At 38.5% G+C, this 133,555-nt stretch overlaps 1 protein-coding gene across 1 annotated transcript; it reads left to right on the forward strand.

Moving 5' to 3' along the window:
* The first annotated feature begins 10,285 nt into the window (after nucleotides 1–10,285).
* myo3b (myosin IIIB) lies at nucleotides 10,286–116,366 on the forward strand. The gene is given in 31 exon segments (XM_007889967.2): nucleotides 10,286–10,463; nucleotides 10,780–10,914; nucleotides 13,615–13,719; nucleotides 13,965–14,064; nucleotides 15,019–15,095; nucleotides 19,623–19,768; nucleotides 38,023–38,088; nucleotides 45,273–45,428; nucleotides 48,808–48,910; nucleotides 51,691–51,807; nucleotides 52,105–52,209; nucleotides 52,809–52,892; nucleotides 53,146–53,348; nucleotides 53,811–53,909; nucleotides 54,570–54,684; nucleotides 56,451–56,577; nucleotides 56,821–57,031; nucleotides 57,729–57,876; nucleotides 58,440–58,593; nucleotides 63,068–63,156; nucleotides 63,311–63,440; nucleotides 75,416–75,495; nucleotides 79,935–80,012; nucleotides 81,017–81,222; nucleotides 88,058–88,131; nucleotides 88,134–88,168; nucleotides 89,641–89,803; nucleotides 94,728–94,808; nucleotides 99,714–99,777; nucleotides 101,000–101,078; nucleotides 116,304–116,366. Coding segments are annotated over 30 exon segments (3,474 nt in total). The 5' UTR covers nucleotides 10,286–10,316; the 3' UTR covers nucleotides 101,076–101,078; nucleotides 116,304–116,366.
* The last annotated feature ends 17,189 nt before the right edge of the window (nucleotides 116,367–133,555 follow it).

Consider the following 133,555-nt stretch of genomic DNA (forward strand, 5'->3'; position numbering starts at 1 on the left):
GTAAAGCATTACAGTACTACAGAAGTTCACTGTGTACAAAACATTAATCTTTCAGAACCTTTTCAGAAGCGCATGTAAACTCGTACACACAAATTTAAACAATGTATAAATTCAAAGTACAACAGAAGGTCATAATTTTATTTTAAAAGCAGTGAACTTTAAATAAATTAGTCTAACCTCTCCCCATGAGAGTTAATGCATTTTATTTTCATACATTTTCATGTGCAAGACAAACTCGTTTGTGGAAAAAAAAAGTATTTATTTTGCAGTTAAAAATCAGTGGCCACGCATTCAGGAAATATTGATGCACTGAAATAAAAAGGCACTGTGCTTCATAATGAAAGATGTTCCATTTCACAGAGCAATATTATGGCTCTATTATTAACACATCATTACCAATTAGTGTAAGGTCTCAGATGCACTGCAGAGAAAAGAAACTTGTCTGAATAGCAGAAGTGACCTGAATTCCACAGAAATGAAGAAGTGCCAATATAGTGGTTTGGGAAGATCACAGAAAGATTTGGATGGAGTCAATAAAGCCTGCCTGACCACACTGGGTTTAAACCCAGATCCTTCTCTTGAATGAGTTTTATGATCCTAAGATGATAAACTGATCAATAAGGGCTGAGCTTGTGATTCGGGAATTCAGAGAGCGACGAAGAAAGCGAAAAATACGTTTAGGAGACTTTCAAATGAAATCTTTAGAGATAAACGTTTAAATGATGGACTCTGTAGAATCGTCTTCACAGTGAACTGTCACTGATTTGGAATTGAATGCCCTTCAAATGAATCCTTGCATTCAGTTCGCCCTGTGGAATACGGCCTCACATTCTCTGTGTAGTTTCAGTGACTGGTTGATAATCACACAGTTCCTCCCTTCTTCCAATGGGTATGTATCGTATTTCTTATGGCAATATACATTACCTTACATTTATCTGCACTACAATCCATTTGCCATTTCCTTAGTCTGATTACTCTATCCAGTCTCTCTGAAATGCTGTCAAGCCCTCTACATTAATAACCCGATTGTGTCAATCTATATTTTTATGTAGGCAAAACACTCACTATCAGAATCCATATCTGATTGCTGAAATCTGTTAAAATACAAGCAAAATAAATATATGTATTTTAATATGTAAGGGTGAACTCTCTGCTGAACATAGTATATATGCAACAAACAACATTTACATATGAAAGGTAGAGATTGAGAGGGCCGGAGAGACCTATGACACAAGATAAAAGTAAAGATGAAAAATAAAGGAGACTCAGAAAATAAATAGTGTGAGAATAAAGTAGACATAGATTTTAAAAAATTCTAAAATACACATGCAAAGTAAATTTGTACTATAACACAATGCATTGGTGCATTGGTGATTGATCTTTCTCTGAATGCCCATTAAAGGTAGTTATGGTTGTACTATTAGTATCAAATGCATCTGTAATCATAAATACACCTTGTAAAACAATAAGGCAAACTATATCAATATTTGTTACAATTGGTAATTTCAATTAAAGTTGTTTAGATAGTCCTTGAATGGAAACAAACTGGTTGAAAAATGTTTTTCTCCACAGAAATAATCACAGAAATGGTACAGACAATTCACTACAGCAATATTCCTATGAATTTGAAGTCTTACACAAAAATTGTAATGAGGAATATAAAAAGAATAGAAAGAATAGCTGTTTTTATTGCATTTAAAACTTATGAATTTTAGAAATTAGCTTATGTTAATGATACATGCATAATTATATTCTGATAATATTAACACCTGTGACTTATAGAAAATACATAAGAATGTCAAACGTAATGTGATAACATAATTTTCTATATAACATTTAAAATCCATATCTTTCCATCCTGCAGTATTAATGGAAAAATAATATTTTGATGATGTTTGTAGATATTTCAGGAATATTAACACTTTTTATACAGTATTTATATGTTGCTCCATTCCTTTCAATCACTTTTCCAAAGTAGATTTTAAGAATATCGATGACTGTGAAGGCAACTGTTATTTTCTCTGGAGTAACAGGGGGAAAAAAACGATGAAAAGAGAAAAAAAATAAACACTCCTTTTATTAAAGGGATAATCAAAATCACTTAATGTGTGAATCAATCTAGTAAACCATTAACTTTTATGCATCTCACTCTAAGGGGTAGAAATTCCACCTGGGTGGCGATTTAGTTAAACGATAAGGCGCTATATCAAATGCAAAGGATTAATATTATTAATATTATTTTATAAATGGCTTTGAAGATGGGACTTAATACAATTTGCCAAATTCTGTAACCTCTGAAACGCTGCACAAAGTTTCAGGCCCAGGTGGATTTTTCTCTTCCTGGGTGTCAAATAAAGCATTGAACACTCTGGACGTGTCCCATTGTAAAGTGTTCTGTCCCAATACCCTCAAAAACTATTAGGTGAACTTGGGAATTAGTGGCTCCAGTGATGATAATCCGGTGTTTGCCTGAGACTTAAGGGCACATTTACAGCACTTATCAATATTTTACAAGATGACAATCCGGCAATGATGGAAAGTGACCCATCTGCACAGCAGCCAGTTGTCAAGTTGCAACTCAACCAAAAAAAAAGTCCTGGGGGTGGGTGGGGAAATACTGTAAATTGAACTTGACCCTTGAGAGAGAGAGAGAGAGAGAGAGGGGGTTCCTGATGTTTTGCAGATTTCCCCAATTTTGAATTTCCAGTCTGATATTCATCTCCTCTGTGTGTGTGTGTGTGTGTGTGTGGGGGTGCAGTACCCAGGCTAATTCTCTGCATAAATCGGAGGCTCATCAAGTTCTGGTTAATTATTAAATGCAAAACACAGGTAAGGTGCAGCTGCTAAGCTGGAAAGGCACCTGTTGCACGCGATCAAGTGGAAATGGCAGGTAAGTAAATAAAAACCTGAGCCTGATTCTGCCTGGACTTTCTCTGTCTCACAGCCTCACCGTTCAGTCACTGCTTGGGCTCAAGCCACTGGTGTCTGTCTGTCTGTCTACCCACAGCCCTGCCCACACCACAGCCCTGCCCACAGCTCTGCCCACAGCCCTGCCCACACCACAGCCCTGCCCACAGCCCTGCCCACAGCTCTGCCGCTCTACATTGCTAAGTGTTTCCAGGGAAAAAATTGCACAGAATTGCACAGAATAGTTCTAATTCTCTCTTTACATCTCTCCCCCCACCCCCCACCTCCAGCCACTGGGAACCGTGTCAAGCAAGAAGCTGCCAGAAGAGGGTAAGCTGTGTGTTTTGTCATTTGCCAGAGTTTAAGGTTTAAGGTTTGCTCAGTGTATTAACTCAGTACTTCCCAACCTGAGCAATGTGCACAGTGTCAGCCAAGGTGTGTGTGTGTGTGTGTGTGTGTGCACCTGTTCCAGGATCATAAATGTTTTGAAGCCAGAACTCAAACATTATATTTTATCTAAACTTGACGTGATCTGTCAGCGGTGAAGTTTGTCCTTAAAATCATTCTGTCTGAGATTGGACTTTCACTGAGTGAGAGAAACTATAGACTTCAGTCCCTTCCCAAGTTGTCCGGCTCTGTGTATCACAGCCATTGGCTACCATTAGGTTTTGCTCATTTATAAGTGTTATGATGTAAGTGTGAGCTTATTTTGCCTCGTTGGGTAAGTGTGGCAGTTGTATGAGGCTTTCAGTTTGACAAATACCTGGAAGCGCTCTGGGACGCTACCCTCCACGAGGTGCGCTGTATAAATGCAAGTTATGTTGTGGTTGTTGTTGCTGTCGTGAAGAAACTTGTGAATATGTGGAATGCAGGACGGTACTGAAACTTTCAGGAAATGGGCTCTACGTACGTTTCACCCACAAAATATACGGTTAGTTCACTTTACAGTATATTCTGTGAAGCACTTTTAGACTTTTCAACAACGTGAAAAGGTGCCATATCGAATGCAGGCGTTATTATTTACTTTGCCTGTGTCTTGGGTAGTAACTTGCATCCTTTACTCTCATTAGCGAGCCCCAATTTTCCCAATACAGTACGCCCAATCCGAGATGGGAATCTCATATTTTTATTTCCCTTTTTACTTTTTTTAAAAGAAGATGATTTCTCCTCCAGGTACCAAGTCACACAGTACTTGGATCCAAGATTATCTCAAGATAAAATACACGCCAACAAACAAATACAAGTTGAAAACATTTTAATGTAATTTGGAAAGGTACACGAACAGGTAAAAAGTGTGAGCGACCATGTGGAACGTGGAGCAGTAGCTAATGAGTGTGATGAAAAGCAACTTAGTGGCTAAGGATTGTAAAAGAAAAGCATAGGTCATGAATAATCGTCCTTTATTAGTGCTGAGAGCAACCCTGAGCACACACCAGTGAGGCTGGGAACATGTACTGTATGTATATCCACTTGTACTTATTGTTTTCCTCTTTCTTTCTTTGCTGTTTTTGTCTCCCTCCTTGTTTTACAGCCTCACTTTTCTTCGAATTATTACTGAAATCTGAATGTACTTTCTGCGTCACCTTTCTTTTCGCCGTGACCTCATTGACGTTTGGGGAAACCGCTCACCTGCTCTCCATGGCCTTTGCCTAGACGGTTAAATTTAATTATATATTAGCTGCTGATCACAAGGTGCTTTAGTGAGGGGGAAAAAAATGATCCTTTAACTCATTGATAGAACATGAAGAAAGGTCGATTTGACAAGGACAGAGTGTAACACCATATCTTGTCTTATTGACCCCCATCCTCGCCTGGCTCTCTATCTTCCAGTGGACCAACTTCAAGTTCCTTGTTCTTACCTGCAGAAGCCTCCATGGCCTTGCTCCACCCCACCTCTGTGGTCTCGGGCAACCCCTACTACACCCTCTTACCCCACCAGCTCTGACTGCTTTGTGGTGCTTTATATTATTGGTGCTGTACATTGTTGACTTGTGGTAAGTCAATACGACTCGTTGTCCAGTCATAATTGACCCTCTTTCCTATCAATTTAATGTTGGATGGTTTACTTGGCGCATTGGCCATTGAGCCCACCATGTCAACTATGACATGGACCTCTAAAGGAAATAACTCTTTACAATATCTAAATTAACTGAGATTATGTGTCTGTTGGCTGGAGCTGTTTAGAGCTAATTGATGATTGTGCTCTTTCTCTTTTGATCCCAAAGTAGAATGTGTTAATTGAAATAGGATGCATCTTTGCCAACCTTTTGCCATCTTCACAATTTGCTATGAGCACTGAACTTTTACTGTAAATATCATCCCAATTTAAAAATGTGTGGCAGCAGATATGTTGTAAGAAGGTTTTAGGGAAAGGTTGTGCACATCTCCTTAAAACAAATGGTCACTCACTCTCTCAGAACCACACAATGACACCTAATAATAGTGCATCAGGGTACATTTCTTGCATATTTATAAGATATCTTATAAATATCTAATAAATTGTGTATATATATCTTATAAATATGTAAGAAAAGTACCATGATACACCATTGCTGTTGTACTTTATATAAAACAGGTGTATCAGGTGTATTTTAGATATCAAGAATCAAATTAATGCACATTTTTTCCATGTTGAATTTTGCTTGGTACCTTTTGAATTGCTATTAATACACTTTGGAAAGATTTATGCTTTATGCTTTGAATAGTAGTTTTGTGCTTTGAGCTACTAGAGAATCTATACTCAAACATGTAGAAGGAGCAGTCAGTCTGCTGTGTCATTATCAGATTAATTAGCTACTTGAATATTTTAAAGTGGATCATATTTCTGATTGCAGGATAAGGTGAATAATTTATTAGTGAGATCAACATTAATCTGTCTGGGACATCTATTATCTCAGTGATGGTTCAGAGAAATATGCTTGATAAGTCACGGAATAAGTGAACATAAAACCTAAACTCAAAGGAGACAGTAAGTGAGACCGAAAGCAAATCATAAAGGCACTTCGCATGTTCATCTTTGTAGTTTTTATGGTTATTGAAGTTTGCCTAAAGTTTATTCAATCTAGTTCTTGGCAGCCTGTAGTAGTAAGTTTTCAAATATGCGCTCTAACCTGCTGTAAGTTTTATTTTAAAATGTTGAGTTTCAACCAAGGCCAATCTTTCCAAATTGGTCAAATAAAAGTGGATTATTGCCATAAAGGCAATACATATTACAACATAGTAACAGTAGGTTAGGCTTCTGTTGTTTTGGATTAATTTTGGATTAAATTCTGTTCATTGTATGTTCCTTGTTGTCCTTCCAATTTTGTTACTGCCTTTCCCTAACCCGACTTTCATTTTATTCAATTCAAAATACATTTTCTTCTGATCTTTTAATACCTAATTTTTCTCTTTTTTAATTTTTTTTTATCTAGTGATGTTTTGATTGACTTAAAGGCAGGCTCCAAGGCCTAATTGTTTGGCTAATTAGAAGCCACAAAGAATGATTATTGTGGATTTGATTGTATCTTATATTTGACTAGATCCAGGCAAGATGCCCCATTGGAAAAAAACGTCTGCTACATGCTAAGGGCTAAACATTTTTGCATAAAATGCCTGGCGAGGTTATCCATCTAACAGAAATGCAGTAACACACAATACTACAATAAACAACGTGACCTGCAGGAGAGGTGCTAAAAGTTTAATTTTAGAAATTAAACTTGAATGTTAAAAAAAAAAATCAATATGTTATCCAAATTCATTTTGTCGTTGTGTGTAAATTTGGTCGTTTTGAGTGAATGGTTCATATTAATATAATCTACAGCAGTCAGCCCGGGGATAAAACGTATCTCACTTGTGTCATTAAACGTGAATGCCAGATTCTGACTCATCTCAGCTCTTGTCACTGTTGGTTTTACTCTTAACAGAAATGTAGTAAATGGAATTTCAATCGGTGAAGGAACCAATTTAGCATGAATCTTATTACTAAGATGTGACACACTCTGTACATAGTCATCTGCGTTATTACCGATTAGAGTTTCTGCTGTGAATTTAACTGCTGTTTCCACTCTTTCTATTCAGTGCAGCACAACTTCTACAGCGTCATTTATTTTACTTTCTGAAACTAGAAGCAATACAATTGATCTGTAATTAAAATGTTAATTTAAATGTTAACTGTTAATACAGCTTAACTGTTAGCAATTTAGCTGTATACATGCCTCTGTGTCCCTCCAGTAAATAGGAACCCGGTTGTATGTTGAGTGGTGGATCGCTTTCTGGTGGTAATCCCCCCTCTCAGAGCAAACTGCCTGTTCAATCCCCCTGCCACGCCCTATCCCTGTATCCCTTTGAGTACTTCTTTCAGATACCCGTCTCCTTCTCACATGAAACTCACAATTGTCCTTTGATCACCTTTATGTGGCACCAACTGGTCGCTAGTATGGACACAAATAGTGCAATAGGAGGTGCTCAGCTAATGTTGGGATGAGGGAGGTTGTTAAAGTAGATCATCAGGATCTCTGCATCTTCTTTCATCCTCACTTCCCCGACCCCCCCCCCCCACCCCACACACACCCACACAGCTATGTGGCCAGTTGTGCTCAGCGGTGTCCCACAAACAGTGGTGGAGTGAGTGACCAATTTTATTTTGGGGGATTTTTTGGTCGGGAGATCGAGAGAGAGAGAGAGAGAGAGAGAGAGAAACTTTAACACCCACCTGCACAGGCCAGAGGGGGCCTCGATTTAACATCTCATCCAAAGGACGGTTAAAGTATGGCTTTTGCCAATTAAGGGTTAATCAATAAATAGGGCCAACAGTCAATTCACTGTTCAATATATTCTGTAACGACATCTCAGTGGCGTGATAAGGCGCTACATCAAATGCAAGAATTATTATAATAAATACAGTAATCTTATGACTTGTGCCACCTTCAAACCGTGCGGAAATTTTTTTTTGGTGGGGGGTGGGGTGGTTAAAAAGAAATAGGAAGGAAGTATTGCAGATTCTCTACCAAGTTAACCATTTAGGCTTATCTGTAGCTTGGGATCTCCCGCTGTGTGTTCTGCCCACATACAGCTTGACCCCATTTCTATGTCAGCGTGTTGCACAGGGATGCAATACTCTTACTACCGTAGTTTCCATTGTAGCTGAACATCTATGACCAAGAGGCTCTTAGAGTGAGTTCAGATGCTACCGTAAGTGTTTCGAAATAAAGATTCTTTTCTTTCAATTTAAACGTAATGCTCTCAAAGCTGATGGGAAATGTATTTTGATTTTTCAACATTTCTGAGGATAATGGTAGCGTTTTATCGCAATATTTTGTTGGGAAATGCTTGAACTCCTCAGTGTGTCTTTGTTACAAATTAAGAATAATGAAGAGTGTCAATGGTTTGACTCCTTTGGGCGACACAAGTAAAGAGAATCACTCGAGGGATAAGACTCAAATTTAATTAGTGTCACATTAATCTTCTGTTGTAATGAGACAAAGCTGTTTGGGATTTGACAGTTTAGTTTGCTTCACATAAGACATTCGGCCAAAACTACAGTACATAGGCTAAAATCTGTATAAAGAGGAATTTGTTTATTGTTCAGATTAGAAACATATTTATCGCATTGCTGTTGTAAACGCCCTCTGTTGCTGGTGTAATCTAGAGATTGTTGTTGGCAGCGAACGCAGTATAAATACAAGCTTTTCAATGTAAGTATCATTTACTTATTTACACCACTTTTAAACGAAATGCAGTGGCCATATTGACACTGTTGTAGCTTTCCTTTCGACTTAGAATAAAATGGCAGGAGCTGGAAGCTATGCTTTTGTGGTATCTTGCACAACTGTCAAGTGATTCAGTAGTCTGAACAACATGTATTTGTATATAATTATTTTGACTTTAATTCATTGTGTTGGGGCAGTTAAATGAGACTTCTAGAAAACATTTATAAGCTGTTAATACAGTCCTTAAAGAATTGATTTGCTATTTGCTTTTGAATCTTAGGTTTTCTTCACTCATTTATTATTTAAATGTGTTCTTTCTACTTTATACAAATGAGCTTGATGTTAACCGATAAAGAACATGCCTTGAATGTATCGCAGAAAAGAACTGCGCAACAAAAAGTACTGAGGAGTTTTTCTGAGTGTTCCTTTGAAGCGAAAGGATTGATTTCAGCTTTGATTTGAAACTGTTACATTGCAGAATTCAGTCGTATCGCAATGAATATCCCGAACATTTATCCTGGATCTCCTTGTTTCATGGAGGTCATTTCTTATCCGACTTTTGCTAAGCTATTTATTCTAAGGGTTGTAACTTTTCCTCCATTTTAAATTACTTGTCACCTTGTTCTCACTCTTGCCAACTTCTGTAGATTTGTTTGCACAATTATCCATTGGACATTGCCGTCTTTTCCATGTTTGTGTTCTTTAGAAGTTTATTAATCCTCTTTTTCACACAAGGACCTGCTGGACTCTTCTCGTTTCTAGTTTAGTGAATGTAATCGATTGCTAATGATCGTGGCAGAATTGGATGCACCTAAAATGATACCTGTGCATGAAAATAATTAAATTCTTGATTCGAGTATTTAGACCCCATTCTCATTCTTACTCATTTATTGGTTATTATGGTATAATTCAAAATGGTAAGTTGCTGTTGACAATAAAACTTCTGGACTCCTTTCACAAAGGCTAATAAATGTGCATAAGACCTGCACAACTGTATAGGTTATACAGATAAAAGGCATTGAAATAATAATAATAATCCTTGCATTTGATATGGCCCCTTATCACATCTTTGAGACGTCTCAAAGCACTTCGCAGAATATGCTGTAAAGTGAATTAACCGTATTTTGCAGGTGAATTAAGTAGCAAAGATATATAGATATAGAAGAAAATAAAACGGAGGAAATGTAATGCAGATTTATTGGTTATGTATGTGTTTGCTTGCTTGCCAGCCACATAATAGTAATAATTATTTTAATAATATTGCTTTATGAGTAAACGTTGGGTGCTCATTTTAACTTGAACTTTCCATTATTAAAATGACTTGATCTGAATATGTTGGCACTGTTAACTCCAGGTTTAAATCTGGTTGGAACTCCAGTAGTGACAAGAGAACACTTACTAAAGTTAAGCTTCTAATAACTAGTTCTATTGGTAAAACAATTGATTCTTATGATGGAGGCCTTCGGATTATAATTGTATAAAGTAATGACGTTTTGCATAATGATAGAAAATTCATTATTTACTACGTGAGAAACCGTCATCAAAATTCATCTGTTAATAACTTGAGTTGGTTTTCGTCAGCTGTTTTACCCCCTGTTTCGTTCACAGGTGAAATGTCAACCATTCACTGCATCTTGAAGTCTATACGGTCTGGGAACTTATGATCAATGTTTGCTTTTTAGGAGGTCCTTTTATGGCTTCTTCCCATACCATAGCAGCATGATCGGCCTTCAGACACTGGCAGATCCCTCAGATACATGGGAAATAGTCGAGACAATTGGGAAAGGAACGTACGGGAAAGTGTACAAAGTGTCTAATAAGAAGGATGGGAGCCAAGCGGCTGTCAAAGTCCTGGACCCCATCAGTGTAAGTATTCAGAACTATTCTGTGGCTTTAATAAAAATGATTATTATTATAACTTGGATATTGGTTTGGATTTTAGAGCTGTTGAAAAGCGTTGCAATTTTACATTCTGTAAGTCACTTGTGCTCTTTAAAGTTACCGTCCTTCAGAGGTCCCGTCTGCCTGTTCAGGTGGACGTTAAAGATCCCTTGGTGCTGTTCGAAAAGACCAAGAGAGTTTCTTCCAACTTGTGTCGTTCAAACACCGAACAGAAATTCCAGTCGACTTTTAAGTAAGTCATCTGTTGATTTATTTATCAACATGTTAATATTTTCCTTAGGATGTTGATGAAGAAATCGAAGCAGAATATAGCATTCTTCAGTCCCTTTCAAACCATCCAAATGTGGTGCAATTTTACGGAATATACTACAAAGCAGACCTGAAAGCTGGGGGTCAACTCTGGTTAGTTTTAGAGGTAAGGCCCTCATTGTTTGACTATTTTTAAGTATTAAACAGAACTCGTAATGATGCTGGTTATGCATTACTCGTCAATTGCTATAAAATTATATGGAAAATGTCTGAAGATATTTCCCTGTTTGATGTAGCTGTGTTATTACTGGCAATAATCAGTTTTTTTTTCTAAGTACATGCCATCATTTCTGTACAGGGTGATCCAAAAAGTCGTGATACCATTACAGTGTCTAATAAGTTAAAGAAATGATGATATTTTGGTGTTTTTAGATAATGAGATAGTTATCATGACTTTTTGGTCAACCCGTACATTTTTCTCCTACGTTTTTCGGCTTGAATGGTATTCCTCGAAAGGGCCTTGCCGCTTCACCTACAGTTCTCAATTCTCTGAAAGAAACCTGATCATAGTATAACACGAGTACTATATTGATTGATTCCCTCTGCGCCGTAGTATTGGAAAGTTTGTCTCCTATGTCTCTGCATTTAAAAAATCTTTGATTCCAATTTTTCTAAAAAAAGGCAGAAAAAGAAAAGAGCGAAACCACAATAATTAGTCTGACATCTTCCTTACGGTTCACAAATCCGTGTCTCCACTAAGAGACATGGTTGCCGCAATGATATTATCTTTTTATAGGCCAGTGATTCTTTCCCTGAAGAATTTTGACCTTGGAATCATAATTGTCATCAGTTGCCTTTGTTGGGCTGTGGAGTGGTCTGACACAATGGACTCCGTATCTGCAAGCTGTTCAATTTAAATAACATTGATAGAGCTTCTGAAGAAAATCAATTGGATTATTTCCTTGAATACATTCAGGGAAACCCTTGAACCAGTGATCATTGGAACATGACACCTCCTTAAGGTCACTGCACCCTATTTGCTCACTCTTTAGTATCTAGCTTAGAAGAATTTACATAGTTGACATAGCCACCCATCAAACTATTGATTGGATGCAATTTGAACTGTCAACTGCACAGGATGGGTGCATTGCAGCCATTTTTATTTGCTAGAGGTAGATAATTGTCCAAATCGATCAGAGGCCTGTGAGAAATAATGCTTTCTCTGGGCTGGTGCCAACTTAGGATTCATTTTGTTTCTTGCTGGTGAGTTGAAACAGCTATTTTTAATGTCCTGGTAATCTTTTAGGACGTTGTCATTTCTGCACAACCTTTATTTTCCAATTTTGCAATGCGCTGTCTTTTAAATTTATCGGAAAACTGTGACACCTCCGTTCAATAAAGTTCCTGCAACTGGTACCTCTGCTCAGCGAATGTACTAAATCATGGACAGTGCAGTCACATAATTCTCCACACCAAAAGAATAATGCGCGAGTTTTTTTTTCCCCCCTCCTTCTTCCCAAGAACGAGTTGTGGTAAAAAGGATAGATGAGATGAAAGCAGTGGATAATAGTTAACTCAAAGTGTTCTTCATGTTTACGGTTGTAGCTTCAATATTTGTCTGGGTAGTTTTAATTCTCCTGATGTGTGAACATAACAAAAAAAAACCCTGCCTCCTTGTAATACTGTCACAGACTCACTTTGATGAACAATTTCTGGACATTTTGTGATTGATATTATGTAGAAGTTACCGAGCAGGGTGTGAATGATGAATTAATGATATGGCGTTCACCGACGTGTAAAATACATTTTTACCTTCATCTTTGAGGCATGTATTTTAGTAGCCAACGATTGTAAAACTGGCATCTGTTTCCTTTGTATTAACAAAAAAAACCTGATGTCTCGTGCGTTGGCAAAAAGCTGTGACATCCAGTCTGAGTATAGAGATACAGTTCCTGTCGATTTCATGCTGTCTGCCAGCAGGTGGCTTGATGAAGTGAGGGATTGAAAAGGACCATAATTTCTTTCCATCATTCATGAAATTGCTCTGCTTGAGGAAATGACTAGTCGTTCGAAATGAAAATGTTGGGGGAGGAGTGCGTTGTGTAGAGAAGGATAATCGCTGCGATGAAGCAAACCACGGAGGTTTTATTTAGCTACGTGCTAGAAAACACATCATTTAGCTGGAAAGTTATTGTACCGAAAGATATGTTTTTTTTTCCAGAACAAACAAAATCTTCGAATTTTAAATTGGGTGAGGTATTCTATGTGAATTATCTTAAAGATTGAATCGTAGAAAATCTCTGGTATTTCTCTGTACAAGCTGGAAATAAAATAATCCTTAACATCCCCCTCTCTGGTCTAATCGACTAATTGTGCGTGACATGTGAGGGAGTTTGGGGTTGCTGTGCTCCCAACAGTGAACGAAAATGAAAACAATTCTAAAATTAACTTGAGGAGGGGGAAATCCCTATATTGTACTGTACACAATAGCACAGGAGACAGAAGGCGAGTGAGCGATATGTGTAGATAAATGAGGGGAAAAAACACATTAACATGGGAGCTACTTACTGAAAAAGAATAGGCTGAAGATGTGATGAGGCGCTGTATCAAATGCAAGGATTATTATTATTAAAGTTGCACGATGATCTTTCATCACTTTTTTTTGCAGTAAATGGACAAATTCTTTCTAGTTATTTGAGTCCAATTTGCTGACTGTTTAGAAATAGTTTTTATCTGGCAATGAAATTTCATCCCCGTTTTTTCATTTAATGTTCATCGTGCTGTTATAGTATAGAAAGTAAATATATATAAAAAAAGTCTGTCAGTTGACTGACTAATGTAAATGCTTTGGATGTTTCCTCTACAGCTGTGTAATGGTGGTTCTGTGACTGATCTTGTCAGAGGTTTGCTCAAGCGAGGTCACTGCATGGATGAAGCTTTAATCGCGTACATTTTGTATGGAGCGCTTTTGGTAAGGATGCTCATCACAAAGAAGTGACAACAGAGGACTCTTTTGTGTGTGTGTTTACGTGCGTATATTTTCTCTTTACATAGTAGTATTAATGGACTTCCGGCAGGAGTAGATTGCCAACTGCGGTAACGCTCGCTAAAAATTTCATTAATATATATGCAAATTGGCTTAATTAAGTTCTTTCATTTGGGCTAATTGTTTCCGCATTAAAACCCGCTCGAAATCCGTTCCCTATTTTTCGGTAGGGCCTTCAGCATTTGCACAACAACAGAATCATTCATCGTGATGTCAAGGGTAACAACATTCTACTGACGACAGAAGGAGGAATCAAGCTGGTTGACTTTGGTAATAACTGCTTACCATCTATTTTCCCCTGAAGTTTGCAGTTTAGCCAAAGGCAGCAATTTATTGCCTGCTCAGAAACCACAAGCTTCCCTGTGACACCACAGGCAACACATATTCTGCTGTTGGTGGCTGGAACGATTGAATTTAACAGATGGACTACTTTCCGAATTTGCAGCAGATAAACTGTCTGCTTAAGGATATGCCCCTCTTTTAAAATCTAATATATGGATATATATCTTTTTAAAAATCCTCACAACGAACATCAGTATGGTTGCCTTTTGTTTGATGATGCTCTGCAGACCAATTAGAATAAAATATTTTGTGGCTGTTGCTTATTTATATCTTAATGGGTTTTTTTTTTGCACCTTTTCGGGAATGATTTTTCTCTGTTAAATGACTGTAAACGGCCCCTCAGGCAATTTCAGTCCCTCTGTGCAGAAGGTAAAATGAACTCATGGTGCTAAAAATAACAGTTCCACTTAATTCCTGATTGTGACACCAAGTCTTCCGAAGGGAAATTGTTAACAACGCAGCAAGGTAAAAACAGAAGATCCCTTGGAGATTTGGTGGTAACTGCACTTTACTAATTTAAAGCAATAATAGCCTGTAGCTGTTCACTTCTACCAGGGTTCCTTTGAGATTTGTTTGTGACAACGATCTTCACTGTAGTCCTATGTGTCTGATGTGGCCTGGTATTTTAACCATTGCGAATAAAAGAAATCAAAATAAAATAAAAATTTGGTCACTCTATCCACGCCTGTTTGTGGGACGCTGCTATGCGTAATTGGCTGCTGCGTTTTCACCCACAGTCAATTCACTTGACAGTATATTCTGTAAAGCGCTATGAGACGTCTCGACAATGTGCTGTATCAAATGCAAGGATTACTGTTGTTGCATTGCTGACAGTTTATTTTGAGTGAACGTTTTCTAATATTTGCACTTTTCTTTCAAAAGGTGTTTCTGCTCAGCTCACTAACACCAGATTACGTCGAAACACCTCTGTTGGGACACCCTTTTGGATGGCACCTGAGGTGGGTTGGGTTTGAACTTTTTTTTAAAAAAGAGTTACCGTATTGTCTTTATTGCAAATATACCCTCTGACCTGTGCTATGAAATGGAACATCGAGGTTGAGGATAGTATTGGTTGGGATGTAACGCTGAACTCTCCTTACATCACTCCAAGGAATACTTAAATCACAAGCTTTGAAGAGCTCTACCCTCCTTAGCAATGTAGCATCTTCATCTACTACTTTTGGTCTTTACAAACTGAATGAGGCAGAATGACAAATTATTGCGTTCTCAAGGTTACTGTGTACTGTGGGATTCAGTTCACTGGGTATTTAATTCAAGACTGGCCAAATATTGTCCAAATGTATTTCGCTTGAGACTCTCGTCAGTTTTGAGATGAAGTAAGATTGTTCTTCCCTTTATTTCTGCCCAGAAATCAAATACAGTGTCTAACATTGGATTATTCTATTCTGTTCACACTGACTATAACATTTGCTGCGTTTTTAATGTGCCCTTTTTCGTGAATGTTTTACTTAAATCCACCGTTAAAAACAAAATAATTGATTTTAGTTTCTTATACGATTTTTCACAGACCCTAATAATATACTGTCCAAACCCCTACTGTGATTTATTTTTGCCACAATATTTAAGTGGTGTAATATCTTACTGAAGTAAGAGAATCTAGGAAGGTCTGTACGCTCACTCAGAAGTTGTTTATGCACTGTCAGGTAACACTACGCTGATTGGTTCCGTAATCAAACAAGTTTATTTTTCAAATTATAAAGGATTTTATTCAAGGAAGCTGCAATATGTGAAGCGGCAGCCACATATCCTATAAGCTCCTCAACAAGACACATAGTCACACCACTTTACCGTATATCCTGTGAAGTGCTTTGTGATGTTCAACTGACCCTAAAAGGCATTATACCAATTGCTAGGATTATTATTACGTAAAATAATCTACAGAGAACCCAACAAAGGTTCAGTCTAAGAAAGATTCCTGATCACTGTCATCATTTTTAGAGTTTAGGTTCTTTCGTAAGTTGTCTCACAGTTTAGGATTTTTTTTGTTGTTGTTGTGATATTTTTAATTCTTTCAGGCGGAATCTGAGAAATTGGGATACTTTGGAGACGTGTAATTTTGGAAATTAGTATTCCTCGTCTACAGCAGCGAAGAATTGTAAATGTGTAAGGTCTAGTTAGAAACTCTGAAAATCGTGTGCAACACAAAGCCACTACTCTTATTATTGCTTTGTTAATTGTATGTAGTTTAATACACATAGCACATTTTGGGCACAAACATTGTAAAGGAGTATTATAAAGGCTCTATGGAATATTATCTTTCTACATTAAGCGCTATAATATACAGCCCTACTCCTAATCACACATTTCTCAAACTCCTTTCTGAAATTGCGCTGTTTAGCTCAGCACTGATAGATGCCCACCAACATTTCTGCACTACAGACGTTAGACTAATTTACCCCCAGGTACTAGGTTTATACTTTTTTGAATACTCGGTAACATTAACTGTCATTGAGAGCAGAGGCAATCTGAGTAGCGTTTCATTGTTAATCATCCCTAAGTTTATTTGCAGGGGAACAACAACTTGCATTTATATTGCACCCCAGGGCAGTGTCCCAGAGCACTTTCCGGGGAAGTATCTGTGTTCTAGGAAAGAATCTAGTGAATAAACATTTTAATATATTTGCTATGTCACTCTGTGTGTGTCTGTGTGTGTGTGTGTGTGTGTGTCCGAACACTGTATTCTGGGAAGGAAAGACTGATGGAAAATGCTATTTCTGAGATAATTATTGGCCTTAAAGAGATGGTTACTATGGATGTGGTTCAGTGGAATGACCCTCAAGTAGGAGGGAGTAGTGCAATAATTCCACTACAATTGTATTTGTGACCAACTTATTTGAGGAATGCTTTTTTTTACCAAAAATGAAGCATTTTCTGAGATGCGAGTTATAATGTACAGTTACGTTATTGCAGACTATTGTGCTTTTAGGTATGTTGCAATGATGGGAATTGTTAAAGATTCTCTTCGAACAATCTTTCAAAGTGTGTAATTAGAATGTAAAGTCAAGCCTCATGAAATGCCAAAATTTCAGAACATTATACGATCACATATGTTATCATTTACAGTAAACCTTCACAGCAAGTGTTTAACCTTCCCAGGTCATGGTAGAATAAAAGTGATGGATTATCTTGTATTAGACCAATTTGGTGTGTATTATCTTGTGAGGAAGTGTGAGCTTTGTTCCAGTAATGATGTGGAATTCCTGTAACCAAACTATTCTATACTCATTCAGGAAGTGGTAACCCATAGGCAAAACACTTGTGATCTTGCAACATGTTGATGTCGAATAACAATCATGACTTTTGTACTCAACCTAGTCTCTCATGTCATTAAAATGACTCAAAGTGCAGTGACTGTATTTGTAGGTGACTCTGGCAACCAGTTTGCACGCAGCAGTATCCCACACACAATCATCCCGAACACTGAACAAAAAGGTTAAGCTTCTCATCCCTTTACCTCTGACCTGGAGACATGGAATTCCTCATATGAATACTCTTAAGTGGAATAAAGAGACTCATTTTTACCCTTTCTAAATCTGTAGAAGTATCCTTGTGGAGTTAACTGATCAATTTGGATCTGGCCTGAAAGAAAATGGGTGTCACCGTTCCCAAACTATTTTTTTTTAAATTACATTGGAATGGGGAACAGAATGTGCCTTTTGAATTGCTAATCAAGTGCTATATTTTGCTACGGGTTTACATAATGAGATAGTAACTCAGCAATACTAAGCACAGGCAGGTATTATTACTAACAAACACATTTGACTCCCATTAGAACTATTCTGCTCCAATTCAAATCACTACTTGACCATTTTCTGGTTGTACATTTTGTCAAACACGAAGACCTTTTAATGCGCAGTTTATATTGCCGGAAGTTTCGAAATGGTAGAAATAGGTTGACCATATTCCCTACGCTCTAGTTCTGCCTGGGACTCAGCCAAACACAACTAAGAAACCTTGTGAAAAACCTTTTTGTTTGAAAGAAAAATAGACGCTTAACAATTCGCCAGTCTACAAGGTTGAAGTGTTTTACAAGCCTAATGTGATCTAGTTTCTGATGATGATGACAGTGGGGAAAAAAAGTTTGAACAATTTCATACGATCATCAATGATCTCGGGCTTGACTGTATTTGACGAGGACCTGAAGTTAAATTGGAATATGGTCAGGGGAATGGACACCTAGGGTTTTTTTTTGCTGCTTTTAAAATGATTGTCATTCATTTTAATTCCTGTGACGTCTCTAGATTCAGGCTTCATTTCCTTCCTCTCCGTACCATTATGAAGAGCTTTGCTGCTACTGGAGTGATAGCACAGACTGCTTTTTTTTTTATCTCTCCGTTTGGAATGTCTCATTGTAACCAGTTTTAAATGCCCGAATGATTGAGCTCATTGTGGATCAATCAGTTTCTATCTTCATCAGAAAGAGAAGCACAAAATGTCAGAACAAAGAAGCAAAAGAGAAAATGAGTAATAACAGGGTGAAAAAACGCATGCGCGAGACAGACAGAGAGAGAGAATTAAATGAGTTGAAATTTCAAAAACCCTGTGTGAAAGAACAAACGTAGAGCTGTAATTGGCAGAAGACTAAAGTAAAAATATTCTATCTTAACATAATGGAAATTATAATGCATCTGGGAATAATGGAACGGCAATAATGTAAATTTACAATGATTACAAAGGTTTATCTTTGTGATGTTCTGTAATCCTAAACATTTCTATAGATGTAAATGCAGCAGATTAGCCATTTGCTGGCAAATTGCTCCCACTTTGTCCAGTCCTGGGCATCGAGACTCAACACGTAAAGCTATTGGATGATTTACCAGTGAGGTGGGCAGAATTTCTGATTTCATTTTGGTCATAGAAGCTGTGCTGTGGTTGTCTTAATCTTAGTCCAAATCATTCTGTCTGGACCCTAAGAAGGTTTAAGTGTGGGTGTTGCACAGAGGGATTAAGAAGGCTAAAAGTGATAAAATAATGTAGGTTACCCACTTGCGCTGCAATATATTTATGGAGTTCGGTTTAGATGGATTGGTACATATGCAAGGAATGCTAAGAAATGTCATCGAAGAGATTGTTTTATGGCTTGTGGCAGTGGTTATTTTTAGTGGTTATTCAACGCTGCCTACACTGCTCAAGCTGAGTTACACGTAAAGAGTCTGACAAGGAGCGAGTACATATGATTAGTTTTCATCTTTTGCATTACATGACATTGCTGGCCGAACAGTTCAGGATGTGCTGCTGGATGAACAGCAATGCCTGATGTCAAGTTGTGATGTGTATTTAAGTTGGCTTCCTTCACAGAATTGCCAAGGCACAAAAAAACACTGGTGTGTGCTATGTGTATGTGTGTGTGTGTGCTATGTGTATGTGTGTGTGTGTTTGTGTTGATACAAATACTGCAGAATGTGTTGATAGCATTATGGAGAGACTTCTGAACATTAATATGCTGTTTTCTTCTTAAATAACAGGTCATTGCTTGCGATCAACAATTTGACTATTCCTATGATATCCGATGTGACGTGTGGTCACTTGGAATCACAGCGATTGAGCTCGGGGATGGTGAGCCACCAATGTCTGATCTGCACCCTGTAAAAGCGCTGTATAAGATTCCAAGGTACGTCACTAGATGGCTCTCTCGGATCATATCTATCTTATAACTCTGTTTATTGCAGGCTATTACACCTTGAAGCACGAACATTTCTAGAAATGACACAAAAGATGTTCACAGTGTGAAGGGTTTTTGCAAAATATTCTCTTGAAAGTGTGCATTGGAGAAGTTGAGACTGAAAGCCTTCCTTGCCTACATAATGGTGTTAGCTGGTGTTATCTGCTTCTGCTAGAATGAAATGCTAATGTGTCACATTCTGCAGACACCAGACATTTAACATGGAGGTAAGCATTCATCTGAAAAAAATACAGCAACTACACTTTACAGTAAATCCTGTGAAGTGCTATGAGTCATCCCCCTGACGTAAAAGGTATTGCATCGAACGCAAGGACATTAGTTACGCCCGGTAGCTTTAGCAGTGGAACAAGTGTGTGTTTGGAAGGTTAGTTAAAGTTAGTTAGATTCCTCACCTTAACTACCGGTGATTTCCCGAAACGGCGAGTTTTACCAGCCCTTAAATAACCCCTTAGATAAACAGTTTGCAGTTGTGGTTATGATCTGCACAGAAAGCTCCATGATCAGTTCCGCCTCAGAGCAGCACCTCCTATATTCTGATCAAATATTGCCGGCCCATGGTCCCACAGCTTTGACAAGTCCTTTGTGCCTTATCCTACTTTCTGCCTGAAGCAACAACAGTGTTGGCAGACAACGACGACCGACGACAACAACAACAACAACTTGCTTTTATACAGTGCCAAGTGTCTTGGATGCTTAACAGAGACCTTACAAATTTCATGGGAGGAATTGGGTTGGGCCAAAAAATATTAGCTCAAACAAATTGAATAAAAAAATGAAAAGATTGTAATGCTGCATTACGACTAATCCATTATGGGCATGAATGATGATGTGTATGATAGGTTTATGAAATTTGGACTTGTAGTTTGAATTAGTTTATAAAATTAAAGTGGACGCTGTACGTGTATTTAAAAATCAATTACATTGAGAATTTTTTTGCAGTAAAATATCTAATGTTTTATAGCCACTAACTACATGTAGATAGTTCGTTGTTTACTGTAACACTGAGAGAAATCAATCTCTAGACAAAATCCAAAGAGGTTGTTTTTTATAATATATAATGTTATATATTTCTGCATTGCTTAAATTTACATTAATGTTTCCTGGAGAAATGAGTAAATTATAGAAAACCCAAATTGCACACTCCTACAGATCTTGTATTTCATTCAGCTGCGTAAATCAATCTATTTTTTAAAAAAATCTTAATTCGCCAATGTTATCGACACATTGATGTGCTTGGGCAGTGAGCAGCGTTTGTGAAGTGCCTTTGTTTTCTCGACTGGTGTCTAAATGAAATGCATTTTTGAATTTTTCGTGTCTGGGTATCTTTGTAGATATAGAAAGCATAACACTATCCTGAATTAGAAATTAGTCTCTTCCAGCTGTTCGCTTGTTTCAATTAAAGCATAAATTATGATTATCCTTATAATGGTGTGTGATTGGCAATTAAACAACAAAGTGGCAAATGATTTTGCATCCCTTCATCATGGAATAGACAAACGATAAAACATGAAAAATCTCCCTGTCATGGATTGTCGTAGACGGTCCAGAATCATCGCACGTCAGAAATAGCTGTTCCTTTCTTTTATATATTCCTCTTTCGTCCTTGTAGCTTTCTGTGCTGACGCTGACGACAATGTTTTAAAGGCGACGATAATACAAGTGTTAACCCTGCATGATTGCGGAGATAAAAAGGTTATCATTGCAGGCTCTTCTGATTGGAATTTGCATTTCTGATTGCCTCCCATTCATATTGAGATGAGGTTGGCAGCTTTCCTTGCATCACAATGTTATCTCCAGTCACCATCCCCTGAAACCCAGAGCCGAACAAGAGTCTGTCAAAAAAAAATTGCTATTCTATAGCAGTTTATCTTGTTTCTTTTACATTCATGTAAAACAGGTCACATGAAATTCTATCTAGTCTGATGGAATACAAATTTGGAACTGTGGTGGCTGCGAATTCTGCGAACGGATTAAAAAAAAGCCACATTACATTAAAACTCTGAACTGTTATTACAATACCTTGCAGCAATTTCAAATGCAAAAAAAAGGAGAATAATTAGGTGTCCCTTGAAAGGAACGAACTGTCTCAAATGTACGTGCAGCTCCACATCCAGTTCTGTTTAGCTCGAGTTTTTGAATCAGAACATTTGTGGGGGGGAATGATGCAGACAGTGGATACGTTTATGTAATCCTTTTTTTCTGCGGAACCAAGGTGATAATTTAACAATTTTATTCTTTGAGTTCTAGTTTATAACCGAAACCAGACGACTATCTTGGGTCAGACATTAATGTTTTGTTTCTCCATGTGGCACACTGTCTCGCTTATTAAAATGAATTCCTGGACCTTGCTCGTAAATCTCCTAAATAGGGACCTCCAATATCTGCAGATGGAGATAAATCATACTGAGAAAACACTGAACCATGAAATGATTCTGTTAACATGTCATCTGTCTGGAATATATTTTCAGATCTTCAACAGACGGGGCTGAATTTATGAAAGAATTGGTGGTCTGGCATAGTTGGTGATTTGGGACTTAACACTTTGAACCTTTCTCCATCTGTTCACAATACTTGATTCTCTTCATTTGGTGCAGACGTCAGGAGCCAACTGCTGCTCATTGCGCTGTGTTAGCTGTTATTTCTGAGGTGCAATCTTTAAAGCCTATAATTGGTCTCAATAAGACAAGATTCCTAGATAACAAGGTTGCTACAACAACTTGCATTTATATAGCGCCCTTATATAGCTTGACCTTGAGCCAGGGCAAGAGGGAAGGGAGGTGGGGGGGGAGGTGACCGTAAGCACGATCAAAAAGGAAGGTCTTTGGGCGGGATTGCTAAGGGTTAATGAACGCTCCGGGACACTACCCAGTGCGAGGGGTGATCTGCAACTGAAAATTGTTGTCGAATACTTTTCATTCCCTAACTGCACACGGCCATAAGATTGTATTTCAGTAGCGCGGTAAGGTCGCGCCTCATCGAAAGTATTCTGTATTGCGCTTAAGAAGGTACCGCATTAGGGACAGGAGTAGGCCATTCAGCCCTTCAAGTCTGTTCCGCCATTCTGTTAGATCATGACTGATCTGTAACTCAACTCCAAATACCCACCTTTTCATTCTTTAATTCTAGGTTAACATAGTGCTTAGACTGTTGTATTATTTACTGGAATTTTCCTGTATTTTGTAATTATGAGATCCACTTTGCTATCCTATACATTCTTATAAAACTCCTTTCCCTATTTACCCTTTATTGACGGTACATTTAGCGTTTCGCCCACAAAATATACAGTCACTTGTCTTTACAGAATGTCCTGTGAAGCGCTTTGAGACGTTTCAATGAAGTGATGAGGCGCTGCATCGAATGAATGTTTGCAGCCTGTTGACGTTTTGCGACTGTTACTAATCTCACTCCACGGTTAACTGACTCTCTCATGACCTTGCAGAAGGACAAGCAGAACAGGCTCATCTTCAGTGCTGTAGTATAAAGTAATTCACCTGACAGTCCAACTGAGAAACAAATGAATAATGTGTGTAATATTCACACCGCACACATTTGGGGCCACACGTATCATTAATCTATTTCCGGTTTATATTTCCGGGGGTTGGTGATGCGATTTCATACTTTTTTTTAAAAAAAATACCCCAAATGGTTGGACTCTATAATGTAGATTGGAGAATAATTTAGCGGGAATATCAAGACGATGAGGGTCATTGGCTGGTCACATTCATTTAGGCAGGAGATGTACTCACTATTCGCTCAATCTGAGCTGGTTATTTATATACGGTGGATATTGTCACTGAATGCTGTCATTCAGCACTTGTGCCACAAAGAGATGAGGTGGGGGAGGAGGGAGAGAGAAATAAATGAAAGCATTATGTGATTATGGGGCAGACCTGAAGTCAGCGTTCATGTATTGTGAGGCATTTCTCTTGAAGTTTGTTTCTGATTATCTTTGTACTGTACTTCCATTTGGTGATCTTCCCAGTACTGTATTGTATCCCATAACAATTGCATCCACAAAAAATAATATTTCTCGGAGACTTGTGCTTCACCTGTCTTTCTTTCAGTCATCCGCTCCTGATCTCTATTCTCTTGACCTCTCTCCCTTAGAACGGTTTCCTTCAGCTTTTTTCCCCACCTGGTCCTTTTATTCAATGACAGTCTCTGAGTCTCTGCTTGTCAGGATCTCATTTTATACTCGTCAGTATATCCAGATTCTTGTTGGTCACCTTCTTGGTTTTATGCCACTTCCATTCTTATTATTCTCCCTCTTTTTACATTGTTCATTATCTCTCGTGATATCGTTTTCCATCTTAAGCATCGTCCTCCTTCTGCCTGTATCAGCTTCCTCATCGCCAAAAGTAGAATGAGACTTGCTAGGAAATAGTGACTCTGAAGCACTTCTCATTGAACCCGAAGGGTGTGCTTCTAGATAAATCTCTGTTACTTATCCAGACTTTATTGTTGGAAGAAAATATTCCCATTTATGGAACTGCCGCATAGAGTTCCTCTATTGTGGCAGCTAAGCAGCAGAGTGATGGTGCAGCATTTAAAGTAAATCAGCTTTAATGTTGAAGCCAACCTATGTCCATTGTACTAAATAAAGAATGTGTATTTATTGCTGAAATATGCACAACTTGGATCAGAAGCATTCACAGCGTTGCAACTAAGCAATATAAAAAGAACTTTCAACTTGCCTGAAACTAAATCAATATTGCACCATATTATATGAGGCATTCAGAAACTGAAATCCGCTACAAAATAAACCTGAGGAATCTGGTACATTCAATGTAAAGGTGTGTTTAATAATTGTTCTCTGCATTCAGTTTTCTCTTCAGCTTTAGGGAAAATTTGAATGTCAAATCCACAAGCTTCTGTGTCTACTGATAGGACTTGAACTTGTCACTTTCTCTACTTCATCAAACTGTCAGCATGAAATGCTCAATCAGCCATCTCCTAATGTTATGATATTTTGTTATAACAAACAAGATTTCATTATAAAAGGGCTGTGTTGTATCAGTCAAATTAACTGAATGACCCATTGTTCTTCCAAATCACAAACAACAACAGCAAGATTATATTTGTACAGCGCCTTTCATGTCGGGAGGACGTCCCAAGGCATGGGACAGAGTACAGCATTTCAGACACGAGTTGGGGTCGGGGGGGGGGAAGGGAGGGGAGGGGGGTGGCCGATGGTTGAAGAGGAGGGTTTTGAGGCGGGACTTGAAGGAGGCTAAGGAGGGGGTGAGGCGGAGTGATTGGGGGATGGAATTCCAGAGGTTGGGGCAGAGTGGCTAAAGGCTCTCCCGCCAGTGGTGGGGCGGTGGGTCGGGGACATGGAGCAAGCCAGAGCCGGCTGAGTGGAGGGAATGGGCAGGTTGGTGGGGGGTTAGGTCACAGAGATAGGGTGGGGTTAGGCCATGGAGGGCTTTGTATGTGAGGACCAGGATCTTGAACTGAAGGATATCTTCTGAAGGATAGGGAGCCAATGGAGTCGGGCAAGAATGGGGGAGATGGGGTCACGGAGTTTGGTGCGGGAGAGGACACGGGGGCTGCAGAGTTCTGGATCATCTGCGGCCTGTGGAGGGAGGAGTTGGGAAGGCCGACAAGCAGGAAGTTTGCATAGTCGAACCTGGAGGTGATGAAGGCATGAAAAAGTTTCAGCGGCCTGAGGGGTGAGGTAGTGGCGGAGTCGGGCGTTGTTACGGAGTTAAGGGAAGGCAGAGCGGGTCATGGCTTGGATGTGAGGAAGACAGTTGAGGGTCGAACAAGACACCCAGGTTCCTGACTGGCTGGTGATTTGGAAGTGTGCAACCATGGAGGTTGATGCTGCCAGAGCCTGAGGTGCAGAGGTGCTGGCACGAGCCAATCAGGAGCGCCTCGGTCTTGTTCACATTCAACTGTAGGAAGTTTGCCCTCATCCAGGACTTGATGTCCGACAGGCAGTCTGTCAGGACAGCAGTGGTCCTGGAGTTGAGGGTGGAGGCAGAAAGATAGAGTTGGGTGTCATCCGCAAACATATGGAAGTTGACACCACGTCTGCGGATTATGTCACCAAGGGGGAGCATGTAGATATTAAGGAGGAGAGGGCCAAGGACAGAGCCCTGGGGGACACCAGATGTGACAGTGCGGGGACTGGAGGAGACACCGTTAGAGGCAACAAAGTGGAGACGATGAGAGAGATAGAAATCGAACCAGGCAAGGGCAGGTCCATGAAGATTAACTAAGGAGAGGCAGTGTATGAGGATGGAGTGGTCAACAGTGTCAAAGGCGGCAGAGAGGTCGAGAAGGACGAGGGAGCCCTGATCACAGATGTTCAGAATGTCATTAGTGACTTTGACCCAGGCTGTTTCCTTGCTGTGGGCAGTGCGGAAGCCGGATTGGAGGGGTTCAAAGAGGGAATGGCGAGAAAGAAAGGAGTGGAGCTGGGACGCGACAACTCGTTCCAGGACCTTGGAGAGGAATGGGAGGTTAGAGATGGGGAGGTTAGAGATGGGGCGGTAGCTGGAGAGGAGGGATGGATCCAGGGAAGGTTTTTTCAAGATGGTTATGATGACGGCTGTTTGTAGGGGTGGGAACTGAACTGGTGGACAGAGAAAGGTTGATGACATTGGACAGGAGAGGGGCCAGAAGGTGGAGACAAGGAGAGAGGGAGCAGGTGGTGGGTTTGAGTTTGCGGACAGTCGTGGTGAGGGAGGAGGGAGAGAGAGTCGAAGGAGTATGGGGGGGATGGGTGGGGGTTGGGTCATGAGGGAGAGGTGATGTGGGGGTGGCTGTGGACAGGGCTGAGGTGGCTGATTTTAGATTCGAGGGAGTCCAGCATCTCCTCACAGTTGGAGTCGAGGAGAGGATGAGCGAGGTATGGGAAGGTGGATGGAGGAGACGGTGAGTGGTGTAAAAGTTTTCAGTTTTCAGGTTCTTTGGGCGTCTGCGGATATATTTTCTGCAGTATTTGCATACATAAACGCTGTGCAAACCTAGAGAAGATAGAACCTTTTTTTCTTACAAGAAAGCCTCATTTCATGCAACATTTCAGATAGCTTACTCTGAAACAGTAGCTAACTTAAATTTTGACAAGGAGACTTGTTCCGTTCCTCTACTTGGTGTTGGGTGAATGATTTTTATGTACTGCTGACTTACCGATTCAGGTGGCCCTTAAAAATCTCCTACCATTGTTCAAAAAGAAATTGGAGTTTCTCCCAGTATTATGGCCAACGATCCCCCAGATTAATTGGCCATTCGTTTCATGGCTGATCGTGAGACTGGGTTTGCACAAATGGCTGCTGTTTCCTCTTAGAAAATTAGGAACCCCCGTTTCACAAGAATCTGTTGTGAAATGGTTTGGGATATTTCCAATTTTGAGAAATTTCATTTCTGCTTAGAAATTGTCGAAGTACGAGTCTTCCTGTTCTAAAGATGTCTCTATGGCAAATTGCTATTGAATATTCAGGATTAATTAGAGTGGAGTACTCATGTTGGATGACTCACATGATGGACTTGAGCAATTTGCAATCGTAACCGGAACCCCCCAATGAGAATACTGCCTTGAAATCACTCCATTATTTTCAAACGTATGTTATGCAGTTTATAGGTCAGTTTTATTTATTCTGTTTTGCCAACAGCATGTGCCTTGGTGAACATCAGTTTCAGAACACTCCATCCAAGTTGACGTGTGATATTTTACTGAAGGAATATCATTATGAGTGATGTGAAAACAAAGCCTATACATACATATATTATTACATATGTGATAATTATCCCATCCATTCTAACCTCATAACTTAGGCTGAAATTTGTCTTCTTTTCAATTCCATATACTTTGAATTCAGATAAGTTAAAGGTTAACCATCGACTGCATTTTAAATCCAATCTCGTGAGTGAATTTGTACGGTAACTTGTGCGTCGTTATTAGACCCCAAATAAGGACAGATATCTCGGAAAGCTGCGGGTTTCTTTTGTGAAAGTTTGGCATTTTATGACTGCTACCAAATGCTGTGTCTATCAGAACTGGGAAGGTATTGTAAACACAAAACACTGCAGGTTGCCTGCCTGGATGAGTTAAAACTGAAGTACAATGACAGGAATGAATGATGCCTTGTCAAATTCCACCCCGGATAATGAAACGAAGCAGCAACTGACCTCAAACCACTGGCCTATGAAACCGTGTGAGCTGCCACAGTTGGGGGAGAGATTCTCCGAAAAGGGCTAACGATAATTCAAATGCTACAGAGCAGAACATTTCGCTGTCGTCTCTCTTTAAATCTTCCTTTTCATGTATGTTTCATTCTGCGCCTATGTAAATTTTTCAAGTGTCTGAGAAATCGCTCCTTTGAGAAACTGGAGTGGTTTTGTTTGGGGGATTGTTTCATCATCATTTTCGCAATTGAGGTACAGTAGCATAAGCACTAGTTTTTTTCAGAAGTCTACTTTTGACCAGTGTTGGATTAATTGTCGTAACTTGTAATATTTCTCATGTAGCAGCGATTTAACCAATATACTTTGGTTGCTGAAGAAGAGCACCGTTCTCATTTTATAGAGATACAGAAGGGTCTACGTGGAAAAATAGTGAACCTGTTAATTCCACAATTAAAGGGTAACACACGAGTAATTGATTTGACGACGCTAAATTCACTAGCGGAATAAACTAGTGGAATAATTGTAACTTTATTTTTACTTCAGAGGCACACATGAGGTAATGCCCCAGAATGTTCTTGCATTGCCAATACCATGCATAGGTCATTATGTGCTGCTGGTGTCTAGTCATCAAGGAGAATGCACTGAATAAGTGTACGTGGGGTACTTACCGGAATAGGTGTGTGTGTGTTTATATAATATATATATGATTTATAATTGTGAGGTTTTATCATTTTTCTCTGGAAGATAACTGAGAAATCGTTTCTGTTTTATATTTTTTTAAATACACTGTGTTGTAAAGATTTCCCTTCTGAGAATGTTTTTGATCCATATTTTCCTGCTGCCCATATTGTGAGAGCATGTTTTGTATTTGTGGTACAGCTGCTTCAAAAAGCACAGCAGCGGTTATAAGGCGGCGGTTCCTATGGTTACAGTGCTCGCTGGAGTTGAGAACAAATACCCAGCTGTTTGATTTATTTTTAAATTGCTAGTGAGTGGCTTACAGGAAAGTAATTCCAGTCCGCTTGTTATTCTCACATGTGTGGATTAGATTCCAGATCCTGTATACATCAGAGCACTATTTTATCATGTGTTGCCCACAAAATATGCAGTCAATTCATGTTACGCTATATTCTGTGAAGCGCTTTGAGACGTCCCGAGGACGTGATAAGGCGTGATGTCAAATGCAAGGATTATCGTAGCCTTCAAAATCAGCCGTCTACGTAGCATTCAAAATAAAATAAAATTGAATTTTCAATGCAACTACACGAACTTCATCAAATGTCTTGGAGATTAACTAAAGAACAGTTGGTATATTTGAGTGGATATTCGTTTGTTTTTAGGTAACCATTTGCTCAGATTAGACTGTCAAAGATGAGAGTAAAATGCGTATAAAACATATTTTACTCCTTCAGTATTTTGCCAACATCCTGTAATGGATGAGTGGTTTGCTTAATGCGTGCTGAATGCATAATAATGACTACAAACCTAATGAGTGCTGGGTATTTTACTGTGAAAATATAACAATAATAATAATCCTCGCATTTGGTTTAGCGCCTTATCACATCGTTGAGATGTCTCAAAGTAATTATATTTCAAGATAATAATGAAATCAAATGATTGCTCAATTCAGCAGAATCATACGACAATGCATATTTTCTTCACACTGAATGAGGCAGATATTTTGTATTTTGGTTCGTGAGTACGTACCATATCGGACCTTCACTCTTTGACTCCTTGCATGAGAAGCAGTTTAGGGGACATTCAATAATCTTTTATGGCGGAATAGAAGATGTCTCTTCCTTCTCCTTTCACATGAAGTTACTTCTGAGGCTATTATTATTATTATTGGTTGACTTTTTTTATACAAGTGAAGGAGCTCAATGCAGTAAGTATTGGAGGGTAAAATATGTTTTACCGTACTTGCATTTCACTCATCTTTGACAGAGTTCTGTTTCGGAGCGCGTGCAGCAAAGGTAGTAAATCGTGGTGTTTTTCTGTCGGAATAGCTGGTAAGAGAGCTCAAGGAGCTCAAGATAGAACTGGCTGATTCGTTCAAGGATTTGGGTAGATTTTCCCACTCTAATGCCCGTTTCCTGAAGTTTATTCCTGCCACCGTTTCATGTTTATGTACACTGAACATAGCGCTCTGGGATGCTATTCTGTGTGAGGGGGGCGCTGTATAAATGCAAGTTGTTTTTGTCGAAAAGCTTTTAGTGTGTACTTTCCAAGTGCTCCTGTATTTATTCTGTTCTGTGTGTGTGTGTGTGTAAAAAAAAACACGCATGTTTAGCCTTTGCTGTGGTGCAGCAGCATTTTGTTGCTTAGAGGCTGTTGAGATGGGCAGAGGAGGCCTTTCTTATATAAGGTGACACTTACAAACAGTATAGAATATTTTAGGTCCAGCTGTAACCTGTTGAGTGTTCCTTTCAAAGTGCAAGACATTTATTTCCGTGTTTCTCTGTTTGCAATTTTTGGGAAGTCCGTGAAATGTTAACACACTGATTGCTAATGCACTTTCTCCTGCTCTCTGTTTCTTAGAGTGTGGCAGACCACTTTTGTCTGGACTTGGAGAATAGGATAGATGCACAGAGTGGCCTATCTTGTTCCCATATTCTCTTTATCTTGGTCTCACTTCGGTTTCCCATTTGTCTCAGTGTAAGCAGGAGAGTATTGCCCTATAGATATAATGGCTGTAGTATATCACCATCTATCCTAAGTTCTTGCAATAAAGGATGCTAGGAATGGCCAAATTGAATATATTTTTCAACAAACTACGTTTCACACATGGTGTAAGCAAAATGTCTATTGTAATGGCATTGAATTATGAAAAGACAACCGTATGTGACGTGTAGACATAACTCACTCACTATGTGCAGTTTATGAGTTATAAAGTCCTGTCGTCTACTAGATTTGTTTCCATAAATCACTACCTCCTGATATGTATCCTTGTTAATGTTGCCTTTCTTCAGGATTTAACTGGTGCTGAGCACTTTTCATGCGCTTCAACAAATAAGAGCTGATAAGTACTTCACAAGAACTTTTGGGCTTTTTTGGGGGGAGAGCTCTTTGTTTCTTGTTTGATTAAAAATCTGTTTCAAAGTGTTAAGTTCCCTGGAGAACCTCGCTAACTCAAGCATATGCAAAATCAATTTGAGCACATCTGGTCTGCATATCTCAATGATTATCCAAGAGTCGTACATCTTGTTCTGCAGGTATACTGTATCCATTCCCCTAAATTAATGTATAGAAAGGTAATGTGCAATCATCATCAATAAACTTGAGATAGGTACCTGGTTGAATGATTGCAGATACAGTATAACTATTTTTGCTTATATCTTTTTCCACTGTCAGTCATTTTTTTCATCTCGTAGTCCAAATTCAAAGTAACATTTATTGTGGAGAATTACTTTTGTACGTTAGTGATTTAATTCAACCGTGCGAGCAAGTAAGATATATTCTTTCCATGTTATCGAATCTTATCGTTAAGTACATGCAGCGAATGCCTGATAAACCTGTGGAGATTGAGTGGGAAGAACCCCTTCCATCAGTGACTAAAAAGATGTATTATTTTCACCCGGCCTAAAATCCTACCTCTTCAACCGTGACTGTGGTCATCAACCCCTATCCCCATTGCTCTTGCCCTCGCTCGACCAAGTTGTTGTGAAGTGCTCCAAGACGTTATCTAACATGAAACGTTCTGTATAAGTGCAAGTAGCTGTTGTAACAATAACTGTTTGCGTAAACCTAGTGCGTAAATTATTTGTTTTCAGACTGAGGAACCTGGTTTACCGAGATGGTTAAAGAGAATAGCTGGCCTGGTCTGTTTGTCTCTTAATTTGCCAAGGCCTGTAAACTCTGACAGGTGTTTGATATTTAGCAAATTTATTCCCTCATTAGCAGCAAAGTGGCAGAATTTTATGATGCAATCTGTTCTTTTGAGATCTGTTCAAACAAAATCATTTTTGCGTCCTTTACGAAAATGCTTCCCAAAGTAATACTTACTGTTTCGAGTGTATTGCTCAGTGGTATGAAGAGGGATGAAAATGGGTGCATGGAGAATAGAAAATTAACAGTTCATTTTATCTCTTCCCACACAGATCCATCATCATTGTGCAGTAATTAGCTTTACAATGTTAATTCAATGAGTAAATGGGAAAACAAAATGTTGCCTATCAAAGCATGTGACTGATCCTGTTTTGGAATGGCCCATTTTATTTTGATCAGCTGTGACATTGCAAGTTGAGTGGATGGTACAAAAAAAATGACCGAGCAAAACTGAGTAAAATGCAACCATTTGGGGGCAAATTGGCAGGACGTAAAAGCCCTTCGGACCATTTCACTTGATTACTGTGTCTTACAGTGCGTTCCTGAAAGATGTAGTCGAACTAATGTGTCTGCGTTTAGGGCAGCCTGAGTCTAAAATTCCTGTAAACAAGTCAATTCATAATGAGGTTTTTCCTGAAAATTAGCTGTTGATCTTATTCTACGTAATAGTGTTCCTGAGGTGGGAGCTGTCAATATGGAAATGGAAAGAAGGCTCGAGCATAATAGCTGTCACAATAATAATAATCCTTGCATTTGATATAGCGCCTTATCACGTCATTGAGACGTCTCAAAGCACTTGACTGAATATATTGTAAAGTGAATTGATTGTGTTTTTGAGAAGCAATAGGAAATATCAGCCACAAATTGCTGATGCTATAAGACTACAGGTAAATTCACATAAGTCGTTATCAGTCAGAACCATAACATTTAATATGACTCACGCAAAGTACGAGTTACAGGCAAGCTCGCGTAAATTGTTTCGGCCGACGTAATAAGATTTATGCAAAATTGAGTTTGTGTTTTGCGACATGATTATGAGTCAAGATCTCATTTCCCGTACTTGTTTCAAACGCAGTACTAAGTGCACATGCAATACTTCATCAGTACAGCTGGTAATCCAGATACAAATTAGGAGATGATTTGTAGTAGGATTTGGGATCATTTGAGATCAAGAAACCATTACAATTTAGTGTCTATCCAACATGTAAAATATGACCTATGTAAGGAATAATTTTGCTAAATATCAAATACCTGTCACCCGGTTTATTGTCAAACTGAAAATACAAAAACAAATAAAAATAATGAACATTATGCAAATTAGCCAAAGGAACTCATTTTTTTAACTTGCATTTAGTCTTAACAATTAACTGTTCGGGAGATCAAATCTGCTGCCTTAGTTAATTAAATACTTATCTAAGAGGTGCGATTTGTTTTAAAATTTCTGTAATTAATTTTCTTGCATGTGAGTAGATGAAAAGCATTGATTGCACACGTGTGGTTTGCTGGTACATTTGTACATTCACCCCTTCTAATTCTCCTTGACCCTCGCCTTTTCCCTTTCTTCAGAAAAGTAAGAATCCAATACGATGAGAATCGTAGAATTATACCGCACAGAAGGAGGCCATTCGGCCCATCGTGTGTGTGCTGGCTCTTTGAAAAGAGCTTCCCAAATCAATCCCACTCCCCCGCGCTCTCCCCAGAGCCCTGCAAACTTGTCCTCCCCAAAGGAATTATGTACAACATTACAATTTCCTGTCGCTCCTGCTTTTTGCCTAAAAGCAGTATTATCTACTTGATCACCTTGTGTTCAAGGTCAATGATAGTCCTTAATTAATGTTGTGTTGCCCTCATTGTTACTGATTTCTCCTGTCTTTGTCTCAATCATCTCTAGATCACATTTCTCAGCAGCTCTTATAGGCTCTCTTACCGACAATACTGCTCAGCCATCCAGCTGCACAAATCAAGCCTTGCAAAACATTTTATAGTCTCTTCTCACCATTTTTCCGGTGCTAATACTGTAAACGATATGAACTCCAACTAGAATTGAGAGACAAAGAAACTGTAAAAAAAAATCAGGCAGTTGCGTGCATGATAAATGTCTGAGGGTGTTCATTGTAACACACTGTTGGATGTAAATGATGATTACAAGCTATTCAAGCTTTGCTCTGGCTTTCATATCATCCTAATCCCTTATGTACATTTAGAGCTTTGTAAAACCACCCCAACTGCCTTATTCCGTATCTAATGTTTGACTACGGATATCGGAGTTTTGATATTGGGTAGCTAACAGTGGTGGATTAAAATAGATCTTTTGTTTTCTAACTTATGACAGTTCAAACCAGCCCACGTGTAGGTTCAGCAGCAGTCAAGAGTAACATTACAATCGGCCCTCAACCCTAAATGGCATTTCCAGCGTGAACGTTTTCAGCTGCTCGTTGCCAGTCGAGGCTAGAAAATGAGATGCTCGCTCGGGGTATAGGCTGTGCTGTGAACTCATCTCCAATAGGAATTACATTATAACCGTGGGAACTGTTTTACCCGAGGCTTTTAACAGGCATCCAGAAGAGTTGACCTATATCCCCTTCAATGGATACACTTTCACGACGCATTAGTAGCTGCTCTGTGCACTGCATTACCTGAATCTGGCAATTTCTTGTGAAGAATTTAATGACGATTGTAATTTGTGGTTACAATTGCCATTTGTTTATTTTTAGCCTAAAAAATAATGCCCTTCAATGGGCGAGGGGAGAGGTAAAGAAATGGCAATATGTTAGCATCAGGCTAAAGTATTACTAGTGTTTCTGTCTCTTTATGCTCTTCTGTGATGAAAACAAGACCAGCTCTTGCCCTATGTACACCTCCCCCGAAATAACTGAAGAGATGAAATGGTGTCCATTCATTCATAACTATCACGTCGAAAGAGTAGTCTAGGAGGAGTGGATTAATCATGTCCTGGATTGGAATGTTTCTGTTGAATTTAACGATGCTCAGAATATTAAAATAGGATGTTAAAATATCAAAAACTGTGTTCCGTTTACGGCAAACCTCCTTACACTCTGGGCAAACCTCGATCATGCAGACAATACATGGCTACGCAGTCTTTTAAGCCTACAGATAAGTGTGATCATTCTGGCTGCTGTGATTTCTCATAGTTCAGCAAATTGGGTGGTCTGTAGAACATAGGCTGCGAATTACATTCGATGGAAGTTAACTTACTTCATTCATCAAATGAGATCGGAGTTTAATTACTAATGCTGACCAATCCAATATGAGTGGTCCGGATAAAATGGTTTGCCATTTAGACACACCTCCAATACTAGTTAAACATCCCAGATAAATATTTCCTTCTGTATGCCAACTATTTAATGATTGCATTCCTAATTGTAGGAATACAATAATTAAATCCGTTTCGCCCACAAAACATACAGCCAATTCACTTTACAGTATTGAAGTATCTATTTTCCAGGGTGATAGAACTTCAGATCAGCTCCCTATTCTCGTTCAAATAAATTAACCTGCTCTAAAACATCTGCCTATGTTCCTGCAAGGATTGTTATTAATATCATTATTATTGTATTGCTTCACTCTATTCCCATTGATGTAACTTGAATGAGAAAGTCCAGGCTGCTAACCATTCCCCTACCCGGCCAGCGCCATTTTTAACGTGCCACCAAGTGAAATGTGCACACATGAGTTAATGTGGGTCGAGAATCAGTGGTTTAACGGTGTTACATAAACATTTGAAACGGGCAAAACCAGCAAACCACACGTGTGCACAATTCATTCATTTGTAGCACTGTACTTTGAACAAAAAGGAATCCCTCTGGTCTTTAATTTCCCTTTAAACGAAAAAACTACTGCATGTTAGAGCGTGCCAGAGACACCAATATCGTTTTGAATCTGAAATAAAACTGTGATTTCTCAAAGTAGTGATAGCTACGCAAAAAGCTGGTAGTCAAGATGTGAGAACATGGTTTCAAAAATCACTTAACCAAGAGATCCTTGACGCAGTCCTGTAAGTTAATTTATTTTGTTGAATGTGTACACTTTGTTATGCTTTATCTTTTGGTAATTCTGGAAATTTCACACAAAAACAAAGTTGATAGAAATTGGGAAAGATTGTTTGGATCAACTACTTTTATGCCACCCATTTCACCTCCTGAGGGAAAGCTTCGGATTCTGCCTATTCCTATAATCTGTAATTCTTTTCTCTACAATTTTATTTATTTGAAGGTCCCTTAAAGCACAGCTGTGTCATGGACATTTCTTCCCAGTTTAATATAGCTTTCTGGTGTCCATTACATTGTTAGTGATTCTGATTAACTTGTATTTTCAGACGTCATTTGATTAGTTTCCAAATTTTATACTGCACTTACAGACAAGGTTAAGGCTAGGCTTTCAGTATTAATTTTAAAATCAACTCATTGGATTGTAACATGGCTTAACAATAAGAAAATACAGTGAGAAATGGAAAAGGTTGAGGAGGACTGAGAAAGTTTACGAGAACAGCCGAAGAGAAGATACTTGCACGTAAATGTATCTAAGTTATAAAAGACATCATTCCCAGAGTTTGACTTGTTTCCTTTGGAGAAAAGGTCTTGGGGTTTTGAGACCTGGTGAAAATATTGAAAATATCCCAAAGGGTTTCACAAGATTTACTGTGTAGTGATTTTTGTAGTCAAACAAATCATGCCAATAAGACATTGATCGGGGCTGTATAATGTTGAATAATCAACCCGCTATTCTAGACTTTTGCTTACTTTATCGTTTCTCAAGAGATTTTAGGTTGGGCAAAATTTATGATCAAATGGATTGCATATAATCTGTGGAATGGAGTGTAGTGTTTTTTGCATTTTATGCTTTCTTAAGGCGATATATCAAATGCAAGGATTATTATATTATTATTTATTTTTTGGCCTTTCTGGTTCCAGAAAAAAAAAACCCTGTAAGCCAATACATTCTGACAAGTCCTATCTCTTTGAAAGCAATGACAGTCCAATATCATTTTCCAGTGAATCACTTGGTAAGCAAGAAGCACCACAGCTGGTATTTGAGTATTAAATTACCAGCTTCACTAGACTCAGATTAATAGCTTTTCCATTAATGTTGATGTCCAAATAAAGAAGTTGGTTTATCTGGAGTCATAACTTGGTAATTTAGATGAAGTCGTTACTGACAGATTAAAGTCCTAACTAGATAATGTGTAGAAAAAAAGATGAAGCCAGTTAGCCCATCAAGCTAGTTCCTTCCGTGAGACTATGTACAATCTGTATAATTGTGGCCTCCACTCAGTATATTTAGTTGCCTCAGGGAAGTGACTAATCACAAGCAAAATGCAAGGATTATTATTATTATTTCGAAAAAGCAATGATGTATAAAATTTCTCCCTCATTCCTTAAGGCAAACTGGTGAAGCTCTGGGATATAGGAAATTATACTCTACTTTATTCAATTTTGACTCATCGCAATTCCATACTCCCACTAACACAAAAAATTTATTGTAGAGACATACTCTTTTTTTCTAACCCTCCATATCTTTCTTAGCCAGATGTTCGTTGATATTATTTTCAAAAGGGTTGATCAACCCTTTGTAGAATTGATTGATTTTGATTGGCAGCGTATTTCATATATCCCTGCTCTTTGGGAGGGAGAAAATAATCTAGTCTCTGATCTTGTTTAAGATCACTTTTTGCACTTGTGTTTGCCTGTTTCCTAATTATGGTGCAACTTAAATAGCCTGAACGCTATCTATTCCTCTCAGGAATTGGTTGTGAGTCCTTGCTCGTCTTGTTTGAATTTATTAAGATATTTCCAATGCATCAATGCCCTTTTGAGGTTGGAGAGCACAACATTGCATCCACTATTCCAAATAGGGCCTCACTAATGAAAACATTTTAACAGGGTTAAAATAATATGTTATCAAATTGGCTTGAAACTCATCCCAAATCGCACCTTAACATGTTACCCAAGTACCTGGTTGAACAAATATATTTCATACAACATATATGACTAACCTTCTTAGTTTGTGATTGATAACTGCTACGGTCACTGTGAAAATATGAAATCGAAGATGTATTTTTATTCACGATCAGCATTTTAATTTTGTTTTAAACTTCAATTTGCCATTTCAATTTCTTCCAATTTAGCCAAGGAACATTTAGTGTGTAGTACTGTCGACAAATATATATATATTTTAAGATAACCTTCTCTATTGTTTTTCTACAGAAACCCACCACCCACCTTACTTCAACCAGACAAATGGTGTCGGGGGTTCAATCACTTCATTTCACAGTAAGTAAAGTATTCTCTCAATTTGTTTGATAGATGATTCTCTTTTTCTGTGTTTTTTTTAAAATTCATCGGTCAAAGCTGGAATGCCCACAGTATTATTCTAGGTCTTATCGTTGGGTATAGAGTGAATTTTCGTGACACCTATGCAATCTCTATCTGCAGCTGGTCAGAGTTGTACATATTTGGCTACTTTATTCTCAACCTTCATATTCAGTGACGAATATTTCTCATTTCTTACCAGTTGAAAAAGAATTCTGTATTTTTTCATATATATATATGCATATCTGTCAATGTGGTGAAATTTGGAATGGGGTTGGGGGAAAGATCTGAAGCCTTTCAGAAAACATGCCGTTACAGCTCCATTAAGTATTTTATAAAGTATAGCCAGCATAATGTTTTATAACTTAATAATATGCATCACTGAAGCTGAAGTCGTTATATTCAAGTACTATCCATTTAGATGTTTTGATATTAAATATTTAATGACTGTTTTCCTAAATATCAATAGGAACAGACATGGTAACTCACTCAGTTCCCAGCAGACCCCTCCAAACCCCCCACCCACCTCGCATTATCCCCCAATAAAAACACAGGATGCAAGTTTAACCAGTGACTAGTTTAGTCTCAAAACACAGGAAGAGCCTTGATTTGATTCCTAACCTGTGCTGAGTTAGTTGATTTCAGCCGGTGCAGCTTTGGGGGAGTCGATCACCATTGGTGAGGTTCCAAGCAGATATGGTTCCTATGTTCAACAGGCAGTGGAGCCATATATCGCCACTACAGACCCAATCACCCCACAGCAACCTGTTTATAGGACCTCACTGGTGCGGTGCTGGTGTAAATGGCTGCCACGTTTGCTTACAGAAATACTAATTACCTATCAGGCTGTGAGTGATTGTAATGTATCGTGTGATTGATATTTTCCTGGTTAGCTACCTGGGGCAAACATTTACACATATGATGTTTACAGCTGGTTGCGAACAACCAGGTTTTATGTTTGTTCGCTTTCAAATATACCAATCGCTGCACTTTACGGTAAAATCCTGTGAGATGCTGCTTTGAGACATTTTGTCGACTCGATAAGGCGCTAAATCAAATGCAAAGATTATTTTGTTCCGTGACAATACCATTCTCGGTGGCCTTTTTACACAGTATACAATGTGAAAACGCCTCCCAAGGAGATGCAAGTGAGAGTAGTGACAAGTCACAGATGTTTTCCCAGAACTATATTGCATATTGTCTGAGAGCCATTCAACTCAATTGGTCTGATAACTGCTGCACATTGTGCTTATAATTGTAGCAATCAAACTAGGGAATTTTGCCCAAGGTGTGTGCCTTTTTTTTTGATGAGCTTCAAACATCTGCAGGAGAGAAGCAGAACAGGGTTTAAGGAGTAGTGCCTGGAGCTTTCTGTCATAACTGCTGCGTTAAAATGTTCCACTTCTGCTCCAGTGGACATTAGGAAGAAGCTCCCTAGAGAGAAAATGATTCTCCCTAGAGAGAATCTATCGTGTTGCTTCTCCAAGACTAAAATGAAGATAATAACTATATTTATCTATGCCAAACGTGTCATCAGGACGTCAGTGTATTTTTTAATTCACAATACAACTCTTCATCATTTAAAGGATATCTAAACTTGCTTTGTGACAGAGGTTTTTCAGTATCCTGAACATGCAGTGATGTACACTAAAATATATTCATCTGGAGTATCAAAAGGTATTGCGCATCTTGCAAACTTTGTAGCTACTACAAAATAAACATGCATGGAATCATTTGGGAATTAGCCAATTCACTTTACAGTATTTTCTGTGAAGCGCTTTGAGACGTCTCGAAGATGTGATAAGACGCTATATTAAATGCAAGGATTATTGTTATTATTATTTTCCACCTCTTCTAACAAAGCGAATTGTAACTGTTAATATGCATAAATCTTTATCCACCAGATAAACTCTCCCCTTGTTGAATAGTGCCGTGGGAACTCTTCATTTAGGTTGTACTTTCTATGAGAACTTTTGCTGCTGCTGTGGCTGCAATAAACATGTTCAGAATATATTCAATTAAATGATATACGTTTGATGAGCAAATGTACTATATTTGGCAAAACTGGACAGTTCAGGAGATTTTAATAGTTGTTCCAGTAGCTGCAGAGGAACGATAAACATAGAGGTAAGTGTCTATTAAATTGCTTAGTTTTCCATTCAATCATTTGTTTGTGTCTAATAATAATCCTTACATTTCATATAGCAACTATTCCAACTTGAAGCATTTTTGTCATCCTCCCAGAAACTCAAATTAACGGGTTATTATTTCCATTTTCATAATGAAAATACCAAACTGCAGCTGTGAACTTTACCCCAATGTCTATAAATTGACTCATTCATAATGTGTCAGTTGTGCATTTGTCATTGCATAGATCGTGATGTTTTGCATTATAAATGAAAAACTATTGACTGTATAAAATCTATATCAAGTGTGATCCGTAAGTTGGAGCCGTTCGTAATGTCTCTGGCAGCAACTGTGATGGCAATTTCATTATCCGACTTACTACTGATGGCCATTATCATTTTCAGTACCAGCTTATCAGGTTCTGATGAATAGTCCAATGCTTCTTGGGTGATACAGATCAGCACCCAACAGATCATCAACATGTCCTAACTGTCAAACCTTCAATCACTTTATAATATTGCTGTTGAACTAGATGGGTTGTAGCATATTATTTTGGGGGGGGAATCTGACATTATAATTATTTTCATGCACAAAATTAACTATAAGACAATTACAGTCTTAAAACCTATTATGTTTAGCTGTAGTTTTATTATCAAAAATGGAAAGAGCAGTGTTGTATTCTGTTGATACTATCGGCATTTGCACAATATAGAATTTATTTAAAAAGACTTATTAAAAAAAACATATCAGTGTGATTTGAAGTAGGGTGCTCTGTGATTTTACCAATGAGTTATAGAGGGTTAAAATAAGCTGTTTTGACTTTTAATCAAATATTGGTAAAAATGCATCTTGCTACTTGATTTAACTCTTATGATAGCTGCATCATATTGATCAGACACTTACGGTGAATGGTGAGTTATATAGATGCCCAAATCCTATTAGTTTTTCATGTTTGTTAATGGTGATTTATTTATGTTACATGAAAATATTTAGTATCCTAGGCATTGGAAACTGTATAATAGTGAAACATTGTACATTGGAATTGAGATTCTTTAGGAACGAGAAGTGGTTTGGTACTTTGAAATTCTATACTTCTATATTATGTGTTGACTGACATCTGTTGGTTCTTAATTATTGTTGTGATGTAATTGCTTGAGAGTACCTTATACTGAATCCAATTTCCAGCTCCAACTAGTCAGTAATCCAACTAGATTAAGGTGTCAGCTTGGCCCAGTTAGTAGCACTCTTGCTTCTAAACAGAAGATTGTGCGTTCAAGCCCCACTTTAGGAAGAGAAGGGAGTTTCTCCCAGTTCCTGGCCGACAATCCCCAAATAAAATTGGTCACTCACTTCATGGTTGTGTGTGGGACATTGATGTGTGCAAATTTGCTGTCGCTTTCACCTACAAATACACAGTAACTTATTTTGAGACGTCTTGATGATATGATAAAGCACTATATCAAATGGAAGGATTATCAGCATTATTATTGTCAGAAATGAGCAGTACGTCACATCTATTCTGCAGATTATATTGCATAACCTGGAGATCATGTAGTATGCTGTTATGTCTCCAGGAGTGTTTTTCCCTTCACACCAGCCAGCATTCATAAAGACCTCAAGTAAAGTCACATGCAAATTGTGTAATATGACCTTTAAAAGTATTGGAAATCTTTCATTTATTTGCGATTGGAAATTACAAAAAAAAACTACATTTTGCTAAAAATTTGACTTATGAGGACAAGGTCTTCTGAAAAGGTTACACGTTTTATATTGGCTTAGCCGGTGATCTGGGATACAGTTGTTAATTTTTATTGTGCCTCGCAGACTTTGTTCCAGCATTGTAAGCCATTTTAAATCAATCCATATTTTAAAAAATCCAGAAGATTGATCCAGTCATTTTTTTTTCAACGCTGACATCGGTATTATAGAATTGCAGGGATGAATTTTTTTTATTAAGGTTAACCGTGAAAGGCACTATACCGAATCCAAGGATTATTAACTAAGTACTTTCCTAGTAGATCATTGCTCAAGAGAACATAGTTGTTTTTAGAGATTAAACTACAGAGAACTTTATTTCTTGTTTGCACACATGGATGTATTTTACCCGCTGCTGTGTCTGTTTGGTTCCAGTAAATACTTATATTTCCTGCTTCAAGCTTGCATTGGAAGGATGTTGAAAAGCACTCTGCACATGCCAAATAAGCTCATGTAACAAGCACTGAATCCCAATGTTATTTAAAGAATAGATTTTGCCATTGAAAGATGAATACTGACAGCAGCCTATAGCAGGCAGCATTTCTTCCCCATCTATGCCTGCTCGCTCTCTCTCGCTCTCTCTCCCTCCCTCCCCCCACAATTGCAAGGAAACTGAAACCGTCTAAGTGTCCAACCCCCTTAATAACCACCTGAATATCTGCAGAGATCATGTACAAACATATACAGCTGTAAAAGCATTTGCAAATTATTGATGGTTCAGTTTAGAACTCGTGACCTCAAAAAAAAATCTGTTCACTGAGGTACAACAACAGCATACATTTATATAGTGTCCCTCACACGGGGTAGTGTCCCAGAGAACTTGACAGTGGCGGAGCACGGAGGGGAGGGAAAGGGGTAGCTATACACTTGAGTTCTGCACCAGTAATTTTTAATGTTTGGAATATCATAACAGACCTCAATAATAAGCTAAACTAATCATTTAAATCATGAACATTCATTTATGTTGTGTGGCCACGCCTTGAATGTCTTTGACGGGATAAGGGGCTGTATCAAATGCAGTTTGTTTTTATTATTTGGCATGTTTCTATTAAATCCCTAAACAAAAATGAATCGATGCGGATTAATTTTAAAGGGCAGATATAATGAGCGTGGGCAATAATTAGCGGTGTGAGGTAAACTCTGAGTACATAATCTTACACTGGTAATGAGCGCCTCGTGAAGGGCACTTTAGAAACACAAGTTATTGTTTTGATGGAAATTGAGGTTTTGGTTTGAACAGGACAAGCCGATAACACCTTTGCTCTGTGGTTGTCTTGTCTACACAGACTTGCTTTTCTATTCATTCTATTCTTCAAAACGGTAGAGGTTTTTTTTTCGCCAGCGTTGAGAAATGGCTTTCAGTCTAGTCGTCTGATTTACCGGTGACAAAATGGCAGTTTAAAACATTAAGACACCAGCCATACAAACAATGTTATCAGCGAACTGCAAGCTGTCTCCAAATTTCCAAGGCGCATCAGGCAGAGCCATATATAGGTGTCTTGGCTCTTGTTCGCGGGTAATAAATGCTGGAGCTTCAGCCTATAATCGTGGCAGCAAATAGTTGCTCAGTGTGACAAAATGGAAATTGTGTTTAGCAGCTTGGCTGCCAGATCACAGCAAATGGCTGAAACCTGCGGTTAATGTAGTGACGCTAATGAATTCTGAGAATTAATTTTTAGCTGAGGAAAGGATGATGAAGGCTGCCAGAATGTCAAACAAGATAAGGGATTGTCTGTCGCCCGAGCTTGATTTTATTTGTTTGCTGCGTTTGCTGCTGCTGGGCAATTGTTTCTGACCTTTTCATTCCATCAGATTGCGAGGTGGCATATGAGCTACTTCATCGATGGGTGGCTGGTGTTAGGAAAACAACCCGAAGAAATTAATAATTGCACACGACAAAATAACAAGGCGACGACGATATGTCACTAAAATGGTCATGAGTTCATTTTCGCTCCTGTTCGCATAAATACATTTGGAACAAATAACTTCAGAATGAAAGTTAATTTTTTTTCGATGACATTCACTGAACCAGAAATGAAAGCATTCACATTCACGTATTGTTTTGCAATTTTTGTGGGCAGCACCGTATTAGATGGAGCGCAAATGAATGTAACACTCATTTGATAGGAAATAGTACTGAAACTCAGCTCTTTTATCTGTTAAATATATGTCTGTTTCAAATTCTTATGTGGCCTTACATTTCCCATGGCTGATGAGGGTATTACTCAAGAATAGGTAGAGTCGGTGAAATAGATTCAATGGAAAAGCAGTAAAGATATTCATGACCCAGTTCCTGTAGACTTGTTGATATGTGTTATCCAATGGATGGAGAAGGTTGATGAGTTTAGACACCATTTATTCAGCTTGACTGTGGCAACCTGGAGTGCACAATAATGAGCACAAACAATGCCCAGCAAATGCTGACACGTCGCTGGCAGGAGAAATGCAGAGATAACCGTGTGAGATCGTCGAATGCAACGTAGGTAAACTGCAGCTCCAGTGTACGTAGGGAATTGTATGCCTCTCCTTGGAGGTTAGGCTGTTTGCACAGTTTTACACTCGCTCTAAACAAGTGAGCAACTCAATGATTTGACCTGGTTATCATTTGCTGACACCCCGGTTGTTCCAAGGAAAGCTTGTCTAAATCCTCAGTGATGGTAGGTGAAACTCCTATACTGCGCGAGTTGTCGGTTTCTACGTAAAATTCACTTTCGAAAATCTTATAGTTTAGACAGATACTTTTAGTAGAGATTTGACGATTTTTGCTGTGAAAAAATGATGGACAATCCTTTTATTCTAAGCATCTGGTGCAAAGGTAATGATAAAACACTTTAGAATGAAAACTACAATTTGTTTTTTAATATTGTTTCTTGGTGTGAAATAACTCGATCTGAAAGAAAAGCAATACAGTAAATCTGCGTTGGTCCATTTAATTTGACGTCTCTGCGATATCAAAATAATTTGCTTTAGAATATCAGACTCTCAAACTTTTTCTTTGAGATTCAGTGTCGGTAACGAATAACTTTTTCCAAATAATTTATTAATATTAAACTGAAACCCACAATAGGCATTTCAGTTTCACTTTTCAAACCTGCACGAAGGTAATCAGTTGATGTATGATTTTTTAAATCAAGTTTTCAGCTTTTGCTGGATGTGGTTTGTAAATGATGACTTTTTTTTTCCTGCACTGATCACTCGGTGCCTAAATCATATACTTGTTCAATATTCTTATTTGTGTCGCGGTTCTCTATTCCTTTCTCTAGATGTCTCATTAAGGACTTTGAAAGGCGCCCATCAGTTACACATCTGTTGGAACACCCATTTATTAAGCAGGCTCATGGGAAAGATATAACTTTACAGAAGCAGTTAGCTCATCTGATCGAAACACAACAGCAGGATGGATCAGTGGAAAAAACAAGGTAAGTAACGATTGCTGGATTATTACTGTTTTAACTGAGATGCTTTGAAAATGACGTTAATTCTCATGTAACGCGGAACTTAAACGTTAATTGCATGTAACAGGAAGTGGCGGTTGTGGATTTTTTTTTAAAACCCCAATGAGAAATTAAGTTTTATAATGTAAGTCATTTGCGTTTTGCTGCATTAGTTATAAGACTATACTATTATTTCGACAAATGCAGAGTTCCAGAATCATTGATAGAAAAAAATGTTGTCCGAAGTTACTAAATGGACAAATGAATATTATAAAATTTTATACGTTTGCTGGTGAAGCTGGGTTTGTTTATGTATTATCTGCAATACTTGGAAATGGCCAGTGAGTGGCAGGATGTAACTGGTGACGGGAAAGGAACATTCAATAAACTGAGAAGTTTCAGTCCCGGTAAACCTTGTACATTTGTCATTTTACCGAAATGATTGTTTACAAATGTTGAATCTCAATTGGAATGTGTATTACATATGGAATTGGGATGGCACAGTTATTACTATTGACACCCTGTTTGCTTAAATGGCTCTATTCTCTTATCATCGATAGGTTATTAGGTAAAATGACATCTTAACATTTTTGCATAGCAGTGAAATCGTATTAACAAATTATATTGTAGTTACTGCTTCATTCTATAAAAAGCTCTGATTTCTGGGCTTGTACGTAGCATTTTATAAAACGCCGCCTCACTGAAAACTCAACTTATACAAATCCCTGTCACCACCTTTTTGGAGCCTGTAGTCGAAGTACACCTGTTTCTCAAGAAAAATAACACAATATTCAAGATGTCTCACACTCTGCATAAACTGTGTGAAATTGTTTGACAAATATAAACACATTGGGTTTGTATAGTGGGGAAATATAAATGTAGAAAATAAATACCAGCACTCAAATGTCGCCTTTTGTTTAGTCTCCAGAAGAGGGAAACCTGGTTTAGAAGCAGTGATATTGTTTTAAAAGAAGTGGCTCCAGAAAGTTCTTTTTACCCTCCTTATAGGCAAATTGTCGAAATGTCCCAAAGCGTTTTCACACGATTTACTATAAGGTATAGTGACGGTGTATTTGTCGGCAAAAAACTATATGTGAGACTCTGATGTAATATATTTATCATAAAAGTCATTACTCAGACAGGGGAGGCATTACACTTGGCTTTCCGGTGCCCGGGTTAAGGAAGAGACAATTAACGGGGATTGCTTTCCCGAGACTCTATGGCAGGTCTGTGTTATACGTTATAGATGTCCATTGTAGGGCTTGGTTTTAAAGTCTCCCAGGTGAATAATGTGCTAGTTCGACGAGTTGAATGGGCATAACAAACAACATACATCTCTTTACAGCCCTTTGGTCTGCTCCAGCAGAAACCGTTGAGGTGGCTTCAGTCCACCTGTGTAGGCTGACTGTCCTTTGGGCCCAGTTGCTGTTCTCTGATTGCTTGGCTCTGCTTTCAGATGTACAGCAAGGTTATTTATGGCCTTGTATCCAGCTTGTTGGGGCTTCACTGATTATTCCTTCCCCCTGCTGATTGTGTGGCATAACGTCAGCACTGGAAATGTAAAATTAAGGTGGATCTGAAAACGGGGCAGGATTAGCTTAACGGCGACAACAACAACAACTTGCATTTATATATGGCCCTCACGCAGGATAGCGTCCCAGAACGTTTCATTGCTATGCTGCCACAACATTAGTACCCTGCCAATCTGACAACAAAGAATTTTTATCAAGAGTCCTTCCCTCGCCAACAAAATGCAAGTGTTTTTATCAAAAATATTTTCAAGAGGAATCCGACAATTCTGGTTGATCTGCCGTATTTGCCTTTTAAGATGAAGAATGTTATGTATCCTCGCTCTACAAACTTCCATCTTATCCTCACTTCCTTGGTAGTTTAATGTCTGCTTCCCCACGCTATCTGTCTTTAGACTACCTATATCTTCGACCCGCACTTGTGTTCACCTCTCATTTCCCCTTGCTCAGCGTCCAACCCTGGCTTTGTGAAGTGGTCTCAGACATTATCCTTCACGAAGAATGCTATATACATGTACTTGATCACTGTGGCTTTTTTTCCTATTCTTATTTAAATGAGGCCATTCTTAGTTAAATTGCCTCATTTAACTCCTCAGCTGTTGAATTTGGTTGCTGCCTACATTTATGTTTTTCCGGTTAGTGAATGCATTGAGGCATTGCATCCTAGTGGAATTTAGGATTAATTTTGATATTTGCACGGAATGATTGGAACTACAGAATTTGCAGAAAATGTACCAATTTGTTTGTTAGGCCATTCTCACTAACCTTTGAGCTATAATCCCAAATGCACCACAAACTCTCTATCTCCTGTTCAGTTGGGCAGCTTGGGATATGCGCAGAGCAATAGATTCACGATGAAGCGAGTAAAATAAATATGCAAGGGATTTGCGAAAAGCTGTGATGCAACTGTATAATCACCTGCGCTGCAACTCAAGAGTATTACCATTATCATAGCCTAGTAAGAACCTGTGACATCTATACCCACCTGGATATTCATCCAAGATCAGTGTGCCGGAGATTATCACTGAGCATCAGCGGAAACTGTTGCTCAGTAGAACTCAGCGGTTTAAAGTACAATATTGTCACGAAAAAGTGTGTCAGTGTGTTTTTTTACACGGGAGGGCAGAAGTGAACGACATGCGTAGAAGAGCCACGTGCCATTTACATCATGGGAAATTCGTGCGCAAATTACAGCAGCAACTTGCATTTATATAGCGCCCTCCACGTGAGATAGCAACCCGGCGCACTTGACAGTGGGGGAGTCTGATTGTACATGATGGAAGTGAACAAGAAAAGGTGTGTGAAATGCATTTTGCTGGGATTGTGTCTCATCAATTTGAAAGATTAAATAAAATTGATTGTGTAACATATATAACATATATACGCACGCATGATCAGTGAAACACTTCACGACGTTTCAGTTATAGATGCTATATCAAACACAAGGATTATTTTTGACCTATAATAATATTAATCCTTGTATTTGATATAGCGCCTTATCACGTCTTCGAGACGTCTGAAAGCGCTTCACAGAATGTACTGTAAAGTGAATAATCTGTGTATTTTATGGGCAAACTATGGAGTTCATCTCCATTATAGTTATGCCAATTATTAACCCTCTGTAGTATTGTATGGAAAGACAAAAGAAAGAATTGGTATTTTTATTGTATCTTATGTGGAAGCATCTCGAAGCGCAGGTGACTGTTCTCAAGTGTGCTGATCCATTTCCAGACAGATATAGCGAGAAGGTTCCTTGTTCTAAGGTCACTGTTTAATATAAATATGTCTCCATGTTCAGAATGGAAGCTAATCTTTTTTTAAACGATATAATACAGGCATGAGCGCCTTTGTACAAGAAAAAGACATCACCTGAGAGCGTCCGAAGAAGGCGGCCAGGACATGACTGATGACTTAGTCAGCCTTGAGTTCTTAGATGAGGTATGTTTCTCAAAAATGTCTCCTAATGTGAGGTAAGTAAACTTTCTACCATTTTAGTGTCTGCAGCCCATGTCCCCTAACCACTGAGTAAAATATTATCTAATGACCTGAAAATGAAGCACCTTTGAGGCCAACGTGGACATTTTTGATTTTTTTTAGTTAAGTATACGTCAAGGTCCACACACCAAAGTGTTATAATGAAGTGTTATAATGTGCATTTTAAAATCCCTTCAAAAAATAATAAATTGGTCACTCAATCCACGACTGTTTGTGGGACGCTGTGTTGCGCAATTGGCTGCCACGTTTCGCCCACAAAATATACAGTCAATGCACTTCACAGTATATTCTGTGAAGCTCTTTGAGCCGTCGCGAAGACGTGATAAGGCGCTGTATCAAATGCAAGGATTAATATGATTCTAACGTAGTTCTATTGAGGTATCTTTTTTCCAGGGTTACAGAACTTCAGATCAGCTCACTGGCTTGCTGCTCCCATTCAAATACATTGACCTGCTCTGGTACATCTGGTTATATTCCTGGAGCAGCCGAAGTGAGGAGCAAAACCAATGGAGCTAATCTCCGATCCTCCAAACCCCAGCGTGATTAGAAACAATCCAACTTCCCACTCAGCCGTGATACACAGTTAGCCGTATCCACACAACATAAGAGTTAGAAATGTCGCATCACATTCTGAAATTGCAGCCAATTCAGTTATAGCTGTGAGGGTTCGTGCCGTAATGAACTATATTACTGATTCCGTGAGACGATTATGCAGTGAACTGTGTGATCCTGTTGAATCGCAGGCAGGCGGTTTCTGATGCAGTGCTAAATACAGCGTCTCAGTACATTCGCTTTGTTAAAGTAGAGCAACAACAATTAGCTACTTAGCAGCTACTTTTGTGACGTAGTGTGATTTTCACAGTGACATTGATTGCACACAAGTCTGGGCAAGTGAGGCTATAAATAATGCTTTTACTGATCCTGAATTAGAAATTATTCTATTAAACAAGTTGTCGTTACACAGGTCTATGATCCACAAAAGCCCATCTTTCTGTGGTGGAACATATATTTGACGAGCGGTGGGAGCTGTAACATAATGTGAAGGAATCTGAACTGTACCAACTTGATAATGACAGTAACATGAATATTGTGGCTAGGAAATAAATAAACAATTAAATAACCTTGCCCCAGGTGCATTTTTTCCGACAGAAATAACGTTTAGAACCGAACCACTGGGGTAGTTATTCCATCTTTCACTAAATCTATTTATAACAGCAACATAAGGTGATATTCAGCCGCAAATCTTTAGAAATTTTGATCAGACAGAAGTTAGACCTATCGAGCTCTCCCATCAAACTGGCTATGAATTGCTGCTTTATTTATTTATTCATTTTATTTATTTATTTATTTATTTATTTTGCAGATGTGAAAATATTTATCTGATTGCCGCTTGTTTGATGTGACCTTTATTAGAATAATAGTCCTGTAGCTCAGTGGTTAGAGCACTCGCTTTGCAAGTGAGAGACCTGAGTTCAATTCCAGGCAGGTCAGGGCGAAACCTTGGGCAAGTTTCCTTACTCCACACGTCTAATAATAATCCCTCCAAAAACAAAAAACAATAATAAATTGGTCATTTTCAATCTACGACTGTTTGTGGGACATTGCTGTGCGCAATTGGCTGCCGCGTTCGCCCACAAATATACAGTCAATTCACTTTGCAGTATGTTCTGTGAAGCGCTTTGGGACGTCCTCCCGACGTGAAAAGCGCTATATCAAATGCAAGGATTATTATTATTATTAATACTTAAGTTTCTCTCCCCCCCCACATGATTGTTTCCCCTTTATCTCTCATTGTATTCTTAGGCCGGTCTCACTACTGCACAGAACCATGTTGGCGGAATGAGTGAAACAAGCATCTCCCTTTAGTTGTTGCAATGCTAGAATATAACCTAGTTTATTTCTGGTGCTGGATCCTAAGCCCAGTCCTCACCGTGTCGGCATGATTTATTAGCTGCTCTAATGCTAAACAAACACAACCGACAGCCTATTGATGCATTTCAGGAAATTCAGCAAATTGTAAGCTCTGTTCTCCCCCAAGTATGGTTTTAGCCACTCCATCCCGAAGCTTTAAAACTCTCTCCCCCAATCCCTGTGCCTTGCCCCCTCCTTCCCCTCTTTTGGATCACGACTGAAGACCTACTGCCCCATGTGAAGGGTGCCATATAAGTGAAAGTTGTTGTTGTTGCTTTAGACTGAACTAGTTTCGGGAATGCCTGATGCTGACACTGGAAATAGCAAATGTGAAAATATTCCAAACCCGTTCCTTTGCCAGATTATTATCCAGCTCTTTATGTCCTCTTCTCTTGAAACATGAGTAGCACAGGAAGGCTACAAGAGATTTATAAGCTATAAATAGGCAGCCCGAGAGATTTTCCAAGAATGATGTACCTGAAAGCGAGTAGTAAAACAGCAGCAAAAATATCGTGCCAAGCTCCAAGGCAGATCGTGACCTTGAATCAAGAATCCCTATAGATCTGCGGAATTTAAATTTGATTTGAAATGGGCTTCTCTGCTCCTTGTTCCTTGTAGCAATCTTCAAACCTTAATGCAAAAATCGTAATTGTATGATGTTTGTAGTGTTTCCCTCGCCCCACTCCTCACTGTGTGAACTTTTTAATCTGTCCCCATTAGAGAGGAACCAGTTTATTGTCACTCCTCACACCTGAAAGAAACTCTTTGAAGTAGTTTATTGTGAAACTGTACTTTAATGTTGTGTTTCCTAGGAAACCATCATATACCATCTGCAGAAACGCTATTCCGAGTTGCAAGTGTACACTTATGTTGGGGATATCTTAATCGCCTTAAACCCTTTTCAAGACCTGAATATTTACTCTCCAGAGGTAAGGCAAAAGTTGTGCAATGTTCCTGAAAGCATGACAAATATAGTCTTTGCAGGATGTATTGTGCCAGTAAAATGTCTGTATGCTATTTGATGATTAAAACTAGCCTTAAAGAAAATAGATTTGTATCTTCAGTAATAAAGTACAAATGTAATTTCATATTTGATTAGACTTTTTTTAATGTAGGAGTTATTGTATGACATAATTCTCAGACGCTGAGTGAAATATTTTGGTTCCCTACATTGAAATTACACATGGCGTAGATTTGTCTTATCTATGTTCGATGTTTTATCGCAGTTTTCTAAGCTGTATCATGGGGTGAAACGTTGCTCAAATCCCCCACACATCTTTGCCACTGCCGATGCTGCTTATCAAGGAATGGTCACCTTCAGCAAAGACCAGGTAATGGCAACACAGGGAAAAAAACACTAAAGTCTAAGTTGACTTTACTTCTATACACCGCTGGTTTATCTAGTCATTACACATTGCTCATCTCTCTAAACACTGGGTTTTATTTTACCTGATTTGTATGTATATACTCAGTCTTTTTAAAGCCAACTTTTTCTAACTTTTAAACCTATTCTGTCTTCATGCTCCTACAGAGTGAGAGTGCCTATTTTTAAATTGTTCTTTCGTTGGTTGAAAACCAGGTATACAAAGTAGTTTTTTTTAACCGCTAATAAAAAGCTGAAGACGTATTGAGGCACATCATAAGATTGAATGAATCTTTGATACCCATACCAAGAATTTGAGTCTGCAAAAGCATCCCACACAGATTTTGTAAATGGACATGTAAACTCTTCTGTGTCGCTCCATAATTAACCATACAAGTCCTATCAGCATTCCACGTATCTTGGAGAAAACATTATTTTAAGAGATTTCTTCAACTCCAATTTTGAGGATTTATTCCATTGGTTGTGTGTCCCCCGCTGTATGATTTCAGAGCCAACTGTTAATCAGCTTTGGTTGCTATGTTTGCTCATTTGTTTTTGACCTTACAGTGCATTATCATTAGTGGAGAAAGTGGAGCAGGGAAGACTGAGAGTGCACATTTGATTGTTCAGCATTTAACCTATCTGGGAAAGGTATGATTGGGATATCATCTATTAATGTTGACTTGTTTAATAGAATTTGTCTCTGACTTGTTTAATGCTGATTTATTATGCCGAAGGATTATTGTGACTTCTAGTAATTTCTTGTCATTACTAGTCATTTCTTACGATTAGCTGGTAGTTAAAATTATTTTTTGGAACATTCGAATTTTCTTGGGAATGTTCTCTAATTTATTTTGCTATTGATATTTATTGGATAACCCACAGGTGTTTTACTTTGCCGCAGGCTAATAACCGTGTTCTGCGAGAGAAGATTCTTCAGGTTAATCCACTTGTAGAAGCCTTCGGGAATGCCTGTACTGCGATCAATGACAACTCCAGTCGATTTGGGAAATACCTGGAAATGAAGTTCACTCCCACCGGGGCTGTGATGGGAGCCAAAATCTCTGAATATCTCTTAGAAAAATCCAGAGTCATCCAGCAAGCTGTGTACGTAGTCCCTTTAGTTTTAATCATTTGACCTCTGGCAAGTCACCCAGTTTCTTTTATTATCCTTTTTTTAATAATTTATAATTCTTGCATTTGATAGAGCGCCTCATCATGCTGTCTTGACGTCTCAAAGTGCTTCCCAGGATATACTGCCCTCTATTTTGGAGACGCATTTAAAATATAGGCTTTGATTAACTGAACTTTGGTTTGAAGACTTTTTTTTCAGTCAATCAACGAGCAAGGTATTATTCATGATTGATATAACTGCAGATCAATCTTTGATTTTCTTTTTTAAAAAAGTCATCAATGTACAACAATGAACACTAAAGGCTCTTGAAAATCTTAGATGCTGCTTATTTCTAAAATAATTACCAATTTTCCAGCGTGTATTCCAAACCATTGTTAAAAATTTGACGTGAAACCTATTATTAATACTGTGCTGTCTATTATTATTTTTTTCAGAAGAGAGAAAAGTTTTCACATCTTTTATTATATCTATGCTGGACTGTATCATCAGAAGCAATTGGCTGAGTATAAGCTTCCAGAAAACAAGCCACCCAGGTAAGTGATCCCTTACCTGTAATTTAGACCTTGAGTTATATTTTGCGTCTGTGATTTCATAAACCACTGTGTTTTGAAGTGTTGATTTTTTTTCATCGAGTCCTGGATGTCTTTGCTCAAAACACCTGGCAGGTCTCGGAGGATTGGCTTCAGTACCTCCAGATTGGCTAGCGAAACATATTTTTACAATGGCAGCAATTCAAAGCCACTATAAAATTCCCCAGGGATTAAAATTACACTTTTATGTGCAGCATTCACATTAGATTTTATTGTAAATAAATGTGAGGAACACCTGTTTCATGACATCGACTGTGTGGTATCCAACAAACAAAGTTACATTTGTATAGCGCCTTTCACGTCGGGAGGACGTCCCAAGGCGCTGGACAGACAGAGTTATGGACCCGAGCTGGGGGTCAGCGTGGGGGAGGGTGGAGGGCAGGGGAGGAAGCAGGGAGATCGAAAGCACGTTCAAAGAGGTGGGTCTTGAAGGTGGCGAGGGAGGGGGTGAGGCGGAGGGACTGCGGGTTGGAGTTCCAGAGGGTGATGTAAATTAAAGGATTGATTGTTTCCTTTGCTGCAAATCTTCAGTGACATTTTTGTATCCGAGTCGTTTATGTTAAATAAAGTTCTGTGTGACCAGAATATTTTGTTCTTGAACAGGTATATTGCCAATGAAGAAGGCAACATTATGCAGGACATTATAACCAACAGCTTATACAGGGAGCAGTTTGAAGCGATTCAGCATTGCTTCAGAAGTATAGGATTCACTGATGAGGTGGGTAACACTAACTCTTCAGTATGTTCGATATTTACAGTATTTATATTCTCCGAAATTTAAGACTAAACATATGCTAAAGAGCTTAGCCCACCAAATACACAGTCACTACACTTTGCATTCTATTCGGTGAAGTGCTTTGAGATGTCTCAACGATGTGATAAGGCGTTATATCAAATGCAACGATTATTATTATTATTACTGATTTTTGCAAGAGAATATTTCATTAAATACATAGAAGCAACAGTTTCTAAGGTTGTAATCCAACAAGATTGAAGATCACCTTTGCTTGAGTGTTGTAAAAGTTACGAAGGGTAAGGATTATATTCTTCTCAATCTAGTTCTTGAACAACACAGAATGTTTGTTTGTAACAATGGAACAAAGAAATCTTATCTGATTCAGAGAAGACTGTTTTCCTAACATTCACTTGGTGTTGCATTTGTGAAGTAATTGATGGTGACTGAAGATTACATAAGACGAGACTTTTTTTTTAAACCATGTTTCCATGTATCTGGTGGCTTTAAAGACGGGTGGAAGCAGAGGTAAAGTAACAAGGAGCACAATTATTGTGCCTTTGACCTGGGTCGGTGTTGAATTCACAGTAAAAACTTCATTGCACTGCTATTTTTTGTGTAGATATAGAGTATGTCTAATGCATCAGACCTGTAGGCTCACGACAGCCTGGCTATGTGTGTGCAGTGACCAGGTTATTTGGACTTCACACAGTTGAGGGTTCTTAATCTAACTGAACTCGACCCTGCTGCACAGTATTGTGCTTGTACAGGTGCGTCACCCTGTACATTTGTCACCCACTTGTGTGCAATGAGTTTAACCTGGCCAGCACATGTAAGGTGCTACCTTTGATTCACCTCGCTCGTACTGACCAGGTAATTGTACGAGACAAATTGTATTGGATACCAATAGGCCGCTGTCTTATCTTAATATGTTCTCCCGCCAACACAAGTTCAGCATGTGACAGGTGATTTTATCAGAAACTCTGCATCCAGTGGACTTTCAGAGTTCCAAGCAACGATGCTGTCTCTCAAGAGAGTTCAATAAGCAGGAGAAATAAAGCGTCGTCCTGTTTGGATTGTTACGTATATACTCTGTGGCGTACAGATATTTGAGTTGAACTTCCATAAGCAGTCCATTATGAATTAACTACAAACAGATTTGTTAAATCCAAGAAGAAAATGGAGAAAAAGTTAATGTTTAGGACAATATCAATGAAATTGGCAGAATTTTTAAAAAAAAGTTATTTATGACATAATTGCCTGCATTCTGCAGCAACTAAAACTGTCCGCTCTTGCTAACAATGCATTTTCAACTAATTGCAGTAATTCACTAAATTCTCCCTAATAGCTCAGTGGGCGGCTGCTTTTGGGACATTATTCTTGGAGTTGTAGGTTAGGGAGTGATAGTCATTTGTTATACTAAGCTTCACAGAATCTAACAGCACAGAAGGAGGCCATTCGGCCCATCGTGTCTGTGCTGGCTCTTTGAAAGAGCTACCAACTAGTCCCACTCCCCCGCTCTTACCCTATAGCCCTGCAAGTGTTTCCTTTTCAAGTACATATCCAATTCCCTTTTGAAACCTACTATCGAATCTGCTTCCACCACCTTTCAGACCGTGTATTCCAGATCGTCCAACAGCATTGTTTCTGCAGTTACGCTAAGATGCGATTGTTCAATTGTGACATTTGTATGAAGATCCAATTTACATTCATTCTGCTTTACACACCTGTGTGCTTTGCTTTTGGTTCAGGAAGTGCATTCAGTATACAGAGTACTCGCTGGGATCCTAAATATTGGAAATATTGAATTTGCAGCCATTTCCTCAAAACATCAGACGGATAAAAGTGAAGTTCCGGATGCAGAAGCTTTAGAAAACAGTAGGTTTTTAACCTAATTCTGACAAATTATTGATATTTCATTTAAAAAGCTCTCCCATTTAAAAGTATGCGTCGATAGTGAACCATTGTCGCCAGCTAATCATAAAGTAGGTCATTGTAATTGCAAAACAACTAAGACAACACAAAGCTCCATATGGTGCTGAGTATTTGACCAGTGTATAATGATGTCGTACCATGTTTATTTGTGATTCAAATGTTCCAAAATGTGTGTCTCTCTTTCAGCTTCAACACTACTTGGAATCGGTTCTGAAGAGCTTCAGGAAGCCTTGACCTCTCATTGCGTTGTGACCCGGGGAGAAACTATAGTTCGTACCAATACGGTAGACAAGGCAGCTGATGTACGCGATGCCATGTCAAAGGCTTTGTACGGGAGGCTTTTCAGCTGGATCGTAAACCAGATCAACACCTTGCTCCAGCCCGATAAAAGCATTTGGTAGGAGAACAGGTTTCACATCTTCTTTGGCAATTTTGTAGATCCATTGTGTCAGTACCGTATAGAGTCCTAGAATATTACAGTACAGAAAGAGGGCAATTAGGCCCTTCATATCTGTGCCAGTTCTTTGAAAGAACTATCCAACTAGTTTGATGCTTACCCCATAGCCCTGCAAATGTTTTGTTTTTAAGTATCCATCCAATTCCCTGTAATATTGTACTCTTCTTTTATAGAGGCGTTAAAATTTCATGAAATGTTTGGGATTTATTTTTATTTGAGAGAGAGAAAAGCCAAGTGATTTTTTTTTTGTTTCTACAACAACCCAACTTGCAGTAATATAGTGTCTTTCTGCAGAGTGTTTCTGCAAATGCTGAGCGAGGGAGGAGGGAGGTGACCGAAATCAGGGCCAAAGAGATAGGCTTTTAGGTGGGAATTTGAAGATGGAAAGAGAGACAGGGCAAGACGGGGAGTTAGAGGAGGGAATTCCAGTGATTGGGGATGCAGTTCCTGTAGACTCAGTGACCAATATCACGGCTGTTGTGTGATTTTATTCATTTATCTCAATGAATTCTTTATATGCACGCATGACAAGAACAGTAACATTGTGGTGACTGTATGTAAGAGAAGTGTAATCGTTACCAATAACCTCTAGTCTCCAGCTCTGTGTCCCAGCCGCTTTAACTTTATTTCTCTGTAGCGATGCTGAAAGCGGGATGAATGTTGGCATTTTGGACATCTTTGGGTTTGAGAACTTTAAGAAGAATTCTTTTGAGCAACTCTGTATCAACATTGCAAACGAACAGATCCAGTTTTACTTCAACCAACACATCTTTGCTCTCGAGCAGGTAGGCAGGCATTGTTGACATGAATCACCGTGCTTCACCTTGTTGGGAACTGTGCCCGTCTCTCTTCTCTTCATATTGTCGTATGGCAGGTTACAGCAATTCGGAGGCTGAGTTATGAACCTATTCAACCTCAGGGCAAGCACACTCACAGCAATCTACTCCCCGGAAACAAAGAGGCCGCTTCAACTTAAATGCTCACAGAACCAGTGCCATTGACACTACTTCAGGATTGAATCGCAAGCGATGAAGTTGTTCTGTAGTGAAACCGAAGTTGTTGCATTCACATTGTCATCACCTTTACTCCAGGTTCACTCACTCTAAACGGACAATGCCTGCTCTGTGACCCGCTCTTATGCAAAACAATTATAACGTTTTATTATGTTCAATTGTACATTTTAATCTGTTATTCAATGTGTTGTATCGTTGATGCCACGTATTATTGACTACAGTCAAGATTGAAAATTAACACATTGGTGTTTACTTGAGAACTGATGTGCTGTTGTGATGGATTCTACTGCTGTATAGTTGTAAACGGGGAAAAATCTTTTCCTGACCCCTTGTAGGCTGAATACCAAAATGAGGAAATTGATGCTGCGCTGGTAGAATATGAGGATAATAGACCACTACTAGATATGTTTCTTCAAAAGCCAATGGGGTTACTGTCTCTGCTGGATGAAGAGAGCCGATTCCCTCAAGCGACTGACCAGACACTAGTAGGTAAGCTGTTCATTAGGATCCATTTTATGAGGAGCAACTGTGACTTTGGAGTTCAAGAGGGATGTGAAAATCTCAGTACAAGGTTTGCGGAGTCAGCTAGCTGTGATCGGCCATGATTTTGATGAAGTTCCGGGGTGAGGAACATAATAATAATAGTCCTTGCGTTTGATACAACGCCTTATCACGTCTTTGAGACGTCACAAAGCACGTCACAGAATATGCAGTCATGCAAAGTGAATTGACTGTGTATTTTGGGGGCGAATAAACATAAAAAGGCAACGGAATTAAATACAACTGATGCCATGTTCCCCCCAGTAATGTATGTTTTTTTNCTACCCGAACTATTTTGTTGAATCGAAGATTCGATTCATTTGACCTGGTGAATCCCTCTCGTCTTCAAAGGGCATTAAATATAGAATGCCTCCCTATATAAGTGCAAGTTGTTGTTGGCGTTGAATGATTTGGAGACCTTCCTTTTATTTCCCTCCTTCAAGTATCAAACGTAGGGGTTGTTTAGTTGGAAGTTGTTGATTGTTGTGTCGGGAAAAGGGAATCCCTCAGGCTATAAGCCGTGTATCCTGCTGAAGATCATCTCTGTTGGCAAACGGTGAACGGTGTAGGATTCTGCAGGCAAGACATTCTTTCAGTCTGTTTGTTATGCTGGGGAGTACCCAGCTGTCTGAACAGTCCCTGCAGCTACGTCTACTACAATTTACCTTCATCCCTTGATACCATTAACCAGTCTGTTGCTGATGAAGCTGCTCCTGGAAGAAATAGAATACAGCTGTAAATTGTGACTGGTTGGGTGTTTGCTCATTATGGGTATTGGCAGTTTGATTGTTCACATTTGCCCAAACTTGTGATGTGTGCTTTGCGATGTAAATTTCCTGGCCATTAGATTAGATCATTTATATACTTCGGCTTGTTTGCCTTGTGTATTGTAATGCTGGAGGGGTGGTTTGACTCTTTTCCCTGAAGGACATTAATGATGATTGGCATCTTAAATTGCTTCTATTTGTAACTGTTGCTTTTATAACTGTTTCTTAATCAGGTGAGGCTCCAATCTCTGCATTTTGTTGATGGTCATTCCTAGCAATGATTTCACCAGCTTTATAACTGTACATAAATATATGCAAGTTGCTCTCTTTTAATTCCATGATTCACAATGTGTTTCCCTTTCTTTGAGATCGTGTTTCTGAATTCATCTATTCTTTAATTTTCTTTTACTTCCTGTTTTAATATTTTTTAAAAAAGCTGTCTTGCAGCAAATCAAGCATCTTGAGTTAATGTGCCTAATTTATGCCTCTATCAATCAGTATGAAAAGAGCATTAACATGGTCACTAGTCACCTATTCTCTTACTAAAATCATTAAAGCAAACTGTTTTTGGTAAGTTTAGTCATCCAACTCAATAGAATAACTCAGATCAGAATGTATTAAGTGATTTCCATTTTTATCGTGGTCAGCCGGGCATCTGACACATGCGGAAATCCATCACCGTGCTTGAGTTTCCAAAACCATGTTAAGAATTCCATGCATCCCACCTACACATGGGAATTCCAGAGATAGATTGTCATTTCCACATGATATCATTGGCAAAAATAACGCATGGATCTCCCTCTCTTCTAACCATCCAAATAAAAGAATTTAAATAGTTTTTAATTAAGAAACCTTTAAATAATCTCTCAATGTAAGATCCCCCATGCTGTATTTTCTGTTCACTTCCACATGGTTTATTGAAGAGCAAAATAACAAGTCGAGGAACTCAGGAAGCAGAAAATTGTCTCTCTGTATGATGCCTTAATCGGTGCTAACAGCTAAATATTGAAGTAATGTGTATTAAATTAAAATTGTTTGGATGTTGATTTTGTTTTCTTTTAAAGCAGTAAAAACCACGTCTTCATTGGCAACGATTCTATTGTTTTGAATTCTCGTGGTTCAGTTTCAAGGAAGTTGTTTTTGACTTTCCTGACAAAATAAGAATAATAATCCTTACATTTGATTTTGCGCCTTATCACGTCATCAAAACGTCTCAAAGCGCTTCACAGAATATACTATAAAGTTAATTGACTGTATATTTAGTGGGCGAAACGAAGTAGCCAATTGCGCACAGCAGTGGATTGAAGTGACTTATTTATTAAAAGCAACATCTTCACAACCAATCGTAATAATAACCCAATTTCGTGACGGAGTCTGTGTCAGGTCAGTCTAGATAGCATTAAAGATGGTGTTAGTGAAAGGAGAGAGAAAAATAATTCACCCTGGATTCCCACTCTTGATTACTGAACAGTGATGCTTGATGGAAGTGGTTGATGCATGGACTGGATGAGGACATGTGTGAGTGAAGGCAGGATCAGCCATTGCTGTGATTCACTCAACTATTGAACCGATTAACTGTCTAATCTATGTTCATACACGAAGAATAATGGCCACGTGGGCTGAGTAGCGGAGGATCTCCTGGAGCTGTGATGCGGTGTGAGTCAGCCACTTCAGGAAAGGAAAGGGGATTTTTTATTAAAATTAATAACCTGGAATTTTCCAGGAATGTTTGGAATGAAACGTAAACCAAAGTGATTTGTTTCCTCGAGAACGTAGCCAGTATAAATCAGCTACAAAACCTGCTGAAGTGAGTGATTGACTGACACTTTGTCACCGTGTCTTGTGAAGGTATTCTTAATTGGTTCCGAACTGCCTTCAATCAAATTTAAACACACTAAGCTAACCAAGGGAATGATTTATATTCATGCACAGAAATGTATAATTTCACCTGGACTCCCTCCCCCACCTCCAGACACACACACACTCACACACTCACTCATTGCATTCAACACTCACCTTGTCTAGTGCATATCTTTAGAACAAAATATTGTTAATATTGGCAGTTGTATGCTCTCTCTTCAATCATAGCCAATCATTGGTGATATTTATTGTCACACTCAGTACTATTATTACTCAGTCTTACTCCCTCAGGTAATGCATTTGGCCTATTATATATTTTTTTAAAAACTGATACTGATTAAGGTAATTTGAACGGACATTTTAATCTGTTCCAAAACTATACATTTGATGGTATTTAGCTTTCCTAGTGCTGGCTGATTTGGAGAGGGAGATTGATGCTTTACGTTCGGTCTTTGGAATAAGGCTAGTCGTTTACTTCACAGATTTACAGCTGTCACTCTGACCTGAATCACGTCCCTGAATTGGGTTTCAATCTGAGAAACATTTTGAATAGCGAGTGATCTTGATTTATGATTTTTCTCTACCTCCTGTTCAATCGGTAACTTAGCTTTTGACTCTCTTTTTCTGCAGGATATAAATGATTACAGTTGTGAAAACATATTTTTACTAGGATTTTGAGACATCCAATGCAGTGTCTATATGGAATGTATGGGGTGGGGGTCGGGGGGTGATAACAGGACATTGTGGACACCTTGTACTTTAAGCTAGGTGTACGAAAGAGCATTAGGTTTAATATTTTCAATACAGGAGTGACATCAAAGAGTTTGGTAAGAAATGTAGTCTGGCTTGTACAGAATTCCAATACCACTGCAATTAATTTTATAACCAGAATCTGCTTGAAGGCAGCAAATGGAGTCTTGTAGCTCAGTGGTTAGAGCACTCGCCTCGCAAGCGAGAGACCTGGGTTTCATTCCCGGAAGGGCGAAACCTTGGGCATAATTTCCTACTCCACACGCCTGAAATAATCCCTCAATTAAAAAAAACAATAATAAATTGGTCATTTCAATCCATGATTGTGGGACACTGCTGCGGGCAATTGGCTGCCTGCATTTTGCCCACAAATATACAGTCAATTCACTTTATAGTATATTCTGTGAAGAGCTTTGAGACATCTAGAAGACGTGATAAGGCGCTATATCAAATGCAAGGATCATTATTATTATAAATCTGTTTTTCCCTTTTTGGTTAAACTCATTAAAGACTGGAATTACTTGCTTAATGTGGAGTGTAACATTCTCGGGAAATTTAACTAAAATCAGTTTTTATACCTGATTGGGTTAATTAAGCCACAGTTCTCGTGAGCATTTTCATGTTTTTTTTGATCTGCACCCTCTTCACACCACTGAGTTTTGGCACCAGCAGGTATGTTAAATGGGGAAAAATCGCCTTCTAAGGATTTACTTTCAAAGCTGTAAGATGTAAGACTTCATAGTTCCGGAACCATCGATCGGATAATTCCTTCCATATGAATGAGTTTGTGTCATCTGAATTCCTTCAAAGAATGTCCCTATTTTATTACTTTCCACAGAATATGAGTAGGTTTACAGAACCAAAATAAATTGCCAGTGTTGAACTAATTGGGTAATGTAGAGAAAGCAGAGATCTGAATGTAAATGAGTGTTTTAAGTTTTTGTTTATTTTACCTGAAGACTTCTACTTAATTGTAATGTGAGAGTTTGGGACAGTGTATTGTATGAGCATGATATTAAGAAAAATTAGTAATTTTATCTTCACAGATAAAGTTGAAGACAATTTACGATCAAAGTACTTTTGGAGACCGAAAGGCATAGAACTGTGCTTTGGCATCCAACACTATGCTGGAAAGGTATTGATTTTAACAGATAGATATTTAGATATTCATTTTAAATGCTGAAAAATATTACCATTTAACAATTGTTGAAAAATGGTTTTGACTCAATTGATGTAGGGTTAAAATCCGATGAAATCCGAGAAAATTGAATGGTTTTATTTTCAAACAGGTTCTTTATGATGCCTACGGTTTTCTTGAAAAAAACAGAGACACACTTCCTGCAGACGTTGTGGTAGTACTTCGCACATCTGAAAATGTATTGCTCCAGCAGCTGTTTTGTAGTCCACTCACTAAAACAGGTATGTCTGGCCTTCAATCTCCTTTGTCTGCACAGAATATAAATATCCAATGTTCAAATGAAAATCGTTTCCAACTCTTGTGGCGATGGGTGAAAATGTTTTGAATCGCGAGAAACGTAGTCTTGAACTGTCACCGAATGCACATTTACCAGCTGCATTGAATTATACACGTGAGCAGTGTAGATTATTGATTAAATCGGATTTCATACGACTTATACAAGTTTGCCTGCAACTCGGACTTCAAGTATGTGATATTAAATGTTAAGGTCCCGACTGAAACAACTTATGTGAGTTTTACTGCAGATGAAGACGTACTTCATAATTGCTTCTTGAGTAAATGGACGGCACTGTGGATTGGGAAGATTGACCATTTGTGGCATTACACAGTTAATGCACTGTGCAAAACTGTACCCAAGAAAGTCAATATCAGTGAGCGTCAATCATCAGTTGAAATAGTTTGCTCTGAAGTGCAGGTCGACATGTAGTCATCCAAAGATGACGTATTGTAAGCATTCTATTTAATTGTGAAGTACATAATTATCCCAAAACACCCTGAGAGCTTTGAAATACGTACACTGAAATATGTTCCATTTGTAGTTCTGAAATGATAGCTATTATCAAAATTGTTAACCAACAATAGAAACACTGCAATATTATTCCCTATTGGTTATTTGTACCTGGTTCAAAAAGCTTGTTCTTTATTCTTGTGATTACAGTCACAAGGTTCTAACGGGTAAAAATATCTTAAATATTTACTTTAATTCACTTTCATTTTAAACCAGCCGCCAAGTCTGTGACAATAATATAATAATAATAATAATTCCGTGCATTTCATACAGTGCCTTATCCTACTACTTGTTATGCAACCTCCGACCAGTATTATGACACTCTCTGTGGTTTCAGCATCGTGTGAAATCCTGGTTGAAATACAGTATGCCAAGAGGGAATAAAGAATCGTATTACACACAAAAGTAAGGAGTGAGAGAATAAGACAATTCACTCACAGAATCGGTGCTGTGAATTCCTGAAGGAATAGCTCTTTCTAAAAGAAGCTCTTGTTTCTGGATCCTTCATTGGATCTCACTTGGAGGTACCCCAAATAGTAAGAAGCATCAAGTATTAGACGCTACACCAGTTATGGTCAGGCTGTCATCACCAACATCTCTGAGGCTTGCGGGAGAGTTTGTTTCCATGCTGAAGCAGGCAGTGAGTGGACAGTGCCCTTGCCAGTACAGTACATGATCTGGGAACACCCAGCGTGCAAACACTGACGTAGTTTTCCAGCATTGGATTGTGCAGTTGGTTGAACACAGCTGGGTGAGCAGATGGGCGCTCCAGTAAACTGCTCGCCAGACTGATGCAAAATCTGCCTCCAGACCTCAATACTCCATAAAGTGGTTACTCATCCTTCCTTAGAGGCATTGAAGGGTTTTGCGATGGGAGTGATGTGGCAGCACCTGGTTCACCTGTGGCTCAAGTGGAGCATCCTTAAACAAGTAGTTTTCATTCGTCTAAATAGGAAAGGTTTCTTCAGACGTGGGTATCCTTGACCATGATACGAAGTTAGAATTGTCTCCGCTGCAGTATGAGAATCCAAGTGTTCCAAGTGTTAGAGATTACGATTTAACATTTTCTTATTTACTTTCCAAATAAATGTTTTATTTGGGTTTGAATACTTCTCGAATTTCAGCAAAAAGATTTGTTCTTTTAGGTTTGTTTTCAGCATCGTCCATTCCACTTCCAACATGGTCTTTTAAACTCAGTTTATAGGTGGATTGGACCTGTCCGGAGATTGCCTTTTTTTCTCGCCCCTTCCCTTACCTCCTTCAAGGCCTTTCTCAAGACCCTCCTCTTCGACCGTGCTTTCGATCACCCTCCTCCCTCCATCCCTCCTGCTCCCAACCCCCAGCTCAGATGCACACGCTTGACTGTCCAGCGCCTTGGGACATCCTCCCGACATGGAGGGCGCTGTACAAATGTAATTTATTGTTATTGTCTGTCGCTTACCCTCCTAGTTTGGGATTACTGTCAGTTTGATTTGACCCTCTTCTTCCTTAGGATCTTAGTCTACTATTGCCTTATTGATGTGGAAGAATGTCTGGTGCAAGGTTCTAAAGTACGCACATATCCTCTGTATCAATGTGTGCACACAATTCAGCAAATGAGCATTCAAAACCCCAGTGATTTCAGTATCAGTGGGACCAAACTTATTCGTGACTTATGTGCATCCACTCTGAGGATCAATAATATAGTAAGCAACACTCATTGAAAGTTGATTCTTTTGAGAATTACCATTGTAAGCGTCATTTGCACAAGGCAGCGAAATGAAGGCCACGTGAAAGCCAGATTTCTGTTGTGAACGTCCAGTGGAGGTGACTGCTTCTCGTGCTAAACAGCGGTCAACCTCCAGCTCAGCGAGTGGCTGTAGATTTATCTTCTTGCAAGCTCTGCCATGGTTTGATGACCCACACGTAGGACACTTTTTAGTGGAGAGTTGGCCACGGGTGCTCGGGCCCAACCCATGGTATAACAGGGCTCCACAACAACAACAACTTACATTTATATAACACCCCTCACACAGGGTAGAGTCCCAGAGTGCTTACATTGTACTGTTTATCATAGGAGAGGTGCCATGGCATTTAGAACATTTATTATTCACATTCCAGCGCCTCTGGCATTTGAGCTCCTATTTTGAGGGTTAAAATGGGTTGCTACAGATTTATAGCAGTTTTCACAGTTGCCGATTCTCTGATGAATGAGGTCAGTTTAAATAGGACAGTTTACACACCGCGTTGGCTTTCCAGAGAATGTTCGTGCCGAGAACAGACTTGCAGTATTTATATGAAAAAAAACCGTAAGGCAAAATCAATGAATAAAAATAATAACAATCCTTGGATTTGATAATAGCACCTTTACCTTAGGAGGAGGTTCTCATAGAGCCTCACAGGATTTACTGTACAGTGTAGTGACTGTGTGTTTGCAGGTGAACACAGCAGATAATTTGTGCACAGCAATGTTCCACAGAGTCATATCTTTGCATCACCAATGCAAAGACTCCCAATTTTGAGCATTGTCTACATCCAGTTAACTTTAAAGACACATGGCAAAGAACTTATAAGATACAAGGGCCTTGCAGAGGGCAGAGAGTAGACGTTTGTGCTTTAAAAATGTGGTGGAAAACATCTGGAGAAATGCCTACGTCCAATATTGTTACAGCTATCAGATTAATTTGTTCTTGCCACAGTATGTAGGACAACTGCTCCTCTTGGCTGTGTACATTAACAAACTCTGTAATTAGTTCCCTTGATGCAGCCTTTGGGTTGCATAATGATTTTGCATAATGGGCCTCATTAAAACAAATATGCATGATGTAAATGATATAGAAAGAGACATTGTGTGGGAACTGGATTGACATTTTACACAGTATCTTTGCTCAAAATGCTGATAGTAATAGCAAGCGGGAAGGTGGGGATGGGGTGGTTGGGGGGGTTTGTTGAGGGGAGGCAAAGCAGTTAGTCAGCTATGACTTTTTTAACTCAAGATTGAATAATTAAAAGTTTACAGCAGTATTTATAGAGTTCAAGTGAATATGATACGATATTGTGGAGGTGCTATCAAATCAAATGGAAGAAACTAAGTATAGTGTATAATATACAGAACATAGGAGCAGGGGTAGGCCATTCAGTCCCTGGAGCCTGTTCCCCCATTCTATTAGATCACAGCTGATCTGTACCTCAACTCCAATTACTCATGCATATATGTAGCTATTTGTTATGCAATTAACATTGGCAAATTTGGCAAAGGATTTGCTTCTTAGAATATTTTCGTGGTGTCTCTTTTAGTCTGGCTCTTGTGCAGCTAACCTCTGAGACTTGAGGAAGAAATCTCACTCGATTGCGATCTTCCAAATGTTTGAAAGGAGCGAGATAAGAGAAATATTGATTTATCACAGAAAAATTGCAAAATTTTCAAACACAAATGCATTCGAAATCCAATTTCAGGTAAGCCAGCGACTTCAAATGGAATACTCTATGTACGTTTCTTCATGAAATAGGACCACTTTTTAATCACGACGCCAATTTTTCCTGACTTGATCCCCGTGAGCTTCACAGTGCCACAATCTGCTAAAAAAAAAAGTTTGAATGAGCATCTGATTCTGAAGCGAATTGAATCAAAAGTGAACTAATTCATATCTATTTATGCTATCCACAGTTTTCACAGCACTGATCAATTTGAACTTGAGACACAATTCCACCATCTAAGCGAAGATAGTGACAGGTGCTATGACTGATAAATGCCATAAGCTCGACTGCTGGCAAATCAAATTCAGAGTTGCATTTCTGAATAACAGAGATCAAAATGTAAGACATCTGACACTGTTCATCCCTGAAAAATAATGGAGGGTTTCATACGAGGAATCTTTCTGGTGATCTTATGACTCTTAATTTAAAGATATGTACATTTTTAAAAAAAAATAAGTGTCAAGTGTTGTGCTATAATTGTATAAGTTAATTACAATACTTGTCCCACTCCTGAAGAAGAGCTTGATTATCTTCCTCTTATCTTGCTGTTTCACTGCTGCCAGTCTTGTGTGCTGATCAGAAGAGATCAGTTGAAGGCAGCGGACTTGTACGTACAAATAGCCTCCCTCTGTAAACGTTTCTACGATTGTTTGACTCTTCTGACTTTCTTTCAACTGATCCATCCAAAAATGTGATTTAAATCAAATATCTATAACAGTAAAATGTGAATCATCTATTCAGTGCGCTCAAGAGAATGTCACTATATATGAATACAGTTATAATATAATGGCCTTGGGAGAATGTGTTAAAATATCAATGCTATTAACAGCTGAACATATTATTGTACTGTTAATATTACTACTGTTATTCTTCCAGTGGTAATTGCCAGCTGTTAGTACTGGTACAGTCCTTCTCCCAGTCCTGTGGGTCAGTTACATTGCTAAATGCAGTCAATTTAACCTTCTGTAAATCTGTTCAATGATAACAACAACAAGATTGCAATAACAGCAGTTTTATATTTAAAGATGTATTTATTTATTGAAATGTAACTTCTTTCTTTACACTAACGTTTGCATCCAACATTAATCTAGTCCAGATTCATCCCCGAAGTAAGAACATTTCATTCTAATCCACCTGTGCACAAATGCTGCGTTCAGCCCACAATTCGAAGCTTCTTTTTATACCTGGGGAATTTCCTTCAGCGTGAATTGCAAATATGGCTACGATAAATCTACAGCCCCTTGAAGCTCAGCAACACAGTGTAGTACTGCAGTGTGTCTCATTTCTTCTCAGCTGTTCTCTACCTTCATGTAAGCAACAAAGACTAACACCATGAAATGGGGTGTTTGGAGCAGGTCGACATCAGTAATTTGAATGCCTTTTGAAAGCAGCAGGAGTCCTCTTCTCCAATGTCATGTGCAAATGACATTTGCAGCAAGCACAGTGCATAAACCAGGCTCATGCAAAATTACCTTTTTTTTGTGTCTTTTCCTCCTGTATGGGATACAGCAGCTGGAAATGAAGTGAGTCTTCTTCTAACTTGATATTCTGCATCGGCCCTCTGTTTTTTTCTCTACCCCCACTGCACCGAGTCCTCCATTTGTGCATGTCTAAGTCTTCCAGAGTATTTTTTTAAAAAAAAAGAAATTAACAGTAAATCTGTTTCAGAAGAAGAGAAAAAGGATCGTTAAAAAGAGAGGTCTGTTGCTGTTGACTTCCACAAGCTGAAGTTTCTGAGTTTATTGTCTTGCTTTCTGTATCATAAGCAATACTCCTGAGACGTACAGTACTTGCAAGGCTTGATTTCCTTTCCATTCTACCAATTAATTCTTAAACCAGGCAAGGGATTCGCACACACAAATTTGTGTCTGCGTTTTACCTGACCTTACAGCTGCTAAGGGACAACTTGTAGAGGACTTCTAAGGACTGTAGTAGCATGAACAGCATAACAGTAGTCAATGAATAGAATCGATACCTGTCGTCAATGCTATAAGGAAAAAAATCCTCCAGTAATTTGTATTTCTGACAAGATTGCTCGAAGCAGCTCAAACCATCCAATTTAGCTGCACCATCTGAAACAGAAAGATGGCTTCGCACCTTTCAGTTAGTTGTAAGAGGTTTGCAAACACTGTAAATTGAAGAACCTTTATCTGAGCCAGTGTCCTCAGGCCAGTTGCTCAACTCGACTCTTGTTTTTATAGTGAACGTTGAGGACATGCCAACCAATTCCCCACAATTTGAAGTAAGAATCAATAGCAATAAAATGCATCTGTCCGTCTTTATCAGTAGAATGGACATGACATCTGGCCTGGTTTACTTGCCTTTAATTAAGGATGGAGTGAAGCATCCAGATACTTGTAGCTGCCAAACAATGATAGAGCAGCAAACAACTCATTCACCTTTAAGTATTTCATACACCAGATTGTTCAGTCACACTCCCTGTTCTCCCCACCCTTCCTGATCCCAACCCCCAGCTCGGGTGCACATCTTTGACAGTCCAGTGCTTCAGGAAGTTCTCCCGACACGAGAGGCGCTCTACACAAGTGATTTGCTGTTGCTGTTTAAAAGTCAAATTGGATGTTTTACTTTTTAAAATAGTAGAATTCTGAGTTTCGGAAGCGAGGGCGAACATGCCCACCTGGGGCAGAAACAGAAATCGAAAGGTTTGCGAAGCAGGCTGGTAGTGATTTGGAAAGAGTAATAAAAAAACTAATAAGTTAACCAATACATACGTAGATACCACAATGTGTTGTGCATTTGAAGAGGTAGAACCGTGAACATATTGGCCACAGCTTTATGTACAGATATCTCTAACGCAGATAGGTGTTGCCGCTGAAATATCAGTGAGCTAATATCATCGGGAATCTCTTGCTTGCGAACATCAAAGACGCCAGCAGATGTAAGACGTAATGTTTTGGGAGATTTTGAAAAGAGCAGTTCTGATAGGAACTCTTTGATGTGAAAGGTAGCCCTTTTAAGCTCCGTCGTCTTGGTTCTTCCATAAGATTGTATTGGACATTTATTTCTGCAATGTCTCTTATGATCTCAGTCCTCTCATGCTCTTATACGAAGCGTGAAATTTGAATGTGAAATTTGCTTGTAACTCGAACAAACTGGTGGTAATCTGAGGCTGCAAAGCCGATATATTTACTGGGTTCGGGAGTGATTAACACTTTGGAAGTTTGCCCACAAAATACCTACAGTTACAACACTTTACATTATATCCTGTTGAAGCGCTTTGAGATGTCTCAGCGACATAATACATATATCAGATGCCAGGATTATTTAATATTTTTACTGGTAATTAATATTCCCTTTAATAAAATGATTTTTACATTTAGTCTCATAAAAGCTACCTCAAATCTTATTTTAGATCAGTTAAAGATTTCAGAAGGTATGCATCCCATGTTACCATGTATGTTACCTTACATAGTTACTGTAGATTTATACACTACTGAACAAGAACTTAATAATAATAACAATTGCATTTGATATAGTGTCTTGGATGTACTCCATCCTTCAATGTACTCCATCAACCTGATCACAGCATCAACTATACCTCCCTCTGCCCTCTTTCCTCCCACTTGTTCCCTTCCCTTCATTCTAGTTCACTCTTTTCTATTTCCACCTCTCTCTCTCTCTCTCTCTCTCTCCCCCTCAGCATCCTTCCATTCTCTCTCTCGTTTTGCATTAGAATTATTTGCCTTACATGCCGTTTTGAAATGCCCGATAAAGTTGAATTTTCTATGTCTAGACCGCGTGAATTATTTCACAGGACAGATGTGGGCAAAATGTCGGAAATTAAAATTTCTTTGTAAACTTTTTAAAAAAAAAATTCTACCCACTTGCAGCCAGTGAATTAACATGGTTCCCCCCCCCTCGAGTATTGTCCTCTGGGAGAATAACTTACCTTTTACGCGTGCGTGCGTGTGTGTGTATTTTTTTCCCATCTCATCTTTGGAATTCCACAGATTTTTTTTATTGATGCCCTTTAACTTGTGATTAACTTCATTCTGATGTGGCTGTGTGGTTTCTCTCTTTGTACTCAGGTAGAAGAATCCGTCTTCATGCATCAGCATTTCCTCTGGTCTGTGTTGCTGGTAAATCTTCAGGCTGTGCCTAGGCATCTGTCATCACTTGTATTGCGGATGCTTACCCGTTGTGTCCTTTGGGTTTGTGCCAGTGCATGCTTTCATTTGTTGCTCTGTAGCATATTCTGTGTATTGTTTTTCTGTGTCTTTGATTTTTACGTCACGGCCATTTCAGATTCCTTTGCTGCATGTTTCTCCACGTTTCTGTTTGTACCAAATCTATTGTAGTGATAAGAGCGGGTGGGGGCAGAGATCAGGAGGCAGGTGGAGAAAGACACGTTGGCTTGTCTTTCGGAAGCAATGCCTCTTGTTTTTGAGAGTTCATCGTCCACAGACCTGGACTATCAGTACTTGTGTTGTATCTATTTGTTCCTGTAGATTATATGGTCCAACCTCATTTGGAGTCTTAATGTTTGATACTCATGTCATTACGTCAATCCGCTAGTGACTGTTTATTAACCTGTGTTCCAAATCGCAGAGTTTCATTTTATCTGCAACTTCATATTTCTATCGATTATCGTTTTATTTTTCAATGCGGACATCTGGGAACAAATTGTTCCAATTGATAGCTCCAAACGAGCATGTTTGCAATGCCATTAAAGGACACTAAATTTAATTTGAAATCTAAGTCAGCATTTTAATTTGCAGTGTGTTAACAACCAAATTGGTATTAGGACTGCCGGTAAGCAGAGTGAGCGTGTGTGTGTCTGCGATCAGCTGACTTCAGCTCAGACCAGCGATTGAACCTTCCTGATGTGTTAGCCTCTACCACACTATTTGATTCATCAGTTAGCGTTTTTTTTTAGCACCAGTGTTAGAGGACAGGCCTAGAACGTGCAGGATTCAACATGTGACTCTTTTTAAGGATTGAAAGTGTGTTGTGCCATCTTTCCATCCGCACTATCTCTGTATCTGAGTTTGGAAAATGTGACGACTTCGAGGAGACCGTTCCTTACTCTTGTTTCCTTCGGTTTCTCTGGAACCATTCCTTGTACACGATGAGTCATATTTTTAGCGACTGAATAGAATTTTCACACAGACCAGATGGGCATTCTCTCTCTTAACTGTCTGTCCTCTGTGACTACAGTCTCTAAGCAGGAAAATTTGGATTTTGATCTTGTGCAGTACTAGAGTAAATGGAAGTGAAGTTGCTCTGCTTACCATATGGGTCTTCTATTGACGAGACTAATACTTGAAGGAAAAGGATAAGGTCGGGAATACTCCCTGGTAGGTCGTGCCTGTCAGAACATTTGATTTGGAATAGTTTGAGGGCTGAACTCAAGTTGCCCATCAGGTTAAAAATAATTCTATCACTGAATGCTCAACTGGGAATTAAGTGAGCATCAGGCATTACAGGATTGGCTCCCGGATTGAGCCAAAGCCCTGGTCTCCATCAGAATTAATGGAGCTGTTCCAGCAAGCAAGTGGACCACCCCTAAACCTTACATCACCAAAGCAGCTTGAAGGAGAACAGAAACCCTGGGCCTTTATGTGCCTTAAAATAAACTACAGAAACATTTTAATGTACTGTGCACTGCACTGCGAGGACGAGTATATATCTTGGCAGATGTTTCCATTTGAGATGATTCTTCCAGATGACAAGCTGCCAGTTCTACCCAGAATGTCCGTCAGTCTGGGAAGAAGATCAACCTATTAAACCAAATTTACATTTATTCATTCAAAGAACGTCCTGACCATAAAATTTATACCGTACTTTTTCATTGTGGGAATAAAGAAACAATTGTGCATTTGACTACTCCTGTCGACAATTAGATACCAAAGTACAGTGCTATCGGCAATAGAAGAGAATACAAAAATACTATCATTGAAGTGAGGGAGGCTGATTCATTCTAAGCACAAACTTGTGCGAGAAATTGGTTTACATAGGAATCAGGAAAGTTATTGCAGTTAAAGTGCAGTCCCTGTGCTATTTTAGTGACATTTACAGACAGATTTCTGCCTCATATTTATTAATATCTGTATAAGTAAAGTTTAGCTGGTTAGTTTAATTAAAGAAATACCTTTTAAAAGCGGGAAAAGTATCTATTGCGAAAAACTATGTAATTTTACTAGTTCAGCATTTTCCAATCCCATTGAGACTGTTAAGCAGAGGTACTGAAAAGCTATTTTACCTTTCATTGTACCTCGAATACCAACAAATTGTAATGTTTTATGGGGAATAAGAAACACCTGCAGAATAAACAAATTTTCTGCATTGAGACTTTAACGATGACCTTTACTTTTATATTAAAAAAAATTCCAATTGTCACGTACCTTAACTGTTTGGCTGTGAAATTTCATTTATCTAAGTGACGATATTGTTTCGAATGATTTTGTCAACCACAGAAACATTTTTTCTGCCAATTCACCCAGTCTCCTGCAGCGGTGTGTTACATTTGCTAATGTCAGAACATTTTAAGTAGCCAATTTAGATGATGATGGTATAAATGCAGCATAAATCAAAAGTACAATGAATTTTTTTTAAAAGAAACAAAACTGCTATAGATTGCAGCACTACTTATCTGGTCACTTAGTTACAGGTAATGTACCTAATGCACAAAAAGGCTGGATGCCTTCTGTATCTTGTTCTGACATTTTACCAAATAGTTTTTTTGTTTGCTGCTAACTGCAGTATTGTTACAGCTGCGCACTGTTAACTAAAACAGCGTGTAATGTAAAAGCACAGCCAGCAGATGTCCTTGAGCAGTTACAATGGAACCAGAAGCCTGTGGTGCAAATTCACTGCTTGTGTTGAGTTGCGATTCAGCTTTCATTATTAATAATAATACACTGAGAAGCGTGAAAGTCATAAGATGATTGTGTACACATCAAGTTGATTTCTAGATTATAGCCTTCGACACGACAGGTTCCAGTTTATTCAATTTGATATTTATTGCGGGAAATTGTTTTTGAGTAACTTGGTTGTGAAAGAATCGGGACAGAAGATAGTGACGGACCTGAGATCAGACCATACAGACCTCATAGGAAATCCATTCCCTCCACGGCCAAAGTCAAATTCTTGATACAACTTTGTTCTTGCTAACTGAGCAAAGTATCATGTATCATCAGCCCGTGACCCCGATTCTTTTTTATAGTTATTTTCCAGGCATGTTTTTATGGTCCAATGCATTTTAAATAGATTCCTGAAAATATCCAAACAGAAAATCTAAACTTCAGAAAGTTTCGGGCTGAACAAATGAATGGATTTTGGCTGATTGATTGATTGATTGATTGATTGAGTGCACATATTTATTAGAAATGAATACCGAAGCTGGCTTTAATTATTACATACCGCATCAATAAAGCAGTTTACCATAATTTAGTCGTCCACAGATCCCGTAGCCTTTAACACTACGGCTTAATGCATTGACTAGTACGCGTTACTTTGTAATCTTTCGAAAGCATATTAAAGTACACAACTTAGAAATATTGCAGCAACCTGTCGCTTGGTTTACAAAAGTTACATGCTTATTCTAGCCTGCTGCTAATACACTGTACATATTTAAATTGAGAATTATATCGTCATTTTGGTCCTAATAGATTCTACTGAAAGGTGTATGGCACATCTGCAGTGACCTATTGTTTATTCATGCTGTAAATCCTTTGAAATGTGTTAGAATGCTTCCCACTCATTAAAAAAAATCCTGCCACCCATGGATTAAGACTTTGATGTCACCAATCCTGCTTCAAAGGATCCTTTCAGTGCTATTAATCACAGTTTAGCCTCTGAAGATGTAGCCAGAGAAAACATTTGGACATCTTGTGCGAGAACTTTGAAATGTATTGAGTGTCTTGCGGATGCTTATTTAGTATCTCTTCCTTTCTCACTGCCTGTATAATACTTTGCTTTATCTCTTCCCAGGTAACTTAGCTCAGTCAAGAGTACGAATAACTGCAGCTTCCAGGTCACTTCCTCCACAGCTTACTCCAGGTCGTATTAAGGTTCGTACATCTTGTAACTGAATAACTTGTCATTCTAGGGGCTGGTTCTACGTACCTGCCTGCCTGGTGTCCAGCACTGTCGTTCCATTTGGTTTATAATGCTCTTTAGACCCTTTTGGGTTTATTCTATTAATTACTTACGACACCATTGTTATTCAACCACACAGTTTGCTACCTGTGATTTCTCTCAACCCAATTATATGGCAATAACAGTCCTTTACAATTAATCGAGCACCTTTCACATTGAGAGGAGGAGTCTATAAGGTCTATAAAGGGTGTGCTATAAAGTGTATTTTGCACCCGAATGCGGTAACCAGGTTACGCATAGCAATATCCCACAAGCAACCATAAGTTGAATGAGCAATTTCACCTGGTAACTTAACTATACATGAAATCATTTTGTTTACAAGGAATCAATCAAGATTAAAAAAAACATGTGAACAGACAGATTGATTATTGTGATCCTCTAAAATATAGTTTGTGCAAGCTATCGCTGAAGAAGTATCAATGGTAAATTAATTGATGTAACCTCTAATATAATAATAATAATATTAACAAGCCTTGCATTTATTTAGTGCCTTTCACATCAGGAAGGCGTCTCTTTTAAAGCGTTTCACAGAATTTACTGTAAAGTGCAGTGACTGTGTATTTTGTGGGTCAAATTATAACTGAGAATTAATGAGAATTTGTGCTTTCAATAATTAAAACTAAAGTTTAGACGCGATTATTTTAATTGCGTGTAATCGAATTCCATCTCGCATTCAGTTTCTGGATTCTTAATGTGCACCCTATGGTCTGAGTGGCAAGGTTTTAGAATATTCCTCTTACAACTGTAGCTTCAAAGAAAACAATTCAAGTCAAACCAATCAATACACACAGCCAGCACAAATTCAATATATACTTTTTACTGCACTTCTGCAGACAATGTCTAGCTCTAACTCCTTCGTCAAGCAAGAGTGTCTCGCGTGATCTTTGGAAACTGCAAAAGACTTTGGCGTCTTAACTGAATCCAGAATTACTCCTGGGTTTCCCTGGAAGAGAAGAATACAAGCTGTGAGAAATAAACACAGTCTAAATAATTACATTCACACCACCATGCGAGAGACTAAATAATGAACCTCCCCGCTGAAAGCACAAATTCTTCAGAAAGCTGATATTTACTTGCTCACGTGACTGGCTGAAATGCTTTGATGTTGTGTATGCTGATGCAGATTTTTTTTCGCAGGGACCGAAAGCTTTTGTTTAAAACGATTCACTCTGTTAACTTATCTTTTTTGAATACAAATTATAAATGTTTTCTGCAAGACCCTGGCTGTGAAGAATTAAGAAGCCGCGGTGTAGATGTGGAGCAGGGTTTAAAGCAACATGATTTAGTTCTTACGGAATAGTCATTTTTTTTCTCTGCCTCCAACTCACCTAATCTTAATGCTAACCTCGTGAGTCTTTATTTCCAGTATTTCTTCTTGAATAACAATCAATTGAGGCTTTCTATATTGTTGATTATCTTTCATTCTCTTTACTCTCTATACTCAGTCTCCTCAATGCTTGCTCAAGGTAAGAACTGTTAAACCAAATGCCAATTAATATCAGATAGCACCTTTAAATATTTCCAAAAGTAGGTGTATATTTGGGGTACAGAAAGCTGCTTTTCTCTGCATTACTAGAAAATTCAATGAAACTAACTTCCTTTTCTGAATGGGAAGAGAGAAAATGGTGTCAAGAAAAATATCTCCCGATAATGTTGCTTAAAGATGCATTGCCAAGCTTTCGTTTGTAATTTACAATAATTTTCACAAATGTCTTGCATGTTTATCCTTCATGTTTAGGTCCACAACACACACACACACACACACACCGTACTCTGTTTCTAAAAAAACTAGACAGAAGTTCTCCATTTCTTAGAATAAAAATTCTTCAGTTCTGCACTTGACAGCTGATAATTGTGTGAGGAATGCATGGGTCAATTCTTCTCTACCTTTTTTTCTAACCTCTCTTTGATAGAATTTGCATCCATTAATAGAGTTGTCACCTTCTGCCAAGTACAAAACTCACTATGGGGCAGGGTACTGATAGGATGAAAGGGTGAGATAAAGGCTTTATTTCTGTTACCGCCTATGAAAATCCATCGACAAACGTAACTAACTTAAATTCCAGATCATCAGACACAGAGACAAGTGAGAAAAGCATTCCTGATGTCATGATATTGTCATGTGTTCTTTGCGACCAACATTTAGACTGTCCGGCTGAAATCCATGTTGACTTGACATGACATGAATCCTGCATTGCACAACTGAGGAAGCTTGATTCTAGTATTTTAACTACAACCTCACACATATTTGACTCAGAAGAATTAGTTCTGTTCATTCGATGTTATCTCTATAATGCTGATTCCACATCTCGGAGGTCATTATAATGGTGGCCCAAAAATATATGAAAATTTTCTTTTCTCGGAGAATTTTGTTCCTGCAGATTGTAAACATTTCAGCCGGGTGTCTGACACGTGCTTAAAGTGTATCCAAACCGAACTGAGATTTCCATGCATCCCAAACTACACGTGGAAATCCTAAAGATAGATTGTTGGAGTGGAATCCGCTCTCTCTCTCTCTCTCTCTCTCTCTCTCTATCTGGAGGGATGCCCTCTGCTTACCTAATTCCAGAAAATATAAGGCACAAGTTGGCAAGAGCCAAGGCTTGGGGACCCCAGAGTGTGCGTTGGGGTAACTGCTGCAGCCTAACCAGCTAAAACCGCTATTGATATCGCCCTCTGGCAAGCTTCCCCGCTGCTTGTCCAGCTCGGACCACTCGACCCATTAGGGCATTGGCTTGTGACACGTAAGAACAGAAACCCTGGCAATCCAAAGCAGGTCAAGCAACATTTAAAACCAAAGGAATAGATGATTGTGTTGAGCACGACCCTCATAAGAACTGGGATGCTTTCATTCACAATGTCAAACTTATCTTTTTGCTTCCGGTATTGATTGGGCTGCTGTGGAATTTCAGTGTTACTGTTCTTATTTTATCATCTGCAATTTTTCTTTTTCTAGTAGTGGAGCACAGCAGCTTAACCTCTATGTACATAGACTACGTCAGTACTTATCCCTCTGCTGTTTGCAAAGATGGCAGTGTTGCAGATTTAACCTTCCGAGCATTCCTTTCCTTTTGGCTAAGTTTCAAAATACCGTATGTGTGAATCTCTGTGACTTGCACTTCGCTTTGTAAAAATGTTTTGCAAAATTCTTATTGTGACTTTGGCAGAAATGCACGAAACCACAGAACTAGTGATGGGAGGTATAACATTGAAAGTCTTCAAGAACACTAAAGGTTAAATTAAAAGCCTTCTCTGTGGAAAAGATTCGGAACAAATCAACAACAAATTACATTTCTATAGCGCCTTTCATGTCGGGAGGATGTCCCAAGGTGCAATTTGAACCCTCCAAAAATGTTTTATTTAATTTACCGTTTTTATTTAAATATATATAGCGACTGAAGCATGCATTTTTAAAGATGCAAGGTTTTTAAAAAAAATTGCAACTCAACTTATTTGCATTTCATTAAAATTCAGTTTCAAAAATGCTCGTAAGAGTGCTTTGCGCTAATGCCTCATTTAAAAAAACTCGAGATTTCAAATTCTTTCCTTGTTTTCATTTACACTCCACTTGATCGTGCATGTTCCTCAGCCAAGCAATGGGGTAGGTGACACATATTCTCGGGTCTTTGTGAAAAGTTTTAATCAGCTATAAGAAGAGCTTGGGATATTTGTCCTTCTGATATTTCCCCCCCACACCCCCCCTGGGTTTCCTTATTAGTATTTATCAAATGTAAGGATTATTTATCTTATATGTTCATTGCACATTTCCAAATGTACCTTTTAGTTTTCAGTTTTGTGGTAGACTTGTGATGGGAAATAAGTACAGGCATCTTATGAAATATGAAAGAATTATTCCTGTTCCGGTTTCCTTAGACGACAGAATATGAATGACAGGAAAACATACCTGTGCCTTGAGCATGTTTACATAATGAACCAAAGTGGATGTTCGTATTTATGATGATAATGTAAACATAACTCTCAAGCCATTTATTTCAGTGCTTCATTAAATTTGATGAAACTTATCCCTTTAAAAAGTATAAGATCATCAAAATGCTAATACTGTGCATTTAATAGGGCTGCTTTGAGAGTGGAATTTACATTAAGGGCACATTTAATGTCAGGTTAATAATAAAAACCTGAATTGAGTTTTTGTTTTAATATCCACTGTATGCCTGTAAGCTAGGATCCTTTGATTTCTTTGATTCCTTTTATTGACTCTTGGCTGCTGATTCCCTGCATTTTTTTCCCCCATTAATTCTCATTCCATTGTCCACAAACGCCAACTTTGAAGGTTTGGCAGCTTTGTATTCGTTTGTATAACGTTTGCTGTGTTTCACACTTCTCCAACAAGATTGATACAATGGAAATCATGAGGCACCCGGAAGAAACGACAAACATGAAGAGACAAACTGTGGCCTCGTATTTCAGGGTACGGTATTCATTCATCTGTATGTTTGTACAAAAATGACAGAAATCTTAAGCTTGTGGGAAGGAAGCAGGTTGTACGTATGATCATGATATAGATTAATTACACACTTACATACTTTTGTTTTCTTTTCACCTAAGAAAAGCGTTTCAGACAGAAAACGTATGATATTGAATAGCTGTGAATCTAAAGTTTGAATCATGTCACTTGAACCCTTGTCCCCCATTTTTAACGCTTTATTTATATTAATGCCTCTGCCTCAATTTTCGCTGTATTTTTGCACAGTGAGTTGAAGAATGGAAGATTGCAACAACTGTAATATTACGATAATCCTTGTTTTGTTAAGGCACATGTTAATACGGCTCAAAGTACTTCACAGAGTTTTCTGTAAAGTGCAGTGACTGTGTATAAGTAAGTGAACTTCACAACCAAAGTCGGATGTGAAGGTCATAATAGATTTTGATTTTGCAGTTTGTATTTTCCCATTAAAATATGAGTGAACATTTCAGTAATAGAAACCCGAATTACAATCCCCAAATTAAAATTCCTCACCTCCGTTCGCTGCACACTTCCCAAATCACATTTTCAGGGCATTTATTTAACCGACTACTCACTCTGTTCTGGGCACTAATTCCTTGCGATATTCCAGTACCGAAAAGGTAAACTGTAAACTCGTATCCGTCTTCTTGTAACTGGGCATTTTGGAGGTGCTTAAAAGACTGACTTACACAAAACTTTTATTGAACAACTCAACAACAACAACAACAACAACAAGATTACATTTGTGTAGCTCTTCAAATATGTGCTTTAAAACTTTTGTACACCATGCAGGGATTTGTTTTAATATATAAAATTATAAAAACATATAAAATATATAAAATTGATTCTGAGGATTTTGAAACGTACAAATAACAGAAGTGTCAAGTCAACGTACGTTTTGATCAGCTACTTCCTGCCACCACATATTTTTAGGACAACGTTATTTTTCCCCTCTTTCCATCTGACAGTATTCCTTAATGGACCTGCTCTCCAAAATGGTGGTTGGACAGCCCCACTTTGTCCGTTGCATCAAACCCAATGATGACCGTCAGGCTCAGATGTTTTGCCAGGAAAGAGTACAGGTTCAGCTCCGCTACACTGGCATTTTGGAAACCATTCGTATCCGAGGACAGGGATATTCCCATCGCATCCTCTTTGAAGAGTTTGTTCAGAGGTAAGATACCTATCAACAGTGTGGCAGACACCCACGCATTCTAAAATGCCTTCATTTAAAATAATAATAATCCTTGCATTTCATAGAGCGCCTTATCACGTCTCCGAGATGTCTCAAAGCGCTTCACAGAATATACTGTAAAGTGAATTGACTTTTGTGAGCGAAACAAGGCAGCGAATTGCGCAGAGTGGTATCCCACAAACAGTCGTGGATTGAGTGACTAAATATTTTATTAAAAGGAATTATTACCCCCAGAAAGTTATCTGCTGATCAACTAACAACTGGGTTCCTACTTACTGCATTATTGGGGTGTTCTGAAATAGGAATTAGAAAGTTATTTTCCAATTGGCTGAACGATACCATGAAAAGAAGACTTGTAAGTGGCACAATGATACATTTGATGTGAACACTAACATTGCACTGTGCTGTGTTGGCAAACACCAAATGGGATGATTTCACCACCAGGAGGCAAAGAAATTCCAAATCCTCAAGCAACTCAAACCAAACTGATTAATGCCCAGCCTGGAGGGTCCCACGATATAATTTTTTTATTTAAAGAGGGACTTTAAACTCTGAGGAACCATGAGTTTCAGCCATTATTTCAGAGTCAAAGACTGTCATGACTCGATTTCACCGGCAGTGCTTGTGAATTGGGTCTTTCAAGCTTGTGAAAGCTTCAAGAAGTGCTATAACTAATTATCTCCATTGACATATCTTTTACATATCACAAACCTGTTTTGGTTTAACTGTGCCACAAATCACAGTGAAGAGTGGGGAGGTTTGGCGGAATTTGTTGCTAATTTCAAGTGACACCTCTGTATTTTATTTATCTTTTATTTTAAGCACAGCGCAGTGCTTTGACAGGACGCATTATTATCAAGGAATGAGCTTTATAGGAGTTCCAGGAAAATTAAAACTGGATACAAGAAAGTAACCTTTCTACCTCATGATAATACGCCAGTTACTAAGTAGATATCAAAAAAAATTAAATTCAGAGTCATAATAAATTGTGGTTATTTTCTTCCATAAGATTTAGCGACACTTTGATCTCCTGCATAGTTGGAAAAGCTTCTTTAATCCTGATGTTTTCATAGGTGTGTCTTATCTGTCTCCACAGTGGTTGTATTTTGTAAACTGCTAAGAGGGATATAAGAGGAGATGACAATAGGAGGAATTAAACAATGTAATTGGAGACTAGTGATAGCGGGAAAGAGTAAGATAATATCTTGTTTAATGTGCTGTCCACTATTTTCGTCTACCTGCATTTTGGATAAAATCGGCGAGTCGCAGGTCAGTAATTCCAGATGGATTTGCGAAAAGGATTACAAAGGATTAAGCAGGAGGTGGAAATGGGACATGTATAGGGAGTGTTTGTGTTTGAGTCACCAGTTGGATGATAAATGCCTGATTATGAAAAAGAAACGTTTGAAGTCTTAACTTCCTTCATAGAGCTTTGATGATTCAGGTGCCCATATAAACTGAAAAGGGAGGATATAATCAGATTCATCAGTACAGTGGCATCTTGTCATATAAGTAATCTGACATACAAAAAGGCTTATAACTAGATGTGTACAGAAGGAAAGACTACCCTGATAGGGCTCGCAAAATTCAGAACAAATTAGAAATTGGTTTGATTTGCTTACCTGATGGATTTAATACTGTTTTGATTAATTTAAGTGAATTGTCTGCTAAGCATAATGTCCGTGAAAACATTGGAGAGTAAAATACGTCTTCAAACACAAATGCAAGTGGCAAACAGTTCTTTATTTCAATGTTTAATGGATTTCTAACTAAGAGCATAATATACGCAGGCTTAAAATTCTGAATATGTATCTTTCGATGTCAATGTTGCCTTTCAAAATGTTAGTCTGGCTCTATTTCCTGTCGGATTTGTAAACTAAGATTCGGATTGACTTGAAGCTTTAAAAGTATCAAGATTGCAGATGATTCACATTTACATGTCACATTTTTTTAAAAAAAATATGAATTATTGCTGACCATTTACGATAACTTATTGCTTAATAACTTAATAACTTAATAACATAGTGCGTGAATGCTTACAATTGTATTTAATTCCAAATAAGAAGAGGTTAAAAACAGCAGGACTTTGGGTCAGTGAGCGAACACTGCCAGAGGTCATAAAATCATGTGCCGGTTCCATAGAGCAACGAACGCGTGGAGATAGTGTGACATTGTATGTTACAACTCTGTCTGTGTGGTGATGCTGTGTTCATGCTGTGTGACATTTAACAAGCACAGTGTGTTAGGTGATAATGTGCGGGTATGTGTGGTGTGCGTGTGTGTGGTTGGCGGTATTTACTGCTAACAGAAACAACTGAACAGGCAATATTATACCTTTTATTGCAAAACGTCTGCTGATTGGAAACCCGCTGTCCCAAACAAGGCAATAAGGTTGCCATAAGATGAGCTCGGTATAGAACTTTTATATCTCATTGGGGAAAAAAAAGAACTTAAATATCTTAGGATAACTTAATTTTAAAATTAGATTATTTCTTTGTACTTTAATATTTCAACATTAGTTAAATGGATTCACTGCTTAATACTGCAGTAAAATGATTGGTTTTCGGTTCTGCTGCTTGATAATCATAATAATAATCCTTGCATTTGATACAGTGTCTTATCACGTCTGCGAGACATCTCAAAGCGCTACGCAGGATATACTGTAAAGTGAATTGACCGTATATTTTGTGGGCGAAACTAGGGCTAATGCCACTAATTAATCACATTTGGGTGAATTTGCATTATATTTAGGTCAGGTGACAAAGTGCAAACCCTGAGGAGTATTTTACTCTGATCGGTTTCTGTTTGTGGCTGGGAATGTCGCAGTTAGATTAGTCCAGTGCACAAAGCTGACGTGCTCATCAACTAGGTTTAAACTAGAAAAGTGGTCCGCAATTGATTCCGACAAGTGATTGAATTAAAGCGAAACCCTCTGAATGATGAACTGACGCAGGACAACAATCACTGTCGATTTCTGGGGGGGGGGTGGGGGGAAACAGTTCGATCGTCCTGGAGCCAGTGGGGGTGGGGGGGGGGAGAAGTGAAGAGCAAATGAGGGTTTAGATAACTGAGAGATGTAAACAGTGAATCACTTCAAGCGAGCTGTGAGTTGGCAGGCTGCGGGATATTTACAGGTGCTCTTACCTCATTGGCATCGCACAGATTTCAGCTTGTTTCTTTTGTTTTGTTGGGTTTTTTTTAATTTTGCAGAACTGCCAGATTGTCAAAGTTGTTTTGTGCTTGCAGAAACAGGTGTACATAACTTCACAGGCGATTATTTTTATTTTAACCTTGGTGAAAGGGAATTTCCTGCATGAGCTAGTCTGTTTTTTTTCCCTGCTTTTATGTGGGCTTTGATCAATACCTAATAAGTTTGGAGTTGTTTGGGTTCAGTTGATATTGCACAATGCTGCAAGTTGTGCTCTGATTCACAAAGAATACTTATAATAGTCTTTTTTTTCTCTACTTTCATCTTTTTTCATGTTTTGGTGTCTATATTCATTCTGCATTTTGTTTTACTTCAAACAAGACGCTGATTTTAACAATCTTCGAAAAATACCCACATGTGGCCTCGGAAAAGCTTGACATGTTAAATCATTTGCAGACTATCGATGGATACACAGGAGGAAGCAGAGGGTAGTCGTGAGGGGCTTGAGCGTGAAATAGTGTGGGTGGGGGGGGGGGGGGGGGGGGGGGGGGTGGGGGCTGGAGATAAGATATTGAGTTAATCGCTTTCCTGTTCAATGTGTACGTAAATGACCCGAGGCAGCTAAATTTCCCAGATAACACCAAGCTGGAAGGTGGACCATGAAATCAGAGGAGGGAGCCTGACAAAGAGAACTTGACAAAGTGAGCACCTGGGCTAATCATTGGCAAATGCGGTTCCAGGCGCTTTATACGGGAGGTAAAATAAGAAGCACGCAGTCCATGGAGAGGGAAAAAATATTGACGAGGAGGAGGAAAAGAGATCTGGGGGGATGATAGTTGACACATTGCTCACAATTTCCAAACAGTGTGAAGCAACAATAAACCAAGCAAACAGCGTGCTGATCTGCATTGCCTAATCAACAAAGTTTATGTTATGCTCAGGTTGTATAACGCTGCTGTTAGGCGCCTATGGAGTATTGTATAGAGTTCCAGTCGGAACTACAAGTACAGAGAACAACGAGACTGATGCCCAATGTTAGATAAACAATAAGGAACAAATAAGCTGGGCAGGGCTGCTTCAGACTTGAAAGGAAATGACTCAAAAGAGACCTTTAAAAGGTCATTTAAAACTGAATTAAATACTTGAATAATGAAGATATATCGAAGCATATTCAGGAAATCAAGTCAATATGAATAGAGCACATAGCCATACGGAATTTGAGATTGTTCATTTAAAGCAGAGCTCACTGTAAGTGCAGAGAAACTTGAAGTCGAGCCCTCTTGCATCCAGATCTTAGTCGCTTAGCTTCTACAGAAGATTTCTTTTTGGATGCTCGCTAACATTCCTGGTAATTAAATGTTGAAGAGTTTGAATCAGCGTATGCAAACTGGTTAATCGTTTATGCTCAAGAGATTTGAGTGTCAGCCATTCACAAATAGGGATAATGTTAGAGTCCTTCCCACACAAAACTTAGGTTTTATTATCTTCTCACCAGCGTAATTGGTTTTATTTTAATTATACAATTATCGCATAATCCAGTTGCAAGAGAAATTCATAAATTATTAAATCATTTAATCCTGTTTCTAATCTTTTCCCATGTCAAAATAAGGCAACAACTTTCCATGTCTAGTGACGGCCTCTTGGTAAGAAAAATATATTCTTCTGAAAGTAGTTAATTTAGGTAAAATCCAGATGAGAAATGCAGTACAATATACAAGCGTGGCATATCAGTAATGTGGATTCTCTCAGCCCTTTGAGCAGTGGAATGGAAATCCAATACAACGTCTACATTTTATAGCATTTGCAAACACTGTGTTTTAGAAAATAAAATAAGTCGTATTCAGCAGTAGCTCTAGTAATGCTGGTTTTATAATCAAGCAGTAATGTCTGTGAATGGTTAATTTTATTGGGTGCACAGTAGCTTGGAAGAAGCTGATAAATGGAATATCTCTTTATTTGGAGGTGAAACATGAGCAGTAGAGTTATACAGTTAATGTTACCAGCTAATCACACTAATCATAAATGACTTTGAAGAGTGTACTTGTATTTTATCATATTATATTTGGAGTGAACCCAGAGAACAGCAAACCCACCATGTTCATACGGTGAATTGTCCTGCTGGAACTATCTCCTTTAGAGATAGTTAGAGGCTCCTGTGCAATTCCTGCTGCCCCTGTACTCATTTTATAGTGCGTTTCCGGCAGCAGCTCATCCCCACAATCATAGTGAATCAGGTGTGGATCCCTGACTAACGTGCTATACAAATGTAAATTGTTGTTGTTGATTTGCCACCAAACATACAGTATAAACACAGCAAGAAACACATACAAGAAGTCTTATGATCTCTTCCTTCCCATGGCTTTTGTCTCTTGATAACATGCAACAAACTCATGACTCCGTAACACACACAGATCCCTTTTCCTGCATGAACTTGTTCACTCAAGTTCAAGAGTAAAGCAATGTGAAACCACATCGGGGAGACTTGGCAACCAGAATCTCATTTCCTCAAGTTAGCTGGCCTTTTTATAATAAAATGGCATATCATTTTCAAAAAGGGTTTCTGTTTGAAGATCTATCCCTCCTCTGATTTACTGGGTTTTCCTGAATGGCAAAGAAAGTTTTGTGTTTTAACATCGTCTGATCAGAAGATTAGATTGCTTGTGTATCTCAGCGTAAATCGTACCTATTCATTGTTAGTGGCTATTCAATTTGAAAATTGATGTAATTTTCACTGTAAAATGAATGCCACACTCGAGGCTGATACATTACATTGATTCACAAATCTTGACTTGTGACTGAGTACTGTATAAGCATTTTAGCTGGAAGAAAATAGAGATTCAGTGAAAAGAGAAACCATAGAAACCGTGCCAGGCAATATTAAAATGTTTATTTCCAATTAATATTGTATTTAACCGCTTGGTTAAAGTGGGAAGGAGTTCCCCCTTGACTTTACTTGTTAAGGAATCTCATTAGAAGTCACAGCATGTTAGACCTGGTTGTTTAGACCCATGTTCAGGTCTTGCTTGAGTGATATTACAATAATAAATCTGTGTAGCTTTGTGTCCATGTATGTTCGAGGCTTGTAATTCACAGCTGAAAGGGCATTAACAACAACAACAACTTGCATTTATATAGCACCCTTCGTGCTGGGTTGCGTCACAGAGCTTATTAAACAGGGGATATGAGTTTTTCCTTGGATTTGCCAAAAGCCTAAGAGATGGGACTGAATATTATCACCAACAAAGTATCTGTTGTTGTTGGCAAGTAGAACTGTTGCCCATTGTTCCTTCACTGAGGAAGTTGAATTTATTTTCTTAGCGAAATTCATAATACTTTATTGATGGTATAAAATTGCTTCATGTTTAGAATCGATGATTATAACATTTAGATGCTCATGCTAGTAATCCACGTTTTTTCTCACCTTATGGCTACGTAATGTTCCCTGCACGCATAATTACTCCAAGAGAGCGCAGTGCATTCGAACTTTGTACTGAAAGGCTGGGAATGCATTAAAAATATCAGCAACCCTTGGGGTAATTTCTGCATATGCTTTAAAATATTTTGACTACTTGTAGAACTGTCTTGTTATTTAATATTGCCCTCTTTGTTAACATTAACCTACAGTCCATGTTGTGTTCATTTATGCTTTGTTCTCTTGTTTGATAGGTACTACTACCTTGCCTTTAGGGCACATGAGACTCCTTCTGCTACTCGTGAAAGCTGTATTGCTATTTTACAAAAGCAAGATTAGACAAGTGGGTGCTTGGAAAAACGAAGGTAACAGTAGTCTGTGGAATTTTTAAAGAGCTCTGATCTATCTGTGATTTTCTTAATGATAAGAATCCTTATTGTCCACCCCTCCTGATCCCAAACCCCTGCTCAGGTCCACATTCTTGATTGTCCAGCGCCTTCGGATGTGCTCCCGACGTGAAAAGCGTTATACAAATGTAATTTATTGTTGTACAACATGTCAACGTAGCAGGACTCCTGACTGCTCTGGAAAATCAATACCATGAATAATTTGGGGGCGGAAGTGCTTTGGCAGTTTTGCTTCCATCGGTTGCAGATGTTACTTTCTCTTCAGTTGCTGTATTATACGTCTCAATCCTTTGGACTCTGGGGATGTCCATAATATTTCCTATCCGGCACAGCTGGTCTTTGTAAAGGTTTCATTGCACCTGTATTAGGCCATCTGTATCAGCTCAGTAACCTGCAGATGTTTGCAAAGGTCTGACCGACATGAGGATGTGTATCTATCCTCTGGGGAGAGAGAAAGATAAGTGGGTCTCCTCGGAGCTTCGAAGAGCTCAGTAGGAACTGGCTCCAAAGTGGGAATCGAGTCAACGATTCTTGGCCTCAGTTGTCCAGTTCCTTAGCCACGCAGGTCCAGGGCATTTTGGTGACCTGTCACTGGGAGCAAGGATTCTTCCCACTCAATCCTGAGATAGATTTCGACAGACAATTGCAATTTAATTTCAAACAATAAATATGTTTCCTTGCAGACCAGTAAAACAGGATGATCACAGATCTAATTACAATTAGATTAGTCCCTAGATATGTACCTAGATATGTGTTACAAAGTTATTTCGTTTATCGGGGTAAGGGTTAACACAAATGCAAAGATTTAAGCACAAATCAACTCCCAACACCCACTCATATTGCCAATGTCATTTCCCTTTATAATTGAGTATGTTGCGTCATCCTTCCAGTTTACTTTGCACAATAATTGAAAACAAACGTATATGTTTTATCTCCAAACTTTCATTCCATTATTCATTTGAGCTGTTTCACCAATCTGTAGCTTAATGATTGGAATGAAGAATCATTCTGCTTTACATGTGTACAAACGCTTTTATGTCATTGTCTACAGCTACATCTTTATTCATATTGAACAAGCCCTCAGGGCTTCAGGCTCTGGTTTGATATAAGATGCAAGAAAGTGATTCAGAGTTCCTGAAACAAGTGTCTCGGAATTAGTTTGCATTATTTGCTAACATTTGTCAGCAAACATTTAGGCCATTTTATATAGTACGTTTTTGGGTGGGGTCAGCCAGGTGTCTGACCCATGCGGAAACCTATCACCATGCTTAAGAGTAAAGTAAAAGGTTCTGTGGTATCATTTATTTATCAATCCTTCCTCACTAACCCAAGAGTGCACATATCTGCCCTTCCATTTAATGTGGTCAACCCAGTGTAATGTTGATTTATAAAATATGTTCTTCCATGTTCTAATGATTTGTTTCCTGTAGGTGTTCCTCAAGTATTACCAAGTCGAACAATTAAATCTACTGCTTAGAGAAGTCATTGGCAGAGTTGTGGTCCTACAAGCCTACACCAAAGGTTGGCTCGGAGCCAGGAGATACAAGAAAGCACGGGCAAGAAGACGAAAGAGTGCTGTTGTCATACAGTCAGGTCAGCTTGGCAATGTTTAACCAACTACCATCCGAATACAGAGCTTTCTAAGGGATTTTGATAATTATTAGAATTTTCCATTATCTGGAGAAACATAGTAAGTTTAGATTTACAATGCTTATAGACATCGGAAATAATTGGGACCAGACCTACGAAAGTGGTATAGATATTTGTGTGTGTGTATCTCTCTCTCTCTCACTCGTACTTACTTGGATCATATCTTTTCACCTCATTACATCTGGATGTTTTACTGAGATCCTAGTCACATTGAGCCATCACTCACATGCAAACAGTTAAAAAAATTGAAACCTTGTTATAATCACACGTTTGTTCAGCTAAAATGTTTTGCTAAAATTGCAGCCCAACTTCACTTCTGCATCTGAGCTCTGGTGTGGCTAAGAAGCATTATACTGGCCTCATTATGAGCTATGGTTATATTGATGAACTGAGTTTGAATCAGATCCATAACCTGCTCCAATCTGATATTCCGTGTACAAGACAATTCATTCGAAAGGTAGACGTTGAATCTGTGCTGATGCAAACCCAATGGGATTGGTTGACTTTAACATTGGTTAGGAATCAGCCAACAACAACAACAACAACAGCGCTTCACAGTAACGGATCCCGGGGCCGAGCCGGGGGGAGGGGGAGGAAGGTGACCAAAGGCGCAGTCGAAAAGAAACCTGGCAGAAATCATATAACCTGGCAGCCAACTCTGCCCTATTCATTGACTCTGTTCTGCTGTATCCCTCCTCTGTATCACAAGCAACAACTGTTGCCTTCTGCTATCTATTTTACTCCCACTTACGTTTTTTTTTAAAAAAATAACCAGCAGTATTCACTGGTAAAGCTCACGTGTGAATATTATCCATTTGGGCAAGCAGAGGCTAACCACAGGCAATGGAAATCTAGCTCAGGATAAATGGAAAAAACTGAGTTGCCAATTTTCTCCCATTTAAAAGGTTAAAAGATGTGGGATTTTCTCCCCAACAGTCAAGGGTAAGGGAAGTGAAATGTACAGATCGCATCACGAAACCACCCTTCCTATGCACTCAGCTCAGATTTCAACTCTGGTTCTCAATATAACAGAGACTATAGTAGTAATTTTTCCGTGAACAGCTTTGTGTTTGTTATACTGAATCCGTGAACTTTTTACATTTCACTCCACGAGCTTAGAGCATGAATCATAGCTTGCTAGGAATTAGTTACTACATTACTGTGCTTTGTGCCTGGGTGCAAACAGAATAGATCAAAAGACTTAACTGATATAACACCAGGAACCTTTTTCCTACTGTGTTTAGAGTCTTATATTAATTTTATATTCCTACGTGAACCACAATTATTGCTTATAATATCAATAATTCAAATGCAGAAATGCCAAATTAAATATTTCCTGATTGCTTTACTTCCTTTCCCACCATCAAATGTGATAGTTTAACAGCAGCGAGGGTAGTTTGTTGACTCCAGTTGAGTTAACTGCAGAGTGACCCTTTTACATCATGATACGGTGCACATTGAAATGGCCGCTGACACTCATTTAATTTGAGATGGACCTCATTTGATCAGCGGGCAATGTCCTGTGACGTATTGCCGATGTGACTTTGACAGTTGCATTCAAATCGTTGAGTGTTTTTCCTTCCTCCAAAATTCAGAGCAGATCAATTAATTTGCAAGCACGAACCTTGCATTGATGCAGCACCTTCTGTCTGGTTCATTCAGTGACGTTGCTCTGTTTGGGGGAAGCAGGAACATCCAGTATTATTTTGCCCCCAGATTATTCCCACTTATGAAACACACAGCCATCGCCAGCTGGGGTTTGTCCATGAATTTCACCACAAACCGAATCATATCCATTGCACGATCAGTTAGTAGTAGCTGCTAATCAAGGGAGAGTGAGTCAGTCTGTGTCAGAACACTTTGACTTCAGTCTAGTATAATGCTACTGGCAGGTGTTGGAACTTATCCAAATTGATCGAGGAACATGCACAAACCTGAGATCTCAAGATTATTAATCATGACCTTTTCCCGAGAGTTGAGCTTATCAATATTTTGAGTTCCATTGCTTTACTCAACATTTAATTTTAAATACACATAAATGCTTGCACTTACAAGAGAAGGTGTTGTGCATCATCTTTTGCTTGTGTTTAATGTCAAAAAGGAAAATAGTGTTTCTTAATGAGACCAAACTATACTGTCTACTGATTCATTGCCTCACATCTGGTCCTGTCCATAATCTGTGACTGCTCTAGCCTATTAGTTTACCCAGAAAAACACCAATGCATTCCCTCTCCAATGCCCTTGATGTATCCTCTGAGTCAGCTGCCACTTTCATCTCAGTGAAGGCGCTACCAGTTGCAAACAAAAGTAACAGACCCACGGCCTCTGCTCAACTGGCTCCTGCATGTCCCACTTGACCACCATTCCACCATCTATGGCTGTGCTTTCAGCCACTGCGCCCCGAAACTCTAGAACACTCTTGCCCCAATCCCTCCACCTTGCCCCCACCCCTCCTTCCCCTTCTTCAGTTTGTGCCTGAAGACCTTCCTCTTCGACCATACCTGATATCCCCCCCCAGCTCGACATCGTGCTCCTGCACCTTCAAGAGCTCTTGGACGCTACCCTGTGTGAGGGGCGCTGTGTAAATGCAAGTTGTTGTTGGTCCTGTAATAATATTCATCATTATGCACCTCCGCCCACTCTCCATCCAAGTAAAGTCACTGATTCAAAATCTTAAAAAGTCATCAGCTGCTCCACACAGTCACCGCTCTGATCCATGATATTTCCATGTCCTGACCCAAATATCTTTTTAACCTGAAAGTCGGTCATGGAGAATTAATTCCCTTGCCTTAGCTCTAATCTTGCATATGTGCCAGATGGCACTATGTCGACCTTGGGAAGATCAGAATCAAGAGAACCTGCCAATTTTTTAGACTTACCCAACTGAATCTGACATACCTTGGCTAGTCTCAGGTCAAAACAGTACCGTAGAATGAACACCAGCCAGAAGGCTATCACATTTCTAAAGTTAAGAATCTGATTTTCTGCCAATTATAAATAACTGGTGTTCTTGTGATCAAATAATATCTTGTGCTGTACTGGGCAGAGGCTTTTCACTTCAGATATATAGTGCTCACAGAGAGAAGCAATGTGCCTAATCTGGCGTGCATTGCTATTGTGTTACTAGGGTATTATTAAATGTGATGATTAAATGCTTTGTATCCAACACAAATAAGAGGAGGCAAGTACCAGCTGGTTCCATGACTAGAAATGAAGGTAAAGTTGAAGATGTTTTCATCTTCAAGTGAAGAGAAAGGGTTTAGATTTAGTTTGACCTGTTTTATCAGTTTTGCAAATTATCTCTATGGATTGAACCCCTGGAAGGGTTTCCCTAGAATGTCTGCGTTTTTGTGATTGGCCATATCTTAGTGTATGTGAATAACAATAGGGATCAAAAAAAAATCTGTCCTTATTTGATAGTATACACTGATAGATTTGTCTCCTACTCCAGAATTTAATCCCTTTGTTTTTGCAATTCCAAACAACAGCACTCCTCATTTTCTCTGGTTTGCAATTGACAGTAAAGCCTTCACTGGTCTATCTGATAGCCAGCTGGAGAACATATATGTCTCCTTTGGAAATTGGTCAGTTGTTTGATGCAGTAAAGCTTCTGACCAATTTCTCCACTGTTGTCTTTGATGCTGGGATGATGAGATCATCTCGACTTGCTAATTCAGAGCAAAAGCGGTCTCCATAGCTTAGGGATCAAACTAAGTATTTGTTTTCATTCCAAGAAAGCTTCACACACTGTAGAATTGAGGTTCACACACATATTGAGGCAACATTTGGAGCCCCATTCAGCTAACTTGGACTTGTTACAGGTTCCCACCACTTCAGCCATCATCAATGGCTATGCTTTCAGCTACCATGGTCCTAACTTCTGAAACTCTCTCCCTCTACCTCCCTCTCTATCTGTCTTCAAATCCAACCTTAAAAAAACACCTCTTTGACAAACCCAACTCTCACTTCCCCCCCTCTCTCTCCACTCCCTTACTCAGCATCCAACCCCGTCTTTGTGAAGCACTCCGAGAAAGATAGAGAACTATATAAATGCTTGTTACAGTTCATCTTTTTGCCTCTGAGTTAGGAGGAAAAAATCTGCTGGTAATCAGAGCAAAGAGAAATAAAAAACAATAAAGTCATGAGATTGCACAGGTGGTTTTTTTATTGCAGAGCTGAATAATCTATTTATTTAGCTTGTTTATGATTTGTACCCTCACTTTTATGATGTGTTTCTTTTCTTCATTGTATGATTTACTGGATGTTTTGTTTCTTGAAGGTGGTTTATTAAACCTTACAGGTTGTGACATTAAAACTACATGTGTAATCGTAAAGAGGGAAGTTATGGGTTTCTCATATTTCAATTGTTATGCAGGGCATCAATAAAAAAAATAATTTAAAAAGAACAGAATATTCTTTTACGGTGTTTAGTCATTAAAAACAGATTTAGAAAATTGAACTTCCTTCTTAAGTATTTAAACAATTATGAAAATAATTTCTATATCTTTACATATGTGAACCGTTAGAGAATAATAATAATAAAAATAATGTTAATGAAAAACATTTTGAGACATCTCGAAGACACGATAAGGTGCCATAGCAAATGCAAGTATTATTATTATTATGTATATACAATATTTAAATGAATGTAAAAAAAATTGCTATTTTATTTCATCCAAAAAGTCTTTGTAGAAAATGTACATTTGGCATTGATATAAATCCTGGCATAAAACATTTCTGATTTTATGCTTTATAAAAAATAAAGCTACAAACACACAATCAAAGGAAAACGTCTCTTTAAGAACTATGGAACATATGAAATGTATTCATTCTAATCCCTTGCTCATGAGTCACTTTTTTTTATTAGCCTGGAGAGGATATGCTGTTTATAGAAGCTTCAAGCAAATGAAAGAACAGAGAGAGGAAGCTGCTGTTTGTATACAAGCAGGTAATGCAAAGCAACTCATGTGTTTCTTAATATTATCATATCAATGTACACTTCTGAATAAGATTGATTCAGGTCGGGTCTGTACCTTGGAAACGATTCATGCAGCAGCCCCACAATTAACATACGCTCTTTTCATCTTTATTTTTAGAACAAAGGTATCGTTTTTCCATTCTTGCAAGTAATAATCCTCTTTACTATGGGCCTCATTCATTTCAATATACTTTCTGCAATCTCTCATATTACAAGAATATTGTCTTATTCTGCCTCTTTGGCAGTTTAGAGTCCAATATACAATATATAATACAGGATTACGCTTAAAAAAGGAACTGGATTGGTTAGATTTGTATTTGTGGTAATTTTGCGTGATGTGAACATATATGTTTGACATGATGTAAGCAAATTGTATGATTGGGAAATAATTAATTTACAGCTAGCGATTCCCCTCATTAAAATCCCTTAATGGATATTATTATTTAATTGCAATGTAAAGGCTGGGCCTCAGAAAGTCCAGCAGCATTTATCTCATGTGCTTGTGTGAAATACTACACGTTGAAATCTAACTTCCTTTTATCTTCCTCACCATAAATCAGCAGCAGTGCTTATCCTTTTTACTTCCTCACAACTTCCTCTCGGTTCCCGGTCTGTTACAGCACACTCGTATACCAGAAACAAGATGCCTTTTCAAGCTGTCAACCTTTTTTTTTCATCTGAAATGTAAATTAATTCTTTCTGGTATGCCTCAACACAGATCAAAGTGGGGGGTTATTAGCCTTGGTGGGTTTTTCTTTCATCCAAACCAACGCCAAATACTGCGAGGTTGGAGTAAGAAGGCCACTCTGAACTGAACTGTCGCTGAGGTCTGTCTACAGGAACAAATATTTCAAAGGCAATTCATTATTTTTTTGTCAATGTCCTTACCACGAGTCCAAATAGTGTGCAAAAGATTAGACTGTGATCTCTTTACCCTGCCTATTTTGATTTGGATGTGACTTTAGTCAGTTGACACACAGGATGCTTTTTAGTGAATCTGACAGCAGATGAGCACAGGTGGAGAGAACAGGGAGAAGTATTTCCTCCTGGAAAACTCTCGACCTGCTCATTTTCTTTTCATTTGTTACGGCTGAGGTTTTGAGGTAGACCACATTAGCATTTTGAAAATAAACATGTTTCTTTCAAGTAGAGAAGCTGGTGGCCTTAAAGGTCTCAGTTGGCCCAGTGTACTCCCTATCCATTAATCCATCAAAACCGAATACATATATAATGATATTGTTATTGCCAGAATGCTTATTTGTGCACATATATTAGTCCTGTGCTGTGCAGTCTGACCAGAGCAGCAACAAATGATATTTGTATAGCGCCTTTCAAGTTGGGAGGATGTCGCAAAGTGCAGTAGAAGGAATGAACTAGTCCACAGTTCCTACACTCGGATCCCAAAAGAGATCCCAGTTTACTTCTCTGGAGAGCCCTGACCTTAAGTGAATACAGTCACTGCTGTGCTTCATTAGTTCATACTCTGGACAGCATTATATTGCTAGTCAACACATGTGCAGAGATTACTTTTGTGTGTGCCAGTGGAAAATAACAGGACATTGTTATTTAGTACTTAGACAGGCTTTACTGAACCTTTCACTGCACAGCTTTTTGTTTCCACTTCCCAAATAGATAATTATTTGGGGAGGACAAGTTTGCAGGGCTATGGCGAGAGCGCGGGGGAGTGGGATTAATTTGAATAGCTCTTTCGAAGAGCCGGCAAAGACACGATGAGCCGAATGGCCTCCTTATGTTCAGGTCAGAACAAATCATAGAATTGTACATGATTCTGTGATTTGTTCTGATCTGCAATTGGAGTTTTTTTCAAAAAAAAGTGTATGAATATTTACTATAAATCATCTGCAAATTCACAAGTATAAATGATCAATTTACTGTAAATGGACGTAAAATATAACTTGTAAGGCTGACATTGCTTTTGATTCATTAACCTCCACATCGAAACTTCACATTGCCCGACCACCATATTTTCCTGAGTGTGTGCTATATTCTGTGAAGCGCTTTGAGACGTCTCAACAACATGATAAGGCACTATATCAAACGCAACGATTATTATTACCATCAGGGGCTCACTTTCCCCCAGTGGCGTAACTAAGTTTTACTAGATAGGATTTAACATTAGGTTCTTTTGAAAAAAAATATCCTTTTCAATCTGGAGAAGGGAAGACAGGGGTATGGGGAGAGGTTATTTGGAGGGGTGGAAGCTCATGTGGTGTATAAATACTAGCTACATTAGTTAGGCTGAACTTGGCCTGTTTCCATGCTATAATGTGCTGTATCTCCTTGACCTCTACCCCTCCTGATTCCCAACCCCCAGCTCAGGTCCAAATCCCTGACTGTCCAGATCCTTAGAACGTCCTCGCGATGTGAAAGGCGCTGTGTAAATGTAATTTGAATGTTGTTGTTGTTGTGCTCTGTGTAAATCTATAGAGTTCTATGTAATTACTCCATTTTTTTTCCCACTCGTTTAATAACAATGACGGGTTCTCAGATATTTCGTATTTCTCCACTCAAAGAATTCTTGTATTATTTTCATGGGAACTATGAGTAGATGATGTAATTCCTGTGGACTCCCCTGGCTCCCCCTCACAGCACAGGAAGCATTGGGTCCCACGGAGCCGTTGTGCACTTCTGCCTGCACGGAGCTATATAGCTTGTCAATACTATTCTGAAACATATATTTATCCAGTCACTTTTTTTTAAAAAAGAGTTAATCGTTGCAAGATTAGCTGCTCTTATTGGAAGAAACAAATCCACTACTTTGGGATTGGGGGGAGGAGGGAGAGGAGGAAATGTTTTTAATTTCATATAGTAAAACTACCAAAACAGAGAAGAAAATTCTACTTCATTAAATTCCGTACTGCTATTTTGCAAATATTTCAATGAGTCTTTCCTTTGAACTACTGTTACTGTTTAAAATAATATTGTGTAAGCTCTTTGTGTCTCACTTTTATTCAAAGAAGATTGTTTGCTATTTATTGTAACTTCTGTTACCGCTTTGAGGAGCTTTACAAGCAACAATAAAATATGCAAAGGTTTAGCTATGTTCAGTCATTTGTTTTTGAAGATTTGGGCGAATTTGATTTAAGGATAGTGAACAAAGTGTTTGCTTAAATCAAAAAAACGTTCCAGTTTTATGACTATCATAAATAAACATGCATTAAAACCTTGCGTTTTTAAACTTGTGTTCCAAACCCTCATTACAGTTTCGAAATAAAGAGAAAATTGGCTTTTAATATTCCTTTTCAAGATTGAAATCTGCCATATAAAGAACAGCTTGTTCTGGAAGTTCTCTCATGTTTGTGTGAAACTCATTTCTAACATTTTCATATTTAGTGTGTACTTTACTATTACAATATTAAGAACACTATTTCAATGAGTGAATAGTCAACCTGTGGAACAGACTCCCTGAGGAGACAGTTGAAGCAGGAAGTATTAATTCTTTCAAACACGGATTAGATTGGTGTTTTTTTAGGAAATAACATTATGGGGTACAGTACATAGGTAGTTTGGGACATTTGTGCACGTGACTGCCAGGAAGGCGGAAGGCGAACTAGATGGACCTTGATCTTTTCTCATCTAGCATTTCTTATACAATATCAAAGAATGATATTCGTATTGGTGATACAAACACTCCAGTGGAACTACTGTAGAGTTCACGTCAGGGTTTGTGTTTATATTACTGTACTCTAGATACCTGTACGTTGGAGTCCTTGTATAGTTCGCAAATTTCCAATCACTAAAAAAGAACAGGAAAAAAGAATGGAATATTTTCACTGTGGTCAAATGTTTGCGGGCTCACTATTTCAGCTACTTGAGTTTATGAACGATATAATCTACGTCAGAATTAAAATCGATGCTCAAAGTATCGTTTGTTACTGGAGATGTGAAAGGAATTGTTTGCATTATACTGTAATCAATAACGCTTGCCTTTCTGAGCATATGCTCACACAATATGTGCTGTCATTATGTTTTACACATGATCTTTTACAGGTATCCGGGGATATCTGGGTCGAAAAGAATATAAAAAAATTAAAGAAAGCAATGTGTTGGCAACAGTCAGTGAGGATCAGAGCACAGACCATCAGCAGAGAACAAGGTGAATTATAATGATGGCAACACCAACCATTAACATGGTGGAAATTACAGTACTATGTGCAACATTAGTATATAATAATAGTCATTCTTACATTTGATACTGTGTCTTTCACATCGGTGGGACATCTTAAAGTGCTTCGCAGGATATACTGTACATTTTAATTGTAGTCATAGTGTTTTACGAATTAGTTTAGGATATTGCCTTATTTTATGGGAAATGAATTGCATGAAATTACTGAGCTGGGACGTTCCAATGAAAGCAGGGATTGTAACCAGCAAATAATGTGCAGTTTTTAGTGGGATATGATAGTTAGTGAGTAAAAATTTTTTTAAAAAAATACCGTTCAAATCCTCTCATCAATCTTAAAATGAACTGTTTTCTCATCACTGTATATTAACAAATCACCAAACTCAATGTTTGTAAGGTATTGCTGGTGAGTATACCCCCCCACCTCCACCAAAGTGTTCTTATAACTGAATGCAGTTATACAAGTCAGTTTGATGTACATGAACGTCACTGCATATGTGAGCTTTTGATGTAAACCAAACAGTATCGATGATCCTTTTTATTCTTGATGAAAAAGCATCAGCAAAGCCTTTCTAGCTGAAATTCTGCCTGCATAATGGTCATTTATTGATCAATGTGGCGTTAGGTGTTCTTTTCTGCTACATGTACATAAACCCTTTTATGTTTTTTTTGTGTTATTTCTTGGGATATTATCCGATCCTATAAATTTATGTTTTTTGATTTTTTTGTAGCCACGTCAGTTATAACAGGACACACGACACAGATATTGTTTGGCAGAATGGACAAGATAAAGAGGTAAAAATCCTGTTTTCTAACGTAATTGTGCACGCACTAATTTCAAAACCTAAGTGCGTAGGTTCGAGATGTAGTCAGAGCAGCTTTGCTGAGCTATCTTAACATGAAACCACTACAACAATGTTTGAAGTCTGTGAGACAAAAGGCTGCTTGCAAAGAACTTTGGTTCTGTAGAGAGACAGGGTGGTACAGTGAATAAGAGAATCAAAAGGCTGGAAATTTGCTGCTGTGAATAAATGCCAGCATTTCCCTGAGGTGATTTGTCTTGCGCTTTACATTCTACAGATGTTAAAGCCGTTTTCTCTGTAAAGACCTGAGGTTCTTTGGTAGCACTTTGATATCCTGCTTGAATTCAATATGTGAAATGGAAGAGTCACTCTGTGACTTGGAGCCCAGCGTGGTCTTTGATGTATGATCCAGTTTTTGCTGCTCACCACTTGATGTTGAAAGGATGAAATGAAAATGTACAGATTTGCCAGTAACTCTGCTAAGCATATGTAAGATTAAAAGGTAAAACCCTTTGGAGGATGTAGTTAGAAATGTTAAGCAGATTAATACTTTCCTATTGTTCTTTTATTTAAAAATTATAGATTAAATCTGAAGGAAGTCAATGTGGTTGAGCCCTGAGTTTTGAATTAATATGTTAGGGTTAAGAATAACCTGTTTGGTACACTTCTGCATTATCTAAGAGACACTATGATATTATATATAATATCTTTGCTGGCATAGTAATAGGAGCTGTATCTACTTCTCTAATTCTAGGGTTAAAATTAAATTTTTATTTCTAAAAACTAATTACAAATCAATTCCAAAATTAGAATTAACCTCCTTTGATAACCGTTTGGTTGGTTTAGCTCCCATCATGTACCTAATGCATTAATAATAATAATACTTGCATTTGATATAGTGCCTTATCACGTCTTCGAGAAGTCTTAAAGCGCTTCACGGAATATACTGTAAAATGAACTGACTGTATATTTTGTGGGCGAAACCCAAAATCTGGTATGTGTGATGCCCAGAGTTCTATTTAAATTCTGAGTCGGGGAGCTTTCTGTCATTAAAAAAAAGGATAGTTGGATGTAGGACTTCAAGATGGACATTTTTTTTGGTACATTGACCTATTGTGTATCCCTGAGTATTTTAAAACAAGACTAAGAAATTCAGAGTCAGAATATGGTTGTTTAGTCTGATGTCGTGCTTCAACTTATATTTGTTCGTAAAGGTTTCCAATGACATTTCAACAAAGCCGCTTCCTCCAAACGATGACTGCAGCAGTGAAGTGTGGACTCCAAAATTGAAAGGTAAGGGAAGATTTTCAGCGAAGAGAGAGGGAGTAAAATGTTCTACTTACATTACACATAGACGGATTGATGTGAAATGCACAGCATGTGTATGCATGTGCACAAGCCTTTGTTTTGCCCCAATGCAATCAATGTCTTCCTCAATATGTAAACATGTTCACACGAGACAAGGCGATGTGTACGTAGCTTAGTCACAAGTTTGTTCTTGGTGCACGAGGGTGATTGGTGTTGGAAATCTGCCAATTAGCCTATTTTCCTGTTTTTTGCCCCCAAATCTTCCAGAGTTCTACCTGGATTTTGACCCTTCTAAACCTGAAGTTTAATCATCAAATGTTATTTATTGGGTTGTAGAACTTTGCGGAAAAATACTGTGGTGACCAGTTACCATTTAAACTGACATACATCTTAATAATCTTGCATTTCATTTTTGTTACCTTATTTAATGTGTAGAAAATTTGTTTATACGGTGTTAATTTAAATGTCGTACATTTTCGAAACCAGACAACGCCTTTCATTTTCACTTGTAAATCTATTTGGGTAAGAATAATTGTTATTACCTCAGTTTACTTTCTGATGAAATTAATTCCCAATCCTGCCGTTGGTAATGCATACAAAGTTAGTGGGTTGTAGATTTTTTTTTATTTGGTACTTTGTGTCGCTGCAAAATTTGTTTTTAAGATAGAAACAAGCACACTGTTTAACTTAAATTGGATATGTTTAAACCAATTCATTTACAGGTTGATTCAGATGCGTCTCCATATAGCTCACAACTGTTAAAGGTTGCCTCATTTCTTTTCCTGTCCAGACCTGCATAACTTATTAAGGCTTCTTTCCATTGCAGCTCGGCTTTTGATCTGCTCTGCTTTCTTTATTCATGTGCGTATAATCCTCCACATTGTGAATTGAAGTATATTTAAAACAGATCCATTTGCAATTGTTTTTGTCCCAACACAATACAAGTAAAACTGAAACCAATTGAAGTTAATTAGACTGAGATTTAAAACAATGGATTGCCGAGTATACCAGATCTCTTTAGTAGCTGTTCAAATGTATATAGATAGGTTTGTTTTTAACCAGAGTTATATGTGAATTTTAGTTACAAGCACACAGCAGCTAATCCTTACGAGGGTTCAAAAACTTACGGGAAACTTCCCACAAATGTGCTTTGCAACATAAGGTATGTTTCTATCGGGTTACTATAGCTTCGAAAACATTTAGAAACTTATTTAAATAAAATATTCAGGGTAAGATTTTTTTTTAAAAAAGTGATTCGGTGGAGATTATAGTTGATGTTCTTTCCCCAGCTCTTTAAATTTTCTGCAAAGTTCTTGCAAAGGAACCTCTGTTTCTGTAAAAAAAATGTTTACTTTCAAAATTATTACTTCTTTAAATTTTTTAAAACATAATGCGGAAGATGAAACCTATTCTACAAATGAAAACTGCGATACAACACCACGATGTGTGGCATATTTTAATATATATAGATTATAATGCAACAGATAACATTTAGGAAGCAAAACATATCGTAGAAATGACTGATATTGCCCCCCCCAAAAAAAGCTTTTCGATCATCATGGCCTAATCTTAAATTGGTCCAACAAAAGCGCGATAAAATTGGGCAGCGCATCTGATCGAAGACCAAGAGGTGCGTCACAGGTAATAAGACAAAATGCAATTGTCTGAAGCAGATTCACAAAGGAAACCAAATAGAGGGGGGTCTTGAACAGGATATGAACTCTTCCTGTCTGTTGCACATTTTCCTCTGCACAAGTTAACCTCCTTCAATCATCCTAATGCCATGCAGGAGCACTGGATAGCCTTGATTGTCTGAGTAACTCTACCTCAATGTCTTTTTTTCTCACCCTTGGATATTTCTCACGGTCTTTGCAACACGTCTTCCACTTGTACCACATATCCTCAGGAGGATTCAAACTCACTTCTCCTTCCAGTTCACAAAACCAATTCCTGCTCTTGATTAGGTGGGATCAGGTTGCTCCATAAGAACCTATTTTTTTCTCTCTTAAACTGGACTTCTTAAAGTGTTGATTGCAGGTTGCTAAAATATATGAAACATCACAAGTTTTTTCCAAATATAAAATACTTGACCAATATAGTTCAGAAGCAGTTCCACTGCTAAATGGTCTGATCGTCATTGTTAACCAATATACGTTAAGTATTAAATTTGATCCAGAAGCAAATCAGATGTGACTAGTTTACGTGATTTAAATATATAGGTAAGAGGGACTGGTCCTTGAGAAACTCTATTCAACACTTCTTTCCAGCTTCTTATCCAAATTACATGGAGTTTCAGCTTTCGCTCTGCCAGTCTCAAAGCAATTTGAAGGCTCTTTCCATCGGTGTAACCCCTTCCCATACAGTCCTGTCCAATGCAATTATGTCCCAAAATGTAGCATCTAGACATCACTCTGCCCTGAGACCCCTTCTGCTATGTAAATTTCTATTATTCTATGACTGGCTGAACTTGAAATTCAAGCTGCGTGTGATCCTGGATTTGTCCGTTAGTATCTCAGTGCAATATTATTCATGAACCATCAGGGTCAAATTCAGAAGGCATTGGCCTTGTATGTTGAATATAAACGTTCCATTTTGATAGATCACCGAATGCCTATTTGCTGACTTAAGTTCAGAACTTGCTGCTCAACAACAACCACCACAACAACTTGCATTTATACAGCACCCTCACACAGTGTAGTGTCCCAGAGCGCTTAACAGTGGCGGAGCATGACACCACTTCGGGTGGGGATGGTGGCTGATGACCGTAGGTACTGTAGGTCAAAGACGAAGGTCTTCAGGTGTGCATTCTCAGTAAAATAAAGTTTGACTTGTTCTTCAAAGGATATAACAAATAATTCCCAAATAAATGTTCTACAAGTTCTGATTTGTTGAACACATATAAACTGTGTCAAGCCCTGGGCAATGGCTTTTTGTTGCCAAGTGACCCATAAATCATGGTGTAAACTATTATCCAGCTTTTACTCCATAGTTAACACTAACTAGCCCCTAAGGTAAGAGATTGTGGCAGTAAGGCATTACACCACACGTACATGATTAACTGGATTAGAAATAATAATGTCACACAGACAGGAATGCTCTGATCAAACATAATGGTGCAGTGACAGGTTAGGTTGGATTAGTGCTAATGTGGTGGAATAAGGTTTTGTTAGATAAAAGTTAATACTATCAGGATTGGTATAGTAACTTTACAGTGAAAGGATAATCCTCGCATTTGATATAGCGCCTTATCACGTCATCAAGATATCTCTAGGGCTTCACAGGATATACTGTAAAGTGGTGCAATAGTGTATTTTGTGTCACTTGTGAGAGAAAGAAAGTCTTGGATCTGCTGTTTATCTTCTGTTTCTGGAAATGGATGAAAAGTGTTTATCTTTATTTACACAAGTTGTTATTCCCCTGATTTGCTTGAAATAACCCCACATCATTTCTCTGTGGAGAAGCGAGCTGTTCCACTGGTGTGCCTCTTTAGTGTTTTATTTATTAAGAATAATTTTCTAATTAACATGTAGAAAAACAGATAGCCAGTAGCGATTAGGAAATCTCAATTTCACTAGAATGTAAATGATCAGAGTGAACCTTGAGATATTTATAACAATCATCTAAATGCCAAAATTGACTCTGTGCCTTAATGTCACTCCACTGTATCCAGTATTTTTAATAATGAATGATTCAGAGTTTTACTTTATTTCCTATTTAATTATATTGATGGGAGTTGTGGCGTACGCCAAGAGTTAGGATACTCAAAGCAACTGATACACAATAATCACTGGCTCTTTATTACAATGTGATGAAGGATTATTATTAAGGAAATTTAATGGACCGTGGATTATTCATCTCAATTATCTATCAAAATAGCAGGTGATAGTCCCAACTAGTCAATGCCAGCGTTTATACTCTGCATTCTCAAATATGAACCATCACCCGAATAATCCCTTCTCCTAAACCTCTCTATTCCCTTCCGCCTCATGTTTACATCCAGTTTCCTCTTAAATACATTGATGGCTTTTGCTTCAACCAAAGCTTCCTGTAAATAGTTGGAAATTCTCTGGTAACTACAAATAAATAGCTTAATTGTAAATATGTACAAAGAACTGTCCTAAAATGAGTACCAATCACCAATAATTTAATAAAATATTAAACCTCGATTATCCACCAATTTAAATTACTGACCAAGATTGGGGGATCCTTTCGCTGATAATTACAGCTGATAATTGAGATTTTACTGATACTAATAGCAATAATATTCCTTGCATTTGACATCGCGCCTTATCACGTCGTTGAGACATCTCAAAGCGCTTCACATTACGTAAACATAATGAAGCATTATTTTGGCAATTACTATTTCTCGGCTAGTTAATAAATTGTGTAAACGTTGCACTGACCATTTGTTATACAGCAGTATTTTCTGACTTAAAATAGATTATTGCCATTAAAAAAACAGTCTTATTTGTAAAACAAATGGCTCCTTTACATTTTCGGTGGGGGCAGAATAAATTGATAAATTAAATGCAAAGATAATGTAAATTTGTATACTGTAGAACAAACTCTCACGAAATTCGGCTGACTTTAATAAATGGGGAAATTCCTTTTTGGAGAAATTTTCTGAGACACCATTGAGTGAATACGAACTGATGGGTTTTCCATAATAAAGGCAATCTGATAACAGGAATAATTTAATTTACCCTCCAGCATATCCCAGTTAACAGGCTTCAACTGCACTATTGGAAGCTAGGAATATAAATTACTATTGTAGAGATTCTGCTGATAAGTACATTTTCTGTATTTTTTGTGATGAAACTTGATGTTTCTAAACTCTTCTCACTGTTTCTTGATTCTTTCTATCTCATGCAACCTACCAATGATGACATTGGTGTTGTGAAGTCTGATGCTACTACTGGGCAAGGCAATTGCCTTTGATTATTCTCTTCACCCTTTCCCCCTCTCTGTGGGGTTGCTTGATGCAGCCTTAACTTATTGTGTGATCAGTGGAGTAAATACCAATTCCTCACAGATAGTTGTGTAGCTCTTGTAAGTCAAACCAACAGCTAACAACTGGCATAGACCAGTTGGGCCGAATGGCCTCTTTCTGTGCTGTATATTCTAATGTATCTCAACTTTTTTAGTTGCACTGTTTATCATTTTCTTGTTTGACTTTAGAGCACTCACATCTCTCTCTCATTGCTGATTCCCTTTGTTTCTTGATTTGGTCAACATTTCCTTTTACTTGTAACAACTCAAAACTTTTTAAAACCCAAGTTCATCCAAACGTTGAATATTGCTTCCTTATCTGAGCACGTTTTCTAGTAATTCTCTTTAGCTCCTTAACCGGATACAAGAAATGGCTTGCGATCTGATAGGTAACCTTCCACTCAACTTTAGCATGAAAGCACACAGTCCATTGCTCTCCTTTGTCTCTTGTTCTCGCTCTACTGCAGTTATTCCTGTCTGTCAACACCCCTGTGGTCACTGAACTTTTATCTATTGTTCCTCCCAAACATTAACACATTATCATGCTCTACCTTTTCTCCCTTCAACCCCACTGTATTAAAATCAAACCTCCTCGTGCTGGCTGCCACTGTTAACTGGGCTCTGTGTGATTATCAACCCCCACCCTTGCCATGTTCCACTGATTCCGTATCCCCAAGTAGATTGATTTTCCAATTTCTCTTGTCCCACCCTAACTAAGTAAAGTAACGTCAGCCTCACAAATAGGTTCACAATTACAGTATTTTTATCCTCTCCGTGCTGAGAAAAAAAGTGATTAGAGCACTCGCTTTGCAAGCGAGAGACCTGAGTTCAATTCCAGGCAGAGGGCGAAACCTTGGGCAAGTTTCCTTACTCCACACAGAGCCTAATAATAATCCCTCCAAAACCAAAAACAATAATAAATTGGTCATTTTCAATCTATGACTGTTTGTGGGACATTGCTGTGCGCAATTGGCTGCCGCGTTCGCCCACAAATATACAGTGAATTCACTTTACAGTGTGTTCTGTGAAGCGCTTTGGGACGTCCTCCCGACGTGAAAAGCGCTATATCAAATGCAAGGATTATTATTATTATAAAAGTAAACAAAGCAAAGTTACAGTTCTCAGTAAGGAGGAACACTGCAAGGAACCACTGTGCTTAAAGATATCCAACTGTATATAATGGATAGGAACAGAGCATTCCATGGAGTCTTCTAAGAAAATTGAGGGTGGGGAGAACAGATGCTGAGTGATGTAGGGAAAAATATACATCATGCTTTTTTGTACTGCTTACATTAATTCACTTCATAGAAATTCGCCTTTTTGTTCTGTATTGCCTTCCATGTGAATCAGTATCCCATCAAGTCCTGTGTTACAATTGGCGGTATTACCTTTCACTTACCTCATGCTGCCTTTATCCCATTCACTCTTCCAATATCATAATGGGAGGAAACATTTGGTTTGCAGTACATTGCATAACACAGGGCTAACAGCAAGATTAAGGCTGCGAGTGTCTCAGGTTTTCTTTGATGTTCAAGCATTTTATTGTTGTCGTTCGTGCAATCACTGGAATTATTGACATTTCTAATTTATCATCTTGTATTAAAATAAAGTTGAGGATTTCCTGGTTACTCAGTTGGTAAAGTAGCAGTCTAGACTAAAGCTGAGCTATATAGAGCCGGGAGAAACAAGAATTGTACTGAGACTTTCTCAGCCAGGGTTGGGTTGCTACAATTGGTCTTCCCAGCACTAAAGGGGTGAAGAGGGGGAATTGGCTATCCATATTCTATGACTCCTGTACACGTGGATCTCAGAGGACAGGAACAGGTTTGGTAATAATGAACTCTGCGATCAAACAGTCTAGACTTGCAGGGGAAGATTGGCCACTTTGACAAGGTTACTGGAGACCAGTCAACTCCTGTAGAACTGTATCCCAGCAGCAATCAGTGCCTTACGGAGAAAAAGTGCAAAAAATATTTATATTTTAACATCAGATGTGTTCAGCGATGAAACATATCAGACTTGTAAATGTAGAAAAATATATACCGGGGGAATGTGCTTAAGAGAAGTAATGGTTACGGTAAACTGGATTCAAAGTTTGAGCAATTTCTAGAGTCAACAGAATACTGAGATTATTACATATAACATTTACTGACATATCTTACTGTCCAGCTATGTTTACAATAATAACTTATGGTGTAATTTGCATTACGTACTGCTCACATTTCCTGTTGGTATTCTAATATTTTTTGGTTTTGATCATGTGTTTCGAGAAAGTTTTCAACTTAACAGCCTCCCAGCAGAAGGAGCTGACACTCAGTTAATCAAGTCTTTTAAAGATCTGGTTAGGAATGGGAGTGAAGGATATAGAGATAACTACAGGAATGAAGAACTATTCCATGGAATATGATGGTTTCCTGTGTTACTCACAACTTGGAATTTGCCTCTGTGGAAACCAATTGGCCAGGGCTGAACGATGGAGATTGTTAGGTTAGATAGATAGTTAGATAGATAGTTTAGAGATTGAGCCTTGGGATATTCTGCTCTCTGGAGGGCCATCCGTTCTTGACATTTTAAGCTCAGGAATTCAATAGCACATTCTTCGTGAATTTCTCCCTGTGTCCTGGCCAACAGTCCCACAGATACAATTGCTTATTCGCTTCATGCCTGCTTATAGGTAGGGCATTGCTGTGCACGGATTGACCAACTCGTTCAACAAATTAAAGTCACTGCACTTTACAGTAAATCCTGTGAAGCGCTTTGAGGCGTCCTCCCGACATAAAAGGTGCGGTATCAAATGCAAGGATTATTACATTTAAAGCTCATGATGACTAGATTGGGGTGGGTGGGGGGGAGGGGGGGTTCAATCTGCTTCCATTTCAGTGCGATGATTTGCAGAGCTGTGGTGAGGCAGAAGCTCATTTATCTCCCAGTATTAATTAGGATGTAATGAAAGGTCCCGGGATATGCAGAGCTGAATCTTGTTTGGTGGTGAAGTTCGTGGTGCTGTTATTGCCTGCGCACACTTCTTTGAGAACCAGATATTGACCACATCCAGAGGATGTACAAGGTGCTTACTGTGCAATTTTTTTTTTAGTTTGCTGCTTTTGTCTTCAATTTTATCTTGCTCCCCAGTATTCTCGTTTGACAGGGCTGAGCTGAAAGATTCTTGGCTTTCAGCCCATCGACAAGCTGAATAAATCCTTATTGTAGTTCATTAGTGGATCATTTTTAATTAATGAAAAGAGGGAATAAATAATATCCCAAACTTTTGCTAAAATGTATAGAGAATTCAGAAAACTTTTTCTGGCTCAGTTCTAAAGGAAGATAATCAAAATATTTGCATATATAATTAAAAAAATGTAATGCATGTTGGCAAGACTTCTGAAAGATGTTTGTTATAAATACTAAGCATGATAGTCTCACAGGATAAGATCTCAAAACATTGATTGAAATGATTCCAACATATTCTATGTTTCTGTTTGTGATACATTAAACAACAGCGTTCTTTAAAAATGCATATGAATTCAAGATTTTTTTTTAAAAAATTGCATCTAAGTCAGGCTTTCTATACGGACAGCAGAGCTAATATAAAACAGAAATTGAGTGTCGGTATCTGCAGATAATTTCTCTCATGTGTGTCTTTGAATCAGCTAGCACAAAAGTTCCCGTCAATGTGTCAGAAAAGATCAAATGTTTCTGATTAGCGCACTGTAGCCTCTGAAGCCTTTTCCTGTACGGCAATGTTTCCAATAGCATTATGCCACCTTCAAAAGCAGATGAGTGTGACTTGGCTAAGAATTTGAGATTAAAACACGCATTGATTCTTTTCGGACCACTTCAATAAACCGTGGCCAATTCGACCTCCTGTAGAAAAGTGACTCCGGCCATTGTTGTAAACCCTCCCTGTTTGTCAACAGATGTACGGGAGCACATTATCCAAACATCTGCTTGGTTGGGGAATGGTTTTGTTGTGCCAATAGAGCTAAGAGTAGAAGGAAGGCTTTTACAGATTAAATTAAATCTGCTTTAATAATAATAATAATCCTTGCGTTTGATACAGCGTCTTTTGACGTCTCGAAGCGCTTCGCAGAACATACTGTGAAGTGAATTGATTGTATATTTTTGTGGACGAAACGCGGCAGCAAATTGCGCACAGCAGCGTCCCACAAACAGTCATGGATTGAGTGAGCAATTTTCTTTTAAAGGAATTATTACCCCGGAAAAGTAATCCGCCAACTGACAAACAACCGGGTTCCTACTTATTGCTGGTAAACAGAGGCGTGTGGAGTAAGGAAACTTGCCCAACGTTTTGCGCTGCCGGGAATTGAACCCAGCGAGCGAGGCGAGTGCTCTAACCCCTGAGCTACAGGACTCCAGCTATAGGAGCGTTTCAAGCGCTCTGAGACACACTGTGTGAAGGGTGTTATAGAAACGCAAAAATTGTTGTCGTTAAGATTTATCAGATGCACAAGAAAAAAATTAAATATCGTGAAGTGGTTCATCGAGTCCTGTTGGAACACCATTTTTCAATTTTGACTGAAGAAATTTCCCCCAATGCGTTTATAAATTACTGTCCAGGAATTTTATCTTTTAAATAACATTAGATTATGAATGTAAAATCAATTGATATATTTAAAATTGCTTTACAGTGAAAATTTTCCGAATGGAGCAGAATAGTGTTTATACAATGAATTTACATAGTAGAACGTGTAATAATCTTTGCATTACATATAGCCACCTTATCCCTTGTCTTTTTAAATAGGCTTAAGGGATCTTTAACACCAATCTAATCAGCAAGACGGGACCTTGGTTTAATTTCTTGTGCTTTGGATCATATATATATGTCCATATATATATACAGCCAATTAACTTTATAGTATATATATCCTGTGAAGCGCACTGAGACATCTCGAAGACATGATAAGGCGCTATATCAAATGCAAGGATTATATATATATTATATGTATATAGAATGTGTGTGTGTGCAATATATCTTTATAGAAATGTTATAAATTTTTAGATAAAGATCAGTTTAAAGGACAAACTTAATTGCGTCCTTTCATAACCAATTTACCTCACTAACTGGCTAAGAACAACTAACTCAGTTAGCCAAGGGATCAAACCTGCTGCCTTCGCGTCCTGCAAGGCTCAGCTACACATTGGGATAATTAGAGTTTAATGCTTTAGTTGAAGGTTTGCTGCTTTAATTGTGCACAGATACAGAAACATCCCTGTCAATATTTAGCTAAGATTGCAATTCAGATAAGGTGTTTGGTAAATTGAAACCACATGGGGGGTGTGGGGGGAGAGTCTCATTTAACTACAATGACCGAGATGAAGACATACAAAATGAATCAACACCCTCAAAAGTGGGTTGCTTTTGTTTTAAGAATGTTTTCGTGGTAGCGTGATTTCAAACGGTTTTGTTTAGGGCAATAAACAAGAAGCAGTTCATGAAGTACAAAAGCCTTTGCAGGTTCTGTGTTGCATATGCCCGCAAAGACTTCAAAGAGGAATAGTGATGATTTTTCCTTGTAGTCCTTGCCTTTTGGCCCAAAGGCTTCTCCATCTGAATAAACAAAACCCTTGTGGCCCAAACTGTGGTCTGGAAGATCAGGTGATGAAAAACCTGTGATTTTTAAAAATCAATATTGCTTTTGCTTCTACTTTTAAGGCCTTTTTTGGCAGCTCTTTTATGTATTTCAAAAGACAGTTCTGAATTCCAGGGGATTTGAAAAACATGTTACACAGAGCTGTACTGTAAGTCATTACTTTTTTCCCTACTGGAAGAGAATATCTTAAAATACAGAGATTTTTTCAAACCTGCTTTATTCCATGTATAGATTATTTGCAAGCATACCCCTTTCCCCCCCCAAGTGCTCAATGCACATAAATCTGACTCCTGTTTCGACAAGTTTTCAGACATTAGGACTGGATTTTTCAAAAATATATTTTATAATATGAGAACTTCTGGATTATTCAGAAACTAAGAACTGGATAATTGACACTACAACAGCATTTAAGACTCTACAACATGTGAAGGGCACTTTATGAAGTTGTTGTTCTTGTTGTTGTGCACTCTAGGATTCCTGTTGATCATGGACTAATTTAAAATCTTCTCTGTTTTGTAGAACCTTCTAGATTGCTAGATTGCCCCTTCTAGACAAAGTTATTATAGACAAAGTTATTCTTCAAGTAGAACACATTAACTGGTTTTGAACTCTCTTGCCAGTGGGATCTCTTTAAATAAAAGAGGCAATTTTTGTATATAGAAATCAGATTTGAGGGAAAAGAAAACAGATAGTTACAATAACTATGGAGCTGTGATATGGGAGTAGTGCGCTGAGTGTGAAGACTGTCTTTCATCTCTGGCTGCTGAGTGACCTTTCTTTATGTGTAAACCTTGTTGGTAAGTGTCATCAGGCCGTTCAACCACGGAACATCACAGACGGATCTTGTCATCTTCCGATTCCCACACGCGTGCATTTTCCAGCAGGGTTACTTGTTAGTGGTCAGATCGCTGAGATTTTTCCCTCTGTAGCTAAAGATCACTGGTGCTCCTAGTATTAGCCCAACTACAGTTGGCTACTGTAGTACAGAATGGAGGTCACACTTGGCACCGTCCTGGTTAGTACGTCTCAATTTCATACTGCGCAGCCCGCATCCCACCACCTGGACTTCAGGAGGAACAAATAATGTACAGTTCTTTTTAACTTTGCTTTTCTGACCAAGCTGTTTCAGGAATGTGCCTGAAGACTCTTCAATAGAGCAATCACATGGCTTAGCATGATTGAATTGTTGATGACCTCTCCTGTGATGAAGGTTGGTCATTGTTCATATTCATGGTAGACCTTAAATTGTCGATTCTTCATTTCCACTTTCTAACTCTTACTTGAGTGTTGATTTACCCATTGTAACTGTGTGCATACCTTTGGATCTTATTCTACTGTAAGTTTATCATTCAACTAATTGATTTGTGGATTTTGTAGTAGTTATATCTTGTGGAATTTTGCCCTCTTTAAAGACTAACCTTGTTGTGACACTCACTCTTACTGCACTAGTTTCATTAGTGTAGCTGAAACGAATCAGCATTATTGTTAGCCTCATCAATCAGACAGATGTCATTTTGTTTCCTGGTTGTACAAGATCAAAGAGGTGTTAGGCTGTTTTACGCTTACAAATTTGGATAACTTCTAAATTGAGTAGCCATTTAGGGTTGAATGTGTAGTCTCACTCAAGGGCATTAACTAACTTAATAATTTAGCAAAAAGAAACCGAGCAGTTTAAGGATGTTATTGTCTGAGCGTAAACATCTTCAGCAAAACACACGTCTTGGAAATCTCATTAAAAATCAAAGTAAGGCTTGGACTTCAAAGAAATCCTGTTGGTGTCTTATTTTAGTAGGCAGAAAAAGTAACTCTAAAAGTGGAGTTTTATGCTGATGGTCAGAGTCGCTCATCATCCATGCTCCGCCGGGGAGTGGAGTAGATTAAGTGGAGAGTCTACCTGAGTCAGAGGCACAAACTCAAACCGAAAAAGCTGTGAGAAAATATTGTACTGTATTTTCGTGCTACTTTAAAATGGATTGTTCAACTAAGTCTGGAGCCATTTTTAAAGGGGCAAAGAGCAGAGTTGTTTAAATTGGTAAACTGCCTCCAATTGGGTAATCTAATATATCATAGCAATATTGCTATGGCGTTTTTTATATTTTATGAAAATAAATTTTGTAGCTTGTATTATCAATACTATCCGCCTTTATGTAGAGAGTTTGATAGTTTGGCATATAACCAGTACATTTACGCACGGGTAAGTAGATTGCTGTAGGGAAACCTGATCATACTTCCTGGAATAGGGGAATGGGATGAGTCAATAGCTTCAGTGGGGGAGCTAACGCCAGCACAGATACAGTGGGGCGAATAGCTATGAACCTTCAATGATTGTGTGTAAAATATATATATACACATATGTAGCTGATCTGTCCTTGCCCTGTAATATTGTGGGGTAGGGTAGAGTTTTGATTCCATGTTCATATTGCAAAGAAAAACAGTGATTTGAGGAAATGTTAGCGAGAGGACACTTTCAAGACAAAACGTACTTAATGTTCTTGTGTGGTAAAGTCTGGCTCCATAGCTGGAAAATCCTCATCATTGAGAGACTGTCTCTTGGAGATGGTCTATTTGGAAAAGCTCCCATGAGTTTGGGATGGTATCAGGAATGCAGTATTAGAAGACTCTACTGCCCATTTGGGAATAGTTTTAAAAGCTGTGCCGTAAAGTTGATTCCCCAATGTGTAATATAATGGGAGCAATAGAAGAGGAGAAGAGTGCGTAAAATAAATAACCAGATACAAAGGGACATCTAGCTCAAATCTGCGGACAACAACAACAATATGGATAAAGTTCTCTTTCCTCCAAATACTCTTTGGCCAATAATTTTGAGTTTAGAAGTTAATGTATAGGCAATGTATAAGAGGCATCAAATGCACGATTTTATCCTTTGTAATATTTTTATTTAGTTATCACCTCCATAATTGCTTTTGTTTAGCCTACTTATGGCGTTCCAAATAAAATAAATACCAATAAACATGTATCCTGTTAGATAATATTAATAAAATGGAAGTCTAGCCCTGTGAAATGGAATAATTATATTCTATTTCCTAGTTGTGCAAAAGTACAAGAGCACAAGAGCGTATCCTTGACTGATCTAAAAGACAGTGCAATGAATTTGCTTGCAGTGTGTCAAGCAATGACAACAGCACTTCATTCTAACACAGGCTTCTGGCAAGTGCTGCAGATAAGAGGCTTAGAGAGCCTTACAAAAGGTATAGTGATGGCAATATGCCACTGTTTTTCATGCGTTTGTAAATTGAAAAAAACGGGGCAGCTGTCCTTTTGGCTCAGTGGGTAAAGCGACTGGCGGGTGTGAACTGACACAAACAGACACCATAAGATCCCAAATTCGATCAAAAGTCTGTGTTGAGTTAGCTGATCTCAGCCTAGACAACAGCACAGCCACAATTAGCCTCTGCACCCTGAGGACTGCCACTCCTGATCGCTCTCCAAAATGCATTTGCGGACATCAGGAGAGGACAGCGTTGGGCTTCGGTTGTGATTTCACCCCACAGTCAAATAAGCTGCCAACCTCACTCGAGGCTCTCACACGACAGAACGGCCAATTGGGAGAGTTCTTTGGAGAGCATTCAGGGCCTGTGGAACCGTACCAAAGTGGGAGTCAGAACTTTTAGGAGAGGAGTGGATAGAAATTTGGACACAACTAAGCTCTTATTGGCACAAAAATTCGGATGATCACTTGTGCATCTCCTTTTCAGCAACTCTAAGGATTTCTCCATTGGCTCATTTACTATGTTCACTGACAAGTGCAGAACTAAGGGATACAGATCAGGAAGGTACCAAGTTCAATCCCGTTCAGCTCAGGCCATGAGATGCTACATTTATCTGCAGTGATCTGAGATTGAGGATAAGGAAATTAGTTAAGATATCCACTTGTGGTGGTTATCTCTTGAACAAAGTGGGTTTCAGGCTGAAGATTGACAGATAGATCTTGAAATTTAGATTTCAGATACATTTTGAAATCAAAGTAAATACATTAAATATCTCACGATTATCTGCGTCACTAAGCTTTTGGCAGTGGTCTGAAGGTGCAATAACATTATGACCAATATATAACATCATGTGAACTTGTTTGGTTTGCTTCACTCCGCCCACCTCCCTCCCCTGCAGTTAGTGTTCAATCTTAATCAAGTTAAGGAGAGATATGGTGCAGGCGGGAGGCACCTTCCCACAGGGAGAGGAAGAAACATTGCTGGTCAAGTTATCATAGGCCAAATTCATTTATTGCCAGGTTTTTGGACACCGAGGTGTCTTGACACAGACATTGGACCCACTAGAAATGAATATGTGGCTCAGTGAATGAGTCCGAAAAAAACAAGAGAAGAACAAATCAAAAGTCTGTTTTGAGTCAGAAGAAAAATTTATTTGCAGAAATCCAGGGATCCTTACATATCTGTTCTCAGAATCGTTGCACAGTTTTCTCAGTGGCGCTACAGTTGTTTTTTAACACTGCAAACAAATACTAACACTAAAGGGGTGAAAAGAATTATCTACCGTGCACCAGGCAGCAAAGATATTTACAGTAGACCGACTGACATCCGGCTGTAGCTTCAGATTGTTGGGGGTTAACGCTTCATACTCTTATGTTTAGAATCAGGAAAGCAGTCAGAACAAAGACAGCAAAGAACACCTCGCCGACGAACTCAACAGCCCAAAATGCTGAACAGCCCTGAGGACAGCATGTATTATAACCAGTTAAATGTGAGTTCAAAGTAGCAATAAAGCTCTTTTGCTGACTTTGGGTCCAGATGATAATACCATTATAAATACCTGCCCCAACCTCTGCAGCCCCACCCCCATGCTCTTCTTCTGTCTGTCTTGGTGAACATGTGCTTATGCTCTTTATCTGTTGCTTTCATGTCAGGATGTCTGCCGTCACGGTGAATAATTGATGTGGTTTATCAAAGCCAAGCAAGATGCATGCTTCATCAGGCTCACTTGAGCTCTTTGATCAAAAAAATTATGCTGTGACTTCTGATATTATCAGCATCTGCTTGCATTCAACACAAAATCACTTTGAATTAAAAATTAACGACTTGCTGCTTTGCTGTTGACTGTGTGTTCTTGGCCTCTCCACAGGGAATCCTTGAATACCAAGGGAGCAAGAGAAAGCCAAGAAAATTTGGGTAAACAGATACTCGTTCCTATTTCTTTCCCAACTGAAAAATCATAAACAGATTATTGTGATATTCCACATGTTCGTGCATCGTTTTTGGACTTTGAAGATTACAAACTTCTGCACCAAACAGATGCTTAATTGTTTAAAAACGAGCGATTAAAACTTTAACGTAATATGAAGTACTTTTATGTACAGATTTCTACGAGCAAGTATCTTACAGATACAGATAGTGTGAAGTCCTGTAGCATATTGGTTAGAGCACTCATCTCGCAAGCGAGAGGACCCGGGTTCAATTCCCAGGTGGGGCAAAACCTTAGGCAAGTTTCCTTACTCTACATGGCTCTGTTTACCTAGCAGTAAGTCAGAACCAGGTTGTTAGTTGATTGGCGGATCACTTTTCCGGGGTTAATAATTCCTTAATCAAAGAAAAATAATTCGGTCACTCAATTCACATCTGTTTTTGGGACACCTCTGTGGGCAATTGGCAGCCCACAAAATATACAGTCAATTCACTTTATAGTATATCCTGTGAAGCACTTTGAAACGTCTCAAAGTCGCGATAAGGGGCTATAGCAAATGCAAGGATTATTATTATATTATTATTAGTAGCATATCATATATTATCAAATCCAAGGCTTATCATTGTTATTATAGATAGTGAATTGTTGCTTGTGTTAATACCTTTTTTCTTTTTTTAATCACAGTCAAATCAAAGTGCTGGACATTGAGGATGAGTATTACAAATTACTGTCAGCTGGTGAGCCAGTCCCTGAGGAAGATGATCCATCCAAGCCCCCACCTCCTCCTGTTCCAAGAGGACCAGGCTTTACACACAGCTGAAAAATGTCTTTGTAGGTAACATATTGCTTTTATATTTCTCATTAAAACCTGCCTTAACTTCAGCGACCTGCAGCATTGTGAACATTTATAGATATAATTGACCATTTTTTATAATTAAAAGTGAAATCCATTAAGGTTATACGTAAAAGGTAATGAATTTAATAGCCCTGGAAAATTAATGTATGTTAACAAGTGATGCATATTTTGTGTAAGTAGGGATGATGAACACTATCAGCAACTATAAAAATGGTATCAATAATCTTTTTTATTAAAAAGAAATCACTAGCTCTCGAAACTTACATCAGCAAATCCATAAACTGGTGATGAGTTTTTAATTCCTGTTGAAAGTATAAACTACTGCACTTGCAATATTGCAATATTGATCAGTTGAATCAATTCCATCATTAATTTGACAATTTGAAAACTGAAGGAAGTATTATTGAAGACAGCTTGCACCATGGCTTTCACATTAAACAACATTCTGCACAATAACTCTCGTGTTCAACATGTGTGTATCCAGTAAAATTAGGGGAAAATGGGCAGAAATATGGACGTGTCTCAATTGGAGTGATGTACGGATAAATGATGAAAACGCTTCCTTTTCAAAATTCTGGCAGTTCTCCATGAGATAGTGCTTCCAGCACTGAGAAAGTTGTGAAAATATAAGTTGTAGGAAAATTGCATTATTTCTGTTAAAGCTAATTATTTATTGTGGGGCAGATAATAAAAGTGGTCATGCGTTTACAAAATAAATGGGGGAGGGTGGAGAGTAGGGAGGGTAGGAGGGTGGCTGAAGGCACGGAGGAAGAGGAGGGCCTATTGTGATTTAACATCGCAATAGAGAAATAACGAAACAAAATGCGATCGCGATTTAACATCCTACCTTGTACACCTGCCAATAAACAACACTCCCCCCCCCCCATGAGCTCAGCACGGGTTTAGAGAACAACGTGCGGGCCGCTCATGTCTCTATTGTTAGCTTGCAGAGTAACAAATGGGTTGGACAGGTGTCTTTTGATTCCTTCAGGTCATGATATGTGCTTGTTGCAGCCAATGTATAACTGAAAATAATAATAACTGTGGTACTTATTCCAAAGGAATACATATGTGTAAGAGTATTGTATAATTGGCATATTTCTATACTTCTCTTTTTCTGGTCTATTATTTATCTCTGTAAATCTTTGAAAAATCCCTTGAATAAAAAATATTGAGCTGATGTGGCTCTGCTTGCTTTATGGATTTTTTATGTTCATTAAAGGTGAGTTATATCTGAGATCAGGTGCAGACCGGCTAGATGCAGAGTAAAACTCCTGCTATGCAGCCCCAGCAACCATCAATTCAAAGATTGGGATCAATTAATACTTGAAATTCAAAGGGAGAATATTAGTGGTAAAATTCCCATTGAAACAGCTATCGACGGCATAAAAGAAATAAATTTTTTTCTCGAAATATTGAAATGCTAAGATCCCTTTAAAATATAGTCCGATCCACTTGACGATATATACAGTTACCTGATCGGTAACTTAATAATTTGTTAATTGAAATGAACAATCTGGACCATTTTCCGTTTTCACTCTTGTGTTATAAATGCAATATAAATGCAAATCGTTGTAGTGTTAAGTTATCTTAACTGAATTCTGTGGAGTGTGTGAGAGAGAGAGAGAAGAAAGTAGTTGCATTTTCGTATCACACTTTTAACACATTGAGATCAAAGTCTCAAAGCACTTCACATGTAATAACTGTCGAATGTAGTGTAAATACCATAACAGACTAGTTGACTAGTTGGTCTCAATGGCAGATTTCAGTGCTGTGTCACTCCATGTAACTTTATGTAGTAACTGTATTTGTAGAACTGCAGTAGAGGCTATAGAGAGCTAAGCTGCTTCGCAGAGTATACTCTAAGGTGAATTGACTGTTTCGCTGAACTGCTAACAAGCAAGTGTCAATTTTAAAGGTTAGTTTTCTTGATTTCAGTTGAGCTTTTTGTTATATCATCACCGATTACTGTGGTTCATTAATTACAGTTATGAAGTGCTGTTAGGAGCCCGTTATTCATCTGACTTGATGTTGATGAGTTTTATAATAATTTATAGTTTTATTTAAACCCTGCTGTGCAAAACCCCAGATTTTTTTTGAAGTCCTGACGAGCTGGTTAGTTTATTTCTAGGAACGTTTCGACAAATTTAAGCGGTGCCGACTTGTTTAGAGCAGGATATAACTATTTGCGGTGTATCATTGGCAATTCGTTGTAATGTGTATATATGAGCATTCGTTGGCTATACTTGTTACACTGCAATGCCTCAGTAACTCCTGATAAGCAGATCAACAGATCAATTGAGCCAGTTATTGAGAACACCTGGGTTCAAGCTTTTCAGTAAAATTACTTCCTGCCTGTGTGGCCTGGTAGCCATATGAATGAAGGAAAGCAACAAATAGGTCCATCAGTCTGCTGTTTTATGTTTCTTATGCTAAATGCCAATTTCTGGATGCTGCCTAATGTGGTCCTCATGTCCTGTTTTGACAGGATGATTTGTTTCACTCGGGCAATCGTAGTGCACAATTCTGATCCCGTTTAGTAAAAAGTAATCTACTTAGATCTGGAATAAGTCTTGTTTCACTTTCTTCTCAGTATAAATAAAAGATTACCAGTGCTTTCATAGTAAACTTCATAGGGCTTTACTTACCCTGTGATAATGTTTGATACTATGGAAACGCAGAAACAGCAAGCAGATGTGTTAAATTACGGTTGTTTAAAAGGGATATGCAGAAACATATTCCTTAACAGGCTATGTTAATAGAGAAGGCCAAGGCTCAGAAGTAGAGATAAAAGAGAAACAGAATAGAATGGGAACATCAAAGACCTTTAAATGACATGAGATGCCATTAGGCCTCCGCTCTCCTTTGTTTCAGCTTCCTCACACCTGCAATTTGTTGCAGACTAATCCTCTTTTCACACATTTGAATTGCCACCATTTACATTGACACATGGCGCTGAAACAAAAACTCAGGAACTGGAAATTAGAACCATTAACCGAAAGTTTCTCTGAGAGACTAATCTGGTGGGTTGTGTTTTCAAGCAAGTTTGTGATTCTGCTGTGAAGTTAAAACCAGGATTTATCCGATCGGAGTCACGTCTGTTTCTAATACCTGTAATTTTGTTTTTATTCGACCTTTAGAAGAGAGAGGTAATTTTGACAGGGGTGAAGGAGTACGGAAATTGATTCTAAGCAGGTCCAAAGCAGCTGAGACTGTAGCAGGAGATGTAGGAGTGTCTGAATAAATCAGAGCGTGAAATTTAGATTAGCCCACTGCAGGCTATCAGTGGAAGGGGGTAAAGAAAGAGTTGGCTTGGCTAAAGGTGTAACCTGTTTCTTTTGGCCCCTAAAAGCTTTAAACAGATGGTGGGACCAGCTGCCTTTTTCAGCCATTTAGCAAACTCTGAGGTGGTAACAGTTTGGAAACCAATTTTACAGCAGCTTAAAAATGGTGTGTCCTATCCACAACAGCTTTGCTGAAGATTAAAATCTGCAAACATTCCTGGTAAATAAATAAACTGCATTATATGATGAACAAAGGAATAAGATAAATGAGTTTGTTATTTGTGTAACTGTAACAACTCACCAATTAAAGCACCAATATCAATTAAATATGTCTTAGTGGTTTTAACAATACACTGGATGCTCAATGTTGCCAGTAATATTTAGTAATGCTTTAAATGTTGCGTATCAGCACATGATTTTCATGTTTCGCCCACAAAATATATAGTCAATTCACTTTGCAGTATATTCTGTGAAGCGCTTTGAGACGTCTTGGAGACACGATAAGGTGATATATCAAATCCAAGTATTACTATTCTGGTCTTAGTCTGGTATTAGAAGTTCCATATTGGATCGTACCATGAAATAAATGCAGCATTTTAATTGAATAGCTTAGTACTTTTGATTTTAATGCCATTATACATTTGGCAAAGATTCTCCTACGCCTTAATCAACTGCTTCCAGGAATGGTCACTCAGTGTGAATCACTGCACCAGTCTTCATATTTTCTGCAGATTTGGTGGTAAATTGCTGCCAAGCGTAGTGACTGTGTTTATAGGTCAATGCAGGCTAAGCAGCATTAATAACTTCCATAAAAAGCCAGTCTTCCTGTGTGAGCTTGATCCACACATTGTGTGACATCCTAGCTCAGGGATAGCACTCTTGCCTCTGAGTCAGAAGGTTGTGGGTTCAAGCCGCACATCGGGACTTGGTATCACAAAGTCTAAGTTGACACTCCATTGCAATGCTGGGCGGGTGTTGCAATGTCTGAGGTGCCGTCATTCGGATGAGACGTTAAATCGATGTCCCGTCCCATTTATAAAGGTTTGCCATATTCTTGAGATTCCTGAGGATTTGAAGGTATCAAAAATAGCTTGTTGAGTCAGTATCTCACATTAGCATTCATTTTATAAACTGAAATTAAGTGTTTGCAGTCAAAATGATTCCACATCGGTTTTGTATTTTCTGATTCACTAAGTCCAAAAGTATATTTTTATTACTAATAAAATTTTTAAATCGATTCCATCAGTCATTTTTTCAGACCATGTCTCAATAGGATAACAAAACTCTCACAGTAACTAATACAAGATATCCCATCTTTGGACTCTTAAGTCTGAAACCAATCATTTCCTTATGCATGAATTTGGAAGGGACAGAGTTGGTTAAAAACCCACTGTACTTATTAAAATAATTCTTCGGTCATTGTTAAAGATTGTCATTTATAAACAAAACCACTTAAAAGCAGTTCTGAAAACAAAACAAGTTTGAGGTAGAAAAACAAAAATGGTTTCATTTAAAAAATAAGGTAATTTCTGAGATTCAAACAAATGAAAAGAATGTATTCCAGAAAAAGTTAGCAAATAACAGTGTGAAAAATGGCCTGTTATTTTAAACAGAACGAAGAAATGAAACGTGTAGCCAGTCTGTTGATGTATGGCTTGTTATCCACTTGGTGTAAACACGCATTGTGTGAACTTAATATAATTGACTGAACATTTGATTCAGTTTGGCAGGCATGTTGAAATAGCTATGTTCTCTTAACCCGCACTTTGTTAATATCCTGCTACGACAGCATCCTCCAGATCTTGTAACAGCTTTCTTCTACCCGAAGGCCTCTTGTAAAGCAGAAGGATCTTTTCCCCATGATCAGTGGTGAGAATAACACTGAGGAAGAAAGTAAATATGATCAAATAAAGACTGAATTAGCTCGCTGTATTGACAGGTTCACACCAACTACAGGTGCCCTGGTAAACAATTAGATATCTTGTATACTTAGAAGAGCTAATTCATCTTGGGGAATATTTGATACAAATTTAATTTGATGTAACTAAGCATTTAAGTAACGATGTATACTCCAGAAAGAGGAAAGTCATTGGAATGGTATTCAATGACATTCCAACACTTGACCATAAAAAAAACAGCTGAGACTTGAAATCATTTTCAAACGTCTGATCTCAAATCCTCCTCTCTTACCACGAGTTTCAGACAAGCGGTGCAAGATGAGCATTTTTACAGTGAAGACAGAAGATTTGCACAGTTTGCGCAGAGCATTTTAATTCAGAACAGCTGCAGGCTCGGTACAACATTGAATTTAGCAGCTGCTCAATAAATGGAGTGAGAGGCTGAACAGTGGGGAAGGGTCAAGGGTGAATGTGCTGAATAGGAAGGGCCATTAGTGGAATTTGGCGCTCTTGTGGTTAAAATAAATATGAATTAATAAAGGAAGCGATATATACTATTACATAATAACTCAGCATTTAACATTATTTAATAAACCTCAAAATGGTTATGGTACTTTGCTGTTTGCATCACACAGTCAATTCACTTTACAATATAGTCCTTGAAGCACTTTGAGACTCCACGAAGCTGTGATAAGGTGTTATATCAAATGCAAGGAATATTATTAATATTATATTGAGTGCGGTATTTGGAAATATTGTAACGTGAAATAAACTCTCTAACAGCAGAAAATCCTGTTGATTATTAGTCTACTTTAGTGCAAGGAAAGACTTGATCAGCAACGTACGTTCAATGATACGTTGCTGCCAAGGCCTTATAACAGTGGGTGGATAAAGCATTCAACAGTAGCTTTTACAAGCGGTACCTTAAGACAGTACCAGACAAGTTTAACATAGTCATCACAAAAGTGAACAGCACATTCAGAATCTGAAATCAAAATTCAGATTCAGAATATTAATGCTTCAAACATTGCGATGCAGAGACTGATTTACACAAACGGTCATTGGCAATTCTTCACAGACTAGAGATTCTAAAGATTAGGTACTTTCTTATTGGGAGGGACATAAATTTGGAGGATACAGAATCAATCTCAATTCCCTCAACATCATTAACAAAAAAAGGCCATTGGCAGAGGAGTGGAAAAACTAGCCATGCTTTCAGTTGAGAAACGGTTTTGCCAGAAGGACCGACAGGAAGGGAAGAAGAAAAAACAACAAAATTAGGTTTTAAAAAAACTTTAATGCAAAAATAAATGTGAGTAGAGAAAAAGTGAATTGGTTAGCTTTTATACCGATCGATAGTAAGAAGATGTATTGTTGTGTATTATTATGCTTACATCTTCCTTCTTGTTTTGCATGACGTAGGAAACATTGACCCCAAAACTGTTATTGAGGCAGCAAAACAATCCTGCCTTCAGAGACTGACCTACCACACACAATGTGTACTTCGGTTGAGGTGTAGTGACCTATGGCTCCCCTGCCTGGCCTTAGGGCAATAAGCATTATAACTCGGGCCAGCTCTTAAACATGCAGGAGGGTAAGCCTCAAAGCTAAAATCACAGTATCATGTTGCAGAAAGAAATCTCCAAAATTAGAGAGGCCAAAGTTTGATCTTTTTCATGTTTGGGGTGGCGAACAATGGCAGCTTTCTGTTGAGGCATGACATCAAAGCTCTGCGAGTGGCTGCTAGAAGTATTAGTTTGTGGCAGATTACTGTGGAAATTCACAGATGTTATTCTCCTGTGAGACAAGGATTTTTTTCTTTAACAATTCAAGTACACAGTAGCCTGAAGCATCACTTACTGACGGAAAAGCTGGTATAAGACAGATGCGAGTGCTGTGTTAGACAAGACAAGAGCCTCCTCCTTAAATTCAGACAGCAAAGGACCTATTTCATTGAGGAATACAGATTGCAGGTAGAAGAGTTACAAACAGCTGTAACTCATAGCAGATGCTGAGAATTAGCTCCACTCCTCTAACAGGTGTTTCTTGCTGCGAAAAGTTTAGAAATAAAAATGAGAATTCTCCATTTCGAAGAGTATAATTCGAAACTTTTTTTTGATAGATGCTCAAATTTGGTAAATAAATTTGATGGTGGGGTGGGTGGGGGAAGTTGACCGACTCTGCCTGGAATATCCATCATTCCCTAAACTCTTTTGTTATACACTCAGCACACCCTCAAACAATTAATTTCCAAATGTTCCTACTTTCCCTGGACCGTGAGGTCACCCAAGGTCAGACTCGATGTCTGAAGTGATTGATAGCCCATCACCTCTGACTCCGAACAAACCCGACTGCAGTCACAGCAGAATAATGATTCTGGCAAGAAATGAGAGTGCTTGTTGATTTGTGAAATAAGAGCAAAGCAATTTATTGATACGTAAAACCATCTTTTTGTGCTGGAAAATTTGAGGGTTTATTCTCAATAGTCAGAATATATAACCTGTTATTGAAACGTACCAGGTCACTTATCTCTAGTCTCTAATAACTGGGAAAAGTAGCAGAAATTGTTAATGTTAAGAACAGCCACTTTTGAAAAGCCGAATACCTATAAAGAAACAATGAGAATAGTGCAGTAACACAGAACACAAACACTATTTTAAATCCTAATGTTTCTTCCCCACCTCCCCCCCCCTACACTATTTGCTTCTGTATCTGAACACTGATGAGGATTTGCAAGAAAAACACTTTGATGCAAAGACCTTGTATCAAAGGTCAGTGTTTATAGGTGGGAGAACAGAGGTACACAACAAAGGCAAACTAGAATTGTAAACAGAGTGTAAAAGAAAGCTTAGACTGACAGGAACTTTCCGAGGACTGAATTTGTACTTGCTTTTTGCTTGGACCAATTTGCTTTTTGTCAAAAATATAACTTTGGTCCTCATTTTAATATCTTGTAGGACATTGCTTAAGTTTCTTTTGGAAGGGCTTCAAAGCTGTTTGTCAAAGATGTTATCACATCTGACTGTTTACTGATTCTATTTTGTTTCTTCCAAGCAAGAAAAGCTGAGTGAATTCAGGTCTTTATCTTTTCATAACGGTATAAGTGAATCTACAGATATTAGTTCCTCGTGCATTATTAAAAAAAATTGGTTACTCAATCCATGACTGTTTGTGGGCTGTTTCAGCCAATGTAATGCAGTTTCTGCTCTTGTCTAAGTAAACTTGAAGCTGAATAGGCGAACAGGATCACAGCCTAGCCACTATCATCTCCAAGTCCCTGACACAGTTCTTGAACCCACCAATGCCTGATCCAGAAGCTACCGACCAATTTTTAATAATATTTAAATCTAGAGTAAGTGCGAAGTTGTGCATTGGTTAGCAGAGCTGTACTACAAAACCTATAGATTCTTACACCTAAATAAAACCTGCTGTGGTTGATGGCTGCATTATTTAACAACTTCCATTTATATACATAAAATACTTGACTGCACTTGTCTATGAAGCGCCTCAAATGTAAACATCTCAATAGTGCTATAAAAACACACATAATTTACATTGTAGTTTCTGACATAGTTTGATAATTTTGTTGTGGAAACTAGATTATTAAAGAACACAAACTAAGTTTATCTTGATGTTGCAAGCCTTGGTGAGTCAGTCAGCACATTGCTCCAAGCAATTATCTCTGGAATGTGGGGTGCTATTGGACACTGGGTGTGTTATTACGTGTGTGAGGGCTAAGAGTTAATACGGATGTCAGTATCTCACATTGAAGATTCTGGGCATTGTTATATACATTTTAATATGTCAAACTGCCACTTTGACAGTAGCTGCCAGTGATTTGTGTTTTTGGTCCTGGGACCCACAATCCATCCTCAAATCCACAGTGTCACTCATACACAGTGTCAATAATGTCTCTACTTTAGCTGCTCCAAGGCCTTGGGACATCTTCCCGACGTGAAAGGCGCTATACAACAGTAATTTGTCGTTGTCATTGTTGTTGTTGTGTCCTTCCAATTGGATGCCGTACATGGATGAATTTGTAACTTATTTTGTGCAGAAATGGCATTATGTCAAACTTGTTGATATAAGAACATATTATAGTATAGCGGTAAAAGAACAGTGATGGTGGGGGGGGGGGAGGAATTTGGCATTGTGTAAGCTGACAGTTTATACTGCTTTGCATCTGAATCAGTACCAGCATGAAACCTCCCCTTGAAGCGGATCTAGTTGAAACTGGCTCTGATTTGGAATGCAAAATGTGCCCAATTATTTTGTGAAATCGATGTTGGATTTTGACCAATTTCTGAGTCCGATGCAACCTCCAAACGACAGTTAAACAGGGTGTGACGCCCTGCACGCAATAATGTATTTTGGAGTGTGTTTCTAAGAGGAGACCAAGTGGGACGGTTCTAGTTTTACTAGCCACTCGCACTAACAAAAGGAGATCTTTGGCTGCCTTGATCTAAATTCGTTTTGGGGGCTGTGTTTACCAGATTCATTCAGATTCATTCAGCAAGTAACGGTCATCATCAGCGGTGTGAGATCCCCATTTCTGTTTGTTTCACTACCCACACTGAATCGCTGACTTCTGTGTAATTGTCAGCATTATACTGCATGTTTGCTGCCGATGCGGTGCAAAAGATCATGTCACACTGACACCAAACATGCAGTATAATTGGGGCATTAGACTCGGGGCATTGGGTTTGCAAAGCTAGCACCTTATCTACCGCAAAGCTTAATCTATTGGGTTTGACTCCTTCTAAAGCTCCAGTGAAGCATGTTGAAGTGTATATGGCCACACTTAAACCAGATAGAAGACAACAGTTATGCTGCTTCCATCTGAATACCAGGACAGACAGTCCTGTGAATCTTTAAAGGTATCACAATCTGTATTTACATGCATTCAGTTCAAATCAGGGTATTCCGAATGAACAAACTCTTGCAGAATTCTCTGGCCTGACTGAGTTTATGCATGCAGCAGTGTGAAATTATCAGTTCCCAAACATGCTTTGTGTTTTGATTTGAGGTACAAACTGAGAGGAGAGTTACACTAGACTGGTATGAATACACTCTGCTGTTGAGTTTAAATATTCCGTGCAGCGGAAGAAGCTATTATTTGAACTAGTATCAGAGGGAATAACTATGATTTATTCCGCAGTTTTTGTAGAGAGGGATTGCTTTCAATCCGCATTAGAATGGCCCAAACTGAGTATAATATCTCATAGTTGGCCATAGTTGCTAGATTTACTTTGTTGCTTTGCAATATGAAATGACTAGTCGATTTCCTGCACTATGTTAGCCCTGAAAGAAAATCTCAAAAGGTTCAGTTCAGGTCACAAGATCACAAGATTGGATCTAATCGAAAAGGCCCTTTGCCCATCTGATCTCACCCCTCCAGAACACCCACCCTCCCTTCCCTCATCACTGCATCAAGCTGATTTTTAAATGAGCCTAGTATCCTGGCCTCTACCATCGTTCCTGACAACTTTACTAGTTGTTGATTGCCTTCTCTGTAAAGAAAAAATGTCTCAGTATCTGCCCTGAAATTGCCCTTTACAACTCTAAACCTGTGTCTAATTGTTCCACTGCCATTATACATCCTAAAGTATTCATCTGGGTTTACTTTTCCAATCCCGCTAAATATGTTGTAGACTTCTACGAAGTCATCTCTGAGCAATCTTCTCTCAAACTGAAGAGTCCTAGCTTGTCTAATCATTGATCACAGCTCATTCCTCTATTAGAGCCAGGCTGATATGAATTTTCCAGTTGAAGCCAAAACCAGCACCAAGATCAAAACATGATAGCTTTAATCCAAAATACAATGATTAAATAAATGTCTGATTTTACACTGAGTCACACAAACCAGAAAGTTTCAGGGTTGATCTCCAAACTGCTGTTGGATCATTACAATTGGCTTCAGTGCCCTTGAGTTGCGGTTTCCATTTCTCACTGATAATTCCAAAAGTGCTTGTTGTGTGTAATCCTTGCGTTTGCATTTGGTCTTAAGTTAAACATGTATTCAAATTAACTTCAACATTTTTTCTTTGTGTGCATTTTACCTGGCTCGCGAAAAATGTTGTGGATAGTATAATTATTGTTGATATGAAAAGGTTAGTGATCCTGACTTTTATTTGGGTTTGCTTTTATATGCAGAGCTGGATTTTAGTGGAGATAATGTAACCTTCTAGGCCTCCCCTGTTACCTGTCAGCATCACTACAACCAAACAGCTGTACAACTTATTAAGAGTTTGTGGATTAATTAAACTTTACAAAAAAATGTATGATCTTGTAACCTCCACTCAGCATAATTGTGTAGTTTACTAATAATTCCACTCCATTAAAGGGTTTAGAGTGGAAATGAATGAAAAGTAAGTTGTAAAATTACATATTGTATCTTTCAAGACTTGTTAGCAACATTTTCACTGACATGAGTTTTGCCCACAAAATATACAGTCGATTCACTTTACAGTAAATTCTGTGAAGTGCGTTGAGATGTCTTGAAGACGTGATAAGTTGGTATATCAAATGCAAAGATTATTATTATGGGTTAACCTGGAGTCTGGAACTATTTCAAAGTGAGCTGCAGTATGATTTCTTTATTTTTTTCAGGCTGCCTCTTATCTCTCGTCAATTGAAGCAAAGAGCCATGAGTAATGGTGTCTTTTCAATGTTCAAATAACTTTGTATCGTAGGCTGACAATTATTGGTTATGTGTAAAACTGATGATTTATAATCTCGATCATACGGTGATATGATTTAATTGAGTTGGTGTGGAATTAAACGGTTAAAAAAAACACATTATTTCCTTTGTGCCACAGGTGTAAGAGTAATTTAGGATCAAATCTTTTAGTATTTATGAGCTAAAAAAATAGATTTATATTTGAAAATGTATAGCTGGTGTGTAGCTGGATTTACAGTGACTTATTATATTTACATTTTATGGCACCAGCCTCCTGCTCGTCCCTTGCACCCTCCGCCCCACCATCGGAGGTCGCGCTTTCAGCCACTACGCCTCAAAACTCTGGACCGCTCTCCCTCAATCCCTCCGCCTTTCCCCCTCTCCCCCCTCTTTCAAGTCCCGCCTGAAAACTTTCCTCTTCGACCGTGCTTACGGCCACCTCCCCCACCCACCCACCCCCCCCGGCTCTGAGTCAGGCTCCGCCACTGTGAAGCGCTCTGAGACGCTAACGTGGAGGGCGCTATATAAGTGCAAGTTGTTATTATATATTGCATTTAGAATCCACACTGTATAAAATTGTTTCAACCGCTGTTTGCTAGTAGGAGGCAACTCATTGCAATCCTCTCCTCTCCTGGGGATTTGATGTTGGTTGGTCAGAACTTTTTTTTTTTGCCTTTCTACCCAAGTGTTTTAATTGAGATGAGAACTCTGTGCAATGAATTTTGGAAATGTTTTATCCTCATTTTTTTAATGTTTATCTTTAATTAACACGTGCTTTTGCATCTGCTCAGCAATTGGGATGGAGATAGACCCTTTGCTTTAAACTGTGCTATTTGGATGATGTAACAACACGCTTCAAAAACACGAGTCTAAACTCGAATCAGTGTTATTATTTTCAAATAAAAAAAATGTTTTCTAGCCTTTTAATGGTGTAAAAGCCATTTAAAACTAATGACTATTCAGCAACTTATCAGGTGCAATAAAAATGAGCTCCTGAACGCTATGTTTACTGGATTAGTGCACTATTTATTGATAGTTTAGTTCCATCATCAGATATTCAGTTCAATTTTCCAAATCGACAAGCAGGTACCTATATGTCTTATTAAGACATTTCTAGAGGCACTGAGCGTGTGATGGGAGAGCCGTTTAACCACATAAACATCAAAGGGAATGTTTGCCTAATACACCCAGGTTTTTGCTCCTTCAAAAGACACTATCAGTCTGCCTAAGCCAACCATAGCCATTGCAAACAAATATAACTGGCATCCTTTTATTTAAAAAAAATCTGTTTAGCTCTTAAAACACTTATTCTCTCTGTCTCTCTCTCTATATAGATAGGTTCCGTATAACATTTGATAGATCTACAAGTAAGAATGTAGATTCTTCTTATCTGAAATGCTTATTTACAAAGTTTATAAACTTAAAGAGTGTTTCAAGGCAGTGAGTGCTCTATTGATTTGCTGCAAAGGAGAGGTTCCAAACTGAAGCTCAGCTCTGCACATGTCCTCAGAAGATTAACGGTGGGACTCGTCTTTTTGATGTTTTCTGCAACGAAACGGTAAAAGAAACGAAAAGTACAGATAATGGGTCTTTTCCCCTAAAATATTGCATTTCCACCCAATTCTGTTCCCAACGTTGCTTCCCAAACTTGTCACCAGCCTTGTGTTGGGTTTCCCTGTGTCTGTGTGTCTGTGTGTGTGTGTGTGTGTGTGTGCAACTGTTAAAACATTTGTATAACATGATCAAAAATAATAAAAAGCAACTTGAGAGAGGGAGAGGGAGAGAGAGGGAGAGAGAGAGAAATAAATCCCAAGTTATGAATGCATTAACTTGGCTGAAACCTGGCACAGCGTGAAACTCCCATCTCAACACGACTGAATCTGGGAGCCGTGGGAGAGAATTTTGCTCTGTAATCCCTTCAAAAGAGCCGCCCCATTTAAACAAAAATCTGCAAGTCTCTCCAAAAGTCTTTTGAGAGGACACCAATTGTTGCTCAGGAGTGGGGGAAAAAAAAGGGGGTGATAAAGATCTCTCTGTGTGTGTGTGTGTGTGTTGTGTGTTGTGTGTGTTATCGTTTTAGAAGGATTTTTTTTTGTTGGGGAGGGGGGTGTTTTGGTATGTGCATACAATTGAAATGTTTGGGATCGCATTACCTTGAAAGGGAACAAACACATCATTTATTTTTCTCCTCCCCAAAAAAATGCACACACACACACATCACACATCACACACACACACATCACACATCACACACACACACATCACACACATCACACACACAAGGAAGCTTATTAGGTTACAAGTAATCAGCCAATCTTATTTCATTTCCTTATTTATGTGAGTGAGTTAGTTAGTTAGTTAGTTAGTTAAGTTTTTTTTAAATGATATTCACTTTTCTCTTGATCAATCCCCAAGTCTGACACCACAACAATAGTGTCTGTATTTAAGTTAAGGAGTACCCATCCCCCTGTCAAACTAACCTGAGTTGTATGTCCACAGCATACACACTTCTGAGGGAATCCGCCTTTTTATGTGTTTTTAAGAAAAAAAGAGAAGGCTTTTGTCTCTCGGATTGATACGTTTAACATTTGTGGGGGGGAAAAAAAACGAAAGCATCGAGTCAAAAGGTACCAATTGCGACTGCAACGAGATAAGATGCTGTGTGTTGTGGACTGCAATGAGATGCACTCACTGTGTGTGTAAATCAGCACCAGTCCGCTCTGCTGTGCAGTGCTTACTCTTGAATGGGGATGTCATTTCTACAATTGCAAACTTTTTTAAAAAATATTATCCAAGGGCACTGACGATTAATCAGCAGAACAGCCAGTCTGTGTGGCAAAGGTGATAGACCTATACCTGGACATGGCTTTGCTGCTGCAGTAATAGTGAAAGGAGAGAAACCAGCGACTGGTTGTGCCACAAGTGCTGAGATGGAGGGTGGGGATGGAAAAGCTGCTTAAGGCGGAGATCAGAGGGGGGGGAGAGAGAGAGAGAAATTGTTTCCACTTTCCTTGAACCCAAGAGCTCCGCCCTGTACGGCCTCTCACATTGCCACCACTTTAGGAGAACTTAACAGAGCTATCAACAGCCTTCACTCACTCACTCACTCACTCACTCACACTGTCTGATCTCTCTGCTCCAACTCCCCTCCCCACCCCATCCCATCCCTTCGTTTGACTTAAAACGAAAAAAGAAGTCGCAGTTCACAGGGGGAGAACTTTTCGAAGTGCAATAATTGTTATTCGTGGCAATAGCAATTTATCTGTGGCGTTGCTGCTTTTTTATATAAAAAAAAACCACTGGTCTGTTGTGAGCTTGTGGCAGTGGCTATTGAACACACACATTTTTGCTACTTGATTTTTTCCCCCCCCACTTCTTCCCGTTAAGCTGCTAAATAAATGATGCGTTGTGTATGTGGATATAGGATATGTACTGCAGCTTATGAAATGCAATCTTCGTAAACCACCCGCATCTGTTTGCTGTTTTAATGCAAAATAATAATATACTCGAAATGCCTGAGATTGAAGAATACGCACATTGCACTGTTAGTTGTTGTGTTTTAATGCAGAAACTGAAACACGAGTCAAATCCTCAGCGACTTCTTCAGAAACACAGTTGAAATAACAGTCTAATTTGCGGCATTATCACTTGGAGGAGTTTTCGATTCATACAAACCTGTACTGGGACATTTTTCTTAATGAGAAACAAACCCCAGTCTGTGCGTAAAATATAAATGAATGAACCCTTTTTCTCTCTCTCTCTCTCTCTCAATTTCTCTCCCCCCCCAAAAAAAAATATATATCATTGCAATCAATGAGATTCGTGAACACGTCCACACGATCCTGTGTTTTCATACTTTTTTTTCCTGGAGTATTGATGCCTTAAATTGCCAATCTCTGCAAACACTCTCCTCCTCCTCCTCCTTCCACCTCCTTCCACCCCCTCCAAAAAAAACCCACTTACAACCAGAAAGAAGACGAGACGACT

This window comes from Callorhinchus milii, unplaced genomic scaffold (assembly GCF_018977255.1).
Source record: "Callorhinchus milii isolate IMCB2004 unplaced genomic scaffold, IMCB_Cmil_1.0 Scaffold6, whole genome shotgun sequence".
Lineage (NCBI taxonomy): Eukaryota > Metazoa > Chordata > Chondrichthyes > Chimaeriformes > Callorhinchidae > Callorhinchus > Callorhinchus milii.